This window comes from Carlito syrichta, unplaced genomic scaffold, assembly GCF_000164805.1.
Source record: "Carlito syrichta isolate Samal-C Ts95f unplaced genomic scaffold, Tarsius_syrichta-2.0.1 Scaffold301567, whole genome shotgun sequence".
Lineage (NCBI taxonomy): Eukaryota > Metazoa > Chordata > Mammalia > Primates > Tarsiidae > Carlito > Carlito syrichta.
This window is the reverse complement of record NW_007245663.1, coordinates 1-119314: the sequence shown is the minus strand read 5'-3', so window position 1 is coordinate 119314 and position 119314 is coordinate 1. Positions and strand designations below refer to the sequence as shown.

The 119314-nt window shown below is 39.5% G+C and overlaps 2 protein-coding genes across 2 annotated transcripts; one reads left to right on the top strand and one right to left on the bottom strand.

Moving 5' to 3' along the window:
• Positions 1-2129: 2129 nt before the first annotated feature.
• CCDC68 (coiled-coil domain containing 68) lies at positions 2130-43879 on the top strand. Its single transcript, XM_021710820.1, has 11 exons — positions 2130-2202; positions 4149-4273; positions 5414-5500; positions 8203-8343; positions 9630-9755; positions 11341-11469; positions 22465-22547; positions 33411-33516; positions 35215-35298; positions 40679-40755; positions 43822-43879. The coding sequence occupies exons 2-11, from the start codon at positions 4157-4159 to the stop codon at positions 43877-43879; spliced, it is 1008 nt and encodes a 335-aa protein (XP_021566495.1). The 5' UTR covers positions 2130-2202; positions 4149-4156.
• Positions 43880-53252: 9373 nt separating this feature from the next.
• RAB27B (RAB27B, member RAS oncogene family) lies at positions 53253-118710 on the bottom strand. The gene is made up of 6 exons (XM_008054868.2): positions 118339-118710; positions 70652-70823; positions 68977-69062; positions 63303-63406; positions 60629-60752; positions 53253-59528 (listed from the first exon to the last, which is right to left on the bottom strand). Exons 2-6 carry the CDS (start codon positions 70802-70804, stop codon positions 59339-59341), a joined length of 657 nt encoding a protein of 218 aa, XP_008053059.1. The 5' UTR covers positions 70805-70823; positions 118339-118710; the 3' UTR covers positions 53253-59338.
• Positions 118711-119314: the final 604 nt, after the last annotated feature.

Below are 119314 nucleotides of genomic sequence, written 5' to 3'. Positions count from 1 at the left end.
GTCGAGGCTGCAGTGGCTGGAGTGGGCCACTGCACTCCAGTCTGGGTGACAGAGTGAGACTCCAACTCAAAAAATAAAAATTTAAAAATTTAAAAAATAACATAAAATAACAGGAGCAACCCTCGACAGTGACTGTCCAGTCCGTGCCTTTTTCAACCAGCCATTTTAAGAACAAACTTATGTTCCTATCTCTAGGTGTGATCACCCTGTTTTGCAGATAGGTAAGTTAAGGCTGAGATGTAACTTGCTTGAGGTAGCCTAGCCAGTGAGTGAAAAAGATGGGATGTCTTCACATGTAGTGGGAAGACAGAGAGGCTGTGACACTGAGGCTTATTATAGAAAGTGGCAATTTTATTTATCTCTGCGGACTCGTCGGGCTAACACTCCCAGGCCGAGCCCCCCAGAAAGGGAGGAGAGGGGTCTTATAACCCCAGTTCAGGTAAGGGAGGGTCTGAGTTGAGTGATTACACATTTTCTTTGGAATTTACAAGGTTGTACTCAGCAAAATCAGATCTTTCAAAGAACAAATGGTCTCCAGGAAATGCACGTCAAGCAGAGTTGTAAACTGTCAACTTCAAAAGAGGGGTTTTGGATAAGTCTGTGAATTATTTATTCTTTTGCATTTCCATGAAAGCTGGCAGTTCTTGGTTATTTGGTTTTTCTCAGACAAAACTGGTCTGGCGGGTTTTCAGAGCTTGTCGATTGATTTTCAAAAGGAATACTTTGCTGCTAGCCCCTTCTCAACCACACAGAAATGTCAGTGATTAAGAAACAGAATTCCTCGATTTTAAGAAAGAAAAAGGTCCCCAAGAGAGCATATCAGTGGATGTGTGATGTGTGGCCCAATGTAATTCTCAAATTCGGAAGGCTCTGGGAATGCAGTGGGATCCTCTCTAGAGGGTGATTCAGTCCTGTGATAAGGTGCCTCTTGTTTAATGTACACATGCTACGTGACTTACCGAAAAGAAAAATGAAAGTAAACCCACTGAACGGGACTGTGGATGGAAGGCAGGGTTGATTGGCTTCTTCGTGTGCCTCTGTTTTTCCATGGGTCCTGTTCCTGATCCCCGCCATGCCCTCATCCAGAGGTCAGCAAGCTTTTCCTATAGAGGGTCAGCTAGTAAATCTTGTAGGCTCTGCTTGCCACATACTTTCTCTGCCACCATTACTCAGCTCTGCTGAGTTTGCCAGCCACTAGTAATGCCAGGGAAATATGGATGGTATGAGAATGAATTGCTGTGACTGTGTTAGGGTAAAACTTCATTTATGGGCACTGAATTGGAATGTCCTGTATTTTTCATGCGTCATGAAATATTATCCTTCTTTTCTTGGTTTCAACCATTTCTATGAATACCAAACTTGAAATTCACATAATGTTTATGTGTCATGAAATGTTATCCTTCATCTGATCTTTAAAAACATGAAAAGATGTAAGAGCCATTCTTAGCTCATGGGCTGTACAAACAGGCAGAAAGCTAGGATGAGCTCCCAGGCTGTGGTGTGCAGACTCCCTTCTCTGGCCTGTCCGACTACCGTCCTTCTTGTCTCTGTGGACACCAGACATACTCGCACAGACATGTATTAATAGTTTCAAAATAGCAGTACCAGTATTTCCACTAAAAATATTATTAGTGAACATAGAATGTCGTGTCATTCTTTGTTCTTAGAATATAACATATCAGAAATAAATAGTCCCTGGAATGTATTTTTGAATCACTTGAAATAGTTCATGTGGTTATGTCACCAACTTGATGTCCAACTCTGTTTGTTTGTATATTTCTTCGGGCATTTAAATGTTGTTTGGTACCAAGATCTTGACCCCAGAAGAGACTTCAGAGGACCAGTGAGAGATGAACTTCCGCTTGGAGAGTCGCTGCTGCCAAGTCAGCTTCAGCTGAAACAAACAAAAGCCCTCGCTGCTGTCTAAGAGGATTTATAGTAAAATGGGAAATTCTTGGCATGCTCTCTCAATTTCATTGAAGATTAAAGAATAAATGCAGGGCTTTGTAGTATCCCCAGAAGCTATCTTGTTTCAAAGTGATGCCGAGAAATATGAAAATTCTTTGTGTCTTTTTGCAGCATGGATCATCGCTAGATTTTAAAAGTTCTCTTGTTGTTTCTCTCTAGGGAAGCCAGCCTTGGTGTGAGAGAAACTCTCCGATGGTTCATCTCATTGACTTGTTGCCTTATCAACTTCCAAAGGTAGACACTGAATGTCATTGTGGGTTTTTTTTCCTGTCATCATGAATTCAGGGGTTTAATATTTTTATATGCTTAAATTCATCACAGACATTCTTCTTCAGGATGGCTTTTATATATGTTATATTCAAGTAATATTTGATCACTTTTTTTGCTTGCTGGTATGACCAGATATTTCAGGCTTACTTTGTATATTTCTTGCCCAGACTTAAATCAGCCAAAAAGCCCTAGTTCCTTTTTAGTCGGATATGGTATTCAGATCCCAGTATGACCACTAGGAGCGCTAATTGTGACTATTTCCAGGTTTTCAGTGGATAGAGGTAGAATATACAAATATAGTTAAGAAATATATATCAATGTCTTATACTCATGATTCCTGTTTGAATTATAAAGTTTTAGTCTAACACTTTTGCTTCTATATTTCATTTTTATTTTATGCTAAATATCTTGCTTTTCATGATGTGCACACAGTTACTCATTGGCTTTATTGTACAGTATGCGCTTGTGGACACGAGTGTGTGTGCCCCCACACACAATTTCAAAATAGAAATACCAGTATTTCCACTAACAATATTATAAGTAAATACTGGTTAAGATTACTTTGCCATTCTTCTTTGTTCCTAGAATATAGCATCCCAGGGAGAGATGTTTTTAAATCACTGGAAATAATTCCTTCATGCCACCTCCTTGATACACAGATATGGTTATTTGTTTCATTTTATCTTTTTTTTTTTTTTTTTTTTGAGTTGGAGTCTCACTCTGTCACCCAGACTGGAGTGCAGTGGGCACTCCTGGTCACCGCAGTCTCGACCTGCTGGGCTCCGGCGATCCTTCCGGCGATCCTTCCAGTCTCCCAAGTAGCTGGAACTACAGGTGCGCGCGGCCACGCCCGGCTAATTTTTTGATTTATTGTAGAGATGAGGTCTCGCCAAGTTGCCCAGGTGGGTCTCGAACCCACGGGCTCAGGCAATCTACTCACCTCAGCCTCCCAAAGCGCGGGATTACAGGCTGAACCACCGAGCCCGGCTTATCTTTATTTTTGATGATTATTTTTTCTTTCTATTTTGTTTTGTGGTTGAGTGAAATATATGCATAGTTCAGTGTCAAAACTCTAATTTAATTTTTCCCCCTTCCATTTATATTTCCTACCCTTCTTATAGAAAATATGATACTATGTATTCTTTTCTGGGCCATGCATTTTCAGTGATCAGTAATACATCCCAATGATGGCTCTATAGCAGCTGATAGCTTATTCAACCATATCTCTTATCTCTTTTATGGGCTTTTCCCCCCCAATCTTTTACTATTACAAACATGTATTCAGTAAATTGCCTTTATAGACTATGTATAAAGATTTCTATACACACACACAACATGATTTTACTATCATTGTATTATGTTAGTTCCACAGACATTTATTAAATACTTGCAATATGATAGGATATACATTAAGTACTTACAATATGGTAGAATGAGTAAACCCTGGCCCCTACTCTTGAGATTTTACAGTCTAAGATGATGCTGAATTAAAAGGGCAGTTTTGAGTCAGGCATGTGGCACATGCCTGTAATGCCAACTGCTTGGGAGACAGAGGTGTGAGGACCAATGGAGCCCAGGAATTTGAGGCTCTGGTGAACTATGCCACTGCACACCAGCCTAGGCCACAGGGCAAAACCCCTTTTCTATTTTTAAAAAAAATTTTAAAAAGAGAGATTTCATGTTTTTCCTTCTTTAATTTTTAAATTTTAATTAATGTTGTTTTGGATAGTATTGTTTTCATATTAAATTAATTCCTAGATTTATGAATATATACATATACCAATGTTTTATAATTTTTCTACTATATTTGGTTACAGTGATAAAATAACTTCTTTCGGTTCATGAGCCATGTAATCATGCAATCAAAACAGTCTGTTTTGCTTAGCTGATGGATGTTTTCCTAAAACCAGAATTCAAAATGACGACAGTGACAGTGACCACAGAAATTCCTCCAAGGAGTAAGATAGAAGATAATTCTGCCTTGTATGAGTCTACGTCAGCTCACATTATTGAAGAAACTGAATATGTGAAAAAGGTATGTGAATGTCAAAAATCATTAGCATTGGATGATTTTTCAAGATAAATTCTAATAGGGATGGATAGACTTTGTTTCCCTCTCCATAAAAACATATGAAAAGGAACAAGCCTCATTGGGAAAAGGACAGTCTTGATAGCTGAAATTTAAACACATCTTGTAATTTCTCTTGAGGGTGTGAAACTGTTTCTACACTTGGAGGAAAATGATTTTCTTCACTCAGTAAATTTGAATAACAGGCCAGGAGGGTTCGAAACACCTATCACATTTTTCTAACACTTTTCACCACTGGATTTCCTACCGTTTTTAAATGTTTTCCAGTTGTTTCAAGAGTGTTGATGGTATTTCCAAGTAGACGTTTACATTTCCTGCTGAGTTTGTGCCTCTTATTACCTTGTTCCTGTTCACAGTGCAGTATAGCTATTGCCAGTGATGACATGTTGGCATGTTACTCTGTTACACATGTGAAGTCTTATGAGAATCCAGTTGATGGTGGCTGTCAGAAGTATATATTCTTAACTGCTTCTTAGAACAGTTTAATACATTCTGACATAGCTCTTAACTTGTTCAGATCAAATAATTAAATCATCTTAGAGTGTCTTGCAATTCCATAGGTCATCAAGACATGGGGCTTATATTTCATGCATAAATGTGTCATTTCTTAGTAATTATTTCATAGTAATTACTTAATAGTGATTATTCTGTAGTAATTACTAAGTAGTAATTATTTTGGAGCAATTACTAGACAGTAATTATTTTGCAGTGATTACTAAATAGTAATTGTTTTATAGTAATTGCTAAACCGTAAATTAGTATTAAATTACTAGATAGACAAAATAGAACTAAATAGTATTAAGTACTAATTGCCAAATAATCATTATTTTGTAGGATAATATTCACTTAGGTTATCATATGTTAGGTTTATCTGAGAAAGAGTTATAAAGACCAGTTGCTTGTTTTTGGCAATCTCAACAATATCAGCCTAAATGCAAGTTAGGTTGATGGCTGTTATGTAAATCAGAGATCAATGTGTATGTATTACTTTCTAGAAAAATCAGGTACCCTGCGGCTGGTACTGAGGGAAAAAAAGCATTTGGCATTCAATGCCTTTGAAAAGCATAAACGTTTTTTCTCTTCTAGATTCGAACTACACTGGAAAAGATCAGAAATCAAATGTTCAAGGATGAAGTAGGGCATAGCAGTACAAATCACAACCGAGATGAAAAGGTAATACATTTTATTCCTTTAGAAAATTAGCATAAAGCCTTTTAGACTTTATTTAAGTAACTTTTTTGCTAATGATTAAATTCCTGGAAACTTTGAATGATGAGTATCAAAATATTTTGCTTGTATCTAAAGATGTTAAGGGTCATACGTGCGAAATGTTGAACCACGAATGTCATTAGTTGGATCAGATTGGAATGGCCTTAGTTGAATGTATCATACAAGGCCTACTTATCTAAAGTCTAGGGCAGATGTCAGCCCAGCCGAAGAACATTTGCCAGACAAAGATATAAGCTTTTAGGCTTACCTGGACCACACTAATAGACACTCAGTTGAAGCATTCAAACTGAGTTGGGCGAGGACTGTGTCAGACATTTGATAAGCTTAAGTAATTAAGCGCTCTGTCCCCAAGACCAGCCTTATATACCTAAGGTCAAGCAATCTTCCCTTAACTCTGCCTGGGTCATGCCAGGTTAGACCCCATCTGAGCCTAGTGTATCTCATCAGTGCTGTCCACTGAACATCCTGGCCATAGAGTACACCAGAATATGGGCTGTGATGCATAAATGTAGTTCCCTTCCTCATCAACCTCCCAAGCCAACAAAACCAGCTTCAATTTTTAAAAAAATTAAAGTGCCTTGGAACTGGGGCAAAATAAAAGATGATATTTGGGAGTGAGGGGAAGACCGAAAATTCTATTTTGGCTTGACCAAGTTGAGCTGTCTGCTAGACCCCCAACTGGAGTTTTCCAATAGGTGGCTGGAGACTTGATTCCATAGTTGGGGCTGAAGGTCTGGGCTAGAAGGTCCAGGCTACAGGGTAGAGGTTTGGGGTGTTATGGATGGTATTTGAAGTCCTAAAACTGGAGGATTACCAAGCAGGGGAGTGTCGATGAAAGCAAGAGAAGATCTATAGACTGAATCTTGAGGTTTGTTTCCTACGTTTAGATATTGGGAAGAATAGGAACCATCCCAGAAAGCTGAGAAGATAGGCTAGTAGATTCGCAGGAGAAGCAGGCGAGAACAGAGTCACAGAAGGCAAGTGAGGAAGGAGCTTCAGAAAGCAGGGAGGGACCTCTGTGTCAGATACTGTCCATACATCAGGTCCACTGAGGACCCAACACTGACCATTGGATATAACAAGGTGGAGGCTGTCGGGCTACTTGATAGGAGTAGCTTCTTGGGCGTGGAGATGACGTTGTGTTACCATGTATCTGCCTCAGCCACCCCAAACCATGGAAGGTCAGTAGATCACCCAAGCATCAAGGCATCAGTCTCCTGGCCTATAAAGATTTTGCCACGATGGTCTAGGACTTCGCTGTTCTCAGGTGTAGTTTGCAGTCTCAGCACCTTAGCACACCAGGAACTCGTCTGAAATGCGGCATGTACGCCTCTAACCCAGACTTCTTTCAGAATCTGCATTTTTAACCAGATTTGCCACTAAGTGATTCATATGCACACGAAAGTTTGAAAAACACTGACCTATGGCCTTTGTAGACATCTACATTGCTGATTATCATAATCTATCTTCTACAAGAGTCTTTCTGTCCAATATTCTTTAACAAATTAAAAAAGAAAATAATTTCTACTCTGTTTATGCACTTAGGTCTGTACCGTACAAAAAATAAAATCATGGCAAAGTTGTGGTGAGGAAGGATGTTATCTGTATGTACTACATTCTTTCTTTTTCTATAAATGTAGTTAGTATATTATAGTGGCAAGAACACAGACTTTGTTGTTAAATAAATCTGAATTTTAATTCTGGTTCTGGCAGTTATTTTAAGCATGACTTTGGGTGTGTTAGTTGAACTCTCTTATCTTCAATTTCCTCATCCTGTATAAAGGACACAGTGCCTTCTAGAATTTTGAGTATTCAGACAAAAGATTGTATGTAAAACAGCTAAAACGTAACTTGGCACATAGTAGGTGCTTAACAAATGCAAGTTGTTATTGTAACTGTAGTGTGTGCATAATTGTGTAACCGTTTCTTGGTCTTACTTGACATAAGTTGAAAAGACAGAAGGAGCACACAACGGACAATCAAGATACTGTGCCATGAGCTCTCCCAGCCATTCTCTGTAATTGCTGCATCAGCTTGGGCTCTTGTCCTCAGTTTCTATATCTGTAAAATGGATGGGTTAAGTTAGATGGTTTCTAATTTCTTTTCCACATCCTTATGTCCACAATTCTGGATGAGATTTATGCACCAAGAGTATTTTTAGTGAACTAGAGTTTACATAAAGTTATAATGAATCTGATATATCTGATTGGAAATTTAATTGAGGTCATTACAATGAACCACCATAGAACATGAAATATTGTATATTGTAACTGTCAGGTCTGATTACATGAGTCTGTAAAGCAGTTTAACCAAAATATATTTATGTCTACAATTTAGTTTTTTTTTTCCAGTCTGACCTTGTGGATATTATTTATCTCCTAAGAAATACTTAACATTATATTTGAAACTGTAGAAAATATAAAAGAACTGCATATTTTCAGATAAGAATCTGTTCAAATTTGGAGGCCAGCTGCTTCATTTAGAATTTTCACTGTTATTTGACTTTCAAAAGATTTATTTTATTTGTGCTGACCTGAGTCCTTTATGATATACATAATACTATACTAAGTGATAATTATTGTTGTCAAAGTTTGTGTAGGAAAAAGAGTAGTCAGGTCTGTGATTTCCATGTTTGTGTATTTCAGCATTGTGGAAACAGTCAAAATCGCTCTGATTCTGAAATGGATCCTTCTTCTTGTAGTTTGGATTTGCTCATGGAAAAGATGAAAGGGAAAGATCTGCAGTTCTTAGAAATGAACAAGGAAAATCAAATGTTGAAAATCAAGGTAGGACTATCAGGAGAAATTTCACATTTTGTATTTCGAGGCTTTGAGTTAATAGGATACATTGTTACGTTCATGGATCTATAAAAGCAGACAGACACCCACACACACTCACATATGTAGGTAAACATTTTTATATTTCACAAATTGCATATCACTGTTTGATTCTGGAGACTACTTTTGTTATTAGAGCATCTTACGGAAGTTCAACAGTTATACATTTCAGTCATGGAAGCTCATTAAGTCCTAGAGATCTATTGTACAACATGGTACTTCTAGTCAATAATTCTGTATTGTACACTTAGAAATTTGTTATGAAGGTAGATCATGTGTTAAATGTTCTTACCACAATAATTTTAAAAAATTCCATATTTAACAAATACTAATTATAGTATTAATAGTCAAATATCTTGCTATCTGCGTAATTTATCTACTCTTGAATGCTTTAGATTTTCTTTTTTGGGTTTATTTTATATGTGGTCCTGCAATGAATATTTTGGCAGGTAAATCTTTGTAGCCATCTTTGATTACTGTCTTATTAAACCTTCAAAGATTCATGATACTTTAGCTTTATTGCCTTATTTAATACTTTAAACTTGTCCCACATCTATTTCAGAAAGATGCAGCTTTTAGCACTGTTACGGGCATTAATGATAAAAGGCTTGCAGATAAGTATGTAAGCTGGTAGGCACCCCAGAGTTCTCCAAAGAGTGAGGTCTGTAACTTCAGGGCATCGTTGCCCATGGAGCACTGGTTTGGCATTCTGGGCAAGTCTGCCTGTATTGACAACCCCTCTAAATCGGGGATTTCTTATTTAACATTTTCCCCTTACCGAATAACAGTGTCTATTCTCCTTCCATTGTGTATGAAGGTACAAATGGTGCAGTTCCAGCCTGTGGTTTTTGTTTTTTTTTTTTTTTTGAGTTGCAGTCTCACTCTGTCACCCAGATTGGAGTGCAGTGGCCGCTCCCGGCCACCGCAGCCTGGACCTGGTGGGCTCCGGCGATCCTTCCGCCTCAGCCTTCCGAGTAGCCGGAATTACAGGTGCGTGCTACCACGCCTGGCTAATTCTTTTTGATTTATTGTAGAGATGAGGTCTCGCCTGCCCAGGTGGGTCTTGAACCCGCGGGTTCAGGCCATCCACTCGCCTCGGCCTCCCAAAATGCTGGGATGACAGGCTGAGCCACCGAGCCCTGCTGGCCTGTGTTTTTAATTGCCCGTCAAGCTGTTCTGCTTTAAGCTCTTTTTGTTGTAAATGTCAAAACATGTATAATGGCCTTTTTTCCTAGCTGGAAGCCTCCAGAGAAGCAGGTGCCGAGGCTCTGAGAAACGTGGCCCAGAGATTATTTGAACACTACAGGACACAGTCTGAAGAAGAGAGGAAAAAGCACCAGGACAGTAAACACTTGCTCCAGGTACCAGACTCGTGGCTTTTCTGTTAGGGGACTAACAGAACCCACCTGAGTGGTTCAAGGCCCTCTTTCTGGAGGAGCCTGACATGAAGCAGTCAGTGGCCAAGTGACCCTGGCGAGCTCGGGGAAGAGGCAGGTGCTGTCTTTTGTGCAGTCTTGCCCGCCCCTGCCTCACTGGACACCCGGCTGTAGCCGTGCTATTGTGTCACTGGTCTTGCCCAGAGCTCCTGTGAGCATGGGTCAGGGGAAGAAGTGCCACCCTGCCTGGGAATCAGGGCTGGCCCCGTGGATCCTGGCCAGTGACTTCTCTTCTGGTTCTGCCTTTGATTCATGGGATGACCCAGACAATGTCATTCATTCTTCCTCTCTGGACTTGGGTGTCCTTGTCCCTAGAATGAGAGAGTAGCACTAGACAAATTGTTTCAAAATTGTTTTAGTCCTAAAATACATTCTTCAGATGAAAACAAACTAACTAAAACTATGTACATGTCATATAGTTTTTAAGTATATACAATTATGTTTCATATTTTAATCTCTATATACATTTTAAAAATTAAAAAGTACATGCTTCCTACATGTACCTTTTTGTCCACTTGTTTTTAAATCTGAAGTATGTATACTAGGAACAATAAAAAAATGAATTCTAGAACTGGAGGAGGGGGGAAAAACATGTGTGTGTGTGTTTGCTGAAATTTACAATATAAACAGCTAACAGGGAAGTTTACCCTTGCCAAGGTGGGGTGCATGGGTCTCTACCAGATTGGACCCTAGGACGGTCCCCAGGAAGCACGGTAGGAGAGCCACCGCCTAGGCGACATGCTTCAGGCCGTGAGGGTGAGGGTGGCGGACTCCCACAGGAAGCCGACAAAGAACACGAGAGGGTGAAGAAAAGCAGGTCTGGCGGGAGGAGCACTGTGCGGGCGGAGGGGTCTGCGGGGACAGGATGCCCGTGTCCCCGGGCTGGGGGCGCAGCTCCAGCCTGGAGTGGCCTGGCGGGAACGCCCACTTGGTCTTTCCGGGCACTTGAATTCTTCACTGTGACATCTCGGATTCTGTGAAGCCCACACACAGAGCAGTCCGAGTCGCTTGAAACGCTCCCGGTGTGGCCTCTGCTGCTCAAGGTGGGTTCTTCCTCCGGGGTTTATCAGCCCAAAGCCTGCTCGGTGCCCATGCAGCCGCCCCGTGACACGCTGCAGGGAGTTATTCTGCTTTGGGGTTAAAAAGGAAACATTTTTAGTTGAAAATATAAGATTTTGTTTTTCTGTTTTAGATAATTTTTTCTTTTTGGAAAAACGCCACAAATGAGCTTTTCTGAAGTTGGTATCTTTCTCACACCCCTTCAGGAAGTATGCTCTATGGTAACAAAGGTAAATATTCTAGGAAGAATATTTATATGTCTTAATTATCTATTGATCTAACTTTGTTTAGTCCATCAGGTTTCTTTTGAAGGGAACGCGGAAATCAGAAATCCAACTCCAAACAAGTGTGAAGTCTTAATACTTTGGCTAATTAGAAAACTGTGGAGGGAGATAATACGTGTATCGTTTAATAAAAGCAAGAGTTTGACAACTGTTTTTTCTGACCGAAGGTTAACAAGCTTGAGAAAGAACAGGCGTTGAAACAACATGTTGAAAATCTGAATCAAGTTGCTGAAAAGCTTGAAGAAAAACACCGTCAAATCACAGAATTGGAGAACCTTGTACGGAGGATGGAAGAGGTAACTTTGGAGAAGCAGAGGAATTTCTTCCTGACAGGGCTAGGATGAGCATGAAACAAAAGAGCACTCAAGTAGACAAGTTCTTACATTAAATAAGAGAACGTGAAGTATATAAAAGTACTCTTTTCCATACCTCGTCTTAAGAAGTAGTCAGTAATGTTAGTTTTCTCCCTTAGACATTTAATATGATCTATCCTGTGGTTATGGATTTACCTGTCCGCAAATACTGTAGTCATATCATTGTCTGTCACTTTGTCTTTCTCGTGAATGTGTGTCTTAGAAAGGAGAAGCCTTTGCTTTACAAAAAAAAAAAAAAAAAAAAAAGTTAGCTAAGTATGGTGGCATGCACCTGTAGTCCCAGCTGCTCAGGAGGCTGGGGTGGGAGGATTGCCTGAGCCCAGGAGGTCCAGGCTGAGATGAGTGTGCCATTGCATTCAGCCTGGGTGACAGAGTGAGACTCTGACTCCAAAAAAAAAAAAAAGGGAGCCAAGTGAATAAGTGGATGAAAATAATGGAAATGGAAAATAATGGGAGCCATCCCAAAGTCTGCCTGCTGGGAGTAACAGTGTCATCAATTCCTGTATTCATAGCATTTTTATATATTAGAGTTGGTGTGGTGTCCATTTTTGGCCACCCAAGACCACTTTATTTTGTAAAAACCCTGTGGTTTCACTAGGAGAAATACAGTTCACATTAAGAAAAATCGCTCCATGGAAATTAGGACTTTGAAAAGATGTATTTAGAGAAGAGTAATAATAGAACAAAAATTGTAAGAGGTCTCAGGCAGTGTTCCTTAAAGTAGCTGGTACTCCAAATAAACACAGAAAGTGAACACACAAACTTAATTATACATGCCTTAGAATTTAGAATTCTGACAAATCGATGAATAGTCTTTTCTAATAGCAGAACAGAGAGAAAATTGGCATCTCTAAAACTGAATTGAGAGTAGATAAGAAAATAAGCTTTGACTTCTCATAAATATAGCCCAATTCATTTTTATGTTTATTGTATTAATTCAGTGATTTACCCTATCTTCTTCCTAGCTTTAATTTGCTTTATGAGTCTGTCTGAGTTCATGCCATTGTATAAATGTCACTTCAAAAACACCACATTTCTATATTCAGATTTCTTACTGAAGGAACTTTGATTATTTTAAAAATATTTCCCAAGAAGTTAAAATTAAAGTTTTATAACACTGTGAATTTGGTTGAATTGTAGTCTTAAAGTCCTAGAGGAAATTACAAAAATTAAATAAGCCCAATATTAAGTGGATCTAATAATAATAATATTCAGCTATATCTGCCTTATGTAGTGGGTCACTGAGTATTATACTTTAACAAAATCACTGAGCTAGAATGTCCTTAAGCTGTTGGCTTATCAAAGGATGACAGTTTAAAATTATGATGTTTTTGAAAAACTAATATTTGGTTGAGTACTTGGAAGTGTTAGAATACATTATTCAACAATAAATTGTTTAACAAATTAAGTTAGCACAAAGAATCTGTCTTTAGGAAAGAAAGATAATTCTGGGAAACAATAAGGGTTATTTAACTAAACAACTTGATTAATGAGCTTGAAATTTCAGTTTAGACGTGACATCACTCCATCTCAAATCCACAGTAATAGTGAGTCAGGTTGAGTAGCCACCTGTCAGTGCCTGAAAATTAACAAAAGAACAGTGGAAGATGATTTCTATTTCCTAGCCACCTCAGGAAATCTGTACTAGATGTTAAGTACATCTCAGAGTTCTGGGCTGTATATACTCAACTGTTTATTCAGTAAATTTATGAGTACCTGCCATGTGCTGCACAAAATGAGGGACTGGATACACCTTTGTAAATGAGTGGATAGTCTCTTTTTGTGGAGATGACAACGTCATATATCTGGGTTGTGTGAGGCTCAAGGAACTCCCCAGATCTCCCTTTTTTCATTTTCCTGGGGGACCTTTATGCACACTGGCAGCTCTGTAGAGGGTGGGGGAATGTGCCCCAGAATAAGGTTCAATGGCTCACCTCCTGGCCAGACATTCCTGAGAAGTGATGACCTACCTCCCTGCTTTGACATGGGCCCATCACTCTGGGTTTTCTCCGGGAGCTCAGGGACAGAGTAAGTGGACAGGGGGCCTGTGACTTAGCCAGGGCATGGGACAGCCTCCCAGAACACTCGAGCTGAGTGACTTCCGAGAGTAGAGCCTATTGGAATCTTGGGAAGGTGGAGGGGAGTGGGAATGATGTGGAGGGACAATGTACAGGAGTTTTCTTGTTTGAAAAATCTGGTTTGACGATATTTTATATTTGTGAAACAAGTAATAATACAACTAGAAGAAACAAAGCTTGGCAACATCTCAGCTTAAGGGAATACTGAGAAGACAGGCTGTGAGGAAGGGCGACCTAGGTGGGAACGGCAAGTCAGAATGGAGGGCGGGGGTCCTGGGCCTTTGTATTGTAGGGAAAAGGGCAAGAGTTCCAAAAGGAAGTGAAAAATTAAAAATGAACATCCTCACATAGGTTGATAGATATCGCCCTGGTTGTGGGTGCCTCTGGAGAAGGATTTATTTGTTACTCACTTGCACAGTCCACTGCTCCAGTGAATAGCCATTACTGATATGAGGTCTGGTAATGAACACATTACTTAAAGCCTTCACCATCGGTCCCACTTTAATGAGAAATGCAGTGAGAACAAATTCCATAAATACAGCGATAAGCTGGCAAAAACGCCCAATAAGGGCGTTTTAATATAGCATATGTTCCTTTTGCCAGCAGTGCGATTCTGTTGCATCATATTTGGTTTCAAGTGTTGTTGACTTGGCTCTATTAGAATTTTAGGACTCAAAGGCACTTTTGAGACCACCTAGTTCCTCATCATCATTTTATAAATGAAGACCGCATGAACTAGAGACTGTTCCACAATCCTCTGGCTTCTCGTCCACAACTCCTTCCATTATACCCCTGTGTTCTCTGATGCCAGATAAAGTTGATATCCCTAGTTCCTCTAATATCATTTAGATGTTATCATTTGGTAATGAATAAAATTGGTATCCACTCCATCCCAATCAATAGGGTGAGCGAAACCTTGAACTCTCTGGAGGTATGGCTTTGGGAATAAAGGAAGGCCCTCTGTGTGGTACTGTGAACTCCCTTTTTCTTTCTGAAAGATACTACCTGAGAAGCGCTAACTAGTTTGGTGTGACTTTCTGTGTTGTGAAAGAAGACACATTAAGAACCCAAGCTAGATGCTGGCGCCTTGGCCAAGGAAGAACGTTTACTTGTCTAGTTGTCTGGTCTCTTTGACCTCTAGATATGAAAATCCATTCATCAAAAGTAAGTCCGTTAGGAAGAGCATTTGTTAAACACCGTTTTTCAGTAGACTAAAAATTCAATATATATTATCTGTGATGTATTTCTTTGATAATCCAGACATAATTATACACTTGCAAAGTTGTATCCATTATCCCTCAGAAATATTTCAAATGCAACTAAGGATACCCCGGGACAATTTCTATGTGGCAAGAATGCTATAAAAATATTTGAGAAAGTTGGTATAATTTTAAAAAATAACAGATCACATAAGATATGAAGTCATTGGTACCTTCAAATTATTATATTTTTGGATCCAACCATGTGTAGAGGAAGTATGTAGATCTTTTATATATATTATCTCCAGTCATCTTTACATTCCAATACAGGTAACAGTCCCAATTTTAGGGATGTTTGAAAAGTTAAAAACAGACTCATATGAGTGTAGAATGGATCATGTCCTCTCTGCTCCCCTCCTTAGTAAGTGCCTAAAATTGTAAAGAGATAGCACAACACCCCCCTCAGCTGTATTTCATAATCAAACATATTCAGAGGCCCAGCTCAGGGAAGGACAGGAGATAGAGCAAATAACAGAAGTGATTGCATCTCTATTTTTCACTAAGGAATTAAAGAAAAAGACAAGAACACTGCCACAAATGATGGAAAACCCATGAAAAATCACTAGTACTCTCTAGAACTCCAAAGAAATGAACCTTAGAAAACTGGTATTGAAAGACAAACAATGGATATCTCCAAGAACGACTGTACTCATAAGATACTTACAGAGATCAGAATGGATGGACAGAATGAATAAAAATCAAGTAAAGTAAGGGCAAAAACTAAATGAAATTGCAACGAAGTTGGACAAACTCAGGAAAGCATATTTGGAAATAATGGAAAAAAACTCCACCCAAGAAATAAACAACAAACTGACAAGCATAAGAAGCAGAATTAACCAAGCAGAAGAAAGAATCTCAGAGTTGAAAGACCACAATATGGAATTAATGCAATCTGTTTTAAAAAAAATAGAGAAAATAACTTAAGAAGAAAGAATAAACTCTCCAAGAGATGTGCAATTTTATCAAGAAGCCAAACCTATGTCTGATCGATATCCCTGAAATAGAAAGGGAAATGGAGACCACCTCAGAACAAACATTTCATGAAGTCATCCAAGAAAACTTTTCTCATCTTGTTAGAGAGATGACTATATAAGTACAAGAGATTCGGAAAACCCCTGCAAGACATCTTATGAGAAGACCAAACCTAGACACATAGTAATTTGCCTACACAAAGTAGGTATAAAAGAAAAAATCCTAAAAGCAGCCAGAGAAAAAGTTCAGACTACCTACCAGAGAAGGCAAATCAGAATTTCTCCAGACCTATCTACAGAAATACTACAGGCCAGAAGGGATTGGATTTCAATCTTTAATGTTGTCAAAGATAAACAATTTCAACAATTTCCTACACAGCCAAGATAAACTTCATCAGCAGTGGAGAATTAAAACCCTTCCCAGACATGCAGTCCCTAAGAGAACATGCTGCCTCCAGACCAGCTCTACAGAAGAAACTTAAAAAGGTGCAGTGCACAGAAGAAAAAAGAAACAAAAGAACAACTATGTACTTCATAAGAACACAAACACAGAGCCAGCAGAACATATAGTGCACCCACAAAAATGAAAACACATGCTTATATTAACACAAAAGTTAAAAAAGAAAATAAAACAACTTTATAAGGGACTCATGACAGGGACAAACTCTAACATTTCAGTAATTAATCTGAATGTGAACCGACTAAATGCACAACTGAGAAAACATAGAATGCAAACTGGATTAAAAAAGCTTGACCTTAAAGGATGGAAAATGAACTTCCAGGTGAACAGAGAACAAAAAAAGGTAGAAGTTGTGAGTCTAATATTAAACAAAATAGCCTTCAAGCTTTCAAAAATTTAAAAAGATACAGAAGGACACTATATAATGATAAAAGGTTCAATCTACCAACAAGAAATATCCACCCTAAACATATATACACCCAACAAAGGAGCACCAGGTTTTATAAAACAATTGCTCAGTTAACTAAAACAAGATATTGACTCTAACACAATCATAACTGGGCATTTAAATATTCCACTAACAACCCTAGATAGATCATTGAGGCAAAAAGTTAATAAGGAGATCCAGAACCTCCAAATGGACCTAATTTATACCTATAGAACACTTCACCCAACAACCACAGAATATATATTCTACACATCACCACATGGAAGATACTCCAAGATTGAACACATCCTCAACCACAAATCAAGCATAAACAAATTTCATAAGATTTAAATACTATCATGCACCTTCTCAGATCATGGTGGAATAAAAATAAATATCACCACGAACAAAATCCCCCCAAAACACATACAGAAATGGACACTGAACAGCATAATGCTGAACAACTCCTAGGTCAACACAGAATCAAATAAATTAAAGTACTTTTTGGAAACAAATGAAAACAAAGTCACATCTTACCCAAACCTCTGGGATGCCCATGAAAACAGTGCTAAAAAGGAAATTTATACCTCTATATATACACACATCAAGAGAATAGAAAGATCACAAGTTAACAACCTAACAAATCACCTAAGGGAACTGGAAAGGCAAGACCACCAAAACCCTAAATTCAGCAGGGAATCCGGATCAAAGTAAAAACCCAAATACAGGACATAGAAGACAAAAATATCATAGAAAAAAATCAAAAAAAACAAAAAATATCATAGAAAAAAACAAAACACTGATTCTTTGAAAGAATAAACAAGATTGATGGCTCCCCCTAGTCAGACTGACCAAGGAAAACAGAGAAAAATCTCAAATAAATACATTCAGAAACACAAAAGATCAAGTCACATCTGACCCTGAAGAAATGCAAAAGATCATCAAAGATTACAATACACACCTATATGGAAGTAAATTTGAGAACCTAACTGAAATGGAGGACTTTCTGACATCACACAACCTCCTAAGGTTGAAACAAGAAGACATTGAGACTCTAAATAGACCAATAACAACCCAGGAAGTTGACTCCGTCATAAGAAAACTACCTACAAAAAAAACCCGGGACCAGATGACTTTCTAGCGGAATTCTTTAAAACATACAAGGAAGAGCTGATACCAATCCTATTGAAAGTACTCCAGGCAATTGAGAAAGATTCTCCCCAAGTCATTTTATGAAGCTAACGTCACGCTGATACCCAAACTGGGCAAAGACCCAACAAAGAAAGAGAACTACAGACCAGTGTCCCCGATGAACGTAGATGCAAAAATTCTCAACAAAGTTTTAGCAAATCAGATCGAATAACACATCTCAAGAGTTAGCCACCATGACCAAGTAGGCTTCACCCCTGGGATGCAGGGCTGGTTCAACATCCACAAGACCATAATTGTAATTCAATACATCAACAGATGTAAAAACAAGAACCACAGGATTATATCATTAGATGCAGAAAAGGCTCTTGACAAAATACAGCATCCACTCTTGATAAAAACCCTTGAACACCTAGGCATAGGGGGAACATACTTCAAAATAGTAAGATTCATCTATGATAAAACCACAGCCAACATATTACTAAATGGACAGAAATTGGAAGCATCTCCCCTGAAAACCAGAACAAGTCAAGGCTGCCCACTCTCACCCCTCCTGTCCAATACAGTGTTGGAATCCTAGCTAGAGCAATCAGTCAAGAGAAGGAAATCAGGGGCATCCAAATAGGAAAAGAGGAAGTCAAGTTATCCCTCTTTGCTGATGATATGATCCTATACCTTGAAAACCCAAGAGAATCTGTCAAAAGTATGCTTGCACTGATAAAAGGACTTTGGCAAAGTCTCAGGGTACAAAATAAATGTACAAGAGACAGTCGCATTTTTATTTACCATCAACAAACAGGCAGAGTACCAAATAAAAGCACAATCCCATTCACAATAACCACACAACAAGTGAAGTTACCTTGGCATCTTCCCAACCAGAGAAGTAGAAGAACGTTACAACAAAAACTACAAAACACTGCTCAAAGAAATCAAAGAAGACACAGGCAAATGGAAAAATAATCCCTGTTCATAGATTAGAAGAATCAACATTGTTAAGATGTCTATCCTACCCAAGGCAATCTACAGATTCAATGCAATACCCATTAAATTACCAACATCTTCTTCTCAGACCTTGAAATGACATACAGAAATTCATATGGAAACCAAAACAACCACGAATAGACAAAACAGTCCTCAGCAAAAGAAATAATGTGGGAGATAGCACACTTCCTACTAAATATAAACTTTATTATAAGGCTATATTGATCAAAACAGCCTGGCACAAGAATAGGCATATAGACCAATGGAACATGATAGAGATTCTGAAAGTAAAACCTCAATTTCCCAGCCAACTCATCTTTGACACAGCCTCCACCAATGACCACTGGGGAGAAGAGAACTTATTCAGGAAATAGTGCTGGGAATATTGGCTGATCACGTACAGAAGACTGAAACAGGACTTCTATCTATCACAATACAAAAAACTCAACTCTAAACGGATTAAATAACTAAATGTAAAACCTCAAACTATAAGAATCTTGGAAAACGCAGGACACACCCTTATAGACATTGGAATAGGCAACCAATTCCTAATCAAAACCCCAAAAGCCCATGCCATAAGAGATAAGACAGGCAAATGGGACCTCATTAAACTGAAAAGCTTCTGCAAAGCTAAAGAAACCATCAAGAGAGCAGGGAGATAGCTCACAGAATGGGAAAAGATATTTGTCACCTGTATATCTGACAAAGGTCTAACATCCAGGATCTATAAGGAACTCAAACGTGTCGAAATGAAAAAACAAATAGCCCCATTAAAAAGTAGGCACAAAATATGAATAGACACTTCTCAAAGAAGACATATGAGCAGCCAACCAATACATGAAAAAAACACTCAGCCTCACTAATCATCAAAGAAATGCAAATCAAAACCACCCTGAGATACCAGCTAACTTTAGTCAGAATGGCCATCATCAATAACTCAAAAAAAACAACAGATGCTGGAGAAGATGCAGAGAAAAGAGAATGCTTCTACACTGTTGGTGGGAGTGTAAGTTAGTACAATCTCTGTGGAAAACAGTGTGGCGATTTCTATAAGATCTAAAAATTGACCTTCCACATGACCCAGCAATCCCCCTTCTGGAGATATACCCAGAGGATCTCAAATCATTCTACAAAAAAGATACCTGCACATGCGTGTTTATGGCAGTACTATTCACAAGAGCATAAACATGGAACCAACTGTGCTGCCCATGGAAAATGGACTAGATTGAAAAAATGTAGTGCATATACATGATGGAATACTACACAGCCATAAAAAAGGACAAAATTATGGAGTTCGCAGCAACTTAGATAGATTTAGAACATGCTCAGTGATCTATCACAGAAATAAAGAACAGAGGATTGCATATTCTCACTCATAAGTGGGCCCTGAACATCTAGCATAATACTACAAGAAAGGGATTGGCAGTAGCAGAACACTGACAAGAGAGGCAGGGAGGGAGAGCATATAACATCAATAAGGCTACTTGATCCTAAACCAGGTGAAGTGAGGACCAATGAGAGGCCCAATATTCACCTGTATGGTGAGCACTTTTGTACCTAATCCTGAATTTTACCTCACATCTTTAAAATTAAAAACAAAAAAAGAAAGAGGCCGGGTGTGGTGGCTCAGCCTATAATCCCAGCACTTTGGGAGGCTGAGGTGAGAGGGTTGCCTGAGCCCGTGAGTTCGAGACCAGCCTGAACAACTTGGTGAGACCTTGTCTCTACAATAAAATCACACACACACAAAAAAACTAGCCGGGCGAGGTAGTGTGTGTCTGTAGTTCTATCTACTTGAAAGGCTGAGGCAGAAGGATTGCCCAAGCCCAGCAGGTTGAGGCTGTGGTGGCCATGGGTGTGCTACTGCACTCCAGCCTGGGCAACAAGAGTGAGACTCTAACTCAAAAAAAAAAAAAAGAAAAAGAAAAAGAAAAAAGAATGTCTTAAGCAACTCACTAATTAATGAGGGAACCAGTAAGGTGGGAACGCTGGTTTAAATAAAATATTTAGAGAAGCTAGCTATTTATTGGCATTTTGAAAAAAGGGGCATATAGTATTGGATTACTAGTTTAAATTAAAAAACTGGTTAATATTCTTTAAGGCAATTAGACCATAATCTTTGTGATTATCTTTTCTATCAGGCAGAAATCGGCAAATTAACATACTACTTCATAGAGTCAGGGCTCTAATCAAATAATAAATAATAAAGTCAGACATGGGAAAAGTTTCTTGGAGAATTAAACAATTCTTAGATCAGATTATTAAACAATGACCCAATATGACATTAAAACCACATGTTGTGGATTGTTTATATTTCAAAGTTTTGGTCAATTTTTTTTTTTTTTTAAACAGGGATAAGGCCTAGAGAGATTAAAACATTGGCCAATGCTTTAAAAACCAGATCATCCCATGTGCAAAGTCTTTGTGAAGTTTCCTTGCAAAGTACCTGTTTCGGTACTGTGGCACGAAGTGATTTTAAACAACCTTTTCAAAACATCCCTTCCAGTCAATTCTGTGGGTGTTGCCGATATCAGTCCCCACCTCTCTGTAGTTTCTCGTCAATTCTCCTCAACCTGGCAACCCAAACCAGGGGGCCAAAGCTCCAGATTCTTTTTTCCCAGCATGTTTCCATCAAACACAAAATAAACACAATCATTTCAGCTTGGTTTTTTGTTGTGGACTTGCCTACTTTCCTATTGGATGGAGTTTGACTCAGTAATCACATTAAGGCCTTTTTTTTTTTTTTTTGAGTTGGAGTCTCAGTCGCCCAGACTGGAGTGCAGTGGCCGCTCCTGGCCACCGCAGCCTCGACCTGCTGGGCTCGGCGATCCTTCCGCCTCAGCCTTCCGAGTAGCCGGAATTACAGGTATGCGCTATCACGCCCGGCTGAGTTTTTGATTTATTGTAGAGATGAGGTCTCACTGCCCAGGTGGGTCTCGAACCCGCTGGCTCAGGCAATCCACTCACCTCAGCCTCCCAAGGCGCGGGATTACAGGCTGAGCCACCGAGCCCGGCACATTAAGGTCTTTTTAGAAGCCATTATTTCTTGATGTCATCGTTTTTCCTGTATCCTAATTGGGAAGCAGTTTTATTGTTAGTGGCTTGATCCTTCATCAAAAACACGCTTACCACTTTACTACTTTCTGACTGATGCCACCAGAGCAAATAAAAGTATCAAGCGTCCTCGAATACTGACAACTCAGTCTGTTGCAGGGGATGCAGGTGTCACGGTGGGTGGGCCCACCCTTGGAAGACTGGGTGGGGAGAGGCCGAACTGCACAGGCTACATTTCTGCAGTGGCCAGAGAGGAGCACCTTGCGGGCAGGTGAGGGCCTGAGGACCACTCCTGGTATACCACTGAGCTGTGTGTGGAACACACAGGAGAATCCCTGACCAGGTTTCCCTGGGAGTGGGGAGGAACAGCGCTCGTGGCATGAGATCCTTAGCTCAAGCTGTATTTCCAGTATTACCAGAAGAATGCCTTACCAAACACACACACACACACACACACACACACACACACACACACACACACACACACAAACACACACACACACACACAAATCAAAATTCCTATCTTATTTTCTCCTAGGAAAAGAGGACACTGCTAGGAAAAAAACTGGCTCTGGAGGACAGGCTGCTGCAACTCAAATCCGGTGCTACCTGTGCAAAAAGGTTTGCAGATCTACCTTCTAAAAGCAGCTCTTGTCATCTTTCCTCCCCACCGGCATGCTGGCCCGAGAACAGAAGGCTTACCACTTCGCTGCTTACACGCCCCAAGGAAACAGGCTGGTGGAAGCAAAGGGGGGAGGATGGATTCCTAGAATCAACAGCCCTCCCTTCCTCATCCGCTAAGGAATTAGGGGGACAGAGTTCCCTGGGTGCAGGGGAGCCGGTGGGAGGTTAGTCCTTCTGAAGGGCGGGTGAGCCGGTCATCTCCAGTTTCCCCTGGGTGCCAAAGAGGATGCTGGAGTGGCTTTCGTTCCCCCAATACTTCTGTCTTTGCTAATGAGTCTCCTCTACAGCTGCCATTAAACTGGCCAGCCCTCGCAGGGGGTTCTAACCTAGTGGCGTGATACTCTTCAACTCTGTAGAGGAAATGCTATGGACAGCACCCTTAGCTCTTTGGACTTACAAATGCTCACAATTTATAAACAGTTGCGGTCTTTCGTACGCAGGAGTTGGGGGTGGATTTGCAGATATCACCAGAACTGCTGTGCTGCTCAGCTGCCTTTAGAAAAGGTCTCTGTACTGTCATGTTACCGACAAAATCAGCTTTGCTCCAGAAATGGGGTTCTTTCCTGTCCAGTGTTGGGAAGCCAATATACGAAACCACAAGTGAGGGTCAAACACGGCAAGCTTTGATTCTCCCTGGTGAGAGCCGAGGAGGTTAAAATATAGAGTTCCTTTAATGAAGGACTTGGACATGAAAAGCAATGGGAGGAATATTTATACCTCTTCTAGGAATGGGCTGAGATTTCCTGGAGTTAGGATCATGCCCCTTTTCTCTCCTTTCTTTTGGTCCGCTGTTTCCTGTCATGGCTGCTGAGGGGTGTGTCGTTTCGTGTGGACAGCACTTTATAAAGAGGTTTGAGGGTCTGCAGAGGTCGAGTGGGCTGCCATCTTGGATCCTGCTGATTTAGTTGGAATGGTCAGAAGGGGAACTCCCGTGTGCAGCCCTTTCTGTTTCTTAAAGATTAGCAGGGTTAAGTTGGGGTAGAAATGTAGCTATGTTGTGTAGGCATTGCACTGGGTAACAACACCGTGAGACGTTTTCTGAGGTTTTTCTAAATTCTAAGCCCATCACAGTTCTGATGTAAAGATAGAATGAGCAAAGTTAAATTTATTCAAGATCTTAGCTTGTTCAACTAGAACGGTTGTTCACTAGATATGGGGCACTATAATAGGCAAATTCTTGTCATTTATTCAGTGATGTATCCTCAAAAATCCGTTCTCAGTCTTTTGATTGTTTCCCCCCATTTCGTTTTCTTTTCTTACTGTCTCTCCTTCCGTCTGTTCTCACATGTTGTACCTTCTTTCTGTCTCATATTCCTGCACTTTTTATTCCAAATGCCAAAGTCCAGAAATGGGCTGACCCTGGCAGTTATACACACATATTTGAAACATGCTGGGACACCAATAAGTTATTAATTTTTCTATCTTTTTCCCTGTAACAAGCATATAGCTCCAGAGGGTAGACTTCTAAAATAGTTTTCTAGCACTACACATCTCTGCAGAGAATGAAAGAAATACTGCAGAAAGTATCCTTAGATCTTGGAATTACTTACAAATATCCATAACTGAATTCTAAGTAAATCTTTTTTTTTTTCTTTCTCTTAAATAGAGCTTCCATTGTCTTAGAACTATTGGCTTGCACAGTTTGGCTTTCATTAAAAGTTCAGGTAGTCCAAGGTTGATTTTTTTCCTTCAAAAAATTGAAAATAGGGCTTTTGTCAGTCTTTGAGGCCACATTGTAACTGTTTTAAACACCAAACTGATCTATTCTGTCAGTTCTATTATATATGAGCAGTTGTTACAAAGAATTCTCAAAAAGCTCTTAAGGAAGGTCTTAGGAATTTCTGGAGGGAAAGTGATGTTTTGTGTTTCCAGAAAGGTGTTTGAACAGCCAGGCTTATGCAATTTTTATAGATTGTGGGTATTCCAAATGTTTTTGATTACTTTCTTATTATTACTTTCTCTGAGCTATGTGTGGAGACATCCCCTTGGCTAAGTGATAAGAAAATGAAATCAGTAAGAATCAGACTCTTTGGGTGAAGTCATGGAGACTTGATGAAGCTACCACAAATAAAGGGGATTTCTATTGGGTGAAAATTGGATACACATGGCCATAAAGAAGAGACAGAAAATTCCAAATATTTTCTTAAAAATAAGGTTGGCTCCATATTCCTATTGCTGTTACTAGTAACTGGCGCATGTAAAGTGCTTTGCAGTTTGCAGGATAACCCCGGGGACTGCATTTAATTAAACCCTTCCATCAACCTTTCCGGGAGAGAACGGAAGCTCTAATTGGTTAAGTGAGTTGTCCTAGACTGCTCCACCTCTCAGAGGTTGTAGAGTTTGGGAGTTTGGGTTCCACTCTTGCCCCACACGGCAAAACCTATGCTCATTCTGCTACAGAGGAGTCTGACCTATCTTTTATTTCTGGAGAACTCTGAAGACCTCTTAGACTGTTTTCTTCACTCCCCTGTGTGTTGACAAGCACAAGGCCATTTCCCGACTTGTCCCTCTGCCCTGCTACATCACAAACACACAGGTCCGTTTTAGAGGTGTTTTTGGAGGAAGCGCATTTGGGGTTTGTGAAAATAAGCAGTGTGAGCTCCATATGTAAGTCAGAACTGCTTAGGGATGGCAGACTCCTTAGAGGAGGAAAAATGGTTATCTTGAAGCTGAGGTTGCATGTCAAAGCGTACTGTGGCTACGTAAATCGTTCATTTGTCTGGGGTAGTTTGGAGGAAGCTTTCTCAAGCCTCTTCTTTAGTGCCACCGCTGAGAAAAAACAACGGAGGAGAATTTGATGGGATGCCTTATAAGATGTATTTCTGAGTTTTATTGAAATGGGAACAAAATTGTGCCTCCTTCTGGGTGATTCTTTCCCGGGTTATGGCCTGGATGTGGCAAGAATCAGACTCTTTTGTTCCTTTGTTGCCTGTCTTCCATTAGGGGACCCATCATTCGTGATGTCCACACGCATGAAAGTCCAAGAAACATTAGATCCTAAATAGAAAGCAATATGAGTCCCCGTAGAGGGTCATAAGATTCTCTTATCACCTCAGAGAAGCTCTCAAATGCCACCACTGTCATTTTCTTCTCTCTCAAGGGGGAATTCTATGTAGGGTAATTCATATTTGCAATGCCTGGGTAATGTGCAGCATGGCCCAGAAAGAATATCTTGGGACACACAACATAATTCCAGTTATTTCTTTTACCCCAATTTCTGGCTCTTTTTGATTTCTTCTGGAATTCTCATTCTTATAAACATCCTACTTATCCTGGTAATAAATGCACTTTATAAAGACCTAAAAATATTCTGTGACAGTGCACATATGGCCACACTCATGTTATTCTTGCCCTTTATAATTATATATTTATGTACCCCAGGTCTTAAAAAAATTAAGGTTATTTATGAGAGCTCCATAAAATATGATTACTTAAATTGGAAATAAATTAGATGATGAGGCCAAGGAGATACAAGAATAGCTATTCAATGGGGTTAGTCTGCAAAATGTGTCATGGGTGCTGTGGGGTTGCTCACAATAGGCCACTGACTCAATTTTAAATTTTCTAGCAGCCTACCCAAAGAGGAAGTTATGATTAGTTTTGTGATTCACAATGTCCACATGATTAAAGCCAACCAGGAGTTTCTTTCTTTCAAATGCATCTGTAAGGCCAGAAAGAAAATTGTCTAGGGCATGCTCAGAAAGAGAACCCTGAATATGTCTTCAGCTGCATCCTTGTAATAAATACAGAGGCTGTCCCTCAGAACATCTAAGAAGGAATAGTTGACGCCAAAGAGCAACACAATCAAAGCCACTGTAACAAAGAGGGGCTGAGGGGAGGGCATGTGTCCTGCGCAATGATGTAGGTTAACCCAAAGTTCGATTCCAGAGTGTTCTGAGGGATGGCTGGTGAAACAGTCTTCGGTGAACTCAGTTTCCTTCCACCAATCCTTGGCAGACCTTAGGTATTAGAGAGATGGAGGGTTTGCTTCTTTATTTAGGAGTCAGAGTCTCACTCTGTCACCCAGGCTGGAGTGCAGTGGCATGCTCATGGCCATCCTAGCGTCAACCTGCTGGGCTCAGGTAATCCTTCAACCTCAGCCTTCCAAGTAACCTGAACTACAGGCGCATGCTACCACGCCCAGCTAATTTTTTTTTGATATATTGTAGAGACAAGGTCTCACCAAGTTACCCATGCTAGTCTTGAACCCCTGGGCTCAGGCAATCTTCTTGCCTCAGCCTCCTGAAGTGCTGGGATTACAGGCTTGAGCCACCTTGCCTGGCCAAGGTATCCTTCTTGTCAAGTACTTACTCTGCCATCATCCTGTCTTGCTGATTAAAGACAAAGTCATTTCTTTTCACATTTCTGCAAGTTAGAGACTTGATTTCCTTTCTTGAGTGCTAAGGAACCCGAAATGATGTTCTCTTCGCCCTCCCTCAGTGATGAATTGAGAGAGGATTCTTAGTTTTCTCCCTCAAAAAGATGGGGCCAGATTCTCCTCCCTTTTTGGGGGGCTTTTTTTGACTGCTTCCATTGACCTCACCAGCCTGTCGTTTTCAGCTCCGAGTCTGGGATATTTGAGGCAAAAAGAAATCCCAGGAAACTTACCATGGTGGTGTTTCTTGGATCCCAGGGTTGTGAGCCAGTCTACTTTCTTCTCTCTACTATTCAGAGTCTTCTGACACTTACTTTTATACAATGTCCAGGGTTTTTAGTTGTGCTTAGTGGGAAGAATACGGAAAAAGTGTGTCTTCTAAGGCTTCCTGGAAGCCCAAGTTTTTCAATTCTGTTTTAATTCCAACATTTACTTTATATTTTTATGCAGTTGCATTGTAGTGGAAAACACGGATCCAAAATTATTTTGAGCGTGAATCCTAGGTACAGACACTTGTTCAGGGGGCTTTGCCCCCTTTTTCTAGGCCTGGTCCTTGGTTGTGTTTTCTTCTTCCTGTCTTGCTTGGGTACCCCTTAGTTAAGACAGAGTGCTTTGACGGAAAGACATCTGCACTCAAAGAAAGCCCAGGTGGCACATATTTGGAAAAATGGTTGCATTTACAGGCCTTCAGTAGATGACTAGGTTTTATATTTATTGAGCTATCCTAATAGGTATTTTTTGCAGTGTACCTTAGCTACTGTTTTAGTGTATTAATGGAGGTAAGTCTCAAGGCCCTGTGTTTTTTTCAATCTTGAGACCAATTTCAATTTTTTAATTTATTTACAGTGAACTTTGCAATGCCTTTAAGAACCACACGGAGAAATTTCCTGAGATTGGTATTCTTGGTAGCATAATATTAACGTATCCCCCTTTCTAAAGCCATCTTTTTTTTTTTCCTTGGTTCCAAGCTTCTGGGTCATGGGACACAGTAAGAGCCATTTTAAATACTCACCTTCAGCAGTTCACAGCATTTTTATATTTTGTGTGCATTCAAAGCTGGCTTGCCTCTGCAAAGCATCCGGAGTTCTTTCTCATTATTTCCCAGGAAAGTCCTGAGTCTGACCAGTAAGTAGGTCATTGCTGATCTTTCCTCCTTTTTCTATTTCCCTTCCTCACTGGAGCAATTTTGAATTTGAGCACCAGCTGCGGGCCAGATTTCGATTTGCCTTCTGTGCTGTTTTGTTGTTCACGTCCTTAACTCATCTTTTTCCAGCGTCTGAGGTGTTTTTTTTCCCCCCTGTGAGGCTCTCACCTTCCCCATCCTCTGAATGTTCTTTGCAACTCTACTCTGCAAGGATTCTGAATAGCACTTGCAGACTTCCCATTCCCTTCCCTCACAAGCTCCCAGACTGCTTTGACTTCTGAGACCCCCCCCCCCCACCCTGAAGATTCTCTGTGGGTGGTCCCTTTCACTCTCAGTTGGGAATGACTGCAGACCTCCAAAGTCTGGCACTCTGGCACTCTTGGAGGCTCTGAGTTCTCCTCCCCGCCATCCTTAGGGTTTTTGGCCCACTGGGCATCCTGAAATCCCCTCAGGCTCCGATGCCCTTGGTAAGGAAGCCTCTGAACCTTGAATCCAGGGACAACTAAAATCAAATGTGAATGTAGGATAGAGCTGATGCACCATTGCCTGAACTAGAAATGCCATGAGGGCTGAGAGTTACTGCTATTTTTAGTTGGAATAATATGGGTCCAAAGCACTTCCACTCCAATCAGGAATCCAGCTTATTTCTTTTCAAAAATTTCCTCCCGTCAACCATGGAAAGAGAACAACAGAATGCTCTTTGGAATTCCCCATCACCCCTCTCCCAAGGAGAGAAAGACCATAGTCAAGTTTTCTGCTGGGGTTGGGGCCCTTTAAAAATTGTGTTAGAAAACACAGGTAAAATGTTGGCACACGTGAAATAATAGTGTTCCTCCGACCTGAGTTCACAACTACAATTATTTCATGAATTCTCTTAATTTGATAGTTGCTGGTGGTGTTAGGTGGGGAAAGTGGAGTTTTGCAGTGAGATATTTTTTTGGGGGTTGGAGTCTCACTCTGTCACCCAGACTCTGGCCACTGCAGCCTTGACCTGCTGGGCTCTGGCGATCCTTCTGCCTCAGCCTTCCAAGTAGCTGGAACTACAGGCGCGTGCTACCACACCAGCTAATTTTTGATTTATTGTAGAGATGAGGTCTCACCAAGTTGCCCGGGCAGGTCTCGAACCCGCGGGCTCAGGCAATCCACTCACCTCAGTTTCCCAAAGCGCTGGGATTACAGGCTGAGCCACTGAGCCCGGCCTGCAGTGAGATTTAGTTGTGTAGGTCTGATCATCAAACATGTCTTTAGGACATGCATCTTCAACACAAGTTCTCTTCTCCTCATCCTTCTCATGGCTCTTCGTTTGTTTCCCTCCACTCTCCAGTGTCCCAGATACCCTGTTCTCCTGTAGAATCCCTGTGCATGGACTGCCAAGCTTCCTCCTTTCTTCCCTGCCTGTCTCTCTCTCCTCTCTGTAGTCGTCCAGGATTCTTGAACCAATTGAAATACAGCATTGTGTTAGTACAGTGTATCCCCTGCCTTTAATCTACCTTTTCTTTGATGATTTTCAGCATGGCTTGGTTTTGTATCTTTACTGCTTTTTTATTGCAAAAGTAATACAGTCCCATTGCATAAAATATTTAAAATAGCATAGCAGTCTTCAAAGATAAAATGAAATTTTCCTGAATTCAGTCACTCAAAGATAACTACCATTAATTGCTTGGCCTCAAAGTCTTTTCTATGCTTAAACAAATACTGAAAAAGACTCATAGCCGGGCTGTAATCCCGCGCCTTTGGGAGGCTGAGGTGAGTGGATGGCCTGAGCCCGCGGGTTCGGGACCCGCCTGGGCAGCGAGACCTCATCTCTACAATAAATACAAAAAATCAGCCGGGCGTGGTAGCGCATGCCTGTAATTCCGGCTACTTGGAAGGCTGAGGCAGAAGGATCGCCGGAGCCCAGCAGGTCGAGGCTGCGGTGACTGGGAGCGGCCACTGCACTCCAGTCTGGGTGACAGAGTGAGACTTCAACTCAAAAAAAAAAAAGAAAAAGACTCACACATGTGAAGTGTGACACACATGCAAAAACACGCACATAACATAAATATTCCATTTAATGGATTGCTTAAAAGCAAATGCCTGGGTTTAAACAAAACCCTAGGTCAGTAACAGAATCTTGAGAGATTTTCCAAAGTGATCCTTCTTCCTATACTGTGTGCTATGCCCCTTCCAAATCCAACTCTGTTTTTCTCCCCAAAAAGTAACCACAGCCCTGACTTTCATTATAATCATTTTCCTGCATTTCTTTATGCACCCCTAAGCACAGTAGCTTACCTTTACCTAGTTTTTATTTTTTTTAAACTTCTTGTAAGTGGCACCCTGTATCTGTCTTCTTTTGCTCCCTGTCATGTTTTGGTGGTTCATTCACAGTGTTGCAGTTATCTGTGATTCCGTGGTATATGTGTGAATATGCCATGATTTCCCTACCCAGTCTACTGGTGATGAAAATAGCCAATGTACTAGTTTAAATATTAATGGCATCAGTATCTTCATATATTTATTGGCTATTATCAGATTATCTCCAGGCTTCAGCATGCACAAAGCTTCTATAAACATTTTCGTTTCTCCTAATACACATATGGTATATATACTTAGGAAAGGAGTTAGAGGTTGTCAGTCCACTGAGGTTGAAACTGCCAGTTTTCTAAAATGATCATACCAATGTAACTTCCAATGCCAGTATCTCCTGTTGGTCTAAATCTTTGCTAAGGCTTAGTATCTTCAGTCTTGTTAAATTGTAGCTCTTTTGGTGGTTGTGTAGTGGAATACCTATGTGTGGCTTTAATCTGCACTACTTTAAATATTAATGATATTCAGTATCTTCATATGTTTATTGGCTATTTGAATAGTCTCTTTTTGGGAAATCCCTATCCAAGCCACTGTCTAATTTGTCTTCTGGGCTATCTGTCCTATTGATTTATAGATGTTCTTGCACCTTCTGATATAGTGTCTTTATTAGTCATTTTTGTTGCCAATATTCTGAGGCTAACCTATTCACTCTCACTTGGTGACTAGAAGTTCTTAATTTATATCTAGTCAGATATATCAGTTTTTCCCTTTGTTTGTAATACTGCTTGGACTCCTATTTTTTATAGACTTTCTCTATTCTAAATGCACGAAGATACTCTCCTATATTCTGAAAGCCTTTTTCGGTTTATTTCATAGTCTACATGGAATTTATTTTTATTATGAGGTGAGGCTGGGATCAATTTTCTTTCCATTTCTTTTCTTCTTTTTTTAGTATGAATACCCAGTTGTCTTGGCAGCATTTGTTGAAAAGACCATTCTTCCTATAATGTTCTATGGAACCACTTTCCTTATAAATCAAGTTTTTTAACCTCTCTTTGGGATACATGTGCATGTATAAAATAAAAGTGGCATGGGCGTAGCATAATTTTTTTTTTTTTTTGAGTCAGAGTCTTACTCTGTTGCTCAGGCTAGAATGCAGTGGCACAATCACGGCTCACCGCAGTCTCGGCCTCCTGGACTCAGGAGATCCTTCCTCCTAAGCCTCCCAAGTAGCTGGGACTACAGGCGCTCACCACCATGCCCAGCTGCTGTTTAAATTTTTTTTTGTAGAGACAAGGTCTCGCTATGTTGCCCAGGCTGGTTTCAACTCCTGAGCTCAAGCAATCCTCCTGCCTTGGCCTCCCAGAGTACTGGGATTATAGGCATGAATCACTGTACCTGGTCCATGATTTGTTTTTTTATTCTTTGATTGACAAGCATTTAGATCGTTTCCATTTTTTAATGCTATGAGTAATAATAAACATTTTACATGTATTTGATGGCATATATCTTTTATCGTTATATAGCACTTTTGTGGGACAAATTATTTAGTTCCATAGAATAATTAAACAGCAATGGCCATCACTATATATTTACTGATACTTCTGCAAGAATTTCTACAGTTTCATAGAAATTAATTGTTTCTACAGTAAACCAAACTTCTTTAAGGCTCTCTCATGCAAAGACTAAAGAAGGAGAATATAAAAAGCATGTCCTAAATATTACAAGTTGCCTGCAAATTACTTGGCTTTGAGAGACTACGTTATCTACAGTACTAACATTTACTGAGACACTCTTAGCGGGTTTGTGCTGCGTGACTCAAAGCTCAGGCCTTGGGCAAGCAGCATCATGGCAATACCTGGAGCATGCTGTGACTGCAAAATCTTATGCCCTGTACCAACCTAGTGGGTCAGAATCTGCATTTAATAAGATCCCTTCTATGCATATTAAATTGGAGAAGCAATGTTTTAGTACATGTTATGAAGCAATGTGCAAGCGAATACCTCTTTTTTTCCTAATAAGAACATATTCTATGGTATCATGTGAATTTCCATTATCTTTGTGATATGTGTAAAGGCCATAAATATACTTAATTGGGGTTGCATTGGACGAGGGCAAAGGTCAAGTGATTTCTTCAGGGTCACAACATTCCCAAGCTTGGCGATATTGCCACGATACATGTGGCTTCATAACTCTAGTAATATTCTCTCTCGAGAGAAACAGCCAGAAGCTGTACAACCAATTCCAGTTACCCAAATGGAGCTTTGGGAAAGTATGACTAGCCTAATTTTTTTTTTTTTTTTTTGAGAAAGCAGGATTTATTGAGAGGATAGAAAAGCTCCCAAAGCCAGAGGGGACCCAAGGGAGTTGCCCAAATAGCCTAGATTTAAGCCTGACCCATTTTTTTTCATAGCAGTTGACATGAATTCAAAAATGTTGGCTGAAATTGAATTTCTTTCTTTTTAAAAACATCCCCCTTCTGTACTCAAAGGTAGTAAAATTACCCAAAGTAGGGAGCCAAAAAAAAAAAAAAAAGATAAACACAGACAATCCACAGCATGTACTGAATCTGAATTGTTGGAAATTGGTTTCTGATATACGTGCCAAATCTCCATTCCTGCTTCCATGGAGTTATCTGTGAATTTTATTGGGCGCCAGGTCTGTGGATACTCCTAGGCAAGACAATCTAGTGTGTAAGTGCTTTGTCTCACTCAAGACAGCTCGACTCGACTACAGGCTGGAGGAAGTCACAGGTGGCCAGAAAGGAGCTTTTGGCGTGAACTGATATTCTCATTCACGTTTACATCGAGCAAAGCCGAGGCTGCTTCGTTGCTGTTCATCTTCGGTATGCCCTGGGTGGCAATCAGGGGGCCCTAGGGTCTCACCCACACGCCGCCCAGGGAGTATGCAGTAAGGGTAGGCAGCATAGGCAGTAACAAAGAGCTCTAGAACCGGGAGCAAATCTTTGTTTTTTTTTTCTCCTTTGCATTCCCAGTTGCCAGGATCTTCAGATGGAAATTTCCATTCTCCAGGAGCAGATCTCTCACCTGCAGTTTGTGATTCACTCCCAGCATCAGAACCTGCGCAGTGTCATTCAGGAGGTCAGAGTAATCCCATGTATTTCTCTGGTAGATGTTATGAGGTTACCATGGGAAGCCCAAACACAAGTGGCTCGTCCGAACTCTGGATGCAGTGAGGCTTTTCTCCCCGCTGACATGTCCTGTCTGTTTCTTCTGCAACATGATTCTGTTTTCAGTACCCTCTTTTGTCTGTAACGCTAACACTCCTAATGTTTTCAATGAAGACAATTTGGGAAGCTGTGTTTAGCTGATTTTTTTTTTTTTTAGATATTTCAGTGATCTTTTAAAAAGTGTTCTGAGCCAGATAATGTATGCTGTTTTGCAGAAGATTTTGTAGATCAGGAGAGCCAACCCTTCCTTGAGAGCACAGTGATCTGTTTTCATAACCACATAGATAGTAAATGTATTTAGGAGGTGCTTTAAGGTAGGGGTGTAGTTCAGCCTGGCCCTTCTCTGGGAAGGGTTCATCTGTTTTCATAACCTCATAGATAGTAAATGTATTTAGGAGGTGTTTTAAGGTAGGGGTATAGTTCAGCCTGGCCCTTCTCTGGCAGGAGACTAAGTAGAGGTGATTGTGGTTGCAGCCAGCTAGATGGTAGACTGGATGAGTGTTTAAGATCTACTTCAGGCCGGGCATGGTGGCTCATGCTTATTATCACAGCACTTTGGGAGGCCGAGGTGAGAAGATTGTCCGAGCCCATGGGTTTGAGACAAGCCTGGGCAACTTGGTGAGACCTCATCTCTATGAAAAATCAAGAAAAATTAGCCGGGCATGATGGCGCATACCTGTAGTTCCAGCTACTCGGAAGGCTGAGGTTGAAGGATCGCCTGAGCCCAGGAGGTCGAGGCTGCAGTAGCTGTGAGCATGCCGCTGCACTCCAGCCTGGGTGACAGTGAGACTCCAACTCAAAAAAAAAAAAGAGATCTACTTCAATATATGTATTAATCTGGTTTTGGGGGTGTGCTTTCAACTTACAACCAGACCTTTATTCAAGTTTTTTTGCTGCCTATTATTTGTTACCAACAGGAATCCTCCTGAAAACCCAGGGCCTTCCTGTCATAGATGTGGCCTTTGCGCTTGCTTGGCTGTGGCCTCATCAAAAGACCAGAGAATTGAGTAGCATGAGTAGTGAAATGGGAGAGCCAGGAAGGACCTCGCTGGCATCCCACAGTCTCGTTTTACAGCAGGGTTCAGTGACGGAGCTGGTGGTGGCAGAGTTGGTCTGAGAATCCATGTGTCCCCTCTTCCTGTGCTGTCTTGCAACTCACCACCCCACCTCCCAGTTCCACGTCGCCTCTTGGCAAAACAAACTCACGTGTTATGCCTCTGGTTGATAAAGTCTCTACCACAGGGAGCCTCTGCCCCCTGGGCAGTGACCTTGAGGCGTGTCCGTCTATAGGATGAGAATGCTTGGTTGCTGAGAAGCAGAAGGGTGGCCAGTGCTGCTTTCCGTGGGAGGCATGCCTGCTGAACTTGGCTGAATCTGTTTGACACAGATTAAAGTGTCAGACAGCACCCTGGAGGGCTTGTATCCCCAAGTGCTGATCTGGCTTGCTGTTTTCTCTAGCTGCTGGGTCGGCTAATGCATTTTGTGGTTTTGGGTTTTTTTTTTAAGTTTAATGAACATCATTTGACATTAGAAATCTGTACAATTTGACTTAAGTAACTATTCCCCGTGGTCTGATAAGACTTTTCCAATGGTGTTTTCTAATTCTTAGATGGAAGGATTAAAAAATAATTTAAAAGAACAAGACAAAAGAATTGAAAATCTCAAAGAAAAAGTTAACGTACTTGAAGCCCAGGTAAGGAGGGAACCTGTTTTACATTTGTGTGTGTGTGTGTGTGTGTGTGTGTGTGTGTGTGTGTGTGTGTGTGAGAGAGAGAGAGAGAGAGAGAGAGAGAAAGAGAGAGATCAAGTGTGTTCGTGAAATTATGTATGAACATGTGTGATCGTGTGCCTGTGTGTCACTGTGAGTATATCTGTGTATGAATGTGCATGTGAGTGTGCCTGTGTGTGATTATGTGTGACTGTGTCTGTCTCACTGTATATGTATGTGTATCCAGGTGTCTTTTTGAGAGTATGTGTATATGCATCATCTGTGCATTAAAAAATTACAGCTATGAAAGGAAGTACTTACGATGATTGCTAAATTATAATTTAAAATGCTTTATTATATTATTCAATTAAAATATTATCAACATTAAACATTAAATAAATATTCTTAAGTAATTGTTAAAATTCATTCAACTTTTTCAGTGGAGAGATAGATGATAACCTCTGTAAATATGGACTTGAATTAGAAGCTTGGTCAAGGTCACTGCTGTGGAAATTCCACTCTAGCCAGATGGACAGGCTTCCTATCTCCTGCCTTTGTTCCCACACATGCTTTTCTCTCTGGGATGTCCTGTTTCCTCTTCTTTCTCCCTCCACGTGCCTCTTGACTTCCAAGCTTGGCCTTTGGGCTCGCCTAGTTTCAGGAACCTGTTGTAATCGCCTTGCTTCTGGGTGCTTTAAAACTCAGCACAATACTTTCAAATTTACTAGATAAGACAGGCTTTCCCTTCTGCCCCTCACCCCCTGTGCCTGGGACATAACTGTGTGTGCATGTACCAGATTTAGAATATATATGGCATCGCATTATACTTCTGCCCCTCACCCCCCTTTCCTCGGGACCCTTCATGCTGGCTTTCAGCGGACATCCCTGCCTCAAAGGAAGGGCAGCAAAGCCCCTGCTGAAGTTGGAGGAACCCTGAGGACCCAGCGGCTCTCCACCTTAGCTGCCCAATTCTCAGCGTGACCCGATGATTCCCTGCCTTGTTCCTGTGTCTTACCTTACGTCCGTGTCAGATGACGTGTCACCGACTGCCTGGACCTGATCACCTTTTCTGCTCTCTATCTCTCAGTCTTTTGACTTCCTCCTTTTGGTTACCTGCAGAGATTGCTGTTGTCCTGTCCTATGGAATACAGAGATGCTCTGCCTTTCACTAGTGCCTTCGTCTTTGGGATTTTTCTCGTCCTCAAGAGAGACCAGAGAGGAGCTGCGTGATTGTCCCCCCAGCCATGGCACGCTGTTCCTTCCACCGCCATGTTCTTTCTGCTTCCCCCAAACAAGTTAAGAACATAACAGCATGAAGAGACGGTGGATGATTTTACATCTTCGTTTCTGCAATCGCATGTTCCATTTCTGCCTTCCCAGAGGACTGTGTCCTCTTGGATCCTGGAGCACAGAGCTCAGGGAACCTTGGGCCCCCTTAGGCACTCACCGTCTTCAGGTTGTATGGAGCTGTTTGATAGCACTGCTCACAGCTCTGCACAGCTGAAAAGGCAGTGAGTGTGGAATAATTGGCTCAAAGCTAGAGTTCACTCAAGCGTCTAGCAGTGGCTGGCCAGTTTATGTCAGGGGGCCTCCAGCTTATGTGATTCATGCCACATCAGGGCCTCTTCCTCCTAAGAAATGTTCTTGAAAGGCATTTCTTCATAGTCTTTCTTACTTAGTGGCTGTTTGGTAAATGTACTTGTTCTTATATATAAATATAGATTTCTTATATTTTTACACAACTAACATGTATTTGTTCATTCCATATAAGTTAGGACATGTGGATAAGCAAATAGAATAAGAAAACCAATTATAAATACACCATCCAGGGCTATGATCTCGGCATGGTTGTGTATGTCTGTAGTTTTGTGGGAATCTACGTGCCTGGGACATAACTGTGTGTGCATGTACCAGATTTAGAATATATATGGCATCGCATTATACTAACCGTATTGTAATTTACCTTTTTTATTTTTTTTTTTTGAGTTGGAGTCTCACTCTGTCACCCAGACTGGAGGGCAGTGGCCGCTCCCGGCCACCGCAGCCTCGACCTGCTGGGCTCCGGCGATCCTTCCACCTCAGCCTTCCAAGTAGCTGGAACTACAGGCGCGTGCTACCACGCCCGGCTGATTTTTTATTTGTTGTAGAGATAAGGTCACGCCAAGTTGCCCAGGCAGGTCTCGAACCCACGGGCTCAGGCAATCCACTCACCTCAGCCTCCCAAAGGCGCGGGATTACAGGCTGAGCCACCGAGCCCGGCTATTTACTTTTATTTTTATTTTTTGAGTTGGAGTCTCACTGTATCATCCAGGCTGGAGTGCGGTGGCGTGCTTGGGCCACCGCAGCCTCAACCTGCTGGGCTCAGGCGATCCTTCCACCTCAGCCTTCCAAGTAGCTGGAACTACAGGCACGCGCACACCCAGGAGTGCCCCAGTGTCTGTTGTTCCCATCCTCATGCCTATGTGCAGACAATGTTTAACTCCTACTTATCAAGTATTCACTTTTCTGTTTCTGTGATAATTTGTTCAGGATGATGGCCTCTATCTGCACCCATGTTGCAGCAAAGGATGTGATTTTGTTCTTTTTTATGACTGCATTGTACTCCCTGGAAACGCATCAGCTTTCTAAACCATACAGACATCATCTCTTTCTCATTCACACACCATGGTCTCTTTTTGTGCAATTTATTTTGTTGAATCCTCAAAGCTACTCTGGGAGAAAGTTGTTATTTCCTACATTTTGCAAAACTCAGAAGTAAAGAAACGTATTCAAAATCGCTTAGCTAGCAGGGTGCAGAATCTACATTTGAGTCTTCTTGGCTTTGAAGGCTGTTACCCCTCCACACATCGATATCTCTTATCTAGGTGATCAGATAAGAGTGTGTGTGTGTATAATATATATTTTAAAATGCAGAGTTATAACATTAAATTTGCATCATCATTTATATTTAGTGTGGTTATTGTCACAGTTACTATATTAAATATTTTCTGTTTTGCTTTTAAGTCTTGAAACAAGTATTTTTTTCTGTGGTGTTCTTTCTTTCCTAGCAGTTATTGTCCTCTTCCCAAGGAGAATAAGACTGACTCCTATGACTCTTAACTGCTTTTTAAACCCTTAATTATTTTAAACCTCTTTTAAAATATTACCAGAACATTTCTGCTTAACTCTACCAAAATTCTTTCCTTTCTATGTTTGTGTATCTTTCACCATTTTAATTTACAACTCTGACATTCATCTTATAGTTCATGCATTTCTAGCTCCTTCACTAATGACATGCTCATATGAAAATGCGTCTTCAGAAGTTACTCCATTTTCTTGTCTTTGAAGATTATCCTAATTCATATAATCAGCGTCATCCTTAACATTGAATTCTTAGCATGTACTGCCAAAATGCTAAGTATGCAAAATTATGTTTTTTTGGGAAAATTGTCAATAAGCTATCTTTGGACAGAGTCATAATAATGGCAGACATATTCTGGCCGGTGATTTGAAGTTTTGTAAACTAGTGATGTAATAAAACTCATGCATGTACTATCCTAGTTAAAGAAAACAACCAGAAAAGCCCATGAATCAAGAGTAAATACTGAATCTGATAGATGAAACACATCAGCCTGGAAGTTAAAATAAATTAAAGACAGTCTAACATCATGACTCTGAGGCTCTTGTTTCGTTTGGTACTCAACAACTTGAGAAATCAGAAATTTTTTTCTGGAAAATATCCTAATAGCATCTACATAATTGTCCAGTCATAGAATACTTTTATTCCAGTGGTGGCTGTTATCGAGACAGTGTGTTTCAAATGGCTTCATCACTTGTAAAGATTGCACAGAGGGGCTTTTTTCTAGGCACATGCTTGGCCTGTGACATGTGCCTGCATTTGTTTGGAGTGGATATTAGATCTTTATTATATGAGGAACATCTTTACCTTCAGCTTATCAAATCTGAAGTACTTTTCCCAGGTGAAACTTCAGCATTTGACTCTTGAAACCTCACAGTGAAATGACTAATGTGTCTGAAGATGTTGGCTTCATCTTTTAGTTATTATTCGAGATAAATGCTGGTAGCTAAGAAGGAGCAAGAAAAACCAGTGGCCGACTCCAAACCAACAGGCGGAATCTTAGAAGATGCCTTTTAAGCTTTAATTACGTTACGGTCAAAGCCCTTATTCCTAGAAAGGGAACAGAGTGGTGTGTTGCTGTTCACCACCTGTTGTAAGAATACCCAGCTACCTTTTTGGTCCCAGACCCTTTTATATGGGTATATCCTCTAAAGACCTCTGGCTTGGGTTTGAAGACTTCTAGTCTGCCCGTGCAGCCAACTGGCAACTCAATCTTGGTCACAATCCTTCACTGTTTTAAGTCTCACTTTCCAGGTCTATGAAGCCAGTTGCACTTGTCTGTGTTATAGAGCAAGCACTGACTCTGACCAGGAAGACACATGTGGCGCTGAGCTCAGTCATGAACAGGATGCTGGGCACTTGAAGTGTTTGAACCTCCACTTTTAGTTATGAAAATGGTCATTGGACTAGAAAATTATAACCAACTGCCTATTAAATCTTAAAATCTTGCTAGGCACTGAGCTGAGTACTTTACTTGTTTTTATTTCCTTTCAAGCCCATGAAAAAGGGGCTATTATATGTATTATTCAGATGAGAAAATTTGGCAAAGAGAGGGTAAATAACCTAAATGAGGTCATGTAGCTAAGATTTGTATCTAAGATTTGTATCTAAGAACTTACACTCTAACCCTTCTTTGTCTTAGCTGTTGTTTTGTCTCCCAGAATTTTGAGGAGGCTTCCAGATTTAAAGTATTGTGATCATATATTTGTTTCTTCCAACAACTTAGACATGATAGGCAGGGCATATGTCATTTACCACTAGTATGGAAACAAAGAAACAAGGTTTCAGCCAGAAAATCTAGGCTAAAGAGGCCCTGAACTGTAAAGAACAGATGGGGCCTGTTTTCATGGTGTTTATAATCAAGAGATTACAAAAGAAAGACAGACATGTGATCAATTTTGTGGGTATCTTTAACAAGGCTCTTTAGCAAAGTTCTTGCATAAAATTCCTTTCATCTGTCCATCATCTGTAAAATCAAACATAGTTACTTCAGCTGTTGAATTTCAGATGCTAAATCAAAATACTGTATTTTAAGCCCTTGGGAAATTATGCATTTTCAGGGTATATTTGTATACTCAGAGATAATATCTAAGCGACTTTTAATTGACTGTTTTTTGTGTTCTTATAGGATAACTGAAACAACAAACTTACTGCCAAGCTGTGATGAGGCAGTCGGTGGGTTGAACAGAAGCATAGGAGGTGTCTAATGGATGTGCTATCTGACCTCTGAACTTTTTTGAATTTTAGAATAAAGAGCTAAAAATGAAGGTGGCACTTCGCTCTGAAGCTCCCGCGACAATGGTATCCAGGGCTGTCTCCACAAGGTAAGGTCTCTCTCCCCGCCAGCCCCATCGTCACAACTGCTGTTGAATGTGTTTGACATTCAGTCCATTGAGAAGAATCTCATTCTGTTAATACTTCTGTAATCATTTGTGTCTGTCTCCCTATTGAGAACTGTGTTCATCTGATTCATCACTGAATCCTTGAAGTCTAACATAAAAATACTAAATATGCGAGTGAGTCAATTTAGATATCCTTTTCCTCCATTTTGCCCTAAAACAAGCAAAAAAGATCTCAACTACAACAACCTCAACTTCAACACTTTCTTCAAATATTATGAATAATCTCCTCTATTGTTCTTCTTCCTTTGTTGCTCCTATTTTTAATGCCATTGATGGATAGTTTAACTATGAATGTTAGTATTTATTGAATCACTTTATCGTCATCTCTCAAATCTAGTAGATTGTAAATATCACAGGACAAGAATCGTTCTTTATATATCTTTTTATTTCCTGCATTGCTAAGAACAAGTATCTTTAATGACTGCCTAATAATGAGTGATTTCAAGCAATGATAATGACCCACTAAAGCAATGAAAATGATAGTTGAAGGCATCTGAGTCATTTTGTTTAAGGCTAAAGAGTTTTTTCTGTTGTTGGCAGAATCTGAATCTGAATCTGGGCTCAAATCTCATTTCCATAAACCCTATGAAATTGTCACTTAAACGAACACATAGACTATAATTACATGTATCATTTAAAAAGTGATTAAAGACTTCCTGTTCTAGCAGCATTTGCGTTTCCCATTCTAGTCCCTCTAGGGCAGAATCTCATTTTCTGAAACTCTCTTCAGCACAGTGCCCGAGGTGGAAAATCAGACCCGCTATGATTAGCATCCGTCTAGGATTTCAGGCACATTTCTCTCTCTCTTTAAAACTCCCTGAAACAGTGTTTCACTTTGCTAATGATGTATGTAATTAGAGACTGGAGATGAAACCATTATGAATCAAATCCTCTAAAATCTTTGGGTCTCCAGATGCTAAATTATCAACTTTTTGGTCACTAGCTCTGCGACTTCTAAAAAAAAATAAATAAAAAAAATCAGCCGGGTGTGGCAGCGCGTGCCTGTAATTCCGGCTACTCAGAAGGCTGAGGCGGAAGGATCGCCGGAGCCCAGCAGGCGAGGCTGCGGTGGCCGGGAACAGCCACGGCACTCCAGTCTGGGTGACAGTGAGACTCCAACTCAAAAAAAAAAAAAAAAAAAAAATATATATATATATATATATATATATATATAAATATATTTCTCATATTCAAAGAAGATATAGTTTGAATCTCTACATCTTTAAGTCCAATCATATACTATTTATACACATATTCAATTTAGATAAGTTGTCTACTAGAGTAATTCTAGCCATGTGGCCAACCTGTATCTTCATAAGGCAGCTCACAGTCCCTCCTAAATCTACCTTGATGAAGTAGACTTTCAGGGAGAGGAACATAAAAATCTCTACTTTGGTCCCTTTGTCAGTCAGTCCTAAGTAGTAACTTTTTGCTCATCAGGGAAATAATCAATGAATTCTTTGCTCTGTATTTGTAGACCTTCCCTTCCTCTCCCTTCTCACTTGCTGAAGTAGTGAGATTCATTCAGAGGTAATTGCAGTGGTCCAGCTTTTAAAGACTGTTCTTCCTCTGACTTGGCAAAGGTCAAATGGGGGACATTTCTTAGTTGAATATCCCCTTCATTGTGTAATTTTTGATAGAAACTTCCATGTTAATGATAGAAAGGTAGGTCTCCCACTTGCAAAGTGAAATATGGGCCATTGACTGCTGTAAGAATGAAAATGGCTGATTGGTTTATATATCTGACTCCACCAATATACAATGGAATTATAACTCTAGGGAGAGATTTGAGTATAAAGGTAGCTGTTAAGGCCAAAATAAGAATCATATAAACATGAAATGTAATCTTGGCAAACTCCTTAAATCACCCATGAAATATCGTTTTTTGATATGTCTCAGGAAGCATAAACAAACAAGGTTTATTTTTGTGAGCACTAGAGCATGTTGATCAGGAGTGTCCAGACTCTTGGCTTCCCCGGGCTGCGTCACGTAAAGAGGAATTGTCTTGGGCTGCACATAAAATATATAATATAGTTAGTGCTTATATATAACAAAACTTTAAAAAAAACCTATTTATTATAAAGTTTAGAAAAACGAGGAGAACAGTATGAAACTAGAGAGAAATTTGATCTTGTTTTTGTAAAACTAATCTACCAATGTCTGGTTCAGCAGAAGTGATCACAAGTCTTAGTGAGTTCTCAAGGTACTCATCAAAAATGTTTGTTCAAGTTTTGTTCTTCTTGTGCTTCGTAATTGAAACAGCTGTTCACGAATGTATGTGTTGCCAAAGAACAATGTCATGAGCGAGGCTTGAATGTGAACTTCAAAAATGGAACCATGCAGGGGTCATGAAGTGAAGAAACATTAAAAAACACATGTTTTTAAAAGATTTTGTGGGGCGATGGGTTGGACATGCCTGATGTAAATGTTTCTTGAGTTGAACATCATAAGTTATTTGCTTGAGATAGGCGCCATGTTGTTAAAAAATAATAAAACATACACACACACACACACACACACACACACACACACACACACACACACATATATGTCTATACACATGAATAGTTTTGCATACTACAGAATCTCATAGTGAGGAAAGAAGTTTAACCATGAGAAACCCACAGATCTAAAACAGCCAAGGGGTTGTAGGAAGATTTTGAATTCATGTTTGCTCATCTCTAATTCACTAATTCACTTTGGGGAAAGCCTTTGCTACGTAGAGTGGCAGACAGAGGTTCTGAAACTCTCTGGCTTCCTCACTCTTGGCCTGTTACGTTTAGCTGAACTTGCATACAATAAATGCTTTCACAATGTGATTCTACTGTGTCTCGTGGGGAATTGTTCAGAACAGATCAATTAGATGCCATCTTAGAACAAAGCAATTCGTTTAGATTTATTCGTATTGTGGTGGTAGATATGCTGGTCCAGCCATGAGCATTCGATTTGACATGCCCCATTTTGATAATTGTGTCGTCTTTTCTGCAGTGAATTGAAGACTGAAGGCATCTCACCCTATCTGATGTTAATTAGGCTACGGAAATGAATGGGCTGGATGAAGATCTGATTGAGAAGGACTATGGTGTTTAATTATTCCTTGAAGCACCACCCAGATTCCTTGTTAAAATAACAGATAACACATTGCCAGTATTTAAGTGGAATTTATTGTACCTAAGTAGTTTTGCAGGAAGATGACACTCCAGAAAATCATGCAAATATACCTATAAGGGAAAGACTGCAAACTTACCAAATAAGGTGAAGAAGTCAGGTGTTTGCCCATGATGGAAGACAGATTCTGCTTACAAAAATGAATCCTGTTTTCAGAGTTTTGCTAAGGGGACTGTTTTAAGGTGGTCAATTCTGATCTTTTGATAGTGTTTTAAAAATGTATAAATAGAAAGATGAGTGTTTGTATGTATGCATAAGCAACATATTTTAGTGGACCTTTGGATGATAAGAAAGACCTTACGTAAGTTCATCTCCTGATCCATTGTTCATTGGAGACTTATTCTTTGCTGAATTCGGAGCAGGATTCTTTGCTGAATTCTTTGCTGAATTTTTAGCTAATTCGTCAACCCAAACTGCCTTCCAAAGTTGAGAATCATGGCTGCCTTACCTACCCTAAAGTCACTGTTCTTCAGTAATTCTGGGATTAAAATCAGATTCCTAGAGGAACCAACATACACGTGTAAGCAACAGGGCAGTGCACCCTGCCTTTGTGACTGATTTTCTTCTTAATGTTTATTAATAGTATCTAAGTAAAAGAAAAGCGGGAGGGGGCGGATAGACCATAATGCTCTTAGCCCATACCTTTGTGGAAATGTGCATATTACAAATTCAAAGAAACAATGACTACTATCTGTAGGAAGATTTTGAATTCATGAATTGGAATGATATGTCTAGTGTTTTTGTGAAAGTTTGCTTAAATTTTGATACATGCCTTTATTACAGGAGTTTGTGATTGCTATAAGTAAAACCAACTCTGACTTGAAGCAACACAAACATACTGACACTCAGGAAAGCAGACTCACTGCAATCAAATGAACAATGAGAGACCTTAGTCACCCTAAGGGGTGAATTCCCTTTAGTCTTTCAACCTTTCCCTTTGGTGTATAGCTTGAAATATTTGCTCAGGAGAGATGTTTCAGACCTTTCAGTGTGGAATGTGAAATATCAGTGTTGTCTATAAAGTTTTTGAAGGAAGGTAAAAATGAGATGAAGCAATATATTTAAAATTCATCCAAGTACTGTAATCCTTGAAATGTTGTATAATTGTATGTGAGTTTTATATTCCATAGCATCACTGGAAACATTCTTCTTGCTTGCAAATTTTGAAGGTGTAGTTATCTGTTAATATTTAGGCCACAGTTACTCTATGCCAGGAAGAGACACAGTTCTAAGTACTTTATTAATTCCTTTTATCTTCTCCAAAACCCTCAGAAGCAGGTCATATTATCATTTATGTTTTACAGAGGAAGATACTGAGGGTGGTTAAGTAACTTGCCCAACTGCCAACTGTGGAGCAAAGACTGGCACCTTTTAACTTAGCTATTGATATTCACTCTGCTTGCTCCCTTGGTGGTCTGAGCTATTTCTCTGCTATAGAAATCCCTCTTTTTGCCACTTTAGTAAACACACAGCTTAGTGGATGCTGTCTGCATTATCCCGTGAATGACAACCAGAAATACTGAAAAAAGCAGTATTTTGCTGAAATGAGTTGACCTTTCACCTGTTGGATTACCATCCTAAGAACTGAGTTCAGACAAACTTCCCTGCCAAAAATCTGCTTATTTTATGTTTATTACTCATGACTTGACATCACATTCAAGAATTTCCTTGTAATACGTTTGCAGGCACCCTTGTAGGGACACTGGGATCGTGAATGGTGCTTCAAGCTTTTATAGTGTAGTGAGAATCGCCTTTCATTGGGAGACCATTTATGTTCCTCTTACACCTCTCTCATCATGCTGCCTTGTAATTCATTTGAGATTTAGGAACAAGCCTATCTAGCTGACCTAACAACCTTGATGATTTCTGTTAGAATAATTTATTCTAAAGTCAAAAATGGAAAGACGCTGTTGGATTTTATTTTGGTTTGAGCAACAACAGACATTACAGATGAGATCCGCTCAGGAGGTCTCCAGCCTACTTCAGAGTGGTCTTGGACTTCTTAGATTAACAATAAGCATTTTCAGAGGTTCCAAAAGATCTGAACCTGTGAATACAGATATATCTTTATACTACCATCAGCCATATCATTTATTTGTCATATGCGAATTATTTCCTGTATCCTGATTGTTTCAGCTACTTTCATAGGAAAAGTTTTTTAAGTCAACATTTCTGAGTGACAAAACAAAAGCTTTCAATGGGAAATGATTTTTATTAGTCTAAAAGTGGTATATACAGGAAATATAGGAAAATAAACACTAGTTCAATTATATTCTAAATAACTGTACTTCTATGATACTAATCAATGTATTGAAAAATAAGATCCGAGGTGGGCCTTAAATTCATACATGAAGTCAGCAAATGAGAAGGAACTTTGTTCCACTTTGATTACATATATCGTTACAATCGACCACTAAAAAGCATTTAGACCAAACAATTGGTATAGTGTATATTTTGAATAATTACTTATAATATCCCTTAAAATAAAGAAAATGGATGTAGTATTGTGTGCATTTTTTTGTTTTTATTTCTTTTTACATTAAAATTATGCTTCAATGAATTAAGTCGTTTTTATTTGATTGCTCCTAACAATAAAATCCACAATAAATAGATTGTTTTGCTCAATGAATGTTTAAATAGCTTTCTGAATTTTTTGCTACTTTTCTCTGGATCCAAATTAACAGTAAAATATATATATGAGTGCGTGTATTCAGTTTTATTCTAGATTTGAGGAAAAAAATGGATTATAAAATGCTTCAATTCTTTCATATTCCTCCACTTTGAAAATTTTTTCTTCTCCTTGACCTAGAAACAAATACAGAATCCTCATCAATATCCAAGTTGTTGTCCTATCCACCCAGAACTGAAATGTTCCCCAATTAATATTGTAATCTTTATCATTCCTTCCCTTCCTTTCTTCTCTTATTTTTTGGTGGAAAATATTAAGGATGCAATAAAGATTTAAATAATTGCATTTAGTGGATTTTAATTTTTCATTACAGTATACGCGTATGATGGCACCTTTGCATTTGAGAAAACAGCAGAAGCAGGAAAGTCACTCTTACCTTCCTCCCTTCTTCCTTGAAGTAGCCCATAAAACCAAGCAAGGAATGTTTTTTTTTTACCTTTCCCTATAAGATGCCTATTCCAGATGTGTCCTCCTAGAGGAAAGGAATATCCTCCTCGTGACACAGGGACATCGAGAAGAATTTGGACAACCAGGCCTTGCTAATTTCTTCCTAGTTTTATTACCACGAACACTTATCCCTTTGGCTCGTCTTTATTCTTCACAACGATCCACATCTTCATCAAATCCGGCATAAAAAATACACAACTTTACTTATTTCTTCCGTCTTAACTTCCGTATGAAGGCTCCTGTGTTACATAAAACTTACTTTAAATAAATGTGTCCCCTTTTTTCTTGTTAATCTGTCTTTTGTTATAGGGTCCTCAGCCATGAAACTAAGATGGGAAGGAAAGATATTTCTTTTTCCCTACACAAAGAAGTGTTTAAAGTTATGGTAGAATTACTGAAAATTGGAATTTATCCTAGGCATGTAAGGTTGGTTTATTATTAGAAAATCAATATAATTCACTATCAACACATAATAAAGGAGAATTATCATTTTAATAAATGAAGAAGAGTATTTGACAGAATTCAACACCCATTCATGATTAAAAACTCTAAGGAAACTAGGAATCATTGGAAATTCATCATTCTGATAAACAGCATGTGTAAAAACCTTCAGTTAATATTATTTTATTTATTTATTTTTTTTGAGTTGGAGTCTCACTCTGTCGCCCAGACTGGAGTGCAGTGGCCGCTCCCGGCCACCGCAGCCTCGACCTGCTGGGCTCCGGCGATCCTTCCGCCTCAGCCTTCCGAGTAGCCGGAATTACAGGCACGCGCTATCATGCCCAGCTGATTTTTTGATTTATTGTAGAGATGAGGTCTTGCTGCCCAGGTGGGTCTCGAACCCGCGGGCTCAGGCATCCACTCACCTCAGCCTCCCAAAGGCGCGGGATTACAGGCTGAGCCACCGAGCCCGGCTGCCAGTTAATATTAATGGTGGAAGACATACTTTTTCCCATAAATATTGGGAAAAGGCAAAGATGCGTTATTTCGCCATGTGTCTTAAACAGTGTGCTGTAGGGCCTAGCCTGGAATGCGGTAAGAAAAAGAAAGAAAAATAGCCATACAGATTGTAAAGGAAAAAGTAAAACTGTTCAATTTTTTGCATATAGTCATTGATACAGAGAATGCTAACGAATCTATGTAACTACTAGACATTGTATGAGGGGGAACCCCCCAAAAAATTTATTTGTAAAAACTTGTGTATTTATTCTCATATGTTTAAACTTAAGTTACCTCAGCATTTGGTGCAGTACACCTACTGAGATGCTTTTTCTACTGCTCAAAGCCTTTTAGTGCTTCTGCAATTTTTGTTGCACCTTTTCCACATCTGCAAAACCACAGGACTTTTAACATCTGAGGAAACAAAAAAAGTCGTTTAGGGTGAGATCGGGTGAATAGGGTGGGTGGGACACTGAGGACATGCCATTTTTGGTAAAAAACAAAAAACCCCAAAACTGCTGAACACTCAACATGATGTGGGCAAGTAGGTTGTCATGGTGGAAAAACCAATCACCTGTTTGCCGCAACTAAGATTTTTCTTCTGAAAATTCTGAGGCAATCTTCCTAAAACTTCCAGATTAAAAACTTTGGTTGACTGTTTTATTCAGAGGAACAAATTCTGAGTGTACTACAAGAGGCCTGCCCTCCCAAAAATAATTTCATTTTTTTTTGGGTCCCCTCGTATACTTGAAATTTGCTGAGAGTAGTTCTGAATGTTTTCATGACACACATCTATACATCCATGCTGTAACTTCATGAAATGATAGATATGTTTATGGTCTTGATTATGATAACTATTTCACAATGTTTTATATGTCAAAATGTTACATACCTTTAATATATGCAATTTCAATTGATCACTTACACCTCAAAGTTGGGGAAAAAACCATTAGAATAAGTGAAGTTAACAAGAACACAGATTACAAACTTAACATACAAAAATCAACATATTAGCAGTTACTGAGAAAATAGACAAATATATCAATGTGCAGAAAGGTAATCCATAGTCTCATGTCTGTGATTGATTGATCTTGACAAAGGTGTCAAGGCTATCCAATGGGGGAAGGAGCTTCTTCTCAATGGTATTAGAAATCTGCATGGGAGAAAAAAATAAACATTTATTAAACTCATACCATATACGGTAATTACCCTGAAATGGACAACCCTCCTAAATGTAAAGCTAAAACTGGAAACATTCCAGGAGGAAATCTAGTAGATTGTCTTTGCAATAATATGGCAGGGAGGATTTTACAATAGCACACAAAGAGCACAAACCATAGAAGAAAAAAATTACAAATTGGATATCATTAAAATTCATATCTTTTGCCATTTTAAGGACACTATTAAACAAGAAAGGAAGCCCCCAAACTGGAGCCAATATAAAATATATGAAGACTTTTAACACATAAGAATCCAGAATATATGCATCCAGAATATATAGACTTTTAAAACATAATAAGAAGGCAATACAATAAAAATGGGCATAAATGATTGGACAGTCACTTTACAAAACAAGATATACAAATGACAAATACACACTTGAAAATATGCTTATTACATCAACTGCCAGGGAAATGCACAATAAAACTACTGAGATACCATCAATCACTCATTAGAACAACTAAAACGAAAAAGACTGGTAATTCCTGAGGCTTTGGAACAACTGGGCTTGTCATACACCACTGCAAAGTGGAACGACCACTTGGAAAATAAGCTGACTCTTAAAAAATTAAACATACCCTTCCCATTTGATCTAGCCCTTCAAATCCTTATTATTTTCTACCCAAGAGAAACAAAAGCTTCTGTTCACAGAAAGATTCGTACATGAACTTTCACAGCACATTGATTGGTGAGAGCTAAAAGCCAAAAACCAATGTCCATTGACAGATAAATAAATAGATAAACAGATTAAAAGGACCAAACCACAAACAAACTATATAGGACAGATAAATCTCACATCATTATGCTAAGTGAAACATGCCAGAGGGTAAAAAAAACACAAACTATATGATATCATAGTGATGGAGCAAATCAGCCCAGCTGATCCTTAAACAACACGCGAGTGAACTGCTCACTGCTTGGGTCAACTTTTTTTGGATTTGCCGCTCCTGAGACAGCAAGACCAACTCTTTTCCTCTTCTTCCCTTCCTCCTCTTCTGCCTACTCAACACGAAGACAGTAAGGAGGAAGACCTTCATGGTGATTCATTTCCACTTAGTGAATAGTTCATCTATTTTCTCTTCCTTATGATTTTCTCAATAACATTTTCTCTAGCTTACTTTACTGTATAAACACAGTATGTACTGCATGTAACATACGAACCGTGTGTGAATTAATTGTTTCTGTTATCTGTAAGTCTCCAGTCAACAGTAGGCTACTGGTTTTGAAGTTTGGGGGAAATCAACAGTTACATGTGGGTTTTCCACTGCTCAGGGGTCAGCTCCCCAACCCCCCACGTGGTTCAAGGGTCAACTTTATTTGTCTGTGGGTGGGAGTAGAGGGAGGGAGAGATGGCAAAGGGAAACTTTGGAGGTCATAGACACTTTCAGTGTCTTGGTAGTTGTGGTGTTTCCACGGGCGTGCTCCATGATAAGAACCATTAAATTGTACAATTCAGCCGGGCTCGGTGGCTCAGCCTGTCATCCCACGCCTTTGGGAGGCTGAGGTGAGTGGATTGCCTGGGCAGCGAGATCTCATCTCTACAATAAATGAAAAAATCAGCCGGGTGTGGTAGCGCAGGCCTGTAATTCCGGCTACTCTGAAGGCTGAGGCGGAAGGATCGCCAGAGCCCAGCAGGTCGAGGCTGCGGTGGCCGGGAGCGGCCACTGCACTCCAGTCTGGGCGACAGAGTGAGACTCCGACTCAAAAAAAAAAAAAAATTGTACAATTCAAATATGTGAATGTATTGTGCACAATATTTACTCTAATAAAGCAGGAAAAATAGCTAGCACTGTGTTATTGCTATAGTCCTCCCAAATCAGTTTCTCGGGTGGAAGTCACTCATTTCGTCTTTCAGCAAATATTTGCTGAGTGCTTCCTATTTGCCAGACATGATTCTAGAAGCTGGAGCCAGAGCCGTGGGGAGTGGGAGGGGCAGAGGCAGGGGTAAGGAAGAAAGAAAAAGGAAAGTCTCTGCCTTCATGGAACCATATTCTAGTGACCGGGAACAGACAATAAAGTCAGAGATGTCTGAGGTACCAGATGAAAACAAAATAGGACACAGGGATCGGAAGTTTCTAGAGATGACAGGGTGTGATTGCAATTTAAAATGGGGTGACCATTTAACAAAGGTTAACTAGAGACTGTCATTTAAATAGGATGGTGATGTTAAAGAAGACCTCTGGCTTTGAAGGTAACAGTCAAGCAAGACTGGAAGAAGGCGGAAAAAGATGGAAGGAGAGGTTATCTGGGAAAGGGCAGGCCAGGCAGAAGCCATGGGCCAGGACTGGTGTGTCCATGTCGCGGCTGCTGGCGTGGGGAGAGGCTAGTATGCCCCAGGATCGTCTGAATCCTTTCTCATGCGGTATGCTCTTTCACATTTCCTTGGTGCAAATCATTCCTTAAAATGGATTGATACATTTTCCTTCCAATTCTTTGACTTCTGAGCAGTGGCTAGCCAACCATTTTTAGGAATCTGTATCTCAGTCCCCTGCTTGGTCTAGTTTCCCTAATGTACTGAGAAAGCTCGTGTTCTCTGGAAGGGCAGTGAAAGGACACTGCGATGATATGGTTAAGGAGGCTTGTTTTGACCCACCCTCTTGGCCTGGAGGCTTCATAAGAAACTGCTCTTGGAACTCAGGGGAGGAGAAAGGGCCCGCTGTTACTCAGAGTGGGAGCAGGCCTGGCCTTAAGGACTCGTAACCCGATGTACTTGCCAGGAGGACACCGCATCCACACTGCTCCTTCTGGTTCACCTTCTCAGAAGAGGGCCCGAGCCGTGGTGTAAATTCCTCTGGAGAATCCAACAGATTGAAGTCTTCCATAATCTTGCTGCTGCTTTTTTTGTTTGTTTAACCATTTGGTAGAGGAGAGCCTTCTGTCTTGTCCTTAGAGACCTATGGAAATGCTGCAAAACCATGATAACTGCAAAAAATCTAATTACTATCACAGAATGCTTCTAGTACCTGTAATATAGCTTTAGTTAAATTTTAATTAGTGTGCTGTCTTCCTAAGCCATAATGCAAGTCACCTGAATGAGTTTCTAACAGAACAACAATACCCACACTCTTATTATAGCTATTCTTTTTTCACAAGTAGCAATCCATATTTGAAATGAAATTCTCCTTGATATGGAGAACTGTGAATAATACAACCTACCTTATGTACAGACTTTAAAAAAGAGATTCTATTATTACAAACAGTGATTGTCAGGATGCTCTTTTTTTCCCCCTCAATATAGGGCATGCTGTGACTCTTTAGAAATTCCATAAAACTGTTAAGGAAAGCATGTCTCTAAGGACTTATCGTGTTTTATTTCAGATGAGCCCTGTGGGCAGAAGATTCTCTCTGCATGAGACAGCGTTACTGTCTACTGGGGAGTCAAGTTGAGAGGATGGTGCCAAGGATTTATTTGCCTGCAGTGGGAGAGCTGTTTATCTTTAAATTAAAAACTCATCATTATCTTGGCAAAGGCTGTCTAAGTAACATATGGAGGGAGATCCACTCTGGGAACATGTCAGCCTTTGCAAATGAACATTGTAAAGGAAGCTGCATGATTACAGTCTTGAATTGGCCTTGAACACCAGTCTTTCACCGTCCTGTGACTTAGGGAGATACCACCAACTGTTCAACATTTTGTTATGGAGAAGAAATAGGTTATAATACATGAGAGTGCTGTGTACCATAGACTATTTCAGCAGGCTAACCGCTCAGCTTAATGCGTATCATTCAGAAGTATTAGAAAATTTCACTTGCAAAGCCCAGTCTTCAAATAGTTCATGAAAATTTTAGAGAGAGAAACAAAAATCGCTTGGCTAAGTACAAATTGCTTATTTATGGTTCTGAATGGATTCCACTCTTTACTGTGATATATTTCATGTTGACATTGATTTAATAGTCCCCGCCCACCATACATTTAGCTTCAGCAGAGAAACAAAGTTGCGTTAAGTACACAAAATCATTGCTAAAAATGCATTTTTATTGGAAAAATGTGCAGAAACAATCACTAAATACAATTCTCAACCATAGTATTCAAACCCAGACACCACAAAATCATTGAGTGCTATGATTTCTGAAGCCACTAGAACAGCAAAATTGGTACAGCAAAATAATGACCTAACGGTGTTTGTCAAGAACCGCAGTCTATTCAGGGCATATAGAATAAAAACTCCATGTTTACAGTTTCAAATGACATTCATAGCACTAGACTAAACAGAGATCTGTGCAGGAGACAGACAAAACAATCAAACGTGCTTAGCCTAAAAATGAGGAGAACATTACTTAAAGGTAAACAGTTGGGATACAGTGAAGCACTTCAGTGTTATATTAGAACATCACCTACTTTTAACACACTAACAAAAGCAGGATAATTTGTTTTTTTCTTAAATAAATTTAGATATAATCAGTATCTTTTACAAGGCTATGGACACAAAAACCCAATGTGTACATGGAAGATTTTGACCAGGTTGTAATACCTAGAGTGTAACTGGTTTCCTTGAAAGAAATACAAGATGACATACAGATTGAAATAGAACTCTTATTTTTTTCAATAGCGAGTTAGATTAAACATTTTCAAATACAGTGACTTCAACTTGACTGCCCATTTGTAGTTTCCAATACCTCTACCAAAATTAGTGTTTTCTCTGCTATGATACTTCTTTCTATAACAAGTGGTTTAAATTACGACTATGGTTTTTTATTAATTTTTGGCTTGTGATAACACTGTCTGCTTATGAAAAATGGAACATAGTTTATAAACCACTTTCTTATACATTTCTCCTTTGGGCCTGCCACAAACCCCCTGTGGAGCATACGGTTCATGAATCCTATATGAGGATAAGCCGCTGAGATATTTACTGCCCTACCCATGGTCCCCAAATCGTTCTTTCTGGCCACTTTCCTTCCTACAAAAGCATTTGAGAAAAAATCACCTGGAAAAAGAGTAAAGGTTAGCATATATTATTACGTTGCTAGGTACAGAAACCACCTTGATGTACCAACAGGCATGAGGACAGCAATCACTGATCAAGTAAGGCATCCATGGGTTAAGATCAGACATGCTAGTTCCTACGGTATTTGCCACCAAGTCAGCTGAAGGATGTTAGCCATGACTTTCACAAACCCTGGAAAGAAAGGAACCAGGAAACCAAATTTAAACCACTCAGACCAAAGATGATTCCTTTGTATTTTTTTCCCCCAAAAGATGACACCCTTTTACATATTTTCATTACTTCGGTACTAATGCTTTTGTTTGTCTATTGGTGATATTCTCTCCATATAGTGAGAAAAACATCTCAATCATACACTGTGGATACAAAGAACTCTGCAGAAAAGCATCTCTGTGCTGCTACTCTGTGAAAAACCGAAGTGTGATTTATGAACAAATTAGATTTGTAGGCCATAAACAAAATGTTTCTAAGTTTTCTACATTTTTATGTCAATAATGAAATGCTTAAAGAATATTTGTATTAGCTTGGTTCTAAGACTGTAAATCTCTACTTGGAAGATGAAAATTATGGACAAGTATTTCCCACGGACCTGGTTACAAACATCTTTTCTATTGTTTTTTTGACTTCTACCTCAAAATCAACATTTTCAGTATAACTTTCTCCATGTTCTGTTATATTTAAGCACACAATTTAGACAACTTTTAACTCTTTATAGTTCTTACTTAACAATGCCATTGTGGTTGGGTCTCTGCCTAAGAATTCTAAGGCAACAGTCTACAATGATTTTATTAGTTTTACTTTATGAAACATGTAACTTCATGGATTTATAAAGCACTGAGACAACACTCATTTCAGATAATAATCCATATTTCTTTTCATGTGTAAGACCTTGGCACTTTCCCCAGAAATAAGATAACTTGGTGGAAGATCAAGAAGAAAATATAACTTATGGTGAATTCTGGGCCTTTTCAGATACAGACAGCATTTTGGCATCCTTAAAAATGACAAAGTTTTCCCTAAAATATTTAGATACACTAGACTTAGTTTAAGGGTTAAAAGCTTGGTAGTTGAGGACGATGACTAAAGTTGAGGATAGACAACTCTTCATCACCCTGGCAAATATCAGCTCTCAGATATTCCTTTTAAAGGGTTATTATGTATCTTAGGAAACCAGATTTGGGTTATTATTTCTTTATAGTTTGAGTTTTAGATTATAACTCCCATATCCCTGATGAATGAGGAATTTTTTTTACTCAAAATTTGGTGTGACGTACAAGGAAAGCATATGTGCCCTTTTTTAAGTGAACAAGAGATGCGGAACAGTGAATGACTTTGTTTCATGGACACAAGACTTTCTACACGATGGCTACCTAAAGGCTGCTCCTACTGCATAATGTTGCTTTTCTTTCTATTTGCTGCACTCATTCTACTGGTGAGAAATCACATGGGTTCATCAAATGTGTTGATTCTCGGTGTACTCAATTTATAGGTTAAAGAAGATGATATTGTGGCTGTTATTATGTTATTTTTAAAATGTAATCATGTCTTTATGATGAAGCTTCTCTCTCTTTTAAAGAGGACAAGAAAGGGCTGATTAAAACTCTCGCCTGGTTCATCTGCATGGACAGGTTGGCAAACAACAATTTATAGTACAAGCATGACAAAACACCCACTGATACATAGAACGGTCCATCTGCTTCAAAAGAACAGATAAAGTGTTTACTTGAGAAAATGCTGGTTTTGAATTTTTTGCAGTGTAATAGCTGATAAGATGGAAATGATAGAAAACTGGAGAGAGTGGTAACTTGCAAGAATTTGAAAATTCATAGGGAGAGACCTACAGGCTCAATTCTCAGCATTTAGCATTTTCTCCGCCAATCCATAACTCGTGACCATTATAAGATCAAGACAAGCATTATGTTTTCTTGACTATTTGTGATACATTTTTTAAAGAGTCTTTTTTTCCCCTTAAAAGGTAACTTTATCCCTAATCACAGCCAAGGGTCTCAAGTAGTGTCCATTCCATTCAAAGTAAGCCAGGTGGTTATAATCTCCAAATTCCATTAAAGCCCCTGTATCCTTTGCTGAAGATACCAGAAGACCTGTAGCTGTGTTAGTGTCTCTGTGGGGGCTTCTTATGATATAACCTTATAGGAAATGAGCTATGTGGTTGGAGACAAATTTGGTCACAGAGGTAGCTGAGGTGCTGAGTTAGAGCAATGTAAACAACAATCTGGTGGTGTAAACACTCCAGAAATGGTTTCTACATCAGAAAGGAGTTTCATGTACATTTTAAATATTTCTCCAAAATACAACATAGTTTACTAAAACATTGGGGGATCATCAGTAACAGGACATATCTTGGCTAAAAACACATGCCGTTGTGGGATGAAGGGGACATGGAATTCTTTAAAGCAGCGTGCATACGTGACCGCACCAGATAAATTAAAAATTGTAAAACGAATTACACATAACTGTTAATGTTTAAATTATGAGAGGAGAATTTCTAATAATGATTACATATAATTTGGAGTCAGATGTCCAAATTTGCAGAAAATTTTTTTAGTTCAAGTATTTATTTATAAGTAGAATAATATTTTAATTGGTTTTCTTGTCAGTTTTCATCCCTGTTAAGATTATTACCCAATAATTGTGATTTTTACAGGTCTAGTTCTATAATTATGGGCACCATCGCCCTCTGCTTCATGCTACAGCTATCAAATAATGATCTTAAAATAAACTCTGAGAAACTCATTAAGAAACTGACAATGACAGAATCTTGGCATAAGTAAATCAATCATATAACTGGAAGGTGAAAAGAAACAAAAATACATTAAAATAGAATACTTTTAGGGTTTTATAAAGGCTAAATGTTCCTAATTGGGAAATGCAGGGGACATCACAATTTGAATCCAAAGAGAAACTGAGATCATGACCACAAAAGTTCACCAAATTTTGCCTCAGCCATGGCTATATTGTTTCTGCTCACTTCCTTCCAGGAGAAAGGTCTTAAATGTCAGGTAATAGCTTTCTATCTTCATGGCACAGGCACTGAGATCATAAAGAGCATCCCAGGGAAAACATCGTGGGAGGGAATACCCACCACAATCGATCTTAGAAGCTGTCGTGATGTGGCAGAAACCAGACAAGCGAGGCAGTCAATGCTGAGAACGTCACTGGGGACAAATCCCATCAACTTTTCCAAATTGTTTTGATTCATGACACATTTCAGGGTCTATCCTAAGCATAAACTATCTAGACATTCCCCTGGATCTGTCTTTTTTTTAAAAATCATGTCAGTACCAGATAGAGGTTGATAAAGAGAGGTTGAATGGGCAACTGGGATTTGAGGGTCTCCAACATTTGTAACTTAAAAAAAAAAAAAAGTATGAATTGAATATGGAAACATTAAGTTTGATTTGAGAAATTTTATGGGAAGACAAACCATCTCATGAAAAAATTACATACTCTAATACAAAACTTGAAGAACATTGCATTTGTTATTGATACAATTGGCTGAAATACTTATATTTTGAAAGGAATGGCTTGTGTTTATCGGAAAGATCAAAAACTAATGTAATGTTAGTTTAGACCCAATGACGAGACGGGCTAATGGAAAATACTTTTGGTATGATTTTTTTTTTTCCCAAAAGAAAAGGCAGCTTTAGGTGAAAAAACATAAAACAATGGACCCAATTTTTGGTGAGATAAGCCTTCATTTCCCCCCCCCCCCAGCTCCCAAATATTGGGCTATATTTGGGACTGAGCTGAGCTACTCTAGGTGTTTTGCCTTAGGCAAAATAAAAACATATTGTAACACAGAATGCGGCATCATCAAGTTTTATGTGACGAGTGACAGGGAAATTCAGAGGGACCATAGAACCGACCGGTGACTCTTCTGAATTTGGTGCCCTCCACAGTGACATACCTGCGTTTCTGCAATTGATTCAAAGCAGAGGGTGGGAGGTGGAGGGGTGGAGGGAAAAAAATGTGCTTTAGGGTTTCCAGTGCTTTTGTAAACCACAGGGAAAGCCACAATTAGTAGCCCCTTTTTGTTCCCCATCACCAGCATATTTTATCTCAAAAAAATTTTAAGGCCAGATAGTTTTCCTTAACTGCATTTTAAAAGAGATATTGAATAAAGTGCAACTGCCGATGTCTCGTGACTAGTTTATCCACACTTGCTAAGAAAAAAAATGAGATATGAAGTTGAACACCAAACTGATTTTTAAAATTTTGCTTGAAATGAAAATCTCTGGAGATTCTCTTTATCCCAACTGATAATGTCAGCTTTTAATTGGCTTGAGTGAAATTTGGCTAAGTCGCCCTTCCAGACATCTGTAACAGATACATTAAGTTTCAGCTGTCCAAATGCCATGCTCTCATCTTCCCCCCGCAGGGCATTTGTCTTGTACATTGTCATTCACAGCCCTGTTCTTGTCTATATGCTATTTATTAAGAATACAAAAATGACTTTGTGGCACCATCTCCTACATTTTAGCAGAAGTGTGACATTCATCAGCTCATAACCTTATCAGTAATTTAATCATTCAAGTACAGCTTATCGGGTGTACACAGTAAGGCCATTCTTAATGAACCACATAGAATTCTTCATTGTATCCATTTTTAGCTAATGTTTTCTTTCCCCGTTGCAAATATAAAGTACGAATCAGATTGATTATATATATGAAGTAAACGCCATCTTTACCAAAAAAATCACCTTTCTATGCTCTCCCTTTAGTACCTAACCTTTTCACCACGTGACAGGTAATTTTTGCTCTAATTTAAAACCCACTGGTATTTCTTCTCTACTGTCTTATATACTCATCTGCTTTATAAGAAAAACAAATTGAGTATCTTGGATGATGAGATCACATTGGGAAATCTTTGATCTTGTTGGGAAGGGCCTTAAGGATAATGGGTCAATTCTTTTGGACACTGTTGACTATTCTGGTTTCTTAAAAATAGTTTTTTCTGGCAGAAAAAGAAAGATTTGCCATGGTGCATGGTAAATAATAATAATTTTGTGGTTTGCCATTGGTTTTGAAAGTTAAGATTTGGGTAGGTTTCTTGATTTTCAGTTCCTGTGTAGAGCCTAGCAGGCACATTTCTTCTCTGGTGGTTTTTCCCCATCGAGCTTTCCAGAATTTCCACCATTGACAGAGTCGGGGACTTGTGTCTTCTCTACACACTGTTCCATTCTCTTCATGATTAAGTCCAAAAGGGTTTCTACAGCTTTCTCCACGTTCTGTCCAGTTGCTGCACTTGTTTCAAAATATGGTATGCTAGCATAGAAAAGATGACAAACATTTTAGAGAGGAGGCAATCAGAACAGATACAGCAAAATGTACAAATGAATCACACATGCAAAAACATGGCTGGCTGAGAGATTATGAAATAAGCCTGTTTTTGCTGGCTAAGTTGGAAAGCATTCTTGTTTTTTCTCAGTGAGTAAAAATTGATGGGCTGCTCTTTACTGTGGTTTTAACTAGTTTTATGGGTAAGGAAACGGATGCAGGAGGTAGTCCAGGAAGATGAAGCCAAGGCATCATCAATGAAAAAAACGAGAGGGGAAAAGAGGTCTGAACTGATGATCAAGTGTTGCCATTAAAACACTGCTTCTCGTCTACTCAGTCTGATTGAGAAATTAGGCATGCTTTGAAGATGTTCACGTGGATACAGTTGATATTTCTTTGGAATTAAAAGCTTCAAGAAGATTCATAAGTTTCAAAGCTCTCAAGAAGAATCTTCAGTAAAAATTTGGCAGATATGATTTTAAAACTACTTTAAATTAAAAAAAACAAGGATAGATTCTGCTCTACAAGTCGATTTACAATTACATGGTTTTTTTCCTTGTAGCTACCACTTAAGCTCAGCTATGATAAAGACTGCATTGTCACGTCCGTGTCAGGGATTGTTCCTTCGACTTTTGCATGCCTTGACTGAGAGGTAGTTGAGCGTACAGTGTTTGAGAGCATGAGCTCTCATTTCAGACTACCCGGATGGAACTTACGCTCTGGCTCCTACTGTGCGGCACGGCCCTCTGTCAGCGACTTAGTCTCTCTGCGGATCAATTCTTCGTATATAAAATGGGTTAACTCTTGTGTCTCAAATACATGGTTGTTATGTGCGGCTTTATGAGTTAAAGTCTGGGGAGAGTTGCTGGCACATTATAATTATTCAGTATGTGTTAGATCCTTCTATTAGTAAGTAGCTCATGAAAACATCAGATATGTTCCTATGGAAGTTCAAGTGCTATCCAGGAGTCAAGGGGGTTTCTTCTAATGTCAGTCTCATGTCTCTGTGCCACCAACTGAGCAGCAGTGCGCAAGGTCGGGTGATACCTCAGTGTAACTGCCCGGACGTCTCAGTGTGACTGACCTACCCGTATTTGTCAGCCAGGTCCCGTGCTTGCCGTTCATTGACTTCCCTCTGGTCTGGTAGGTCTGCCTTGTTGCCAATTAATACGATATCCGGATTTTCACAATAAGCGTTTGCTTGCAGTTGACCTTGGAGAGAAATCGATAGAACCAGCAAGTTAGTGGTCAGCAAGTGAGTGGTCAAGTGACCGCTTGGATTCTAGATTCCGATCTAAGTTGTTCATCTCCAGTCTGGCGGCCTCCTAGCCATGTTAGTCAAGTTCCGTCCTGTTCTCATCACAGTTTCCTCGTCTGTAAGATAGAGATAATGCCCCACAATTGCTGGTGGTGAAGGCGACTAATAATACACAAGGACCATTTGTCAACATCCATCTGGACTCCTCTACCTCTGGGGAAGCGCCCTCTGAGATGGACGTATTGCTTCATCTTCATACTGTCTGTTCCTCAAATGTAAGTGGAGATACAATAGAACATGATTTTAAAGTGAGCAGACCCGCTCCTTCCTTCAGGAGGTTGCTACACTTCCTGCCCAGAATGTCCAAAGTGATGATCAGAGAGTCGAACAGTTTTGAATGTTCATGTGGAAACAGTTTTTGAAGACAGGTAACTTGTTTCTCTTTTCTTCAGTAAACACTGTGTGTGTGTGAGTGTGAGAGAGAGAGAGAGAGAGAGAGAGAGTGTGTGCGTGCGTGTGTGTGTGTGGGGGGGGGGAGAAAGGAAGGAAGAAAGAAGAGATAAGAAACCTGTCAGCCTGTGTTTTTGAGGTTACAGCGGCTACTTAAGATATCTTAAGCATATCTTAAGACATGCTGTGTGCTATCTTGCCGAGACCAGAGGAAGAAGACAAAGACTTAATCTGTAACACCAATTATTTGGGTGTTAGAAATTAAAGTGGTATTAGACACGGCAATTAACTATCTTAAATCCCAACAATATCCTTCTGGAGACTTTTTAAAGCAAGGAAGAGTCTCGTCTGCCTTGAAAAAGGATAAACATTCGGTGAAAGAATCTAATAAGCTTATTATCGCTTTGTCTCCTCAGAATCTAATAATACCACCAAAATTTGGATAAGAAAAGACAATATTAAAACAAAATAAGGACAGATCCTAGGATAAACACTCATTTGGAGAAGCAATTAAGAAAGTCAGAATTTGTTTCCCCATTGGTTGCAATGGTGTTATCGAACTTATACTGAGAGTGGTTATATATATTAATTGCCAATTATATATACGATATTATACATTTTTTATGTGTAGTAATAAGAAGTATATATACTTTGAGCATCTACTCTTTGCCAGGCACGCATCCAGGCATTGGCAACAGAACAAAAGAGACCAAGTCTGTACATTCATAGAGCTTATGTTCTAGTGGTAGAAAGAGTCAAAAAAAAAGTAAGTAAAAATATACATAATATGATGTCAGGTGACGTGTGACCAAATGAAATATGAAGTGTGTTGAGGGACTTCAGAGTGAGGCAGAGTACTATTTTAGACAAGATGGTCAATCAGGAAAGGCCTCGCCCAAGAGAAGACGAAGGTTTGAGCAGAAGTTTGAAGGGGATGGAAGAAGTAGCAAATGGCCGTCCATGGGAGAAGAGAAAATAACACAGAGGGAATCAAAGGGCAAAGGCCCCAAGGAGGTGATGTGCTTTCCATTTGGCAAGAGCATAATTCAGCTGGAGGCTAGTGGGGGTGGGGGTGGAGGTGGAGTAATAGGGAGTGAGGGAGGAAGCCCACAGCCTGAACACAATGACCTCACAGGTGGGTGAAGGACTCTGGATTTTATTCCAGGTGAGATGGAAGTTCCAGAAAGACTCTGAGAAGGGGAATAACCATGATCCAGCTCTTAGAAAATATCATGCTGGCTACAGACAGCCCCGACAAATCTGGAAATACGAGCAGCTGCAGACCCAAAGGAAGAGTCATCTGTTCCACCACTTGTATATCCTGTGAAGATCAGAATTCTTATTTGTAATTAAAACTACAAATGAAATATTCTCTTTAGGGCTACATCAATTAATAACATATGGGAAAATTCTAACACTTCTCTCCTGTGTTGGCATGTATTAATTTGACTTTAATAATTAAGTAGGCGACATTTAAATTTTGTATTTTAATCTGAGTTTCCATGGAGGCTGGAGATTTTTCTGTACACAGTTTCACATTTGAACTTTTTTTTTTTTTTTTAAGTAAAACTCCAGCGTGAGCTAACTGGAACACTGTGCCTCGCCTAGTCATAACATGGCTGGTCTGCTCTGGAGTGGCTTCTCACCTAATTGATCCATTAGTCCTTGACTACATCTTAGATGTCAGTGTCCCTTCTCAGAAAACACTGTGCCCTCCCCAGGTGAGAGAAACCGATGTGATAGCTCACTTAGTTTTAGGAAGTCTTTCAGGACTCACTGGACAAGTGAAATGAATGAACTTTCAGTGACCGACCAAAAGGCTTAAATAGAGGTGGTAACGAAGCCACATAGGCTTCCTCTACGAGCCTTCAAGGAAGATGTAATTGCAAGTCACATAAAAGCCACCCCTTTGAAGACGACACAGGAAATACTAAACTCGTGACTGTCCAACGTTAACCTGTGGCACCCCATCTGCTTTCATCTTTCGAGGGCTCCGAGCAAAGAGAGCAGTTGGGTCCCAAAGGGGCCAGGGCACATTACTCAGTCTCACTTACTCATCCAGTTTCTGACATTTAAGAAGCTCTGTTGACTGGTGAGGTCAAACATGAGCAGGAAGCCCATGGCGTCTCTGAAAAATGCAGTCGTGAGGCTCCGGAAGCTGCCGAGAAAGCACAGAGATAGTTCTGAAAGTTAGTCCACATACCCGTGAGTACAGTACAAACAATACGGCTATGGTATGAGGCTTCCATGGCTGGCCCTTGTGTCTTCTACAGAAATGCAGACACGGGCAGAAAGGGTGCTGAAGGGCCAGGGGAGGAGTTTCAGTTGTCGAGTTTATTTATTTTAGAAAGTAGGACTTATTAAGTAGACAGAAAAGCTCCCACAGTGGGAGGGGACCTGGAAGAGGTTGCCTGGTTGTCCAAGCTTTTTAAGACCACTTCCTGGCTTTCGGATACCATAGCACTTACACACACAGTTGGTAACGTTCACTCATACACAGCTTCTTGGGATCTTTTTCTTTCTGGGTCATGGGCATCTGGTGGCCCACAATTAAAATGTAAGCCACATTAGAGTGGGGACTTTCACTTTCACTTTTCAGTCTTTCTTGTGTGTACCCAGAAGAAGGCTTGGCAAACAGTAGCCTGGAAATGAATGCCTGTGATAATTTAAAGAAAACCACAACTTGTTATCTGCTGGAACGAGAATTCTTTTGCAGGGGACAACACTGATGACAAAGCTCTTATATAAAGTACTCTTTGGGGTAAAAGTGAGCTTATTCTGGCATCCACGTCTCATGAGGAAAAGCAAGATGACTGCGGGTACTCAGGGAAGGTCAAGACAGAAGAGAGGCACACTCATCGGGAATGAAAGTGAGAACACTCATTTCTAACGGAGGATTTTGTCATGCACAATGCAAAGGATTTTCCTCCTCTCACACGATGCACAACCAAACATTGTCAGTGAAGTCGAAGACGTGCTGAGATCCACTTCAACGTAAGCAACGGGCTACACTGGAGACCACACACAGGAACCGGAGGAGGTTTTGAATTTGGCAGTGGGTTTTTCTAAAGGCACATAACTTTGAACCAGAGCTTATCATGTCCTACCTAAATGCTCTTCTATCTGTTGGTCTCCTACCTGAGTCTACTTGTAGATTATTTGTGCTGGTTTCCTCAGGGTTCTATTCTTGACCTCTCTCATTCTGTACATGAGGGGGACCTCAAAAAACCCAGAATTTATTTATTAAAAATTATGTATTTATTCTTACATGGATAAATTCCAGTCACCCTCAAAGTACTCTTTGTGAGGCAAGACGCCTTGTGAGACGGTTTTTCCACTGCTCAAAACAGTTTTTGAATTTGTCAATTTTGATGCCTTTTTGTGTTTCTGTTGTTTTTGTTTCGCCCCTTCCACATGGGCAAAACGTTTCCCTTTGAGGACTTTTTTCATCTGGGAAAACCACAGCAAAAAAGTGAGGCTCCAACTCAAAGCAAAAAAAAGTGGCTTCAGGGCAAGATCGGGTGAATAGGGAGGGTGGTGCACAGCGCGGTCATGCTGTTTTTGGGTCAAAAACTGCAGATCACTCAGCGTGGTGTGGGCAGGTTCGCTGGTAAATCGCCCATCAGGAAACAGGCAAATGCGCTGAAACGATCTCCAAACAACAACAAAATTTACTGAAGCCTAACACAGCCTCTCACAACCACATGAGCTGGGATGCTGATGGGCTCCTAGAACACTTACCTAGCAGGAGAATCCTGTACTACAAGAGGCTCACCCTCCAAAAAATCATTCTGTTTTTTGGGGGATCACCTTCATACATTCACTGGATCATCTCATCCACTTCCCTGGCTGAATTGTAGCCAAAACTTATACATTAACATCCATAAGTTACTCTTGCATACAGGGTACCTGTATACGGGGTACCTAATTACTTGTTGGAAACTCAGATACCTCCAACTTCATACATCCCAGACCAAACCGGCCCCTCCTCCTTATTTCTTTTTCTGTTAGGAAAAGGAATTACCGTCCTCCTAGATGCCATAACCTCTTCCTTTTTCACCCGTCTACAGTCAACACATCTCTCTTGGCCTGCTGATTTCTGTCCATCTACCTGCCACCACTCTGATATGGACCCATTGTCTCGCATCGAGACAACTCCAGTACCCTTCTCACCAGGCTTCCAGTGTCCAATTTTGTTTGGGACACCACTCATCCATCTCTTCCCATTGGTGATATCAATCCTCTACTAAAAACATCTTAGTGATTATGCATCACTCTCAAGCTAATGCCCAAACTCCTTAATAAGCTGTCAAGTCTCCACAAGAACTGATCTCTGCGCATCCATGCAGCTTCATCTCCTGACTAGCCACAGGCATGCTGCTATGCTTTTAGTTCTCAGAAAGTTCACTCTGCTCCCCTGGGCTTCCACACACGCTGGTCTTTCTGTGGGTAACCTCACCTTGGTGCTTCCTTCTCCTACCCTTTCCTTTAGCCTGGATAATACTCATCCATTGTGCATGAATATATCATATTGGTATCTGAGAAAATACCACCTCTGCGAGGAGCCTTCCCATCACTGCAGGTGGGTTATGGGCACCTCCTGGTGGGCCTGCCAATTGCCTTTTGCTCTCCTGTTGCTATCTTAGGGCTATATTGCAATTCTTTATCCAGTTTCCACCCGTGACTGTAAGCCCCAAGGGGAAGGAGCTGTGTTTCTAACTTGCTATCCATTATATTTTCAGGGTCCAGAACAGGCTGATTTGTTCATGGAATATCTGTGAAATTAAAGACAGCAACGGAAAATAGAAACAAAACGATAAAAGATTTTTAAAGATTTGAAACGACTTCAGTAGAGAATGACGCTTTTCATGCCCAAGATGAGAGAAGAGTTATTTTCACTACTACTCGTTTCCAAAATAAGATTTCTTTTTTCTTTTTCTTCTTTTTAAGATTTAAAACAAAGTTTATTAGAGAGAAGAAGAGAGGAAAGAGAGTAGGTGAAAGTTTCGAACCAGAAAGGCCTGACATGGGCAAGTCTCTCTGGCTTTTGCTCTTAACTATGAAACTAGATACATTTTCACAACAATTGATACACTAAAGAGGGTGGGTCCTAGGTAACATCTCTCCACTCTGATGGGTGCAGGGGTGGTCTTATTATCATTTCTACGTTTTTTGATTCCTGATCAGAACTATCTTGATGGAGTTTTCCTAGGAAACCAGCCTACCTGTAATGCCTTCTTTAAAAATAAAACATGGCTGTTTTATAAAATATAACAAGTAAAATATTTTCCTCTGAGATTTATTTACTCAGTGTCTTCTGTGCTATAATCTCACTACAGCCAAAGTAAAGCCAGAGAAATTCAAGTTTATCACTTAAATTATACTAGTAACCACAAGCCTGCCTTGTAGCCCTTATACAAAAGGTAATCAGCCACCACTAAGTTGACAATATGTACACCTAGCTTCACTTAATTTCTCTACTTGCTGCACAAGGAGAGGGTTTAAGTTATCCCTTTTGGGGGCCCATTGTAATGGTTATAATTCTACTAATTTGGGGTCCAGGTCTCTTTAACTGCCTAGTAGGATTTCGTTTTTAGGGTATTATGGTGGTCTAAAAACATAGAGTAGACACACCAAAAAATTTACTAACTTTTTTCATGTGGATTGACACCTACCATTCCCTAGAAGTGCACAGAGATTATAGTGTCTTTACTGAACGATTCTCTCTCTTTGGAGATTAGCTGTGTCCACAAAATTGTCTCTACCCAGCCAGCCATGATAGTGTCATGGCTAGGAAAAGTGCTCTTTGTTCTCTCCCTAAATGTGTGTGTGTATGTGTGTGTGCATCTCATGTGAAGACAAGACGGTGTTCTATTCCCTCTAATTGCCCACAGCATATGACAGCATCACTCAAAAGCATGCTTGTTGTCGTGATCTACTTGGGACAGACACTTTTTCGTACATAGCAACATGGATAGGACAGGCTGAAGCAGTCTCATCCCCTGGACCATTCTGGCCAGTATTCGCCATTCCCACCCCTCCTGGGAGACAAGTAATTCATTTCTAGCTTCCCCCACCTGTCTCCTTCTGTCCAGTGAGTCAGCCAGGTGGAAGAAATCAGGACCACAAAAGAAACAGATCCCCGAGTCACATGATCACTATTTCTCCCTCACTGGGAACTAAGGCTGTGCCCTGTGTCCTTTGGGTTTACTGAAGAGCTAGGTATTTTTTTTATCCTTCTTCCCAAGATGTGACTTTATCACAATCATATCTTTCAGGGGTTGAACTGCCAGATGTCCTCAGGCACAGGGCTGGGTGTGAGGCATTGTTTATCGTGTTGCTTAGCTACGCCTCCTCTATACAGAATGCAAAATTCCCAAGGAACGAATAACCCAAGTGTTACCAAGACTGCCCCAGTATTCCCCATTTTCCTCATCAAGCTGCTGCCTTTAAGGGGACGGGCGAGAGAAGGCTGCCATCGTGCTCGGCTGACATACCGTGTGCGAGGACATATGGGAACCATGTTTTCTCATGTTCTTCAAAAATGAATTAAATTGCTCTATAAAACATACATCTTTGTGACAACAAAACTGACATATGAACAGAGATTCTCGTGAGGAATGACTTCAGAGGAACCAGCAGTGTTGAAGGGTGTGTGTAAATGGAATTCACAGTCAAAAAAGCTAACAGAGAGGGCCCAGCACCTCTCCTGGCGTTTACACTCACTGAAGGCGAGAACATCTTGGACGCATTTCAAAAACGGAAGTGTTTACAAGCATAAGCATTCTAAGACATACGCGGCAAAATTTAGAGGTATGTGCCTTCTAAATATCTTCTCTGCCAATCTATTGCTACTTTTAATTTAATCTATTATTGAAAAGCTTCACTAGCTTGAGAACTTTCATGCTTTGAAAACTCAGATTCCAAAGAAATAGACTTTCCTGCAATAACAGGGTAGTACCTCTACCTCTAAGCAATGAACATTTAAGTGTCTACTTAGTGCTCTCTTGGATATTGCACCAGAGACGATACAAGGACTCCACCTTTATAAAGATGACAATTTGGGTGGGGGTGAGAAGGACCCAAGTGAATCAACGAACAGCAGTTAAAGATGAAAATGGAAGATTCATCCTCTTACAAGGTGGTAGCTAATTCATTTAGTAACTGCAGGGTGGGTATGACAGGTAGCCACAGGAGTTCAGAAGAAAGAGGGATTTCGTTTTGTAGAGGAGGGGGCGGAAGAGATGAGCTTGGTGGGAGAAAGGGATCAGGGAAAGTGGGCGGGGGGCAACGATTCTAGCTGGAGGGCGACAGCTTGCTCAGAGTCTGAGAGGACAAAGCCAGTCACAGTCTGTGTGGAATAACAGAAGGAGATAAGGTCCTAACACCCTCTCCTCAACATTTCCTTTGAGTTGCACTTAGTGTTAATTTCTCATCTTCAGTCCATTCAATTCTAGAGACTTTTTTTCCCACCAGAAAGCGCAAAGACAATGCACAGCAAGAATCTTCATATTTTTGAAAATCGGAGTTTTAAAATCTGTACCAACAACACAATGCAAGGATGACTAATTAACGACAAGTCATGTATTTTTATTTCTCAATACAAATGTCGATTTTGAAACCAGGAGCAGTGTCGCATATTTTTGTTTTCAAGTTCATACATAGTACTTATTTAAAACTAAGTTTTCTAAGCTGTATATAGCTAGAAACAAAGTAATTCATCATTACCGCTCTTGTCCTGCAGTGTCCCAAAGCTGAAGATGCACCTTAAATGCTTTCCCTGAAGATCCATTTGGTCCTTGTGTATTATAAACCTGAAAGATACAAAGTTCATTAGTTGGTATTGCTTTGGATTTTGTCAACATTCAAATTATCCGGGTTCCCTCGGCATGTTTTTTCTCGATTACTATAATCAAAGTTCATAGTGCAGAATAAATATTTGCTCTACTTTTTTCCAGAAGTAGCACATGTACTCTCACTTTTAAATGTCAAGCAAGATTTTCAACACAATTTAGGCATATTGCAAACTTAAATTAGACACCTTCTGTCATTTCTTCACGAGGCAGCAAACATCAGATTTAGGACTCAAGTTCTAGGTTCAAATACCAACTCTTCATTTAACCTCTGAGTCTTATTTTCTGATCTTCAAATTGACACCCACAATTCCTTCCTACTTTACAGAGCTACTGCAAACTTATATGAAAGCATTTTTTTAAACAGCAAAGTATTTTGTAAATACCTGAAAATCTTTTACTGTGGACTATCAAAATCATTTTGCCATGAAATATGCACAGAATTTCTCAAAAAGTGGACACATGACATTTCAAGCCTTCCTTCACTAGTCATTTATCAAAAGCCTATTTCTAAGCCAAAAAAAATTCTAGACTTTTTACGTTTTAGAAAAGCATAACAATTTTAATATTTGATCAGCTCCCTTAAGTATACTTTAGTGAAAATTTCTCAAAGTGAAAATTTTGCAAGGACTCACACTCAAATTGGTGGGGACACCGGGGGAAAGACAGGAAAACCCCCCAAAAGGGTTGAGAGTAGATTTTCTAGGATGACATTACAATGCATTGACTTTCAGACGAGATACTACAGTGCTTTGTAAGGAACCATGATCCAACTTCGTAGGCAATGGCTTCCAACCACCATTTCTTTTGTTTTCTTTCCCAATTCCCAAGAAACAAGTAGATTTGTGACATCAACTGGAAGCCACAGCCATCTTGGCAATCAAGATTACCTTGGGTGGCAGCAAATCTGGCTAAGCTTATGTGCCTATGCTACACGTCTCACATGTCACAATATCCTTATTGCTGTCATTAGCGTCTAGCATAGAGAAGGAAGTGGTTGTGATTCTCACTTAAACTCCCTTATCTTGGAAAATAGCATGGGTTGGTCTCACATTCTGTTCATTATAAGCCGGTGATTGATGGCTGAGTCTACACATAAATAAAAAAAAGCAGCAAGAACTTACAAAGCTCATATACTAACTATTTGCCAATCATACTTTTAACCTCTTAAGTGTAGGGAAATCAACACTTGTTCTTACTGAGAAATTTAACTCAGATCAGAGTTAATGCTTTTAGATCCTAATAATTCAAATTACAAGAGATTCCTTAAGTCTTTATAGAAAACACACAATACAAATCCATAAATGATTTGTTTTAATTGCCTTGTATACTTGGGAAGATAAGAGAGAGTATCATGCAATATTTTTCTAGCAAAATGTTACTTGTAGTTAAAAAGTAGAAAATAATATTCTAAAGTAAAGTGACAGGTTATAAAACTCATGTGATAAAATACAGACATTTTGCAACGCAATAAACATAGCTTCTTAATTCTTATTTTATATGGGGGGGGAGGTCAGTGACAAGGTCAAGAGTATGTTAAAAAAACTCACCACACGTTTTTCCCGAAAGTCTATTCCCACTGTGGTGATAAATTTGGGATTGAATTTGTTGTCCGTGTATCTGTAAAGAAATGTCGTCTTCCCTACCCCTGAATCTCCGAGGGCCAGGAGTTTGATCAGATAATCATAGTCTCCATCGGTCATAGTGATGGTCTTGGTGGGCCTATGTAGGAGACAAATGACAACAAGTATATTACAATTAAAGTTGATTCGCCTTTGCCTTATACCAAAATGCAACAGACATTTAACTTTCGAGGTTAAAAAAACAAAAAACAAATGCCTCTATCCTGTCAAATCCTAAATTAACTTGATTGACGCAGCTTTGGGGGCAAGGGCACATCTATCATTTTACTCAGTACAAATCATTTTACATCATATTACTTGTTACGGAGAAATATGCAAAATAGCAATTGCCATAGCAATAGTAGAACTTAAAGTTAAAAGCCATTGAGTTGTTCTAAAATCAATGAAGATGATGGTAGGAAGACAAGAGAGTGACAGGGACCATAAAACCCAGTCCAAAATGATGCAACATGCCAGAGAGAGTCTACAATTGCATATGGACAATGGAAGGAAAATGCCAAGGGGTATATCTTATATCTAACCATGCAGGATGAGCTTTCAATTAGGTGCACACAAATTATTCCCTTCTAATTGAAAAAAAATAAGTAACAACTGGTATGATAACCTTCAAAAACCTGTGATGATAACACCAAGCATAAGGTCATGCATTTGAATGACACCACCACTTACTTGATGAAGTTTCTACTCTTCAGTTTAGCAAAGGGATTGACTCTGTCTCTCTATGTATGTATGTGTATATACTTTGTATTTGGTTCAACTCTTGTTTATATTTTATGCGATTTCCTGATTCCTAAAATCATATAACTTCCATATTCTATCTTTGGCATGGCAAATACAGCAGCATAAAAAATAATAAGAGCCTTGGCAATCTTTCCTTTTCTAAGAAATGGGCTAAAAAAAAAAAAAGATCGGAAAAGGATAAAAAAGCTGACAAATCTAACAGTAATGTTTATTCCTGCACAATGATTGATGGTCTTACCGGTTCTTGGTTCTATAGCTCTAAAAGGGAAGAAAAAGTCAGAAGATTACAGTGTTCAGTAAATATATCTGACTGTCAGCCCTTATCGTGGTGTCACAAGCCATATCACAAGAACCAGCAGGACTTTCAGATACAGAAGAATCCTTTGTGGGAAGGCAAGGGGCTGGGAAGAGTAAAAAAAAAAAAACAATTGAAATGCATCACGTCCTTGAGTCTCTAGTTAGTGAAAAGTGTTAAAGGAAGAAGGAAACCCAAGCCATCAGGTGGTCCAACCCCTCAGTTTTCAGATGAAAAGTCACAAGAAGAGAAGTTGAGTGACTTGTGGGAGTGACAGCTAGTTTCTAATAAAGGAATATCCAAGATGTGCTTATTATAATTTGAAATAAAAACTGCATTAGATAGGAGCAGGGTAGCAATAGAATATTTTCATTCTATAGGGAAAGAACACTTTTTGTTGAATACTGACAGAGACATAACTTTCTTTTTTTTTTTTTTTTTTTGAGTCAGAGTCTCACGCCATCACCCAGGCTGGAGTGCACTGGCATGCTCATGGCCACCCCGACCTTCTGGGCTCTGGCAATCCTTCCACCTCAGCTTTCCGAGGAGCTGGAACTACAGGCATGCACTACCATGCCCTGCTAATTTTTGATTATTGTAGAGATGAAGTCTTGCCAAGTTTCCTGGTCTGGTCTTGAACCTGTGGGCTCAGGCAATCCACTTGCCTCAGCCTCCCAAAGTGCTGGGATGACAGGCCGAGCCACTGAGCCCGGCTGAGACATAACTTTCATTAGTAGAATATCTCAGTGAGGTTGTCTATGAATTCTCTCTTCCATCCCACCCCTCAGTTCCCCGTATTCTCGTTCAACATAAATTCCACTAGCACAAGGACTTAATCTCCTTTGTCTACTGCTGGATCTTCAGAGCCCAGCAAGGTGGCTGACATACATATTTGTTGAGTGTATAAATATATTTAAGCTCCTCAGAGCCATGCAAAATGTCATGATTAATGAAACGCATCCCATGGGCCATTGGTGGAAGTGGTATCCATCCAAACACAGAACTTAGATTCTTCCTCATCAGTGAGGTGAGCGTATAGAATTAAATGATCACTCTGGTGCTTTCCAGGTCTGGCTTCCTGAGCTCACTTTGCTATTTGAAGCTGCACAAGAGAGCAAAACCTTCTCAATATAGAATATTTATATCTTCAGAGGAACAGTTTCAAATAACATGGGAAAAGGCAAAGCACCGAGGTTGTATACTTGTTGAAAGTGAGATGTGTGCAGGCAGAGAGCATATAAAACTGTCAGTTGAACAGTCGAGGTTCAGAGAACGGGGTCCCTCCATGAAAGCTACTATTTGTCCATCTAACACACCCTTATTGGCACCTCCTATTTGCCTGGTATTTTGCTTGGCTCCGAAGCAAACAAGTGCTTCGGTTATGCATCAGCGACTATTACACAGATGGAATTACCCAGGCAGATTTGCTGTTCTTTGCTAGTTCACAATCTCAAGAACCCCATGACAAGTCACAACTTTGTGACTTTAACTTGTTAAATTCATCAAAATCAACTTAACGTTATAAAGGCACTTTGGAAAGCTTAAAAGAGTAGGCGAACAAGGACTCCAAGTGAATGCTTAATGTTTCCTCTGTTATCTTTACTTGATTGGCTTATGTTGGGCTCTAGTAGGTACGTTTTCAGGTCTGGGAGTCTCGGAGCAAGCACTTCTTTGTCTGGATGATAGCCTGAGGGTGTTTCCCACGAACTGACCTTGAAATATTGCTTCCCATAACCAACCACATTTATGTCCTGAAGATTAGAATTAAATTATAATTGGCTGAAATATTCTAGGGACCCTAGCATATCAGTAGAACCAAAGGCATGCTTCTGGAGGAAGGGCAAGTTTCAGAAAACAAATTAATCACATGAGCACAAGGAAGGGGTCAGCAGTCACTGGGCACTGCCAGAGGAGGGAGAGAAGGGTGGTGGGCATATAACAACACAAAAGGGTACCTGGTCCTTTACCAGGGGAAGTGAGGGCCAGTTGGAGGTCCAAACTTCACCTGCATGCAGCCTACGTGTATAGTTAATCCTTCCTTGTTCCCTACATCTCTATAATAAAATAACAATTTTTTCTTTGGTGTATTCTATAGCATTTTGTTGTTAGGATGGTTTATTGCACTTAATTTTTATTTCAATTCCTCTTGAATACTATTTAGAATGAATGGATGAGGGCCTATATGGAAGGTTCAGATCAAATTGCAAATATAACCAACATTAGTTTAAAAAAATGGTTTTTACTTAAGCTGACAGTGGTCCATGTGTCCACTGGAACAATCAAATCTATTTTTTTAAAAAGGTGTCTATTTTGTCCTGATCTAGGCTCTAATATAATAGAAATTAAACCAATGATTTATAAAGTTCTGAAGTTCAGTTTGCCTAGGCTGGAAGTAAAGGGTAGATATTCGAACACAGGTTAGTTTTAAATCTATTTATCTTCATTGACATGCTACCATTATTCTTACATATTAAATTCATACCTAAGCTGATGAATATTTTTTTCTCCAAATGATTTTTTCTCCTAAGTAACATTGTTTTCCTTTGGCTTAATTAAGTGGTATCTTTTGAAACTATATTAATTTTTTTTTTACTTTTTATTTTGAAAAATTTCAAACTAAATTTGAGGGAATAGTATAACGTACCCTCATATACTTATCACACAGCTTCTATTAGAACCTCTTTTTTTTTCTGAGTCAGAGTCTCACTCCATTGCCCAGGCCGGAGTGCAGTGGCACACTCACGGCCACTCCAGCATGAACCCGCTGGGCTCTGGCGATCCTTCCACCTCAGCCTCCCAAGTAGCTGGAACTACAGGTACGCGCTCCCACACCTGGCTAATTTTTTGATTTATTGTGGAGACGAGGTCTCACCAAGTTGCCCAGGCTGGTCTCGAACCCCTGGGCTCAGGCAATCCTCTTGCCTTGGCCTCCCAAAGTGCTGGGATTACAGGCTTGAATCCCCGTGCCCGACCTTCACACAGCTCCTAAATGACCAATATATAGCCAATCTTCTGTCATCCACCCGACCCCTCTCCTGCTACCAGATTATTTTGAAGCAAGTATTGGGCGTCACAATATTTTTTTCATAAATAATCCAATCATATTTGTAAAATAAGATCTCTCAACCTTAGCGCTACTGACGTTGTGCATACTTATAGAGAAGTTTATTAAACACTTGGCTTTTTTTTGTTTTGCTTGTTTGAGTTGGAGTCTCACTCTGTCACCCAGGTTGGAGTGCAGTGGCACATTCACGGCCACCGCAGTGTCGACCTGCTGGGCTTCAGCGATCCTTCCGCCTCAGCCTTCCAAGGAGCCAGAACTACAGGTGCATGCTACCACACCTGGCAAAATTATTTTTATTTTTATTTATTCATTGTAGAGACGAGGTCTCACCAAGTTGCCTGGGCTGGTCTCGAACCCACAGGCTCAGGCAATCCATTCACCTTGCCTTTCCAAAGTGCTGGGATTACACGCTGAACTACTGAACCCGGCAACATTTGGCTTTTTAAAAATTTGATAGGTCAGAAAACATATGCTAATACCATTTATCTTGTATTTCACTTACAGTGATCAAGGTCATGTATCTTTTTATAGGGCTAAGGGTTATTTTACTTCTTTTTCTGTGAATGGAGGGGTCATATCTCTTGCTCATTAAAAAAAATGGTTTATCTGTTCTACTTTTAGAAGTTCTTTGTATATTCGGGATATTTAAACTTTATTATTTAAGATGAAAATAATTTTTCCCTTTGTCTCTTTACTTTGCTTGTGGTGTTCATGCCACACAAAAGACTATTATTGTTGTTGGCGATGTTGTTTTTGGGAGATGAGGGATCCAATTCTGACTCCCAGTCAAGAAGGTTTTCCCACCCCAGGCGGTGGAGGAATTGTGGTGTCATCCTGGTACTTACATGTTTTCAATTTGACATTTAAATCTCTGGCTCCTCTGGAATTTACCATAATGCATGTTATGAAGAATTGATCCAAACCCAAGTTTTTTTCTTCTGTCATAATACATAAAATCCATCTTTTCATCATTGATTTGAAAAACCATTTTCATCATATAAATTTCTATATAATTAGAAATTAGGTCTGTTTCCAAAGTTTCCTGTTCTACTAGTCTGATTCATGGAGCCCTGCTGTAAATATAATTATTCATGAAATGTTTAATATCTGACAGGGCTCATTGTTCTTTTCTTGAAATCTCTATGATGTTGAATTTGCCTGTTCAAAAACATGACTGTCTTTCAGCATGATCAAGTCTTCTGTTATGACTTTAAGAATTACTTTATGGCTTTTCTTATGCAGGTTTTGGATATTTTTAAGTTTACATCTAAATTCTTTATTTGCTTTCATAACTTTGGGCTCACTTGTCATCTTCTGTTATTGTTGTTCATACGCAGATTATTACTTTTGTAAATTAGTTTTATTATCCAAAACGTTGCTAAATTTTTGTATTATTATTATGATTATTATTTTTTGAGTTGAAGTCTCACTCTGTCGCCCAGACAGGAGTGCAGTGGCCGCTCCCGGCCACCGCAGCCTCGACCTGCTGGGCTCCGGCGATCCTTCCGCCTCAGCCTTCCGAGTAGCTGGAATTACAGGCATGTGCTACCACGCCCGGTTGAAAGTTTTGTATTATTATAGTGACTTTCCAATTTATATTTTGAGTTTTCCAGATGATTTCATATCCTTTCTGAACAGATAGAGTTTTATTTCTTCCTTTCAAACTCCTATGCTTCTATTTGTTTTCTCTTATCCACTTTCACTGGCTAATACCTGTTTTATAAAATCAAAGAGTAGCAGGATAGCGGATTTCCTTGTTCCTGATCTGAGTCAGGAACCCTCCAGTGTTTTCCTAGTAAGCAGTGGCTGGCTGCCTTTAATGTGAGTAGATATTAAATTTGTCGGTTGTCCTTCCTTCCTCTGTTAGAGATGATCTTCTGATTTTTCTCCTTAGCTTGATTTAACAGATTTCTTCTTACAGAACCATCTCTACATTTCTGAAATAAATTTCACTTGTTTATAATGTTTCATTTTCTTTATGTGCTGTTGGGTTTTATTTCTTATGTTTTATATCATTTTCATCAGTATTCATAAATAAGATTTACCTTGTTTTTTAAACAATCTTTGGTTTTGAGCTTTGGATTATATTCACTTCATAGAATATGAAAGTTTTTCCTTTTTCTGTGCTATGGAAATAGTTTAACATTGTTGATGATATCTGACTTTTAAATGTTTGAAAGAATTTCTGTTTGAACCATCTTGTCCTGGTGATTTTGTGTGGGAGTATTTTCTTAATTACCTTCTCTCTACTTTGGTAATTGGTCCATTTAATCTTGCTTTTCCTTGGTCAATTTTGCAAAACTGTAATTTAGTATACTAATAACCATTTCATCTAGGAATTTAAATGCACTTACATGGAGTTGTACAAACTGTTCTCATGATTTTTAAAATTCCTCTGTTTTGGTACTTATTTTCTACTTGATATTTCTAATTCTGTACATTTGTACTTGTTTGTAGAAGGTTTTAGAAAACCAATGAAAGCACTAGTGCTATTACCTGAAGAATTTGTTTTTATTTTTATCATATAGCTTAGTCTGCTAATTTTCCACCATCGTTCATTTTCCCTGGGGATCTCCTCTCTAACCCTTCTCCTCATCTCCATATTCAATCAACATCCACAATTTTCTTGTCCATGAGTTCTTAGACTTCTTTAGTTTTACTCTGGTTTCCATACACCCACCAAGAGACATTGTGCTGAGGGGTCAATTTCTAAAGGACCTTGCAATTCCAGACTTGAAGTTGCTAAAACCTAAATTGCTCAGGAGCATTCTTGATGAGAACTCTGAATCCTTATAATCCGTGTTGAGAAAGGGCTGCTTCCCAATCTAAGATGTTTTACCTGAATTGAATGAGCTTGGAAACCACTCTGTTCACTACTGGTCCATTCAGATCAATGCTTTGCATGCATTTCCCAACTATGGAGCATTATAACTCAGCAGAACCCAACCAGGCACAAAGCTATTTTTTCCCCAGGTATGGTACAATCTTGACAGGTGTTTTAAATGGAACCTACCTGAGAAGAACATGAAAGCAGAGGGTTAGCTTTATCTGTGAAGCGCACATGTGCTCATGGGTAGAAAGCCAATACCTAACTGATATATGCCTTAAAACACTGTTTAGCAGACAAGACCCCAACCTCAGAGTTATTTCAAACAATTTAGGCTTTTGGTGTCCAATGAATAAATGGTCAGGAGGAAAAAAACAGTACCCTACAAAGGTGCTGCTTCAGATTCAGAGAAACCTTTGTAAGGGTTTGTGTTTATGGACTAAAAGTAATTGGACATATATTTAAATGCTAATAATCTAAAATACCTCTTATGAAAAAGAGCTTATGGGTTCAATAGATCCAAACGTCACTATCATGCAACATACCTATGTAACTAGTCTATGTGTGTGCCCCTGAAGTTAATTTTTTTTTTAAGGGCTTAGAATTTCACAGCCTTCTTGGAAACTTTTTATTTGTTTTTGAGTCGGAGTCTCACTCTGTCACCCAGACTGGAGTGCAGTGGCCACTCCCGGCCACCGCAGCCTCGACCTGCTGGGCTCCGGCGATCCTTCCACCTCAGCCTTCCGAGTAGCTGGAATTACTTCTTGGAAACTTTTAATGCGTGCAACCCCCAAGTGTGGCCATGGTCACACTGTGGGCCAGTGTGCAGACAGCTCCATGGGAAGACACCGCTTCTTTGGTAAGTCATCTGCACTGTTGAGGTTTGAGATGGCGAGAGTTGGGCAAGGTTCAGTTTGTCTTCATGGATTCCTTTTTGACCTTGCTCACCCTACTTCGTGTCCATCTTTCTTTCCCAGCTCCTTTCTGTTAACCTTGGGTTCAAAACAAGACATACAAGCAACAGGCCTACCTAGACCGGCCAGCCAGATACTACAAAGACACATGGTCCAATCTTATTAATAAATCTCATGTTCAGTATCCATCTGTAATGGGAATAACACAGCAGAGGCTGATGCCTGGGCACGAGAAGAGAACGCTGCACCCAAGTGGCTCAGGTTGGAGGCCAGAGATAAGAACTCAGAGGCATCTCTCCCGCCTGGCATTCTGGGCGCCCTGCTTTCCTGCTGTGTCTTTTAAAGGGATCATTTAGGCATTTGCCCAAGTGTGACCCACACCGTACTCCTTATAGATACTGCTAGTTGTCATGTGCTCCTCTCTCGCTCGCTGCCTGACATTCCATTTCTGCCTCCTGTGACCCAGGGACAGAGGACTGCCCTCTCAACTCACTATCCCCTCCTTGCCCGAGACCTGTTAACTCTAAATGGATCAAAGACCTAAATGTAAAACCTCAAACTATAAGAAACTTAGAAAATGCAGGAGACACCCTTTTGGAAATTGGAACTGGCAATCAATTCCTGATCAAAACCCCAAATGTCCGTGCCATAGAAGATAAGATAGACAAGTGGGACCTCATCAAACTAAAAAGTTTCTGCAAAGTAAAAGAAACCATCAAGAGAATGGGGAGATAGCCCACAGACTAGGAAAAAAGTATCTGCCAAATGTATATCTGACAAAGGCCTAACATCCAGGATCTACAAGCAACTCACACGAGCCAAGAGGAAAAAACAAACAGCCCTCTTACAAAGTGGGCAAAAGATATGCATAGACACTTCTCAAAAGAAGACATATGAGCAGCCAACAGATACATGAAAAAATGCTCAGCCTCACTAATCATCAAAGAAATACAAATTAAAACCACACTGAGATAACACTTAACTCCAGTCAGAATGGCCATCACCAATAACTCAATAAACAACACATGCTGGAGAGGATGTGGGAGAAACGGAATACCTCTACACTACTGGTGGGATTATAAACTGGTACAACCTCTGTGGAAAACAGTTTGGTGATTCCTAAAAGATCTAAAAGTCGACCCTCCATACGAATCCGCAATCCCCCTACTTGAGGATATACCCTGGGGAACCCAAATCACTCTATGAAAAAGATATCTGCACATGTATGTTTATTGCAGCATTATTCACAACAGCAAAAACGTGGAACTGTGCTACCCATTGAAAAAGGAAGGAATAAAAAAATGTACATATACATGACGGAATATCGTGCAGCCATAAAGAAGGACAAAATCATGAACTTTGCAGCAACCTGGATAGACTTAGAGTCTATAATACTGAGTGATCTATCACAGAAACAAAGAACTGAGGATCACATGTTCTCACTCATAAGCAGACCTTAAACAATTATAATACTAAAAGAAAGGGATTGGCAGTAGTGTGACACTGCCAGGAGCGGGGGGTGGGGGGCACACTTCATCAACAAGGGTACCTGCATCATGACCATTTGCATACCTAACCCTGCCGAACTGTACCCCACATTTTAAAAATTAAAAAAAATAATAAAAATCTTTGAACTTGTTTCCTATTGTGGTGGTGTCTTGAGTTTGTGCTTTCCTTTGAAGAACTCAGAGCTGACCCAGGATGCATTTTCCCAGGGATGCTAGGGAGAGAAAAAAATGTGTTCCCAGTACCAGCATGATGGTCAGGCAGGCATTAAACTGGACACAGGTCAGACCAGATCCACAAGAGTGTCTGCCAGTAGAAACAAGTTTCCTGTGTTGGGGAATCCCTGGTCATAGGCTGAACAACTAGGCATTGGGCCATCCACCAGGAAAAATAAGGATCCCATGGAAAGCACACTGTAAATGACTATGTCTATTTCCCCTCAATTTCCCATTAAAACAGGGCTGTTAGCAGGTCTCATACCAGAACCCCAGCTTAGTTGGAGTTCACTCAGAGTGATGCTGCATTTTTTCTTATAAAACCCTCACTGATACTAGTTTCTGGAGTGTTGATAGCACAACTTCAGGTATAAGTATTTATTTTTTAAGGTTTAGGAAAATTAAATCACACATGCGATTATGGCTAGGATAGAGCCATGGACAGGACAGCTGTTTCAAATCTGAAGTCCTGAATAACTTATTTCCAACTTAGAAATTCCAGTTTTGAGAGACAGACACACAATTGCCATATTCAGGGGTGGCTGAGATATTCTGCTAACCAGCTGAGAAGGTCTTTTAGTGAACTGGCCTTCAGCTGAAGTATTTATCACATATTCCACTGCAGTATTTCTGTATCTACTGCAAAAATAGTTGTTTTTATGGCATTAACTTACTTAACTGTGAGGTGTAGTTTTCGTATTTCCCTCCCAAAATTCTCCCCTGTGAGTGCTAACATGTCTCTATAATCAATAAGCAAATGGATCAAAGAACTTTTGGCTTTGAATATACATATCAACCTTCACTTTGCATTGATGACAAAGAAGGAACAAAGGTAACTTCTTGTCCAATTTACAGTGTGTTAAGCCAAAGGGAGAATAATTGCTTTGTGATTTAGAATAAGAGCATCTTCAGATATTACTCTTAGGTTAAAGACCAAAAGAAATCCAGAAGGAGTAATATTCGAAACTTCACAGATGCTTTCCTACAGTGTACCATGTAAGATGTTATGGTTGTTTCCCCAGAGAGGTGTATTTGGCAATCCATATGTACCATCTAATGTAATTTTCATGTAAATCTAGTACTTTTTTTTAACCGTAAGAGTAAAAGTGTAACTATGAATAGAAAAATGCCATACACACAAAAAGGTCATTGCAAGTAATAATAGCAAAAATACCAAACTATTGGAAAGGAATATTTGAAACAATTTAAAAAATAATAGAATATTAATATCTAACGGCAGTTATATTATCTTATTACATATATACGTTCTAAGCACTAAACTTTAATGGTAAACATCTTTAATATTTAAAACAATGCAACAACACTACAAATTTGACTCAATCTCCATAAAAACCTAGCTGCCTTTTTTTACAGAAATTACAAGCTAAAATTCATATGGAAATGCAAGAGACACAGAATAGCTCAAACAAACATGACTGAAAAATAAAGTTGGAGGACTCATATTTCCCAATTTTAAAATTTACTACAAAGTTACAATAATCAAGACAGAGTAGTACCGACCTAATGATAGACATACAGATCAATGGAAGAGAACTGAGAGTCTAGAAATAAACTCTTACACTTATAGTGAATTGTGACAGTGGTGCCAATACAATTCAATGGGAAAAAGAATAGTCTTTTCAAAAAAGATGATTTTGTAGAAAAATTAATCTAAAATGGATCACAGACCTAAATGTAAGAGATAAAACTATGAAACACTTAGGAGAAAATATTAGAGTAAGTGGTTGTAACCTTGGATTAGGCAATGGCTTCTTAGATGAGACAAAAGAAAAAAAATGATGAAAAACATTTGTGCTTCAAAACACACCATAAAAACACAACCCTCAGACTGGGTGAAAATATTTGCAAATCATATATCTGATAAGGGACTTGCATTTGGACTATATAAAAAACTCTTAAAACTCAACAACAGAAAGACAAATAACCAAACTTTAAAAATGGGAAAAGGATTTGAAGAGATGTTTTTCCAGAGAATATATACAAATTGCACATGAAAAGATACTAAAACGGCATTAGCCATTAGAAAAGTATGAACCCCAATCGCAGTGAGAAACCACGTCATACCCATGAGGATGGCCATCATCAAAAGATGGACAACATCTAGTGTTGGTGTAGGTGGAAAAATGGAATCCTCTTATATTGCTGGTAGGAATGTAAATGGTCTAGTCACTTTGGAAAGCAGTTTGGCAATTCCTCAAACACTTAAACACAAACCGGATGTACGACCCAATAACTCCACTTCTAGGTTTATCCCTAAAAGAAATGAAAACATATATCTGCACACAGACTTGCACAGGAATGCTCTTAGCAGCATTATTCATAAGAGTCCCAAACTGGAAACAAACCAAATGTTCATCCACTGAAAGTATCAATAAAAGGTGGCACATCCATACAATGGAATGTTATTCTGCCATAAAAAGGAAGGAAGTGCTTATACATGCCACAGCCTGGATAAAGTTTGAAAACATAGTGTTAAGTGAAAGAAGTCAGAGGCAAAAGGACACATATTTTGTGATTCTGTTCATATGAAATGCCCTGAGTAGACAAATCCATAGAGGCAGAAAGTAAATTTGCATTTACCAAGAGCTGAGGAGAAGAGTGACTGCTAGGAGGTGTGGGTTCTTTGGAAAGAATGACGAAAATGTTATGGATTTAGATAGTGATGGTGACACAACTTTGTGAATACACCAAAAACCACTGAATCGTATACTTCAAAAAGGATGATTTTACGGCATGTAAATTACATCTCAATAAAACTGTTATGAAAAACCACAACAGAGTAAGAATATCATATCTCATTTTACAAATAAATCTTGGGCCTAGCTCTACTAGCTAGGTATTCATTAATGTTTGTGTACAATGGGGTATTTATTAATATTTGTGAACAATGGAGTTACTGACTAGTATCATGCATAACTAAACAATAACACCCTTTTGAAACAAAATGAAAATGGCATATAGAATACAGGCTGTGAACCAAACTCTCACACATAGAGTAGTTTCTTATTTATAAAAATATTTGTTATCTGACAAGTTCATTATAGCCAACCTACTGTTCAGTGGTCACAAATTAGGACTGAGTAATTGAAAATCATTGAGAAACAGCAGGACTCGTTGGTTATCCAGGCATTGCCAAATAATACTGGATCGAAACTTGAGTATGCATCTGATCCAGTGGGTCCTATACCTGGTGGGTCAATATTTCCTGGGAAATTTACAAATACAAACTCTAGGGCCTCTCCAGGTGGGCTGAAAATAATCTCTTCAGGCAGGTCCCGGACAAACAGGAGTTTTAAAATCCCACTAACCTTCAACAGCAGAGCAGCCTAGTTTAAAAATCCTTTTTCTCCATCCCCATCCTTCACCTTGAGATAGGTCTAGAGGAAAATGTTCCAGTATGTCGAGACTTTGGAACCACCTTCAGCATGCCATTCCAGAGTAGAAAACCCCATCAGTTAACAAAGGAGTCAGTTTATCTAATTCAATCCTGTTACAATTTAGAGCAATAGCTTCTTGCTGATTGCCATCAGCAAGACTTGACACATGACTAGTGGACTCTGTCTTCTGCTGAAAACTATTATACAATGCCTCGAACAAGCCTTCCCAGCTACATATGATTTTGTTCCCTTGCATGTTCTAAATTTTGTTTCCTGAAAATTATGAGTACCTCCAAAACATTATAATTTTACTCACTCACTCAAAACATATGTGCTGAAGATGTTATATAAATGTTTGGATTAAATAAACTAAGTTTCAAGAATTTTTTTTGAAAGATTTATTATCTGATCCGAAAAGTTATTTTGCTTGTCTTCATAAGTGGGTTGCATGACTCATTTTTTCTAAGGGAGTCATACTTAAAAAAAAAAAAATTCTTTCTTGGATCTTTTCTGTCAGGACTCCAGCTGGGGAACAAGAAAAATAAATGTAAATTGCTTGAAATTCTGTAAAGCCTCATATCAGAAGACTCTTTCACATATATCTCTTTTTTAAGATTAAAAACCTTGTGATTCAATGAAGCAGAACCAGTCTCCACTGAAAAAAACAAAAACCAAAAACTAGGAAGTATACCAAAGAGGCCAATGCCTTCCCTGAGATCAGTTTCCAAGACCAGAAAATGGATTTTCCTAACTCAGTGGTTTCAAACTAGACTGCTTTTAAAACTACACAATGCCCAGGCAAAACACCAAACCACACCATAAATTTGAGCCGTACTAGTAAGACAAAGCATTTGTACTTTTTGACATTCTCCCAGGTGATTCCAATTTGTAGTCAAGGGTGCCTCTTAGCCAGAGACTCTTCACTGTCAGTGAATGATTCCTAATTTGAACAGCTAGAGGTAACCTTGAGTGTCACTCTATAGCCACTGTAAGGGAGGAATAGGCCACACTCATGAAGACAGACCTTTTCTCAGGACAGTACCTAGTTGGGAAAGATGGTGCCTCTCTCACCAGAGGCACCTGATTCAATCTTCTAATCAGCACTAGACACAGGACAATTCCTTGCTATTATCATGCATGATGAGACATGTCACTCTCCATGGTGCAGGCCACCCATCTCTTTTCTTTGTAGAGTTACCCGACATATGAAAGGAAATGGAAGCTTCTGCTCTGGAACAATGTTTCCACAGAGAAAAAGATACAGTTTCAAGTTAAAGACATGCTTGTTTAATGAAGTGCTTTACTAAGTCTTCTCACATTGGTTTAACAATCTTGCAAATTGGGTTCATTTTCTAGCTGGCTGCTGCCTTGAGGAAGTCATGCCAAAGTTTGACTGCTATGCTTCATTATCTGGGAAAGGGCATACTAATCAAAATATCTGCCCGCAAACCCTGCCCCCTTGAGATGTGAGGGAGTTGAATTAGATAGCATCCATGAGTTCACAGGCAAATATCTATGAAAATAAGAGGAGTGTTACATTATTAAAATTTTCTCACTTAAACATAATTCTAGGTAACTCACATAGCTATGTGATCCCAAGAAAAAAAGGAACAATTCTAAGACCTCTTTAAAAAAAGGATATTGGCTGATCATTGTTTTTAGCTGATATTTTACAAGAAACATTTTATGAATTAAATATACCCTGGAAAAAAGAGATGATACCTAATAGAAGTGGCCCAAAGCGCTTAATTTGTCTTACCAGGGCTCTTTCTGAATTATGCAGATATTAATAAAATCTGTGAATTGAAATTTTATTTCTGCAATATGTATGATTTGAAACTGAATAGAAAATAAAGAAAGCCATTATATGTATATGATTCTTTTTTTTTTTTTTTTTTTTGAGTTGGAGTCTGACTCTGTCGCCCAGACTGGAGTGCAGTGGCTACTCCCGGCCACCGCAGCCTCGACCTGCTGGGCTCCGGTGATCCTTCCGCCTCAGCCTTCCGAGTAGCCGGAATTACAGGCATGCGCTACCATGCCCAGCTGATTTTTTGATTTATTGTAGAGATGAGGTCTTGCTGCCCAGGTGGGTCTCGAACCCGCGGGCTCAGGCAATCCGCTCACCTCAGCCTCCCAAAGGTGTGGGATTACAGGCTGAGCCACCGAGCCCGGCTGTATATGATTCTTAACCCTTATGCGACTGGGGTGAATGCAAATTGTGATCTTGAGACAGCCTCGTTTTTCAACTCTAATTACTATTAATGAAAATAACCCCCTCCTAATGAACTCAATTAAACGCCTAGCAGTAGGCAGTGTTTTTGCCAGATTTGTTATCTCTAATAACATTATTCCTATAATCATCCCTCAAATAACTGATAAATTATTTGAATGAGGTCTACTTCAGAACATCGAGGGCTCTATGTCTGATAGGTATTCAGAGAGAGAGAGAGAAAAAAAAAAGGATATGCCCTGGGAATAATCAGGAGGGCTTAATGGAGGAGAGGAAATGAGTTTGATGGGGAAAGGAGAAAGAATAGAATTGGAATGAGATCTTGGAGGCAAAAGGCGTACCCATTGTCACTGCCTACAGGAAACTCAGCATAGAAGGAAGTAGAAACTTTTGGGCCATGGCTCATGGGGTGGCATCTTCAGGGTCAAGTGTTGACCATGGTGTCATGGTGGGCATTGACGTCCACAGCACTGAGTTTAGGTGGCTCAGTTATAGCCATTTACCAACTACATGGCAAATCTTGTGACTCCTAATTCTTAGGATTTTTATCTGTAGTTTTAGTTACGTAAAATACCTGGCTCCATGCCTCCAATCACCATGAATTCCTCTCCACTTGACTTCCCAAGAAACAGGGAACCATGAAAATCTTTTGACCAAGGATTCAATGTAACAAAAATACAAAAGAATGAACCAATTACTACTGTAGGCTGCTGCCTAGCCTAAAACAGTCACCGGCTGTCTCAGAACAGAGGCGATGTAAAAATCGCAGGGGAGAGGCATGGCAAAATTTTTAAAAACTGGTTTTACTTCTGCTTAACAAAGTACTAGATTATTTCAGGCACTTCATGCCCTGCTGGAGCTCTGATTAAAAATATAATATGTCAACAATGACTAATTACAGCTTTAATGAGTCTATTGTTTATCTTTTGGCAGTAACCTAATCAATTGACCATGCCTTAAACTCACCTAGCATTTTCCAATATAAAATATTTATAATGTTGTCTTTGTCAAGTTTCACCCCCAGCTGTTACTGGTAAGAGAAACGTCATCATTAGTACAAAGACACCTACAGCTATGACCACCTTTCCTGCTGTTTGGTGCAATTTAAAGTTTAATCAGAACAGAGCAGAAGGCAGCTTCTGGTGCCTCACTCAGAACCTGCTAAGGTTCTGACCACAGAGAGTTCTCACAAAGCAGGGTCGTTTTCAGTTCCACAGTATCCTTTAACTTTAGAGTTGGTGAACATCTTTGGAGTTAATGACAATTTTTGGCTGACAAAAGGAAGAAAATATTTAAAAGTGTGAGTGGTTTACTAAAATTACACTTTGAAAAAGGGATGCTACATTGAATTTTGCATTATGCTTTTGCCTGTCTTTTCCTTAAACTGGGAAAGGGACCTTCATGTGGAAACATATCCTCTTGACGGCTCATATCTGCAGCGACTGCTGTCACTGAAAAAGAGTCATGAGTTCAGCGAAAACAAAAATAAAATAAACACCAAGAGTTGGAGTTTTTATAGACTAAGGTTTGTTATAAGACAGTTCTTATGAAATTAACTTTGCCTGTATTTTCTGGAACTGACCAGAAAGGAGAGGAAAGTTCGTGGTATGCTGAAAGAACTCAGACTGGTGTGTACTACATCTCATCTCTGCAAAGTCACCTTCCTGAAGCCTATTCCTGGCCAAGAAAAAATTGACCACGATTTCTATTAAAGATTGACATGTTAGTTTCTAATATTTTTGAACAAAAGAACAAATATAACTTACTACGTTAAGTCAAATACCAAAATGTAAATGTTAACATTTTAGTGGGGAAAAAAAAAATCGTAGTAAGCAATCTGTCACAAAGAATACATTTGCTGTGTCTGACACGTTCCAGTTTACTGAAGGTCCGGTCTCAAAGAAATTCTTGGGAATCAGTCTATTTCCTCAATGTCAAAGAATACTCTGAGTAATTTTGATCAGTTTTTCAAAAGGAAATTCAAATCTTTTTTTCAACATTTTGTCTCATAAGTTTCCAGGAACCTAAACAGTAAGTGGCTAAAATCAAGCTTCTCCTGTTGGAAGCCAAGCCCATTTTGGTAGGTGTTATTATTACAATAAGAGACATAATTATAAAAGCTAAATGCTAGATGCTTACATATAAAGTTTCAGGAGCACAAATGCTAATGCTTAGAATAACAAAATGGAGATGTTTTAAATTTGTTCTATTTATGAATACATTGACTAAATCATTGCCTATGACCATGAGAGTTTCATATAGGATATTGGCACTGCCCTTCTGCAATCATGATAATTCGTATTTAATCATCTAGTTCATATTGACACAATGACAAACACAGACTAATATTATGTCCGCTGCTTTTCCCTAATCAGGCCAAGGTTGAGACTATTGTGTTGTACACCTGGAAATCTTCCAACAGCATCAGAAAGAACTGATGTTTCCTAGAATCTAAAACAGAAACTAGTTTTATAAATCCAATGAAAAGGAAGATGCTCTTCTTAAATAATCACAAATATCAGCAATTAAAATTCTTTATCTCATGGTATATAAGTGTACATTTTCCTAAGCAATGCAAATAAATAAGATAAACTATGCAGAATGAATATAATATTTCTTAAATTTTATATGTTTTTCTCTAGCATTAGCGTGCTGACTGGATTACAGCAGGTATTGATTGTAAAGGATCAACAGGGTCATATGAGTACATGCATGCACACACATGCACACATGAATGTACACACATGAACACATACGCATACACACACACACACACATTGGAAAGATCATTAGACCTGTACATGCACTTTCTAAAAGCCAGTCTTCTTTTTTTTTTTTTTTAGCTGGAGTTTCACTCCGTCACCCAGGCTGGAGTGCAGTGGCATACTCACAACTAACCCAGTGTCGACTTGCTGGGCTCTGGTGACCCTTCTGCCTCAGCCTTCCAAGTAGCCGGAATTACCGGTACGTGCTAAAATGCCCAGCTACTTTTTTTTTTTTTTTTAATTTATCATAGAGGTGAGATCTCACCAAGTTGCCCAGGCTGGTCTTGAACCCGCAGGCTTGGGCAATCCCCTCTCCTTGGCCTCCCAAAGTGCTGGGATGACAAGCTGAGCCACCGAGCTCGGGCTAAAGGTCAGGCTTCTGTTTAACCTGATCTGGTCAGAAGAGGCGTCTAAGTGTTTAAGAAATAAGCCAGAATACAATTTACAATACATATTGTAGAAAAGATACATATTCGAATCTTTTCTTTGTCTATAATTCACCGTAGGAGAGTGAGATATTCTCTTTTATTGAGAATTGGATGCTAGGTGTCTGATACGCAAAAGCTATTCTACCTCTCAAGAGTGGGGTCCTTTGGAAGTGACTCCTAGGCCTCTTTACCTGGGAGTAAGGTGGTATTGTTTCCTGGGCGGGCAGAACAGGTCAGAGGAGAGAGCTCTCCTCCCTGGGAATGGAAAGTAGGGCACTGCATTCCGCGAGTCTTGTTAAATGAACTCTGACAGACTGGCCAGGTGGAGGCCTCATGAGGGTAGCATTACATGGGGTGCACGGTGCTTCAAAGGAAAGATCAAAACGTTGCCTGTGAATGGTCTCTCGGGTTCCTGCCTTTGATAAAAACCAGCACAGCAAGCGCATTTACGAAACTCTTGTATGTAGCACACTAAACGCAGGAGAGGGGAGAAAATGAAGGAAGAAAATGGAAATATATGTGCGGTAGTTAAAAAAAGCAACAATGATGAGATCTTAGGTACGAAAAAGAGGAAAGAGTGTGAATTTTATCATTGGACTAGACCTCACAATATATTGCAGCAGAGCCCCATTTATAAAGCAAAGACACTAATCTTCCCTCCGATTCACTCTTTACTCATTCACTCACTCAACACTTACTGGGCACCTCTGTGCGCTAGGCACAGAGTTTATTGTGGGGTTTAAAACAAATGGCCTTAGAAGCCTTCACGACTCTCCCCCTGTCAAGACAACCATGATAGCGACATTGTAATAGTCACGTGCCCAGGTCTGCTGGGCACAGGCCTCGCTGACACCCCCTGTTCCGTTGGAGGCACCCCCTTGGAAATCGCAGAAGGGCCATCATTTGGGTCAACTGCATGGTCACTGCGACTAATACATGCCTCCCAATCCGTCCTCAGCCCTCTCATTTCGCCTTCCTCCATCCATTCTACACATAACAGCGTTACCCTTTTGAAATGTGTGAGCCAGACCACATTCTGTTCCATGGCCTGGCTTCCAAAATGCTGCGTGACCCGGCGCTGACCAGCTCACTACTAATTCTCTAAGTCCTCTGTTGTTACATTTCTTGGAGGAGTCAAGTTTCATCTTGCCCTAGTGCCTCTGCCCTTGCCTTCCCTCTACCTATATCTTCCCCTCCTCTCCCATTTTCACAAGCTGTGTCCTATTTACCATTCAGTTCTCAGTGTAAATGTTTTGCTCTCAAGGAAATCTTGTAAAGCCTCATATCTAAAGAAGGCTCCCCTTCAATGTCTGTGGCTTCGCTCTGTTTCAATTCTTTTTATAGCTCTTCTTCCTAGCCGACATTTGTCTTCTTGTTCGTTATCACTTGCTTTCCCTCTAGAATGCAAGCTCTGGAAAAGCAGGATCCTTGTAAGTGTTGCTTGCTTTGGGGTCTAGCTCAAAGTAGGTGCTCAGCAAATGTTGGCTGTATGCCCTAGAACATGCTGCTGGATCTAATTTAGTGTGATTGTGTAACAAAGCAAAGCAAAGCGGGTGAAACAAAGAAAACTGAATACTGTACTTTCAGAAAAGTATTTTTCTCCTCAAAGTTAATAAAACCAATCTAAAAGTATATAAAGCCATAGAATTAAAGGACCCTGATGGATGAGTGTAGCGTTTTCAACCCTACCGATAGCTGTTTTTAAGACAGTAAAGTACTTAATATCTACTTTTGCTTTCTTGGTTTTCAAAATCGTATCTAGTAAAAATTTGTGATGAAGATTTTGATGAGGTACTGCAAAGGAAATTATTTTCGTGTCCCAGGGTCAGATTACTGAAGAGGGAATCCCATCAAGAGGATCACTGGCTCAAAACTCACTTCTACCCAAATGCAAGGTTGTCAATGGGGCAACACATTAATGTGGCCATCAGTCCTTGATATATAATACAAATAATCTGTCTTTCAAACAAATAAAAGCAGCAATCATGTTTTAAATGGATAAAAATGGTTAATGTGTCAGGAAAATGCAAGAACACATTAACACTATGGGATTTAAATATGCCCATGACGTCTAAACTAAAGGATGAAGTCTGCACCGTGCCATTGTTTTAACTTGGACTTGATTCTACAGCAGCTGATAAAAGTGTAGTAAGAGACTGAGTTCTGAAGGCAAGTCTGCCTAAAGACAATTTCAGCTGCGTTACATTATCACTACCTATATTACAAAAATCTTAGGATGGAGTGAGAAATTGTGCTCTTAATTCACCTCCATTATTTTTCAGTCTCCACATATTTTAAAAACAAAGGTTATGTTTGATCTCATTACCCCCTACGACAATCTAAACTAAGTCTTCCAAGGCAAGTTTGGGTTAGCAGAGTGGCTGGTGAGAAAAGGCACAATGTATATGTTGAATGAAAGTGTTATGTGTTTGTTTTTATCAATGAAAAATCCTAAACAGGAAAGTAGAAACCAGAAACTTAGTAGAAGAAGGTCAATGGACAGATGGGGAACCACTTAAAAGCAGAGAGTATGTAGGAGGAAGGAGTTCCCAAAGTCAAACCCTGTCTTCCTTCCCTTGAAATTTTGTTCCTACCTGGCCCTGACGTTGTTGCAACAAATTCTAAATATCTGTATTGGAACTGATCTCAGCCCACATGTGTAGAACTCTTCAGATTCTGAAAGCTATTGTAAATAATTAATCTGGGCAAACTACACTGCCCATTACCAGTGACATTTAATTGAATCTATAATCATCTGCACTTTTGCTAATACACTAAATCTAAGCTACATGTTGAAACAAGCTGCAATAAAACGGAGGGGGATAAAGCAGGAATGTCAAGCTGTTCTGCTGGAATTTATAGAGATTCTAGATGTAAACGAAGCCACACGCAAAAAGCCCCTCAAAAATACACATGAAAGTTAGCTGAACAAAAAGGAAAAGGTGAGGTGAAAACATTAGAAGTGAAATAATAAAAGGTCTGGACTGGGCAAAGGGAAATTTTATGAACCCCCAACAAAAGCTACACATCATTCCAAGTTTAAAATGGCTAGTCTTCCATCCAAAAGTAGATGAAAGGCATCACTACTAAGGATAAAAGACACAAAAAGAACCCACGGTGTGTCAAGCACGCAAGATTATGATACTTCCGAAAAAGACACAATCAAGAAACTTCAGATCAATGAATAGATTAGCAAAACACTAACAAGTTAACCTAGCTTCCATTTATCTTTTTCTTTCACAGTCCTCGGAGAAAACTATACTCCCATTTTCTTTGTTGCTGTCACAGCAATATCCTTTGGATTCTGGGCCAAGACCCAATACCAAACTACCAGAATCACTCAAATTGCGGTTTCATGGATTTTTTTTTAAAAAGCAAGTCCACAACTTGCCATAGATCGCCAGGCATTGAGCTCTTGCTGAAATTCACTGAACTGTAAAGAGTTCTTTCTCATGTACTTTTTGCCAAATGCTGATTTTGCTTAACTGATCTTCTGAAGATGCTTCTAGACGAATTGTGATTGGTAAAATTAGGAGAATTTAAGATCCCATTGCAGCTGTATGGTCTTTGATTCCATAACTGTGCCCTCCCTAATCCACACATTGCCAAATTACCCAGAATACAGCATCGCTTCAGTTTTTAGAAGAGAATGTCAAGACAGTTTAATAAACCTTTACTGAACATCAACTACATGTGAGAGACTTTTGAAATTCCTGTAAAGATGGAGACAGATGAAAACAGTTGAGCCAGAATAGAATTCAGTTCTTCTCCCTTCCCTGAACCTAGGCCTCAAATTTACTGGCAGGTATCATTATCAGGAAATGACCTTGAAACAGACACTCACATTGTGTTTTCTGCTGCAGAAACTAGAAGGGTTTTGTGGTCTGTCCCTACATCATGCATTTCATGTCCATCACGGAAGAGAAAGAAGATATTGGCATGTGCAGGAACAAGATATCCACCCACAGTGTTTTAATTCAATTTTTTCATTTTAGTGGCATAACAGGACATGCATATGATACGTACACAATTTCAGGGGATGATAGGTGCATTAGCGAAAGACACTGTTTTCTTTCCCCCTAAATCACAACTCGCAATTACGTCCTTTCAATTCTTTTTTCATAAGCCCTTCATGCTGAGGTGATCCAAGGCAGGTGAGCCAACAAACACAAAACCCAGCAATACCTTGTAAAGGTTTTAATAGAGATCAAAGAAACTTGATCCCGAAGAAATTTTACCTGTTTGGGTTCTCTTGACTGCTTCTCTCTGGAAGGCATTTTGGCTGAGATCGTCATCCGCTGAGAAACAGATTAGCTGTTCTGAATCGTTTTCCAAATTAAAAATAGGAGTTTCTGAATAGTGTTAAAGGTGGAATCTCAAAATTAGATCAGATTGAGAAGTGTTCCTACCACAAATCTGGGGTTAGACATGTGGATAGACTTCTAGCTCCTCTTAATACTAGCTACGCATCTTGAACGATTTTTTTAATCTGAATCTTGGACCCCCCTGGGTAAAGTGTGTGTGGGGGAGTCACACAGCATATGTAAAGCACCAGTAAGTGGAATTATCTCTTTGTGCTAAGGACTGCCTATGACAATTTATTTGCAACCTTTGCATTTCTTTGTAATGGGTGTTGCAATCGCAAATACTCATGAATAGCATTTCTTGTTTTGTGCCTCAAACCTAAAAAAAATGACTATGATAAAGAATTCTATTGCTAGTTGACCTGTATTTATCTGAAACACTTACAGAATGCCCAAGTTCTATGAGAAGTAGCATAAAATATAACACTTGCTACCAAGGGTTTATAATTTAAGACTGCGTAATTGTTTGTTTAATTAAGAATATAATTTTTGACTGTATCACCAGAATATATTATGAAGTATAAACATGTGTATACATTTGTCAAAACTCATTGGACTGTCCACTTAAAATGGTTGCATTTTTGGGTGTAAATTATTCCTCAAGTAAAGACAATCACTGAAAAAAAAATACTGTTGCCCAAGTACAAATCTTAGAGATTCTGATGAAATTGGTCTGCAGTATGGCTTGGGCATTGAAAGGTTTAAGATTATTCGAGGTAATTCTGATGTGGAAAAAAAAAAAACACAAAAAGGAGATAAACAAGATGCAGAATAGTGTGAATACTAATTTAGCGATTCCAGATTTAGCAAATAAAATTCAGGACACTCAGTTAAATTTAAATTTCATAAAATGCAAATTACTTTTTTAGTGTATGTCCCAAATATTGCATATTTAACTGGATGTCCTGTATTTCATTGGGCAACTAGTTTGCGAACTCTTTTGCGAAGAAAAAAAAGGCGAGGGAGAAGAATATGTGTATATAATTATTTAATTATATATGCATATGATAGATTTTGAAGGATTGCTTTTGGGGAGAGGAACTAGGACAGGGGGCATGAAAGAAAAGAATACTTTTCATGGTTTACTTTTTGTGTCTCTTGGATTTTAAACCATATGAATGTATTGTATATTTTTAAGACACATAAAGTTATAAAGTTTAAAAAATAAGTAATTTCCAATGGGACCTAAAAATCAATATAGGAAGACAAAACTAATACATGTGATACACTTAGAAAACAAAACTGATAATTTGCTCAAATTTCTTATTTTCTGATAATGCTGATTTTTCACTGTAGTTAGATATAAACAGTTTGTTAATATTAGCAATCACTTATTGAGTTGCCGGACTATAATTCAAATTAATGTTAGCAACCTCTATTGAGTTGTGATTGTGCTAAGCACGTGCATAGTTAATTTAATCCTTACAATAGTCCTTGGAGGTTTTGCAAATGAGAAGGCTGAAACTGAGAACAGGGCAAATAATTTGCCCAAGATCACACAGCTGACAGTTGGCAGACCTGAGGTTTGAAGGTCAGAATCCACAGCCTATTGCTTTTAAACATAACACAACACTCTACTGTCTTCTAGAATATGTATTCCTAAAAAGTCAGAAAATTTGCCTTTAGGTATGAAAATTAATGCAAAAGGAAGAGAATTGAATAAGCCCTTTAATGTACTTACATCAGTCACCAAGCTATGAATCATGATACTCTGGTAAAAATACTGTTGGTTTGTTTTATAATAAATGTACAGGTATACTTCACTTTGTGCAATGCTTGTGTTCCAGGAAAATTGTTTATCAATAACATTTATACAAACTTCATCATATTTAGAATAAAGTCGAGAGTCTGCATTTTAGACAAACTGTTAGATGTTTTCTTAGATGGGAAGATATTTTTGTAGTATGGCTGATCCCGATTCATTTATTTTTAGACAGGGTACAAAATGAGATAATCTAGGCATTTGTTAATTGTCCTTTAGATTTGAGGGTCTTAGTGCAACACATACTGATGGCTTATGTGTGAAGAGGAATTTTGCTAAATTACGAAGGATTTGATGAGCTAGATTAAGTGCCTAACTGGAGTTGACCAGCTAATTTGTTTTAAAAGTATGAGTAGATATTTGCCAGGGAACAGCAAAATGTCACCTAAGTAATCAAACCAGTACTGCTTTCATAGCTCATCAGAAACGGGAATATACTAGAAGTCTATTTGTTTCCTTTTGTAAATGATTTTAAAAAGATTTCTCCAAAACCTATTCCGGCCTATATATCCTACACATTCACAGGTGGTCTACCTTCTTGATATACGAGTGGGTATGGAGAGTGGGAGGAAAGAGGAATTGAACTTGACAATAGGAAGCTAATACGTCAAGGGTCTTTCAAGTTCATCATTGTGAAAACAGTGGACTAAAAGCTGTCACCCCATCGGAAAGGAGCCCACAGGCTCCCTGAATAGCTGCCAGGACCTCTAAGCATTGTTGGGGTGGGCGTGATCATTAGGCAGATAACCGGCCCATCACAGACCCCTCTGGCCCACGTGAACCCAGGCTGGGCAGATGGAGGCTAAGCCAAGTCTTGACATCCCCTTGTCCTTTCTCTCGTCAACATCAACCTGTCTGAGTCGCTAGCGAGCAGTACAGTTCCAAATTCAGGCTTTTAAAAAGTGAGAGAAGAAATGAAAATTCGAATGATGGCCCCAAGGGGCTGCTGGCTAGACAGTGGCTCCATTTGTCACCATCGCCATCTTTGTACAGCAGTGCTTGCCCCATTATCTGAATATCCTATTACTTTTTAAAAGTTTCTAATCCAAGAGGATTTGCTTTGAAAGGACAGCATTAAAGAAGTATGTAGCATGCTAGGCCTATGTCATCAAACGTTGTATCTAAAGAATCGTTAGTAATTGCGGATGTTATACGACTTTCAGCTTCCTGGAAACAGACAGCTCCTCCCCCACCCCAACTTCCCTCCACCATACCATGAAATTTTAAAAAACGTTTTCACGTATTTGACTCAGTGGATATTGTCCAGACTATATTACGTTCTGGTAAGATACTGCCTGCAGTTAACCTGCATAAAGCATGCTATTTCCAACAAATCAAATTGCAGCTCCATTTAATTGTATTTGTTCTATCTAACCGAATCAATTTTTTTGTTTACTCTTCTTAATGTTAAAAATTAAGGGAATTTAATTGTTTTCATCCTTTACAAACTATGATGGTTAAATTTTTTCCCCTCAGTTTCCTGCAGCTCTCATTTCTTCCCCTGCAGGTCAGGAGCCCATTCTTACCAAAATGACTCCTGGACTCTACAGTCTGGAGAAATAGATGCGCATCCACTTATGAATAAATTCCACAAGTCTTTCTCATTTAGCAGTTTAGTATGGACCAAGACTCCATACTAAAACCTCTATAGTACAAAAATTGCTGATAATGCAGTTATGAGACAGCCATAAACACTTATTTTAATAAATTCTGACAAGAGTTGGGTTAATAACCATGTTTGGAAAATCGGGACAAATTAAACTCAAGAATTTGGGCATCGACAATCAATTCATCAAGGATACATGGGGAGGGTTAAATGAATTTACAAGCTTTTACTCAATCTTTTGGTTTTTTCCTCAACTTTTTTTAACTTGATATTTGAGTCCATATTCTGTACCTTTTCTCACGTTGGATCAGAAAATTCTTAGCATCAGTAGTAAATAAAAATGGGCTGGATATTTAAGAGTCAAGGACTTTAAGGGAGAAGTTTCAGGTATACCTAACCTCGTAATTAACATGCTATTTCTAATGGACACCATGGGCCTAAGTGGAGCAGTCTGTTACAGGTTGGAGACTACAGTCTTTCTCATCTTTCTGGGCTGTTCATATTGACTCTCCAATCCACAGGCAAATGCGGATGTCTTCTTTTGACAGTGGTTTTAAAGGTACCACACAGCAACCTGCACAAACATATTTACCAATTTACCAGAGAACTGGGTATTTTCCATCACTAGAATAATTTCATCTGAAGCTGTATAGAATGTAAATGCTAGTGTAACATGTGGAATAGAACTGTATTTTATATCAGGGTCCCCAAAATATGGCAACTTTAGACCCCTGTAAAAAATGCCTTCACAGAACAATATAGCATCAATGCCTTGGGCTTTGTCATTGTCAATAAACAAGCAGTCACATAAATCTATTTCTACCTTATTTATGAAGCTACAATTAGAAACATTATCCATTATGTGCTTTGTGCCACACAGTTATACTTAGGATGTAATTTTTTAAGAGTCTCTCCTCCAAAACCAATACGTTCGCTTTATTATAAGAAAAGCCATGGTGCCCATTATCTTTTTTTGCCTCTATTGCCTGGAAGCTTAGAGTTCAGTTTTTTGCTCAGATATGACAGTCATCAAAGGTTCTCTGGCTAAACTCCTTTACTTTTTACTTCTGGACGACACGGCTTGGTTCTTGCTTATTGTTAATCCTTCAGAGGAAGGTACTTGGCTGCATTTTTATCTCTATCCCTGAACTTTTGTAAATTCTTTCACGGGAGGACATAAATATAGTCTGTTTCTGTTATTCACAGTGGTTATGTTCCATGTGTGCTACAAACTCTGAATTTGCAAATACTGAGCCATTGCTCTTAGAAATATGGGGTTAGGTTCCGCCAACCTCTGGCCACAGTATTGTTATCAACACATAGCCTTGTTTTATGTGGGTTTCTGTTTAAAGACACCTTATATAACAAATAGTTGGTTCATTAACATGAATTCAAGATTAACAGCACTGCAAGTCCTTCCTGAATGAAGCTTATCTAACACATGTATTTTTTCCTTAAGGAACACCAGAGCCTTCTTGTCTTTCAGAACACTAGCTAACACTGCAGCACTGCACTTGGACATTTTAAACAGGGAAATCACCACCTAAAAGGACAAAAAGGCAAAACACATGACATTAAATAAGCCATGAAAAGGACACACTTGTTTGCAGAATGAGAGCTAAAACAAGTATATAGAGCATCCACTTGTTTAATCTCCATGGAGAACGTGCAAGTTGGATGACTCAAATTTTTTTTTTTTTTTTTTTTGCGTTGGAGTCTCACTCTGTCACCCAGACTGGAATGCAGTGGCTGCTCCCGGCCACCGCAGCCTCGACCCGCTGGGCTCTGGCGATCCTTCCACCTCAGCCCTCCGAGTAGCCGGAATTACAGGTGCATACTACCACGCCCGGCTGATTTTTGATTTATTGTAGAGATGAGGTCTCGCTGCCCAGGCGGGTCTCGAACCCGCGGGCTCAGGCAATCCACTCACCTCAGCCTCCCAAAGGCGCGGGATTACAGGCTGAGCCACCGAGCCCGACTTCAAATTTTTTACAGCTCTGTGCATGTCTGCGAAGTAAATGTTACTAAGTACACCAGTTTGCAGATGCATCATCAGCAAATCATGAGGATTGATGGTAGGTTATCTCAAAATTAAGTGTTATGTTTTGGCCAGCTAGCACATTTACAGCAATTAGAATATCAGATTAGCAAGTGGAAAGGAGGGCCCTGTGGGAATGGAACGGATGACAGGGACACTTTGATGACCTTGTAGAAATACAGGAAAGGCTGGAGCAAAGACAAAAAGAGCACATCCAAGAGGGCAGCCAGGGAGTGCCACCAGGGGCTTAGGGCCTTGGAAACACACCAGGAAAAACAGTGTGGCTAAAAAGGAGATCTTAACTCATTTTACAATTTCACTCTGTTTTTGTTGAAATGACCCTTTTATTGTACTCATCATTGCTTAGCCAGGGAAATCCAGGGGGACTTTCTTTCTTCCCAAATAGATTTTTTACCCTAAACTTAGACAAACACATAAGGCTATATGAGCAGGCACTGTGATGCCAATAGGTCTGAGGGAAAAGCAGTTTATTGCAGAATGAACTTTGGCCAACTTATTAGTAAAAGTTGTAACATCGGGTTCTAAGGGAAGCTGATGTTATATCTTCTAGTGTTGATGACAAAAAACACTGTAACTGAAAGAGCCTCCAACTCCTGCCCCCATAACTCCCATTTCACAGTAACACCAACATAAAGACATTTACTAAGCAGAAACTGGTTAAAAAAAAAAAGGCAGGATGAGAAAGTCACATGTGAATTTTTTAGGACTAGGAAGAGCAGATCAGCCCATTCAATTAGGGTGTTGCAATATAGGGGGTTCTCAGGGACCTACTATGTAAGAAGTAGCTCTAAATTAAAACTAGTACATGAAGTGGAAAGTTAGTAGGTTTTCCATCTGCACTCGGCTAGTTTCCAGTTGTAATTAACTCTCAAGGATCTTCCATTCAGTGAAAAATCTTGGGACTATTAGCACCACAGAGCTCTGTTGAAATTTTAACTCACAGCCATTTGTCATGGTTGATGACAAATTCAACATCTTTTCCCATAAAGTTATGTCCTGCAGAGCATATTGATATATAGATAAGCCATATTTGTACACAGTGCTTCATTCATGGACTTGGTTCTCTTCTCGAAGTCACACCCTTATTATCTCAGACCCCACCCTGATGAATATGACATTCCTCTCCTCCTCCCTGCAGCCATCTCAGAGTGAAGGAATGACTTTTCTTCTAACTCTGTGGCTTTTATCCTTCCTGTCCTTCATTGGGACTGTGGTCCTAAACCTGTTCGAATGACCAGACAAAATACAGATTATAGCATATGAGTGATGATTGCTCCAATATTCATGTTTTTTAAAAAAATTAAATATTTTGATCTAGATGATCTGAAAGAAAAATAATAGTTCTAGTTTGGCCAGTTTCATAGAATTTAAGAAATCTTGGATTGCCTGAACCTGCGGGTTCGAGTCCTGCCTGGGCAACTTGGCGAGACCTCATCTTTACAATAAATCAAAAAATCAGCCGGGCATGGTAGTGCATGCCTGTAATTCCGGCTATTCGGAAGGCTGAGGCGGAAGGATCACCGGAGCCCAGCAGGTCGAGGCTGCGGTGACCGGGAGTGGCCACTGCCCTCCAGTCTGGGTGACAGAGTGAGACTCCAACTCAAAAAAAAAAAAAAAAAAAAAAAAAGAATTTAAGAAATCTTTGAAGGATGATTTTGTATTAGCATTTTCTATTATAGAAGAAAGGAAATAATTCTCATGTTGTTATATGATATTTTAAAGGGTTAGAATCAAGTAGATGGAGCTGAAGGTCAGAACGTGTCTGACTTCCAAGTCAGCCAGCTTGTTCTGCTTTCTTACACTAGTTTGAGATTGTAAAAGCTGGCCAGCTGAGGTACAACAGGTTCACACCAGTGTGGCTTCAATGATCCCGTTATTTTGATTGGTCATGCTTGCTGTTGAATGCATTTACTATCACCTTCAATCCCTGGAGAATCGGGAGAGGAAACAGTAGAGATGAGTGCAGATGACTTCCTGATATTCAAGTGTAAGTTCTCATTCTAGTGGGTCAGAAAGAAGCATCTTCTTAATATAGGGTAGTTTTCCACTGCTTAAAAAAAGGAATGAGTTTTGTTGACAATCTGAAACTATAGGCATGTTATTACCACAAAGCTTTAACAAATGTCAACTGTACAGGGCACCTGAACCTTGACCACCAGCGACATTTTTACTACAAACTCTAGTCAGGTTTCGTTCCTTGCTGACACAAAACCTGGTGACAATGGGGGAAATGAATTTGAAAGACAGTGATTGACTTTATAAAGGTTTACAGTGTCTCTTCGATAAAAAATAATATGAACATAATGATTCAAGATACTTGCAACAAATACTTTTGTCTGAAGCTAGCAGATCTAAGGTGAAATTATTAGTTGAAGCAGCTCTGTATATTAAAAATATTTTAAAATATGCATTTTGCTCTTGAGAGTAGGCAGATGGAACTTAACAGCAATGGGTATCTTAACATTTATTTTAGTAAAAGTTTTGGTTTTTGCTTTGACCTACAGGAAAAAGATTTCTACTGATCCTATTGATATATGTGGTTATTTTCTTTGTCTGTCTTGATATTATCATCTAAGCTTTGATGGACTTGAGACTGTCTTGATAAATGCCGTTATGCTTAAAATTCGTTGGATATTGATACAAATTTTCTTTCGCACATAAAGCTTTACAGAAATCTGTTTTTGAAAAATAGTTTAAAAACCTCATGCCCTTGAAATGAGACTGGAAGTCATTTCAGTACATTTGATTAAGTGCTCTAGTAGCTCGGCAAATAAAAACTCATAAAATTTTACTAAGAATTTCAACAGTTATCTGACCTAGACTTTCCTTGTGGTGAAATAAACAAGAAACTGTTGGTATTTCCTTTCTTTCAAACAAATGAGACAATCACTTCCACATCAATTTTTAAAATATCACTGACTTGAAATTGATTATTGTTTGCGGTTAGGTCAAGTACAGATAGAAAACCAGGACCAAATTTTCTCGCAATGAATTAATTAGTTTAGAGCTTTTTCTCACATACAGCTTTCTGCCATTAGACATTTGACCTATCTTGTTACTTAACATTCCCAAACATATCAGTGTGGCAGATACTGTATTCCACTTTGTTTGGTACGATCAATGAGCTAGGCTTTCATTTTTAAGGAAAGTCAAGTCGTTATCTCTTTCTGATTTCTGTGAATTGTCTGAATCTTCAATTTTGAACTATTTTATTCTATTTAACAAGTCTATTTTTGTAGGTTGAGAAACTGAAAATTGGAACGAATAGTATATTGGTGTCAATTTCTGAAGATAACAACTTAGAGAGCAACATGGTATTAATGATTACTCTAAAATTACCAGGGTACGATCGACCAAAAGATCTTTTGCTGTTATGTACTTATGAGGCCGGCCATTTAGTTTGCATCCGTGAACCTGTTTGGAGAGCCTACAGTTGTTTGTGTGTTATTTCTCTCTTTAAAACAATTTTTAAAAATTTATTTGTATAAATTTAAGTGGTATAAGTGCACGTTTGTTTTGCGGGTATATGATGTAGTGGTGAAGTCGGGGGGTTTAGTGTAACAATTACCTAAATAAGATGCATTGTACCCAATAAGTAATTTCTCATTCCTCACCTCTCTCCTATTCTCCCAGCCTCTCTACGTCCCCAGTGACTATTATTCCACACTTTGTGTCCTATTTTGTAAGCTCACCTCTTATTCTTGTAGTTGGCTGAGGTTGGCTTAGAGAAAGTGCCATCATTTTGGAGGAAAAAACACTCACGCTGGCTGGTCGGTTACCACTACTTCAGTCTGCAGAATTACCACAGTGTCTTCCAGTTGACCAACGGAATCTACTTACAGACACAGTTGTCACTTGGTATCCATGGAAGATGGTTTCCAGGACTCCCTGTGGATACCAAAGTCCATGGGCACTCAAGTCCCTTATGTAAAGCGATGAAGCATTTGCATAACCTATGCACATCCTCCCATATGCTTTAAATCATCTCTAGGTTACCTATAATACTTAATACAGTGTAAATGCTATGCAGATAGTTGTGTTGTTTAGGAAATAATGACAAGAAAATAAAGTCTATGTATGATCAGTACAGATGCAACAATCCATTTTTTTTCTGAAGTATTTTTGATCTGCAGTGGATTAGACAGTCCACAGATGAGGCAACAACAGATGCAAAGGGCCAACTGTACTTAGAATGTCTACTCAGTAGGTGGGAAACTGAGAACGTATCATCTAAGATACCCAGTTCAGTGCTGTGGACTTGGTGATAAACTGTATAGGTGATAGACTGTATTGGTGATAAACTGTAACTCTATGAAAGGACCAATTACCTTCCGGAGGATGGCGTTCAAGACTCTACAGGAAGAAGACCCAAGATCCTTTCTAGGAGAGGATATAGTGACCACATTTTCAGAACTAGGGAACACTTGTTTAACCCCGAGTCTGCCAGTGTAAAGGAAGGTTTGATGTGTTAATTGCTCCAGAAATTCCAGGCCACAGTGTCGCCATCCATTTCTTGGGCGACATTTGCTTTTACTGATGAAGTTTGTTTGCCCCAGATTGCTCCCTACAACTCTATTTTTAAGCCTGGAACTTTGAACATTGGGCATGTCTTTGCATTTTTGTTACATGAAAACAAGAAAATGTGTTTACTGGGAAGAACAATGTATTAGTTGTTTCGGCCATAGCTATGTTAGCAGAAATTAATTCATCCGAAAGATCAGTCACCAAGTCATTGATTTCTCAGCTTGGGAGCAACAAAATGGCACGAAGCATTGTAGAAAAATATCAAAAGAGAGAAAGATGGGCTCCGAGATAAAGTTCTAAGAAAGATCAATTTTACTCTTGATTTATACTAAAAGAAAGTTCTTTGCTCTACCCTCAATGAATGTCAAGGAGAAAAGACTAAAGAAGCCAATCTTACCTCCATGATAAAATAAACATATAATAAAAGCATTTGCCAAGACAGGAGTTATTTCCAATTAAGTAGAAAAAGCTGAGGATATATTATTTCTTTAAAAAGTCTTCAAAAATGCATCTTCTGTTTCTTCTTTAATTAATTTCGTGACAAAAGCAACTATTCTTCCTAAAAGCTCTAAACATCATCCTCCCATATGACCCTGCAATCCCCCTACTGGGAATATACCCTGAAGAACTCAAATCACTCCATAAAAAAGATACCTGCACATGAATGCTTATTGCAGCATTGTTCACAATAGCAAGAACCTGGAACCAACTACGCTGTCCATCAAAAGAGGAATGGATTAAAAAAATGTGGTACATATACACGATGGAATACTATGCAGCCATAAAAAAGAACAAAATCATGAATTTTGCAGCAACCTGGGTGGAGCTAGAGTCTATAATACTGAGTGACCTCTCACAGAAACAAAGATCTGAGTACCACATATTCTCACTCATATAGTGGACCTTGATCATCCAACGCACTACCATAAGAAAATGACTGACAGTGGTGGGAAACTATGGGGGGTGGGATGGGACTAATGGTAGTAAACATCTGTCTGGGGACAGGGAGATACCTGTTATCAACAAGGGGGCCTGAATGAAGCACATTTGTATTCCTAACCCTTAACTATACCCCACAATATCAAAATAAAAAATATTGATTTAAAAAAAAAAAAAAGAATGCTATGGATTTAAGTATAGGCAACATTGCCATAACATAAATGTAGTTCTGGAAATTCATCACTGGAAGGAATTTCATTAAAATAGTCCCTTCTCTCTTTAAATCTGGTATCAATTTATTTCAAACCCTTGTAATCAGGGTAGTTATAAAGTCATAGGAATTAAGGCATATTTGCTGCTTCAAAAACAAAAAGATATTCATCATTCACTCTTCTTAGATTTTTCTTTATTGGTGCTGGATTTGAGGTTATTCTTAGTATCTGGGAATGCTAGAAAATACATGAGAAACACAAGACAAAGCCCTTAGTAGATTAAAAAAAAAAACCAGAAACACCTTTATTTCTGCCTTTGTATTCCTTTGTCCTTGGGGTCCTGTGGTTTGGGGAAGACCTAACTGTTGCCTGCATCTTCCAGGTCAGTTTTGTTTTCAAATTGTTCCTCGGGCCAATTTAATTGTGTCAAATAAAACTGAGCTCAGTAAGATTCTGACTAGAATGAGAGCAAGGTTTGTGGACTTACCCTTCTTTCATCTTTTTCATGCTATGCATATATACTGCATGCATGTCCTGAAATATCAACAAGCTATATGTAAAAATTTATTTCAAACCGGAAGCAGGAGTAAATACTATAGAATTTGCAAAACTGTGTCCATTAGACTCCAAATTATTAAAATTTGATTTTCTTACACAATAGCCTAGATTTGAACACTGGTACATACAATGAAGGCATGTTTTTGGTGATAATATTGCAAAGCTGAAAATGATAATGTCCATCTTTAGTCAAGAGTTTAATATCAATGCAAATGTCTACTCTTGATAACCATGCGAAACAATAATCATTTCAAATGATTCACAACCGTTCGCCATAAGTTGTAGGAGGACGTTTTTCTAGTAATGATATTTGTGTCTCTTTTCATGTTTATTTTTCTCTTTTTCACAAGTCCATATACTCTTTACAACACAAGAGATCTGTGCCCATCATGTAAGCTTACCTACACTCAGAACTCAAGATAAAACACACTGATATTTCCCAAAAGAATGTTAAAAAATACTGATGTATTCAAAGCTGAAGATAATCTAGAAGATTCACAGTTGGATGACAGCTTAGTGAGTAATGCAAGTAACCAGATGAAAAAAAGAACAAAGGGATTAACGTCAACAGAGTTCTTGACTGGAATATTTGTAGACATGGATTTTTGTGTCTCACTCATACATGAATAATTTTAATGTTCTTTATAATTCTGCTTCTCCATCTATAATAATCAGAACTCAAATAACTGAGTTATTGGCATATTAGAAGGAGCCTTTATGAAAAACACATTTGTTTAGAACAAGATGGCTCAAATGATACGTCCATCACAAAGAAAGCATTACACACCTGGAATCCAGGAGGAACACAGAGAACATCTCAATTGGACAAGCAGGCATGCAGTATGTTCTCAAACTAATTCTATTTAATAGTCAGAAATATTTTTGATGCCGAATGAGAAACAGCCAGGTGGTTGTATAAATAATTTTTTGTAAATGTAATAGAATATTTCCCAAAATTTTTCAGTGAACTGGAAAAAGTATTAACATAGAGCCAGAGATGGGGTGGGAAAGAGGAGATAGGAGAGAGAAAGTATCTTTCACTAAACCTGGTCAATCATTTAACATGTTTTTATAAGGCAATCGCTTGACAACATTTTACATTTATTAGACCTGACAAAAAATAATTACTACTTGAGAACTATTCTTTAATTCTTTTAGAACATTAAGATACATTTTGTCATGCTTTGGTAAGCAGAACTTGAGGTTAAACGTGTTATAAATCCAGTCATGAACGCAGCTAATACAAAGCTATTAAGTAAAATTTTAAAACGGGAGTTAATTTGCACTTAATATTGTCTGGGCATTGATTATTAGAGCATAATATTAATGAGCCTGAATCAGTAGATTCAATGACTTTAGGAATCTGTTAGCTTCTCATTCTGTGGTATTAGGACATTTGCTAATTGAGATATGACTTGTCATTTTTCACAGGATGGGCTAGGAGAGAATATAGGTGAAGAGAATTATACAGAAAGGAAATATTGCTTACAGTGGTTGCCCCACAGAAACTTTAGATATATTTAATATATCCTTCCAACTTAACAGCAATGATAACAATTACATATATACAGACATCTCTGTCTGTGTGTATATATATATAATCCTTAAATTTTCCCTAAGTCCTTCTAGAACCTAAATGTCCTGATTAGGCAAAGCAGAGTAGTATTTACAGAGTATGATGGAAATCATGAGTCCTATCTCATGACTTCTCCTCCCTTTTCCCAGGGTCTTCCTGAGAGACGGCCTTTGGTCATGTACATTTTAGATAGCATTTGCATCTCGGTATTTCCCAGTTATTATCACCAGTCTGACCTTTCCTGAGAGGGCTGGATTTCACGAGTCATTTTCTTCAGCATGTCCAAGAGAATAAATAGAAGTTGCTCAAATGCAGTACAATGTCCTTCTTCAGCTTGCCTCATCTTTTCTAGGTTCGATTTCAACTTAGGGGAAATAATGACTTCAGCTCTTTTGTTCTTTTTTCCTCATTGGGTAACCTGCATTCCTCACTAAGTTATCCTCTGACTGTGAATCTTCTAGGTTATCCTCATCTTTGAATACATCAATATTTTACATTCTTTTGGGAAATAGTCCATTTATTGCCTTATTCCATTCAGTAATTTAGACTTCATAATGATTTCTTCTTACCCCCAATATCTGGTCAATGCCCACTCTCGTTAATTATTTCTGTGATATGAGTTCTCTTCTCCAACTTTACACACAGTTCATTTCAGAACTTTTTTATTTCCCACTTCTAACCGATCCTTCTGCAGTTTTAACACCCTTAAAATTATCTTCCTTTTTTCTTTTAACCACAGTCCTGCATTCAAACAACTAACTGAAGCCTATCAAGTTACTCTAAAATTTTTTACTCTACGTGTTTTAGCTGATTCAAAGTTCTTTAAAAGTAGGTATCTTATTCATCATTATGACCTAAGTACCAAATATGGTCTTACACATAGTAGGCACTTAATGAATTTTCTAAATGAAAAATCCAGACAGACAAAAATTATGCCAGAGATTAAATTGCTATTAACAGAGTTCACATGGAGAGCAGTTATAATAATAATGCTGTCAACTCTAACTAACTTGACATAAAGTTTATACTGTCCTACCATAGGCAGAATTTGTGATCCCTGAAAGATGCCAATAATTCTTGGATTCCGTATTTTCATCTTTTGAATCAAATGACAACCCATGTTTACTGTGGAAAAGACCAATGAGAAAGCATTTTGAGCTATTTTTAAACTCTCCCGTTCCAATTTCTATACACTTTTTTGAGAACATGACCTGCCGGGCTCCAGGGATCCTTCCGCCTCAGCCTTCCAAGTAGCTGGAACTACAGGCGCGCGCTACCACGCCCGGTTAATTTTTTTTTTATTTATTGTAGAGATGCGGTCTTGCCAAGTTGCCCAGGCGGGTCTTGAACCTGCGAGCTCAGGCAATCCACTCACCTCAGCCTCCCAAAGGCGCGGGATTACAGGCTGAGCCACCGAGCCTGGTGAATCGTTCCTTTTTTTAGTCGAATTCATTCTCTCTTCACAAGTTGCCAAGGATATGTATACCCTTGTGTGTATGAATATTTACTATATTGATCTGAAAAATCGACCCACTGTCCTAGACCACTTTGGGTTATACCTCAAGGCTTTATTTCACTGAAATCACTCTAATCCAAACACATTTTTGAACTAAAGGATAGGAAACTGGTTTCTGGCTCCCTGGAGTCATGCATGAGCTTACTGTAAACATCGAAGTGTATTTGAAAGAGTGAAAACCATAAAAGTCAGGACCATGAAAAACACATTTGATTAGGAAAACCACAGGGGACCAGAAAGAAGAATAATTTAACTCAGGGGAATTTCATCTTCAAAGCAACTCAGTTACTGTCATATAGCCATTTTACAGAGAAAACAGAAACATGCAGTTTAAGAGCTTCAGAGCTCTTCAGAGCTTACACATGAAGCCCAGTTCCCACAAGGGTTTCTCCAAGTCTGCAAAGGAGACCAACCCTGCCGGTCGGTGTGTAACTTCACCTATTAGTGGACAAAATGCACTAGACAAGAGTCCTTACCTTCCTTTTTCATCTCCTAATCACCTTCACCTAAGTACACCACATGCTTTGCTATAATCACAGATGAAATGTATTCTCATTAAGGATGTAAATTTTTAGGAGTGGACACCCAAATTAAGGGTATTCAGAAAGTACTAATGAGTTACTCATTCTACTTTTGTTGTTTGGTTTTCCTATTAGCTAAGTGAAACATTAAAACCTGATAAAAGCCGGGCTCGGTGGCTCAGCCTGTAATCCCGCGTCTTTGGGAGGCTGAGGTGAGTGGATTGCCTGAGCCCACGGGTTCGAGACCCGCCTGGGCGGTGAGACCTCATCTCTACAATAAGTAAAATAATCAGCCGGGCATGGTAGCGCATGCCTGTAATTCCGGCTACTCGGAAGGCTGAGGCGGAAGGATTGCCGGAGCCCAGCCGGTAGAGGCTGCAGTGGCTGGGAGCGGCCACTGAACTCCAGTCTGGGAGACAGAGTGAGACTCCAACTCAAAAAAAAAAAAAAAAAACAACAACAACCTGATAAAGGAGATTTGGGTAGATAGCATAGGCCAATTTCAAAGTAAGCATGATGGCCTAGTAAGGTCCCAGGAGAAAAGGAAGTCCAAAATTGCTCATTTCATTTTATTGCTGCTACCCAGCCTTCATCCCCTAGCACCCCGTTTCCAGCTGAAAGTGAAAGAACAGTTCTTTCAAATACGATGCCCTCTTATCAACAAGGGTGCCTGAACGAAGCATATCTGTATACCTAACCCCTAGCTGTACCCCACAATATCATAATAACAAATACTTATTAAAAAAAAGGAAAAAAAAAAACCAAAACAAATATGATGCCCTGTTTACTTAAGCCTGTTTTATTATGCTCTAACCCTCAGTTATAAATATGAGAATATTTTCATTACATGATTTTTTTCCTCTAAAATATGTTTTACAATGTTGTTTTCTATATTATTTCAGCTAGAAGCTTTTACCTACAAGCTCTGAGAGGCAGCACTTGAGAATAGGTATTACGAAGCTGAAGATCAAAGACTGAGTGGGAAGATAGGCATAGGGACTGGAAATAGTTTCCGTAAAGTTGGTTGCGATATCTGTCTTTAGTTCACTCAAGTAATTAAGAAATTGGTAAATTGGCTGCATTGTTCCTGTTTTTGCAGCATTTGAGAGAAAGCTTCAGAAAATAGAGGTGGAAGTCAGTCCAAAGAGGTACCTGAGCCGATATAGGGCAACTCTTGTTTTATTTTTTGAGTTGGGGTCTCGCTCTGTTGCCCCAGTCAGTGGCACTATCATGCTCACTGTGGCCTCAACCTCCTGGACCCAGAGTGATCCTTCTGCTTCAGTCTCCCAGATAGCTGTGACTATAGGCGTGTGCCACCATGCCCGGCTACATTTTTTTGTAGAAATGAGGTCTCACTATGCTGTCTAGTTTGGTCTTCAACTCCTGAGCTCAAGCAATTCTCCCACCCTGGCCTCTCAGAGTGCTGGGATTGTAAGCCTGAGCCACCGTGCCTGGCCTCGATGGCAACGCTTGATACTGGAAAAAGTTTCTGCTTTTTTCTGAAGCACAAAGACATGCCTAGTTTTTCTTTCCTTCTTTGAAAGAATCTAATTTCATTTTATATCTTAAATATTTCAACATGTCCTGAAACATTTGTCAACAGTTTATTTTATGAAAATAACATGCTTTAAATAGCAGGCCATAAAAACCGAGTAATTCTTTTAACAAACTTCTCAGACCCTGACTACTTTGCCTAAGTTAGATTGGGCAAATATAATACAACCAATCTTGTTTTTCTAATTATTATTGTTCTGGAATATCCCTCAGGTCAGATTTAATACACAATCTCATTTTTCCTGAGCAAGTTAAGAAACAACGAGAAAACAGAGTTGACCCTGAGTTCACAATAATTGAAAATAAATTTACGTGCTACAGAAAGAAGACCAAAATAAAGTCTTATGCTTTTCCCCTAAGCCCTTTAAAATGAATTTTTCCATTTTTATAAAGTTTATATATTTCTCTCTCTCTCTCCATCTTTATATATGTATATATATATATATGTATATACACACATCTAAATCTACTTAGATACATAGATTTATACATACACATATATGCACATCTGTACCTATGGATATCTACCATCTAACTGACATTTATCATCTATTTGTCTAAATGGATAGGTATATAAATAGAAGGAAGACAGGAAAAAAAATAAAAGGAAAGAAGGAACTAAACAGGAGCAAGAACTGTAGGTTACCCAGGTCTAGAGATGCACAGTAGAGATGTCAAAATCAGCAATCTGAACCTTTCATTTTACACAGGAGAAAATCAAGAACATAAGGAGAATTAAACCCCCTATTCATAGCCATATACTACCCAGCACCAGAAATATTTGACTAATAATAGACACTCTAACCACTTGATTTAAATCCTTCCGATTAAAATCCAGACATCTACATCTGCCTTGGATGAAATTGTTTCCAAATTTATGGGTGGGTCTTGGTATCCTTGAATATAGTCTTACCTACCTAAAAATATTGTTCCTGCATTTCTGGATGTTAAACATTGGTTTCTATGGCAGCCACAATGTAATATAGTTGATCTGTTTTCTTTATTACAGGGAAACTCCCACTATCAATTCTTACTTTTAAGGTCGAAAACGTCTATCAACTATTCCACCAGCTGTGTTGTATTTGTAGGGTTACAGTTTGGGAAGAGCGCTGAAGGTCATTTATTCTGGCTTCCCGGTGGAAGCCGTTTCCACAGCACCTCTGACTAACGAATCTCAAGGATCTGAATTTCCTGGTCTCCCTTGGTCTGATTCTGTTTTCGCACTCCAGCTTCACCTGTGCTTCTCTCTGACAGCTGCTTTCCACTCTCCAAACTCTTCTCTCGTTCTCTTGAATGCACCAAGCTCCTTCCAAGGTTAGGAGCTCCGCAGATGCTCTTCCTCAGTCTGGTTTGTTCCTTTTCAGCTCTTCACCTAACAGGCAACTAGGTCTCATCTGAGATGGCATTTCCTCACACAATCCTCCTGACAGCTTCTATCACTAGTTCTTTCCCACTTAAAGAAAATATTTGCAGCCCCAATAACTTCTCAACTTTATTTTTAACTTTCTCTTAGTGTTGTCTAATCCTTCCCTTTTGAACACTCTTTCTTTTATGTAGAAAGAAGAAGGACACAAACGAGAAACTGAGTAACTCCACATTTGCTCCCACCCCCTGGCATGGAGTGAGGTGACCCTTCTTTACTCACTGCCTTGTTCCAAACAATGTGAAAAGAATCTTTGGCTTGCCTGAGCATTTTTCTCAAAGCTTCAGCCCACTCTGGATTTTCCCCTCTCTCACACTATACTTACAGCTCAGAAAACACCTTTGTGAGACTTCCTAATAATATGTTCTTTTGTTCACCTGGTCTCCAAGCCCTTTTTTAGGCATTGAATTTATTGGAGCCTCTGTGTAGCCTCGTGAATTTTTCCCGTGGCCTCTCTCTCTTCCATGTCTCATTGGGATTAGGTGAAATGCTATTTCCGGAATTTAAAAAAATCAATTTTTTATGAAGATCTTACTTTGAGAACCCCATCTCCCGCCCAAGCTGCCAGTGATTCCATACTGCCACATGCCATCAGCACTTCCCTGTCCTCATCTCACTGTTTATCTTAGCAACCTCTGACTCCACTGACCATTCCCTTCTTGAAAAACTTCCTGGCTTGGGTTCATGATGACACTCTCTTCTGGTTTACCTCTCACTTTGCTGGCTTTTTACTGACTTTCCATGCAAGATCCTAAATGTTAGAATAAGCCAGAGCTTGGTCCTCAGGCCTCTTTTTTCTTCTCCCTGCTCTCTCTCTCTCTAGGTGATGTCCTCAAGACTGTGGCTCTAATAGCATCATAGGCCCTTGATTCCCAAGCCTCTATATTCAGCTAGGATGCCCTCTGAGTGCTCTGGATTCATATATCCAAAAAACCCGATTGATATTTCCACATAGATGCCTAAAAATACCTCCAAAAGCTGGAAATGAATTCTTCATTTTTCTTTCAAACTCATTTCTCCCCTAAATCGACCCATCTTAGAAAATGACCTTTCCAAAGAGGAAGTCAAGTTATCCTTCTTTGCTGATGATATGATCCTACACCTTGAAAATTCAAGAGAATCTTTTAAAAACCTGCTTGCACTGATAAAGGACTTTGGGAAGGTCTCAGGGTACAAAATAAATATGCAAAAGACAGTTGAATTCCTCTACACCAACAACAAGCAGGCAGAGAATCAAATAAAAAGCACAATCCCATTCACAATAGCCACCAAAAAAAATGAAATACCTCAGCATCTTTCTAACCAGTGAAGTGAAAGACCTTTACAATGAAAATTACAAAACACTCCTTAAAAAAATCCAAGAAGACACAAACAAATGGAAAAATATTCCATGCTCATGGATAGGAAGAATCAATATTGTTAAGACGTCCATCCTACCAAAGGCAATCTACAGATTCAACGTAATACCCATTAAGCTACCAACATCATTCTTCTCAGACCTAGAAATGACAATACAAAAATTCATATGGAAACATAAATGACCACGAATAGCTAAAACAATCCTTAGCAAAAGAAACAAAGCAGGAGGTATCACACTTCCAGACTTTAAACTTTACTATAAGGTTACAGTAATCAAAACAGCCTGGTACTGGTACAAGAACAGGCATATAGACCAATGGAACAGGATAGAGATTCCGGAAGCAAAGCCTCAATTCCTCAACCAACTCATCTTTGACAAAGCCTCCAACAACAACCACTGGGAAGAGGAGAACCTATTCAGTAAATGGTGCTGGAAAAACTGGCTGCTCACATGGCAGAAGATTTAAACAGGACCCCTGCCTATCACCATATGCAAAAATTAACTCTAAATGGAACAAAGACCTAAACATAAAACCTCAAACTATAAGAATATTAGAAAGTGCAGAAGACATCCTTATGGAAATTGGAACTGGGAACCAATTCCTATTCAGAGTCCCAAAGGCCAATATCTTAAGAAATAAAATAGAAAAGTGGAACCTCATCAAATTAACGAGCTTCTGTAAAGCAAAAGAAACCATCAAGAGAGCAGGGAGACAGCCCGCAGAGAGGGAAAATATATTTGCCAATTGTTTATCTGACAAAGGCCTAACATCTAGAATCTACAAGGAACTCAAACGCATCAAAGGAAAAAAACAAGCAGTCCCTTTAAAAAGTGGGCAAAAGACATGAATAGACACTTCTCAAAGAAGATATATGGGCAACCAACAGACACATGAAAAAGTGCTCAGCCTCACTCATCATTAGAGAAATGCAAATCAAAACCACACTGAGATACCACCTAACCCTTGTAAGAATGGCCATCATTAATAAAACAAACAACAATGGATGCTGTTGAGGATGTGGAGAAAAAGAAATGCTTCTACACTGCTGGTAGGAATGCAGACTAGTACAACCTCTTTGGAAGACAGTGATTTCTGAAAGAACTAGAAATTGACCTTTCATATGACCCAGCAATTCCCCTATTGGGATGTACCTGGAGGAACTCAAATCATTCTACAAAAAAGATACCTGCACATGTATGTTTGTTGAAGCTCTATTCACAATAGCAAAAACACAGAACCAACCGTGTTGCCCATCGAAGCTGGACTGGATAAAAAAAATGTGGCACATATACACAATGGAATATTATGCAGCCATAAAGGAGGGCAAACATACGGACTTTGCAGTAACTTGGATGGATTTGGAGTCGATTATGCTCAGTGATTTATCACAAAAATAAAGAACTGGGTTCCATATGTTCTCACTCATAAGGTGACCTTGAACAATTATAATGCTATAAGAAAAGGACTGGCAGTAGTGGGAAACTGTCAGGGGAGGGGGGTGGGACTGGCAGTTGAGGAAAACTGCTAGGGGAGGGAGGGGCACGCCTCATCAACAAGGGTACCTGCATAATCAATGCTTGTATCTTGTATACCTAACCCTGAATTGTACCCCACACCTTTATAATAAATAAGTAAATTGAAACAAACAAACAAACAAAATATATAAATAATATAATGAATGAATGAATAAAAAAATAAAATTAAAAAGAGAAAAGAGAAAATGGCTATTCCAGCCACTCAGCATCTTCAGTATGAATCCTGGTGATCATTTCAGTTCCCCCTTTCCTTCATCTCCAACTGTTACTCAGTTCATTAGAAAATTCTGTCAGCTCTGTCCTCAAATGCTTCTGAAACGATTTACTTCTCTCTGGAGCCACTGTTCTGCCCCTGATCTATGCCACTGTCCTCACTGGTCTCCAGGACCACTTCTTAACTGGTCTGTCTTTTTTTTTTGAGTTGGAGTCGCATTCTTCTCACCTGGGCTAGAGGGCAGTGGCACGCTCCCAGCCACCGCAGCCTTGACCTGCTGGGCTCTGGCAACCCTTCTGCCTCAGCCTTCCAAGTAGCTGGAACTATACACTCACACCACCATGCCCGGCTAGTTTTTGTGATTTACCATAGAGACAAGGTCTCACCAAGTTGCCTAGGCTGGCCTCCAACCCTAGGGCTCAGACAGTCCTCTCGCCTCGGCCTCCCAAAGTGCTGGAATTACAGGCTGAGCCACTGCACCCAGTCTAGGCTGTCTTCTATTCTGACCACCCTGCAACCATTCTCTGTGAAGAAGCCAGAGTGATCTTTTATTTTTTAGAAATTATTTTATTGTAAAGATGTGGGGTACAATTCAGGATTAGGTATACAAGTGGCCATCGTACAGGTAAAGTTTAGGCCTCCCTTTGGTCCCCACTTTGCCTGGTTTGAGATCAGGTACCCTTATTAATGTTATGTGTCCCCCCTCCCCCCAGCAGTTTCCAGCTACCACCAATTCCTTTTTTATTGTATTATAGTAAATGTTCAGGGTCCGCTTATGAGTGAGAACATACAGTACTCCATTTTTGGTTTCTGGGATAGATCACTGAGTAGGATAGACTCTGAATTCATCCAAGTGGCTGTGAAGTCCATAATTTTGTTCCTCTTTATGGCTGCATAGTATTCCATTGTGTATATGTACATTTTTTATCCAGTCCAGTTTTGATGGGCAACATGGTTGGTTCCATGGTTTTGCTATTTTAAATAGTGATATTGTAAATATCGGCAACAGACAGAAAATCAAATAAAAAGCACAATTCATAATAGCCACAAAAAACAAAAATCAAAAACAAAAAAGAAATGCCTCGGCATCTTCCTAACCAGAGAAGTGAAAGGTCTTTACAACGAAAACTACAAAACACTGCTCAAAGAAGTCAAAGTGGACACAAACAAATGGAAAAGTATCCCATGCTCATGGATTGGAGGACTCTACGTTGTTAAGGTGTCCTTCCTATTCAAGGCAATCTACAGATTTAATGCAATACCCATTAAATGACCAGCAGCATTCTTCTCAGACCATGTTTCCATTAACTGAATGACAACGTTTAGAAGATGTCTCCAAACATGTAAGTCATCATTCTTCATCCTGGGCCACAACTCGCATTTGTTTATGAGTGTTTTGTGTGAACTCTTACACATATCCTTCTCGTGGTTCACTTCCTTGTATGGCTCCACATGTGGCTCTGTTTAACTTGAAAATGCCTCTTTTTATCCACTCAGTGAAGGAAAGAGAGGTCCAAGAAAGGGCTGTCCCAGACGTCTGTCTTTGCTCTGATACATTGAAGATACGATCTATAGTGTCTGTGCGTGGTGAGTCTCTTCTTAGAAAGCTCCTGCATCTTCAGCCTTACTGGGGTCCATCTTCAGAGGTCCACAACCTTGGCAGCCCAGAGTGATCTTTTTAAAGGATTCCTACCCGAGGCTTTTCCTGACCAGTGAATCACAGAGTCCTCTTCAGGCCACTCTCATTACGTTACCACTTAACATTTTTTCCTTAATAACACCAAAAATTGCCGAATTACTTGCTTATTCACTTATGTGTCTATTTCCCTATACCAGAATGTAATTTCCATGACAGCAGTGGCCTTGTACATTTTACTAACCTCTGTTATCCTCGATGCTAAAAAGAATATTAAAGTTCACAGTATGTTCAGTAGGTATTATGTGAAAAAATGTTCCACAGGCTCCATTTAAATTAGTGTTTTCTCATTTTACCCAGAAATGAAAACCCAAATCCAACATATTTATTAGAACCTTCAGAGCCCTCCATGTCCTGACCCCATAATAGCCCCTTCCCAGATTTTGCTACCCGCCCCCCTCCCTGTGTACCAGGCACATGGGATTCTTTGCTGTTCCTGGAAGATGCCAGGCAAACTGCTTGCTGTTTCTTCAGTCTGGAATGGTCTGTCTCCTCTTACACACATGGCTCACTCCCTCACTTGCTCCAGACAAATTTGCAAATATTATCTCAGTGAGGCTTTTCCTAGCACCTGGTCTGAAATTTCAACCCCATGCCACTGACACTTTTAACATGCCTCCTTAATATTGATCTCTAATGTACTACAGATTTTACTTGTTCATTGTTTACTCTCCACCTCCCAATTAAAGGTAGGCTCCACGGAGTTAGGGATTTTCCTCTGTTTGGTCCACACTGAGCCCAGAACAGTGTTCGACACTATTAACAAATGAAATGAACAAGCAACTCGATACATTATTTCTCTCGATACATTCAGCAGTTTTTTAGTTAAAAAGACTGAACTGACTGAAAGATTTTTTGGCCATTCGGCAAACAGAGTGTTACCTGCATTATTGGTAACCTAGACAAGTTTCCCTTATTTTTTTTTTAAGTTTTAAAACAGAGTTTATTAGTGAGAAGAAGAGAAGGAAAAAGGAAGATTCATGGCAGGGAGACCTGCCATGGGCAAGTTTCTCAAAAAGAAAAACTGTTCATGTTTCCTTTATTTAAGGAGGACCAATGAGAGACGGTTGATATTTGGAGAACATGAATAATGATTGCAAAGGGCGTGAAACAAATTAGGTAATACTCTCAAACATATATGGGGTCCCACTAGTCTTACTATTATGCGTAGTAACACTGGTGTTTCCTACTATACAATAAACTGAAGCCCCACATATACCTAACTATAAAGAAAGAAATCATTCCCCTTTGGCAGACATCTTTAGAAAGCGACATACTCTTCATGGGAAACGCCTGGCTTATCCTGTTCTTACTGTAATCATTTTCCTGCCTCTCAACATTACAATTACTTGCTTAAGAGCTGAACTACTGGTCAACCTGCCTTGATGAATCAACTCACTAAAGTGGATTAATTGCGGGATGAGCTTTATGGGACTGGTTGGTCTATGTTTCATGCTGTATTGATCTGAGAGAACCAAAACCAAAAATTTCCGGGAGTGAGGGTGGGAAGAGAGCAGATTTCTGTTGAGAACCACCTGGGACTCTGGACACCTTCCACTGTTCTGGAAGAGCAGTGAAATACATAAGCAGCCGTTCTGAAACCAGCGATCATAGAAGCTGGTGTCCCGAGGAGCTGAGAAGATCAATGATGATGGGGTTCCCTCCCTACCAGGGCAAACATGCCTGTCCTGCAGCCGACGTATGAGAAAGCAGAGCAGGGGTTCGCCTACATTGGACAGATTCCCTTTATCCCTCCTTGGCAACGATGAGAACAGGCTCATCCGGTCTCACCTGAAATGCTTCGCTTTCCTTTCGAAGGAGGCGGACCTTGCACGGGAGTCCACAGCCAGTCCTTAAGCAGAAAAGCCCCCTTAGTGCCGAACTGTCTGTCAAGACGACCATCGGGCGACCATCCCCTGGCACCCCTCTTGCCTTCCGGGATGGCTGACCCCACCTGGGCAGAGGGTTATGGCAGATGACAAGGATGGCTCTCACTTCCCGACTCCAGTTTGGACTTTACAGCTGCTTGAAAATTTAACAGATTTGAGCACTCAAGTTTACGATAACGTCGAAGCCCGTCTTCCCTGCTAACTTTTCAAAATGTCTAACACTAAAATTCTGTACGTTCGCTCTGCAATATCAGTGAATACGTGTGACTAGAACTCAGTGCTGAGCACCGCACACATGTGCTTTTAAACAGAACTCGTTCAAAATTCGCAGAGATGCCACGTTAAGTAATAACGCTGTGGCTCCTAACCCCGAAACTGCATGTGATTAATCCGGGCTGAACGTAAGGAGGCATTCCTTGAACGGCTGGGACCTTACACCCTCCGCTCTTGACTTAAGAAGCCAGCAAGCAAGCGACCGGCGTGACCGCTTTAACCACACACAGCGTTTTCCCAGGAGCGCAGCCTCGGCCTAGGCTTCACCTGCCTCCGCGGTTTTCCGAGGCTTGATTAGATGAGGTCCCACCGGGTGGGAAAATCTCGGAAGCGAATTTACTGTGGCCGCTTGAGGGAACGGCCACATACACGCCCCAGGAGGGGCAGCGCTTCGCTCGGAGACGGAAAGCGGCAGAGAGAGAAAGCAAGTGCCCAGCGAGGTCCCTTCGCTTGCCTGGCAGGCCTCCCCAGGCCACTTCTCGGGGAACGACACTCCGGGCACACGGCGGTCCCGCTGCTCGTCCGCGGCTCCGCGGCTTCTGGAAATACGCACGGCAGGAAGCCGGGCTCGCGGCACCCAGCCTTCGCCTGCCTGCTTGCTTCCG

Coding starts and splice junctions, on each gene's coding strand:
- CCDC68 (XM_021710820.1), top strand. CDS start 4,157: ATGACGACAGTGACAGTGACCACAGAAATTCCTCCAAGGAGTAAGATA. Junction 11,470..22,464: donor TTGTACGGAGGATGGAAGAG/GTAACTTTGGAG, acceptor ATTTTCTCCTAG/GAAAAGAGGACACTGCTAGG. Junction 33,517..35,214: donor TGCGCAGTGTCATTCAGGAG/GTCAGAGTAATC, acceptor TCTAATTCTTAG/ATGGAAGGATTAAAAAATAA.
- RAB27B (XM_008054868.2), bottom strand. CDS start 70,804: ATGACCGATGGAGACTATGATTATCTGATCAAACTCCTGGCCCTCGGA. Junction 60,753..63,302: donor AAATGTCAGAAACTGGATGA/GTAAGTGAGACT, acceptor TTTCTCTCCAAG/GTCAACTGCAAGCAAACGCT. Junction 59,529..60,628: donor GACCTGGCTGACAAATACGG/GTAGGTCAGTCA, acceptor TTTCTATGCTAG/CATACCATATTTTGAAACAA.